This window comes from Myripristis murdjan, chromosome 11 (assembly GCF_902150065.1).
Source record: "Myripristis murdjan chromosome 11, fMyrMur1.1, whole genome shotgun sequence".
Classification (NCBI taxonomy): Eukaryota; Metazoa; Chordata; class Actinopteri; order Holocentriformes; family Holocentridae; genus Myripristis; species Myripristis murdjan.
Window position 1 is genome coordinate 13,576,921 of NC_043990.1, and position 121,896 is coordinate 13,698,816.

At 44.0% G+C, this 121,896-nt stretch overlaps 3 protein-coding genes across 7 annotated transcripts; 1 reads left to right on the forward strand and 2 right to left on the reverse strand.

Moving 5' to 3' along the window:
- The first annotated feature begins 4,967 nt into the window (after positions 1–4,967).
- dpm3 (dolichyl-phosphate mannosyltransferase subunit 3, regulatory) lies at positions 4,968–6,600 on the forward strand. Of its 4 annotated transcripts, none has more exons than XM_030063058.1 (2): positions 4,968–5,095; positions 5,519–6,600. In XM_030063058.1, the coding sequence occupies exon 2, from the start codon at positions 5,566–5,568 to the stop codon at positions 5,842–5,844; it is 279 nt and encodes a 92-aa protein (XP_029918918.1). In that variant the 5' UTR covers positions 4,968–5,095; positions 5,519–5,565; the 3' UTR covers positions 5,845–6,600. The 4 variants fall into 4 exon arrangements, with proteins under 4 accessions (XP_029918918.1, XP_029918919.1, XP_029918920.1 ...); XM_030063059.1 differs by having other exon boundaries at positions 5,054–5,152; XM_030063060.1 differs by lacking the exon at positions 4,968–5,095 and adding an exon at positions 5,149–5,290.
- A 5,481-nt stretch (positions 6,601–12,081) lies between these two features.
- On the reverse strand, positions 12,082–26,549 carry efna1a (ephrin-A1a). Of its 2 annotated transcripts, none has more exons than XM_030063054.1 (5): positions 26,207–26,549; positions 14,608–14,903; positions 14,036–14,101; positions 13,825–13,926; positions 12,082–13,646 (listed from the first exon to the last, which is right to left on the reverse strand). In XM_030063054.1, the coding sequence occupies exons 1-5, from the start codon at positions 26,302–26,304 to the stop codon at positions 13,522–13,524; spliced, it is 687 nt and encodes a 228-aa protein (XP_029918914.1). In that variant the 5' UTR covers positions 26,305–26,549; the 3' UTR covers positions 12,082–13,521. The 2 variants fall into 2 exon arrangements, with proteins under 2 accessions (XP_029918914.1, XP_029918913.1); XM_030063053.1 differs by having other exon boundaries at positions 12,082–13,649.
- Positions 26,550–61,638: 35,089 nt separating this feature from the next.
- On the reverse strand, positions 61,639–118,948 carry efna3a (ephrin-A3a). Its single transcript, XM_030062911.1, has 6 exons — positions 118,709–118,948; positions 118,302–118,559; positions 70,167–70,468; positions 69,804–69,869; positions 67,984–68,061; positions 61,639–63,185 (listed from the first exon to the last, which is right to left on the reverse strand). Exons 2-6 carry the CDS (start codon positions 118,409–118,411, stop codon positions 63,067–63,069), a joined length of 675 nt encoding a protein of 224 aa, XP_029918771.1. The 5' UTR covers positions 118,412–118,559; positions 118,709–118,948; the 3' UTR covers positions 61,639–63,066.
- Between the last annotated feature and the right edge of the window lie 2,948 nt (positions 118,949–121,896).

A 121,896-nucleotide genomic window follows, 5' to 3' on the forward strand; every position in this document is an offset into this window, starting at 1 on the left:
TCAGTTGGTGTGAAGCACCTATTTCAACTTCAAACACAATGCCAAAGTGTTGTTACAGCTGCTGAAATAATTAGTAGGTGTATGTATGCATGCAATTAGGGACATACGGTGCATTAATCAAATTCTGCAATTAGTTTCAATGTAAATCAGTGAGCCTTTTATTGTAATGGCAATTTATAGTAGGGATAGGCCAATATATCGCCAAACTATTAGTGCAGGCTGACATCAACTTTAACATGCAATAGCAGTATGGGTCTTTATTTTCACTGCTGATATTTGACTAATTGTGACATTGGCACTTGTGCAACCTTTTTGTCCTCGGTATGTGCCACTTAATACAGCTCTAAAATTAGAAACACAGAGTAAAACTAATATGATATTTTGTTTAAAAAGCATTTATCTTATCATTTATCTTGCATTTGTATTATTATTCTTATAAAAATGCATATTGGTATGGATATTGGCATACCCTGTTATAGGTGGGAGGATATTGGCATCAGCCTCAAAAAACATACTGGTGCATCTGTAATTTATAGACAGCATATTGATGTATGCTTAGATGACTGAACCCCTGTGATTTTCTGACCTTAAAAACCAAATCTAATCTGGTAGAAAGAGAGAACATTGCCAGCATAATGAGTGTCTAAAGGCAATATCCTGTATGCAGTCAGCGATACCCAGATTCATCTACTGGTCTTAATGAGTTTTTGCATATAACTGCATGTTCTTTTTGGCATGTTTGGCATGCTATTGCATGCTCCAGTTACTCCAAAGACCCTCATTATATCAATGAACTGAATCAATAATGTCTGCTGTTTCTACATCCAAATCAATGTTGTGCTGGCAAGAGAGGAAGATAATTTGTAGCACTCTATGTTGTGCACTTGATTGTACTCAGGCAGTAATCAGATGAAGTTCACCTATAGCTACTATTACACCCTCAGACCTGAGCTAAGGCATCAGATATATCAAAGGAAAACGGCCCAGTAGGCAGTCAAGCCTAGTAGACAGAGTTCCCCTCCTCCTCCCATTACCACCCATTATCTAAACAGAAGATGAGATCAGTTTATTCCAGTCTAGACATGTAACCCTACATCATTGGCCCCTTGCTGGATGCACTGCACTGACCCACATTCACCATTTATAATCAATAACTCCTCAGGTCCCGTGCTCAGACTCGCCTATCTGATGTTGAAGGAAATTGCACAGTCCAATTTAAAATAGCCCAGGGGGGACTTTCATAACCATGTGCCAATTAGTTCCACTGTCAATAATGGTAATGCTAAAGGACATTGTGTTCCAGGGCGAAGGGAGAGGATAGATAGAGGGAGGAGGGAGACATCATCAAGCTTATGCCCGTTGTTCATTGTTAATGGCTGTTACACTGACAAGAGGCATTTGATCAGACACACACACACACGGGGGCTGTGTGTGGATGTGGTTTGAGGGGGTAGTGGTATGGGGCAGAATTATACACCCATGAAGATAATCAGTAATGACGTCTTATAAAGGTCAACAAACAAAGCACTAGTGGGACAAACACAGGCCTGTGATGAGATTCATTAGGACAGCATGGAGAGCAAGGGAGCGAGGAGACGAGGGAGGCACATTCCTGCACCGTTTCACCGCGGCCGTCACAGCAGCAGCCGAAACAGGTGTGTGCTTTCACTCAGGGCAGCGGGGGCAAGACAAGTGCCATTCTCACATGGCTCAAACTGGTCACACTTGACCACACTCTGACCTTACACCCACTTGAGTAGCCTAAGACTTAATGAAGTAGGCCTTGAGTACTGCAGGGGTCCCGCAACCATTATCTCAACAATTTAACACAGACTCTGGCTGTCCCTAGATGATCTTGGCTCAAGGATATTTATGAACAGTCTGACTATCGGAGCAGGAACATTCAGACACGCCGCCTGAGATTGCGGGCCCCCTGACAGGCTGCGTCGCTTGCTTGAACCTTGACGCATGTAGGAGAGTACCGCCACGCATGTCTGAAAGGTCCCGTCCTACTTGAGGCCCCACTAAAAGTATTCCCTTTTTTGCCCCAAACTAGTGACGTCCGTGCAGCCTGGATACGGTGACACACTGTTAGTCACTCCAGCCTGGGCACAAACACATCCACACACACGTCTCATGACAGCCTCGCACACAGTTAAGGTCTCCAGCTCAGGAAACAGAGGGTTCCTGTTTTTGAGTCCAAGCTCTATTGTTATTTTAAACATCCCTCTGACTGTACATGCCCTCTCTCTCGCTCTTCTCTTTCTCTCTGCCTTTCTCCATCCACTTGAGATATTACACAATACTTATCTAGCTAAATCTCTATCCCTAATTTGCTCTTTAATACCACAAAGTCTTATCTGGACCTCTCACTCTGCTAATATTGACATAACCAGAGAGATAGAGTCAACACAACTCTCCATTACCACTTTTCCTGTTTTATCTACACCTCTTATCTTCTCTCTGGATGGAGTCGAGTCACCCCAGTCACTCTTCTTTTTGCACTTGAGCATCAAGTATCTCTTCTTCCATCACGCTGTGTCCACCAGGCCCTGCCTCTCTCTCTCTCACTCTCTCTCTCTCTCTTTGTCTGCAATTCTGAGCTCACTCCCTCTGGTGGGAACCGAGGAGCTGTATGCGGTATGTTGCGCAGTCGAAGGTGTTAGGGGATTGGAGAAAAGTCTGGATAAGCAACAGCTGGATTTAATGCACCATTAAGGTCATTGGTTGTTCAAGCTGCACCTGCAAATCCCCTGATTTCACCCCCTTTCTAAACCTCTCTCCTCTGTCTGCTCCCTCCCCTCCTCCCCTCTTCCTCCTCTCCTCTCCTCTCCTCTCTCTTGCCCTCTCCTCTTTCCTCCACACAGTTGGTCACCCTTTCTTTTCATTCCTGGCCTCTCAGCTTTCTCTGTCTCTCGCCCTGTCAGCTATGAAATCCCCCCTCCCTCTCTCTCTCTCTCTCTGGCTCTTTATCTGAAGTAACTGCTGCCTTTTGCCTCACCCCTCTCTCCCTGTAGTACCCCACTTCTCCGGCTATGTGTCCGTCTCCCTCCACGCAATTCTCTCTCTCTCTCTCTCTCTCTCTCTCTCTCTCTCTCTCTCTCTCTCTCTCTCTCTCTCTCTCTCTCTCTCTCTCTCTCTCTCTCTTTCAGGGCCCCTCCCTCTCCCAGGCTGTTGTGTTGTGTCTGCCAGGCCTTCTCGGCTAGAGCACAGGTTTCCTGAGTACTGGAACGGAACAGGAGCTGGCAGGGAGAAACACTGCCAGCTCCTGTTCCCACTGAGCGTCACACACAGTCACACTGCTACTCATACTGATGCAACACAGGCACGACAGAGCACATGCCATGCTGTATCTAATGATGCAGCGGAAGGTAAACCCTCCTGGACTCAGTTTACCCATCAGACCATCAGTGGCATGGAGAATACCAACCCTGACAACCTGATAGACACATTGATCATTATTTTGTCTGACATGTTGCTGCAACTTACAATTATTTCCATTATCAGTTAATCTATGTGTTATTTTTTGATTAATTTATTAATAATTTCATCAATCAAATGTAAAACATGCTGAGAAATACCCATCACAAGGTTTCAACATTGTTTACTTAGTCTGATTAGCAGCCAGGGTAACCCAAAAGTTTTCATTAAAAGAATAAATAAATAAATAAAATAAACAATAGCATTTGTGAAGCTGTAACCAGCAAATGTTTGGTATTTTTACTTGACGCTTACTTGCTTTTCAAAATTATAATTGATTAATATTGTATGGCTTGTGTAATTGATTAATCAGTGAATCATGTCATCACCAGCGTTGTAATGATCATGAAGTTCACAGTTTACCCACATTTTTTAATTTGCTGCTATGTTCTAGCCTGGATCCATCGGTGTACAAGCAAATGCACAGAGAGCTATACAGACACACACATACTCTTCTTCACTGTCAGGAAAATCAATAAAACATAAAATAAATATGGGCAGACAGTTATAGCCTCAAACAGGCCCAGAGATGTCGACTATTTTACAGAGCCTCAAACTCATGCACAACATACAGCATCCAGAAACCTGCACTGCAAGCTCAGAGAGATAATTGTTGATTTCTGCATTTATTTATCAAGACTTCCACCCTCTGCAAATAGACGTAACCGCCCCTCCCCACTACCTTACGCTCTTACGTATCACACTCAACATAAACAGAAGAAATAGGCTTTCCCTCTCTGGCAGGCGTGCACATCATCACTTACACTACAAACACTGAGTGCAGACAAACATAAACACCAGCGTCCCAAGAATAACTCTCCATTTTTCCAGAAGAATGATGTTTATGTCTCAGTGGCTCTTTAGTGTCTCCCCTGCTCCAGCTAAGTGAATGATGTTTACGTTTCCCACTCCTCCTGATTTCACTCTGGAGAGGTCCGTGCCCCCCTGTGCCCTGCAGTCACCCCGGGTTCACCTCTCTGAATGGACGGATGTGACCCATAGCACCTCAGAAGACATTGAGATCTACTAACACTGCGCTCCTGGTGTTGCTGGATTCCATGCTTTGGCACAACATCAGTATTTATAGACAGCTCTTCGCTGGTGGTAATGGTAAGGTAATTTTCATAATGGCTTTTCTAAATTAAGAGTATGAGACGGAGAAACAATTAGGGGGCTAATGTGTGTTAAAGCTTGACTAGGGGCCTCATTAAGGACTCAGTCAAAACAGATGGCTCCGTGTCTCTCACAAGACAGGCTACTGGTGGGTTAATCCATCAGCAGGCTCGTACAGTGCTTTTTATAGCTGAGCCTGCCTCCTGAGACACAAGTGTGATGCAGACAGACAGCAGCTGTATGAAGATGTAGTGTGTGACGCGTCGCCTGCTTCAGCACACACACACACACACACACACACACACATGCACACACAACATCCATAACAATTATTTTACCCTGATGGAAAGAGTTTATGTGCTTCTAATCACTGGCTGCCCATTCATCACCCTTTGGTAGTATCTTATTAGTCTTGTAGTTAGAGAAGACTTCATTTCCCATAATGCGCTTCCGCTCTGTACGTCATAACGCTGCGCAGAGCTGAGCTGGCATATGAGAGACGGTGAATAGCGAATTATTCCGACTAAAATTGATGTATTGTCATTCCTTCAAATTACATGTACGACTATTTTTTTTTTTTTTTGCTAAACACATCCGCTATGCTGGCATGTTGACGAGCAGCTGTCTTTCTCGTACTTTGTAACACAGTTAACTTTCCGGTGCTTTGCGGCTAAAGCTAAGCTAAGTGGGAGCTAACGTAAGCTAATTTGGTTTAGTAAGTCGGCTTTAGTGGAGTTTCTGCACATTTGTGACATTTTGCAGAAAGCCACATCCTCAAGTGGTGAACTTTGTGCGTTTTTAATCCATTGAATGGCGAGCTACCTAGCCATGATGCACTTGTCACTGTGAAAAGTTGTGTTATAGCTGCGTTTTCCGTCCGGATGTGGCTTGCCATCACACAATGACAGTCCTTTTTCCCTTTCAGGTTGTTTACCGGCTTGTCCCTGATCCTCTGAGCCTGCGGAGCTCATCATGACGAAGCTGCTGGAGTGGGTGGGCGGCGTGCTGGTCCTGGGCGCCGCCTGGGCGCTGGTCACTTTCGACCTGTTGGATCTGAGCCTGCCACAGACTTACAAGGAGGTAGCCTGGCCCATGCCCCTGTACCTGTTGGTGACGTTTGGCTGCTACTCCTTAGCCACTGTGGGATACCGGGTGGCCACCTTTAATGACTGTGAGGAGGCAGCGAAAGAGCTCCAGGAACAGATAAAGGAAGCCAAAGAGGATCTGAGGAAAAAGGGCCTGAAGATTTAAAAAACAAAAGACTGTCTTGAGCCATTTTGAGAGACTCAAGGGAAACACAAAAAACGTTTCTTGTCAGTGTCACCGCTTGTGATGTCATTCAAAATGATGAGGCTCAAGGTGTGTGAATGTCAGCATCCGTCTTTTTTTTTTTTTTTTCCCTCGTTACTTTCTCACCAGCAAATATCTGATCCGAGCATCAGTCACTGAAAATGTTTCAGCATTTAGTTTTGAGACTAGAGTCTGAGTCACTGATCTGTTAGAGATTAGATATCGATTGTTTGTACTTGAAGAAATGGCAAATGTAAGCAGGACTAGTGGGTTATTTTTTTTTATTTAATCTAAACTAACAACAAAGGCAGCAGTTTGATTAAAAAATTGAATTGTTGCACCACCAGTTAAGGACCTATTTGTTATTCTAGCTGTGGTGTTTAATGCTTTCTAAATTATTCTCTGTAACAAGTTGGTCACTGTGAAATGCCAGACAATGAAATCCAAGGTTCATGCTGGCACAGAGCCCGACTAAAGGCTCATTTCATAGGGAATTGTAATATGTGGTCTGCCTACCTGACTCCAGAAAGGGTATTATGTAGATCAAGTTGTTTGTACCCAGAGATTGTTGCTTGTCTGTATGTATGAGTTTGATTTTTTTTTTTTTTTTTTTTTTTTTTTTAATCTCTGAAGCTGTGTACATTCCATTGTCTGATTCCAGACTTGTGCCCCGAGGCTTTTGCTGTAACTGAATAAAATTACAGTCTGTTTTCCTCATTTTTTTCTCCCTGTAAATGTTTGCGTGGGTTGGGGGGCTGGCAGGGGCTGGGAGGTATGTGAGTGACTCCTTGCACACTGTATATGATGAATGTCTTCTCAAAGCATGAACTGCATCGCCTGGAGGGCTTTATATCAACTGCTCAATAGCTCCCACTGTGCAAGAGACAGATCTCCTTTGTCTCCTTTTTGAAGTTAACATGAAATATACATTATATGGCATTTCCCTTTTCCCTTACAGAGGTTTATTTCAGTCAGAATGTGTAAGCTAAGTATATAGTTAAAGAGAAATTCTGATTTTAGCAAGTGCAGCTCTTTGTCAGCCTTAGAAGCCCATCTACGCTCATTTTCAGTGAGCCCTGCTGTGCATAAACAAAGCATAGCCTGGCCAAAGGCATTATTATAGGGTTTCAAAAGCTCCCGTAACTTCAGAACAAATGCAAAAGAGTTGGCAGTTCTCTGAGTGCAAGATCTGCCTGTTGTGCAGTTTGGCTGCAGCCCCATCATGCCTTGCAACGTCACCCCCCATGAATATCTGCAAGCTGTTGCGAGAGCAGACTGGATGAAAGGCAACCTGTGATTTACCAAAAAACCTTCTAGTCTGGCAATTACACCAAAGGCTTCCCTTGGTAGGCAGTTATGTTCTTACTCATAGCCACATGTGAAATAGTTAATCACTTTTTTGTCACCATTCTCCCCAAATCCAACTTTGAAGATATCCATCTGTTCAATTATTTTTTTTTTCCTCAGGCTGTCTGACAAAAGCAAAAATTAGGATAGGCCTAAGATGTGGTCTGTATATGATACACGTGAAGGTGTTGGCCTACTTCTGCCTCACTTGTGTGCACATACAGTGTAAGCATCATGAACAATTATTATTTTTTGTGTGTGTGCTTTTTTGTTTTAATCCCTTGTCTCAGACTAAAATAGCCGTGATCCCAGACAGCCTTTAAAATTTACAAAATAGCGATGTAAGTGTAATCTTATGCACAGACTGGGATGTGTGTGAAAGCTGTCCCATTAGAAATGACCTCTTGCATACTCAAGCTCTTTTTAAATCCCCTTGCATTTTGTTTACAGCCCCAGTGAGTGGATTACCATCACCACTGCTGTTTGTTTCATAAGAGGCGGTTTTCACAAGAGAGGATGTGCTTGATATAGTACAGTAACTTGAAGCACTGAGCCAAATCCATAATAATGATTGCATAGTAATTCCGTATCTCTGCCTGCATGCTCACTTGGCTTGGAGGTGAGAGGTTTGCCCCTCTGGAGAAAAAGCTGTGCCGCACTGTCTTTGCATTTCAATGGATTTTTCTGAAAGATTCGCTGCTCACTACTTTGAGACGAGTTATTGGGGTGCATCATTTTAGCAGAGCGGCAGTAACAGGCCTTCAAATGTGTTTTGAACGCTGTGGCTGCTAGGTATTGTGAAGGGGGAAAAAAAAAACTAAATTGAAAAATGATGATCTTTTGTTGTTTGTTTTAACTTTTGTGACATTGACAGTCTGCTGCAGGTCTTGCATTCAAGTTTTGGAGGTGTCATCATTTCTTTTGAAGTAATTCAACAATTTCAAAAAAAACAAAAACAAAAACAAACAAACAGAAGAGAAGAAGACAATCAACACAAAAACCTTCAATTACATCAAAGATTGAGGCTTGCTTAATGTGAGAACATATCAAACTGCGTCCCAGTGTAGGTGTGGGCACCAAATCTGATAAGAAACAGACACCTCAAATAGGCCAACCTTTGTCCCACATATGATTAAGTGTTATGAGTCACCTGGGGTTATACAAAAACCTGACCTGCAGTATCAAGTTTAAGTTTTCCAAAGTTGAGATTCCACCGTTTTGAAGATGAGAAGCTGATTTGTTCTGAGCTGTTTGAATAATTCATTTCTTCTTGTATCACAAAGTGGTAAGTTCTGTATGCTTCTGCATGTGTCAAACTCATCTTACACCCCTTAGTGACATAACATGCCTAAAATCGTCTTTGTCGTAATCGTGGTTTTTGTGCACGTATTCTTTTTCTTAGCGGTGGGGTATGAAAGCCATTTACCAGCATTTCATGATTGGTCTGTCTGGCTTTGGCAGGAGATGATTTGACAGTCAGGGAGGCTGAGAGTGATGACTTATGTGCACAGACCGTTCTTCACCCTCTGCTCTGAAGTGGCAAGGTGAGAGGCATCAGACAAAGTGCGAGCGGAGCTGAAAATCAGGAGCAAACGTAACGGGGACAGAGACGGAGAGAGCGAGGGGGCCAAGTCGCGGGGTCGCGCCCGCAGCATGGCCCCACCGAGACCTTGAGACACTATAAAAAACCTTTGCTGCAGACAGTCAGTGACACTGCTGGGAGCAAATCCATCCACACAGGCCGAGCACCAAGACTGAAAGATGATAGGTTATCATTTTTCCTCACAGAAAAGAGTTTTTCCCACCCACACATTTCACAGCAAAACCTCAAACCCATTTAGAGATCTCAAGAAGGAGGGAAAGAGAGATGGCGTTAGTCATCGACGCCAGAGAACTAGGAGAAATGGGATATGGCGAAATAGCAGAATTGGAGATATAAAAGGAGTTAACAACAAAAATGACAGGAAATTAAAGTAGCATAGATAGATAGATAGGCAAAAGATGGGAAATAGAATGAGAAAACCATAGAGAATCAAACGGAGAGAGTGAGTAAGTGACATGGATGGGAAACCAAAGCATGAGCTGGAAAACGAGACAGATGACCCTGACAGAGGCGACGGCTGAAAGCGTGTGACAGGACTTTTTTGGGAAGCGGAGACCACACCCCAACCACTGGCCCATGGCAGGAGGCCAGGATGTGCCCTGATTGGAGGGGAGGCTCCAGTGCAACACACTGTACTTGTTGACAGTGACCAAGGTGTTGCCCTTCCCATCAGCCCCCTCTGACCTGCCCCTCTCTGTCATCTAAAGCCATTAGCAGGGAATAAAAGCTTCTGAACACTCAGGCAAATTCAATCTGCACATACAATGCATCGGATGATGTGAATGAGACTGAAATGTCACGTACGGGTCAGCCGTTGCTCTGGCATTGCTCAAAAACAGCTGCTTCTGATACTAAAGGGACGTTGGCTTCCCATGTTTGGGCAGGAGTGAAGGTTATAAAAGCTACAAATAACTACAGTAGCATTAGGTAACCTCCCCGAGGCCCTGTAGTGCAGATAGTCCTGGCTCCTCCGAGTGGGTTAACATACGTTGGCAGGCAGTCTGGGACCGGTCGTCATGCGTCCTGCTGATAGGGAGGCCTGACTCAGTCCAGAGACACAGAGATAGGCCAGCTGGCCATGCCAAGCTGGCTCTGCTGCCCTCTGAAATGTGGTGCTGTCTTGCTGCGTCGCATGGCCTCCTCCCAAGTTTTACTGTCACATATATCTTGGGGATCATTTGAGGTACTATAAATGCATATACATTGAGTCAAGTGTTGTTCATCTCCCTCTCCGCTCTATAATTAAGTATATAAAATGCTTGTGCACTGTGACTTTGGGTCTTGCTCTCCTTGCCGTTGCTTGTAATTGTTTGTAATGATTTCTGAATTTAAGCTTGCTGTAATCACTGTATTCTGGATGCACTGGATGCCCAAACTGTAATGTAAGTGTAATTTTATCAAGCCTGTAGTTAAAGCTATTGTCCCCCGGATGCTCTCAGTGTTTGCTGCAGTCATCTCAGGGCTGCCCTTAACATTTACTGAAGCATTTTTTACACATGCTCCCCATTGGTGTTCACATTTGCTCAGGCCAGGACGCTGAACGAGTGAGTAAATAAAAAGGATTGTCTCCCCTCTACGAGCTGCTATTCAGTGGAGCCTCTTCTAGGGGTCAGCCGGTTAAGGGGGTCTGTCCACCGGGCTAATTTACGACCATCCCTTTGAAAACACGGGGGAGTTGTGAGGCTGTGGCACCAGTTTTTGGTGCTACAGCTGTTTTTACTGTCACGGCCGTAAAGCTCCTCTGGGAAGGGAGAGACAGGAGAAGGAGAGATGAGAACAATGGCTTGTCATGCAACATGGAGCGACTCTTGAGAGGAGCAGGGGATCATGAGAGATGATTACAGAGGGAAGAGGAGGGGGGCGAGGACAGGGTGGAGGCTCACCATAAGGATGAGATAAAGACAGTAGTGGGATCACACCTGTGTATTTAGTCTCTCTGCCAAAAGGCAAGCCGATTTAATGATAAACATCGCACTCTCTCCCTCTCTGCTGTCTCTCTCTATTGTTGTCTTTCCTGTCACTGTCTGCCTTGGCCTTGATTCTCTTCAGCTCCTGTCACATTAGTACATCTGAGCCATTATCTCGGCTATTGGCTCCGATGTGGAAATCTTTCCGGAGTAATAAAAAGAAGCAGAAGTGGGTTGGGTTTTCCGTTGGCCTTTTAGAGCCCACATCACCTTTAGCTCCATTATGAGTGGAAAATGGAGGATCTCAGCACTCTCATGATATCAGGAAACTGTTGAAACAGATGACAGGAAAAAAAACAAAAAAAACAAAACAAAATACAAGAAAGCTGATCTGGTTTTCCAAAAATATCATTTTTATTTCACATGAAAATTTCACATTTAGCATATTTATCAAACAGGTCTTTTTATATAATCTTCTATATATATACATATGATACACTTTTGTTTACTTACACATGTACAAAATAAGGTAACAAGAATTCTGAAAAAAAAAGAAGAAAAAAAAAAAGATTGACTTCAATGGTAGTCATACTCATGTTGTGCTTTGTTGTTCAAGCCAGCCTGTCGGGTGAAGTTGTGCTTGGCAACTCGGTTGGATGCCGTGCCTTGTCTGTGGTGAGATGGTTACAAAGAGGACACTCTCCTTCAAAAATAGACGCCCAAAATCTGACACATTCATTGTGAGAGCTGATTCAGGCGACGACGGTCACTTGACTTAGCCTCCGAATGAATTATGAGCTTGTTTTTCGTGTTGGCAACTGGGGTTGGATACATGAAGGAAAGCACCGTAATACTACAGCAATGCATCCTGTAGTGAGGAAAAAAAAAAAAAAAAAAAAGATTCAGGCTGTTTATATTGGGTCAGTTTAACCAATACAGGGGCGAGATTCAACAAATCAGAGAAGTCCAGCCTCCCTTGTAGCTACACACAACATATCAGTGTTTGCTTTTGGCAGAATAACAATTTTTGTCTCTTCTTTTCCCACTCAGTCTCCCCCCTCGCATTCACTCTCTTACTCTCACCAAAACACACACATTTTCCCTTTCACACAAGTACTAGCTCTACTCAGAGAGAGAGAGGAAAAAAAAGCTCTCCCTGTTGCCAACAGTAAACATTTCATTTCTTGAACATGTGGTATATACAGTGAAACTTCTCAGCTGCAAATGTTATAAATTATCTTCACAGAATGTACACATAACACCTGTCAGCTCCATGTAGTCATGTCCCTGTGTGTCACCGCGGCTCCGTTCACACAGCAGCTGAAAGTGACCCGGCTGTGATTTTTTTTTTTTTTTTTTTTAAATCAAATCTCATCTTTTCTTGCCTGTTCACATTCATCTTTGCATGTGGCCCGTTCTCTGACATCAGTGTGGACAGATCGGGGCCATGACCCCACATTTACAACACACATGCTACTGAGCAACAAAAATAAAAATGTCATTACAGTTCGTCATCACAATTGATAAAATGGTGATGCAGGGATTCATTTCTTCAATTGTTTGCTGTGGTGGCAGCTGTTCAGGAAAAGAATGTCCTATAAATTTATTACATTTGTAACCTCCTGCCTTTGTCATTGTTGTTGCGATCCTCGTGTTTTGTTTTGTCCACCACTGATGAAAATGAACAAATAATGACCCTTTGACAGATGTGAGCGCGCTCAAGTGGGCAAAAAATCATGAATTCTGATCTGAGCTTTCACGCAGCCATCACACATGCATATCTGATTCAGGATTTTGGACGAAAGAGGCCCAAATCAGAATTGAAAATGTCAAGATTTTGTGTGTTTTTTGGCTGTTCGCATAACAAAAAACAAAAACAAAAAAAAACAAAAAACAAAAAAATCAGATCTAGGCCACTTTCTACTGGCTGTCTGAACGTAGCATGATGTCAGTGTGTGTGTGTCTGTATTTGTATGTACAGCTGTTATGTAGTGTATGTTTGTGTGTCTGCATTGTGCAGTATAGTGCTACAGTATATAAGCACATGGTCGAGTTTGCAAAGGAATGGTAGTCATGAGAACAGCCCCTGCGTTTGTCAATGCTACATTTAGAGAAAATAATCACTTGCGACATCAATGCCACTCAATACCATCACAATAACAATACAACAAACAGTACACAATACTCAAGGGTGGATTAGTGTACAAGTTGGAAAGATGACTGATCTTTGGCTCATTAGGTAAACAGTCCTCTTTTTTTCATTTCAACGTTGATTTATGTAACATGAATTTTTATCGACATCATCCAAATACATTTGTCGGTCCACGATGTCTTTTAGTCTTGATTGTTCCTCTGCCAGTTTACGTTCCTCCTCAGATTCTTCATATTTTCTTTGCAGATTTTTTTCCCCGTAGAGGCTCGTGTTTTTTTTTGTCTTTTTTTTTTTTTTTTTTGAAGAGAGCCCAACAATGCAAAAAATCAAAGAGAGCTTGATCATTCAAAGAAAAAAAAAATACTGTCATCTTTTTTTTTTTTTTTTTTTTTTTGAAAAATGAGATTAAATGCTTTCTCTCAAACGTTCAAACGTCGAGTTACACTCAGCACGCTTAGTGCTTATGTGAGTCCATCCGTACTTTACAAGCTTCAAAAGTCTCTTCCCTGTGGCCAGCACTGGGCATGGAAAATTGTCTTTTTTGAGTCAGTGGTTTCATCCCCACGGACTGTCTTCATTGTAGTCCCTGAAAAAAAAATGTCTGGGAATAGCAGTTCTCTCGTGTACTCTCAGTGTAACAACAGCAGTAATGAAAATGGGACCAGCAATGAGAGGATTGAAAGGGATGTTGCTGTCACCGCCGAGTTCGTCCGCACACTCTTCTGGACCTCTGGCACGATTACCACTGGGTCATCTGCTTGAAGATAGGAGATGAAGACGACACATTAGTGACGCAAACTTGCTCCCTCTAAGTCAATCCTGTTGTTCTTGACTGCTCTAAAATAACTAAAACCAAATCTCTGCAACCACCCCTGAATGTCCCTGGATTATTTTAGGGTCACGGACAATTAGAGCTAGGATGGTCAACATACCTGCAGGCAGCCTGTTGGAGGGGTTGTGAGCTCCACCACCGGCTCCAGCTGCAGCCCCACCTGCACCTCCTCCTCCTTTGGCCACTCTGGCCTCCTGAGAGCCTGAGAGAAAAGATAAAATGAAGATCAATTACCCATGCAATAGCCTAAAACAACCGTTATTAGCCGTCTGTGCTGTTCTTCTGGCAGCCGGCGGGTTGATAAGACTCACCGTCAGCAGCCACGACGTCCACCCTGAGCCTGAGGCACTCCTGTCCGTGGTGGTGCAAAGGTTTGGCTGCAGGAAAGAGGTAGGAAACAACACAGGCGTTAATTACAGACTAACTAATGCACTTACCCTCCTCTGGCCCCATAATCCACCTTCATGCATGCACGCACACACACACCCACACACTCACACTCACACTCACACACACTTGGAAGCAGACAGACACAGGACAAAGCCTTAGGAAGCCATCTGTGAACAGGCGGAGTGTGTCTTGTCCTGCCGTTTATCTAATTACAGCCGTGGTCAGGGTGACAGCATTGCCTGTTCTGATAGTTACACTCCACAAAGATGACTATGGCACAAAGCTGGCAGCCTGAGCCGACACCCAGTTAACGTCAATGGAAAGCTTCAAAGAGCCCCGTTAGTCTGAGGTGCTGCCGCACTCCAGCGGATCACGGTTAGCAGACAAACACGCCAAGTCCACAGATCTTAGCCCTTGCATCATTTCCCGACGCAGGTGCCGTGCTCCTTCAAAAGCCCCGGTGAAAGCTTTGTACTATCTGGCAAGTACTTACAGATATAATAGTAGCTTTCTCCTTGGCGAAACTCCTTGCCCAGAGTGAACGGAGTGAAACGCTGGAACTTCTCGGAGAACTTCTCGGGGGCGTGAGGAGCGAAGGGGTGGCCGCACTCCCAGCGCATCTGGTCGTACGACTGGGGCTTGCAGGAGTCGTAGTCCTCGCGCTCCACCATGTAGAGCACGTAGCGCTCGGCGTCCTGCGATGGGACCTCGCCCAGCGGGTAGTGGGGGCACACGATGTCCAAGTAGTCATTCAGCCTCACCTCCACGGCATAGTCGTCCCATAGAAACCTGCGGGGCGGAGGGGAGAGAAGGACGGTTAGCCAAGTGGCAGGAGATTAATAACCATGGTTATAGCATCAGAGCGGTAATAAATATAAGCCTCAAAATCTGTGATTATATATCGACCAGCCACACGTCAGCGTACAACAGGGAAATCAGAGGAAAGATGGAGAGGCCTGGGAGATGGAGAAAGAGTGTGAGTGTGTTTGTGCGAGTGTTTATGGGAGTGTTGGAGTGGAATGGAGGGAGAAAACACAATAAGGGGGCAGAGTGATCTGCGGAGAACATGCGCATAAATATGGATGAACGCGGGGCCGGTGCAGCGCTGTGCTGTGCTGCTGTGTTGAGAGTGAGCGCCGAGTGCACATTGATCCCGTTTCCCCCAGGAGCTGGATGATGTTTACAGAGAAACATTAGCAGTCAGTTAGCCCGCCAAGGGAGGAGATGAGTATCGACATCTGCAGGGCTACACACACATACACACACACACTCAATCACACAGATAGAGAGGCTGAATGCGCAAATGACAAACACACCTTAACAGAAGCAAAAACACACACACACCCACTCTCACTCACTCACAAACACCGAAGTTACTTGAAATAGGGGCAAGGACAAAAGTATAGATTGCGCATGTTTTTAACCCTTTCATTAGGGTCAGAGGGGGAAGAGACAGACAAGCATGTCGAGAGACACAGAACATGCGTCTAGCGACTTGCCTGTAACTGTCTCCCACCACACTCCCTCTCATTACAAATACACAGAGAGCGAGCGGAGACAGTCAGGCTGTCTGCCTCCCCTCCGTTCCTCCCTGCATCCCTGCCTTCACTCCTCCTCCTTCTCAACCTCTTCTCCACCCTCTTTACGATGGTCTTTAAGTAAAATGCACCGTATTTCTCTCCATCTGTGCCTCCTCAGATGTGGGTCAAACAGTGTTTGCACCAAATTCTTAGCATTTTAACCTGCTTACAGGGCCAGCTGGACGCGGCCTCCCTGCATACAACGTTTAATACGATGAGTGCCGCGTGACAGACAGTTTAGACTATTTAAATGTCAATTTGGTCTAATTAGAGGGAAAATAAATGTAACTCAATTGTCCTTGATACCTTTCCCCTGGGATTTTCTCTCACAGATATCAGCAGTTTATCTCCAGGGGATTATCAGTAAAGGTGGCTGTGTTTCAGTTTTCCCCCCTCCCCATGACTGAGTGATTGCTCCAGGGGCGGTTCACAGCTAATGCTCTCTTCACAGCCATAGCCATCTATCACCAGCCTAGAGCAGCAGCTAGCCACTAGCAACACACACACAGACACACACACTTTTCTGAGTAATTCCTATCTATCAACAACCTAGAGCAGTATCTACCTACTTTTTGCACTCACCAAAGACAGACAGACAGACACACACACACACACACCCCATCTCACCCAGTATTTAGTTTCCCGGGCAGCACCTATCCATTTACCATCTCCTGCCACTCTAGATCACCAGGGGTTCTCTGAGAATGGATGAAATTCATCGGACTTAAATGTTTTCACAACACACGACTAGAATGTGTGTCTAATATAGGGTTTTGTTGCTCTTGCAATGAATACATGTATGGCTCCTCGGTCTTTCAACAGGCCACAAAGAGCCAGGCAGTGTGTGTTATATTGACTGCCACTTACACACACATCTACAGATCTCAGCAAGCTGGCGTTCTCAGCAGCCTCCGGGGTGCTATTGACACATCAGCCAATAAAAACTCCACACTGGAGCTGCTTTTTTTTGTCCAGCGGAGGCCACGGTTAGATTTCTGTCGGAGGAATCTGGCGTTTCCTCATAAAAGCCTTAAATGTAACAAGTGACATTTGGGGAGTTTGTGTTTGTGTGACAAGGTCCATATGTGTGACTAACGATCAAAGTGCACAGGCAGAGCAGAGGCCCCCGCTGCTCGTTAGCTGCTGTTGTTGTTTGTTGCCAGGGGACCCCCTGGTAAAAAGATAGACGCTGTGGCTCCAAACTCTGGGCCCTGACTCCTGCTCCCTCCCCCGTCCCCCCATGATGCCCCCTCCTCCCTTTACCCTCTTTGCTTGACTGCATTCCCTCAATACTGATGACCAGATTAGCCAGCAACACCATTATAAGAGCAACACAGGCCTGTTAGAAAACAAGCACCTTTTTCCTCCACTGATGAAACTTCCATCTAACTCTGTTGATAATGGGGTGCACCAGTCAACTTAGGGGAAGGGGGGCATAATAATTATCATTTTTGCCATGGTCCAGACAGCTTACTGCTTATCTGCAGTTTGCCTGCCACGCTCTGTTTACCAGATTGGCGCTAAAGTGTTTTTTCCCCCTGCCACTTTCAATTCCAGTTGAATCGATAACACTATTGAACAAACACTGTTGTCTGCTTCTGCCTGACAGAGTTATCATCCTCCTGCAAACACTGAAAACACACACAAACAAACTCTACACCCATTCCCTCCCCCCCACCAACCAAGCCCTGATTACCAACTGGTTGTGGTATGGTCCCAATGTGTTCATCAAAAGAGGGGCAAAGGGGGGTGCAATTAAAACACAAAAAAGGGTATTAAAGTTACCCCGGAGGGGGGCAATTATGCCCCCCCTCCACCCACATCCCAGCCCCTTTAGGCAGAAAGTTCAGTGGAGACGAGGGGGGGTATGAATGGTGGTGGGAGGGGGGGTCAGAGGGCTTGAGCTGGGAATGGCTTTTGAAGTTTCTCTGTATAAGTGTTTCTATGAGAGTGCTACAGTTGCTTCATCAATGCCAGCGTTTCATACAGTGCCTCTATTCACTGTGTGCCCGCGCTGATGGAAAACCGCACTTAGCAGAGGGAGCAGTGGCTGAATACACACCCGGGAGGCTGCCTAGTCCCCTATTATTAATGGCAAATAGTTTTAATTATCCTGCTGCCTTTTGTTCCCCTCTAACGCCTAGGCATTGAAGCGATCCACATCATCAGCTTAATTAACTGATTGGAGTAATGCACTTCAAAGGGAGCTCCGGCTGCTCTGTGAAAAGGTTTAGCTGGCAAAGTCAAATCACGCCACCTTCACTTTGGCAGACGTAAACTTTTCTTTATTTCCCTCCTCACTATTTGTCCCAAGTTATTTCCTTCTTCCAGACTCTGTTGCTCTGTTGTTGCTCCTCGCTGTGTCACCGAGTTTGGCTGGTTTGATTTATCCCCATTGTTTTTCTAGGGATGCTCCGCTTTAATGACAGTGACGCTCGGAGGTTCAGCAGAAATAACAGCGGGGAGGAGCTCTTGCATTCTCTGCTTAGAGATGATTTGTGGAACTATGGCAGATATGCAGCTAGGATTTGGGAGCAAGTCTATGTGAGTGTCTGAGCCTGTGTGTGTTTGTGTATATCTATACATATATCTATATATCTATCTATATCTATATCTATATATCTATAGATATATGTGTGTGTGTGTGTGTGTGTGTGTGTGTGTGTGTTTTTCCATGTGCATGTGTGTATGTGTGTGTGTGTAACTTGCATCTGCTGAGCTGAGCTTTGAGGAATCTGGGTGTGTATTTCTGTCATGATAGCGGGGGAATAATGAATGCCGATAATGAGTGGTGATGATGGCAGACAGTCAGGGAATGTCAAGTGGTCAAGTGTGTGATGTGTGTGTGTGTGTGTGTGTGTGTGTGCATGCTTGAGTGTGCAGTCTGGTGAAAAGTAGACCACAAACTGCTCCAAGTCTCTCTTCCTCCTCTCCTCAGAAGGAATTCCTGATTTATTGGAGCCTCTTCAGGAGCAGGAGTCTAATCTCTCGTCTTTAATCTCTCTGGCTAGCATTTTGCTTTCTTCTCCACCTCTGCCCCCGCCTTTCATCCATCCATCACCCTCTCTCATCTCTGCACTCTATCGCCCTGTGGAATGCTGGACCTCTGAGGCGAGGAGGCCGCGCTGTGGATCAAAGGTCGGACAATCGCAGAGTCAGCACTGGAGATGTGCTGCACACGGAAACACACATACAGTCAGCAAGAAGTGCTCTTGTGCATTTAAAGCTCCATAGACTGATGACACGGAGAGACTCAGCCTCTTGAACGATCGATTCAGATCCACTTTAAGGCTCATGAAGGCCACCTGATGACAAACGAGTCATATCTCACCACTCTTGAAGCCCCACTTGTCTTAGAACACTATATCATATCTCTCACATCCCATACAATTACACCATCCACATCAACATGAGTTTTTCCACTGGGTTACAACAGCCCATTAATGTGACCTAAGAGGTGACTGGCCTACGTCATGGATGAGTGAACCGGAATGCTGGGGGCCACCTAATCGGCTGTCCGAGCCTGGATTATTGGTTGGAGCAGGGGCTGGGCTGGGCTGCATTCATCACCACTAGACCCTGCCTAATACAGGGCTTAGAGTCGACGTCGAGGCCCAGGGCAGGGGGACGAGGGCTGGGTACAGAGCGAGGGGTGAGATGGGTTGTGGGGGGCCTCTGGACCTATTGTTCTCACATACAGAAGGGGTATTACTCCCTTACCCTGGAGTTTAGGAGTTCAAAAAGAGCTACACTGTGTGTATGTGTGCCCCTGTGTGTGAGTGTGTGTGTGTGTGTATATGTGTCCCTGTGTGTGTGTATGTGTGTCCCTGTGTGTGTGTGTATGTGTGTGTGTGGGTCCCTGTGTGTCTTGTGTCCATGGTAGCAGAGCGGAAAGCGAGAGGTGTTAACAGAGTGATGAAAGACAGAGGACACAGGGGAGCAGTTTCTTTCAGGACTTATCAGAGACATGAAACGTGTTTAAGTGACTTTATGGGAAAGGCGGCACGTGAGAGAAACGAGAAGCCTTTCTCTAGATATCATGAGCTTTGTTTAACTACTGGCCAAACCCTACTGGTTTCATGTATGTATTTATCTATTCATACATCAGTGTCAGGCCTCCCCTCCCTCTCCCTGTCTGCCTTTCATCACTCAATAAAGACTACCAGATCCCCATCTCACCCTGCCCCTCCTCCACCCCCAGACTGGCTGAACCAATCACAACCTGTCCTGTTGGTATTCCAAATATGCAAGTTTCTGACCCACGGTTTGCAAAGGCTAGCAGAATGCAATGTGGGTATGCTGGGGTTGTCATAGAAACAAATATGGTGAAACTCTCTAGGCTCCTCCCTCCTGACATAATATTCCAGCCATCATTCTTCACGTCGAGTGACTTTTGTCATCCATCTCCCTCCGCTGTCTCCTGTCATTCAGCCTTTGTTTGTCGGGATCGTTGGTCATTCCCACGGCGTTCTTGGCCAAACAAGCTGAACCGCTCTGCCACCCAGCAGAGCAACAAAGCGAAAGTCCAGCAGGAAAAAAAAAAAAAAAAAAAAAGAAAAAAAAGAAATTGGCTGGTTCCAATGAACTAAGGAGACTTAGATGAATACGTATGCTCTTTCCAACTGTCTCACACTGTCCCCGGAGCCATTTGTATCTTACAAGGACCCGAACAAAAAGGTCACCGCTGACATCACATTTCTCAGGAGGCAAATATCCGTACAAGAAAATCGATTTTGCTGGATTGATTTCCACGGGATAAACTTTCATTCTTACTGTTGCTGCCTCCAAACACAGCTGGGGCTTGTAGCTTAATGAATTCCTTGGGGAATGTACAATCTATGAGTGTATGGGCCACTATTATTAAATGGACTTTAAGTGTATTAACAGCTCTTTTGGAGATATGCAATTGTGATAATGGTCATAACAAAACTGACCTCTAGGGGGTAGCAGCAAGAGGAGTAGCAGCATATGCCTTTGCTTTTGGGACAAGTTTACAAACTAAATCCAGTGATTTACTAAACAGGACAGAATAAACAAGAAAAAAAACAAAAATCACACAATGACCCTTATTTACACAACAAAACAAACACAATACTGACAATATTTGCCCCTTGCAGGCTCATTCTTCCTCTCTCAAACATACACACACTCAGTTGGACGCATTAGACAATGTCACAAAGCCTCCACAAACACACAAAGAGGGAGCGAGAGAAAGTGCGGGGCTGCGTTTATCATAATCGGACATCTATTTACTAAAAAGGAGCCTTTCATCCTCAATGCTTTTTTTGTCTGAGATCGAACAGCGGTGAAACATTTGCAGACAACCGCGGGGCAGTGTGAGAGAGCAGGAGGGTGGAGGAAGAGGCAGGGGAAGTCTGTTGCGCAGATAAGGAAGAGGCACAAGGATGGACAAGGGTACAGAAACACCCACGGGGTTGACTGGGGCGACACTGATCAGAGGAGAATCTCTAATGCACACACACAGAGAGAGAGAGAGAGAGAGAGGGAGACAGAGATTTCAGAGCAGGGCAGAGAGGCCGGCGGTTTCTTAATCATCCTAAAGACACTTAGCAAAACACTTCACAACTTTTAATCAATTGTTAATCTATTAATTCTCACCAGGCGGAGTTTAAATTTGTTAATTTCGCTTTATGGCCCTGGGAAATCCAATCAGCCCCTAAGTGCAAGGCAAGTTCAAACTTTATGGCTCGCGTGTGTGAGTGTGTGAGAACTGCATTGTTTATTGTGTAGACAGGATACGCAGTTTTCCCGGGAAAAGACGTAGCCAGGAAGTTCACACACACACACACAGACACAGACAGCATGCAGACTTTGGTAACACCGGCTGCCTGCCTGTGCAGGAGAAAACCTTTGGCCTGCTTCACTGTCTAGCCTAATAAAACACGCAGCTCTGCCTCGGACACAACGTCAACACAGCAAGTAAGATTATTCCACACGAAGAAAATCAGCTTTTTGAAAAACCCCCAGAGGACTTGTCAATATAGCAGATGAGGTAAAGTCTTCTTACAGACGATTAGTCTGTAAATATAGGAAACGTCCACACTCTTTGATGATCACTGAGTCTATAAGAGCCGATTACCATCCCCTCTACACTATCTCGCAGTGTATTTTCCCCCAGATTGAATTCACCAGACAGATTATGAGGCCAGATTAAGTGGTCAAAGGGAGAGGGACAGACGATGAGGGAGAAAAGAAAGACAGAGATACAGACTCAGGAAATTACTGGAGAGAATGCTGATCCAGAGGGAGAGAGGAGAAGGCTGGATTAGGGAGAGAAGTGGGAAAACTGGATGTTTTTCGTGGAAAGTGGCCCCAGTTCAGATTACTTGAACAATGCAGAAATCTCTTATCTATTGCCTCCACCTAATCACACCTAATCACAGCCCAGTCTTATCTCTATCATCGCTCAAACACACGTATGCACGCAGGCAAACACACACAGAGGCCACAAACTCAACACACACACACACGCCTTTGTTTTACTCTGTTTTAATTCCCGTCCTTTCATGGCTCGAGTTCTCAGACTGGCTCTACCACTTCCACTGCCGCAACAAGAAACTCAAGAGGGGAGAAGCACACACGGACAGGCAAGTGAAAAGAACAGGAACAAGAATAAAACGAGGCTGCTGCATGACTAGAGTGGCTTTGGAACGAGGTGGAGGAGGGAAGCGTTAAGGGAGAGGCAAACGCAGGAAGAAAAAAAAAAAAAGAAAGAGAAAGTAGGAGCACGAAGTGGAGGGCAAAATGCCCGGTGACGAATCGCCACGGGTGCCAAGAACGATAAAAAAAATTCCACACCCCTTTAGCATGCTTCCCTCCTTCCCCCATTCTCAGAGAGCCAGAGTTGGAGGTGAGGAAATAATAGACTGAAAAGGGGCAGCTTGTAAAGTTGAGATAAAAGCTGGTGAAGGAGTGAAGGGGACCCAGAGACGGGGCGAAGAATGAAAGTTTCCCAGAGGCACAGGCACAGCCATGTGAAGAGGGGCCGGCCTGAGTGGCAGCCAGTATTCAGGGACCACCGGCGTGACAGAATGACTGACAGATTGATAGAGGCCGTGCCACTTCATCACTAAGTGAACTCTGACCCCCAATCAGTCACACCAGTTACCATTCTCTTTCTGTGGCACACCGTGAAGAGCATTCTCCAATTTGTATGGGAAGCATCACAAAAAACACCCAAATTGACTGGATAAACACTCTGAGAATCCCTCGTGTGGGTGAAACACCTTCAGAAAAGCCATTCATTAGAGCCAGCACAGCACAAAGATATTCACTTAAATGAATTTAACCACTGTGCTAGCCATGCAGGGGGGGGAAAAATATGTTATGAATAACTTATTATGCGGCTTCACCCAAAAAGGCAGCGCAGCAAAAAGGAATATTACAACAAAGACATCCGATTCAGAGCGAGGAGGGGGGGAGAAAGTGATTAACTGGAAAAATGTGAGACAGTGATGATGAGTAAACAGGGGGAATCAAACAGATGTGAGCGAGGGAGCCATGAAACGGTTAACAGATTCACAGAACTCGAAGACCGCAGAACCAACTTGAAAAGGGAACCTGGCCAAGACGAGACGAAGGGAGAGGAGGGAGGGAGGCGCTGGAGTGAGGGAGAGACAGGTACAAAGTGGAGGAGGAGGAGGAGGGAGGGGGAGGAAGGGGTGCTCATGCTCTGTCAGCAGGGAAAAAAGGGAGAAAGGGGGCAGAAGGAGAACCAGCAGTGAATGAGTAGATTATTGCTTCACATTGGGGTTGGAGAGTCCAGAGGGCTCTGGGGACGATGTTAACATCAATCACAGCTGTGTGGCGCACGTGTGTGGGTGTGGGTGTGCATCTATGTGTGTGTTTGTAAGTGTGGACGGCTGGGTTAATGTGTATGAGTCACTCAGTGATGTGGATTGGGTGCTGCTCTACACGCATGTACACACATAGAGGCTTGCACACACACACACACACACACACACAGGTTCTGCCTCCTGCATGGACACTCCCTTCACAAAGACACGTACACACACAGGCATGCTGAGACACAAGCTGACTGGGCATACTGGTAGTGAGGCACCTTCCCGGAAACAAACCAGCTCTGGTGATTAAGCTGTTGCTAATCAGACACGGGGCTGCACTCTTCTTGACACAAACAACATTGAGAAAGCACGCGGAGAAAACGAAAACACACACACACACACATGCAGTTGAGAATATGTCTCACTTCACGCTGAAACGCAGCATTAGATTATACACAGGGAGCTGTGACCTTGGGAGTCAGCGAACCCTATGGCACACAGATGCACAAATGAGTAGTAGTAGTAAGCAGTACAACTGTGTGTGTGTGTGTGTGTGTGTGTGTGTGTGTCACTAAATCCCTGTGCAAACACAGCCAGTGCAGGGAAATCAGGCTAAACCACATGGACTGAAATGATCAATCTGAGATCAATCAGCTTAACAGGATCTTAGAAATCAATGCCATTGATTGGTGGAAGAGCCGAGCGCGGGCTGCAAAACATAAACTGCACAAAACCCAGAGACTGGTGTCAAAACAGTATCAAGAAACGGGTCAAAAGGGAAAGCAGATTGCTAGAAATGATGAAAGCACAAGACCGAATGAACAGCATCTCGGTCTCCGCAGCCCACTGTTGCAAATGCAGGATTAAGTGTAGCCAAAGGGAGAGATTTAGCACAGTTATCCAGAGAAAATACAACTGCAAGGGACGGATTACCAGTATATTCACAGAAATGCTCATTGTTGTGCGCGTTTGACGCAACGCAGACACCTCTACATCTTGGAACTGAAAAACTTCATTCTGATTTTCTGCGAGATAATCACAGCATAGGCCGGTGATTATGGCATGTGCGTTTCTGGGAACAATGAGCGCTGTAGTTTCACCGCAAGAAAAGGGGAGGCTGGAACGGGACACAGTAGCAGGGATCTCGTCGACACTGGAGAAAGAGGAATTTTTGGAAGAGTCGGGTGCCTGCAACCAAGACAGGACATGTGTTTGCACAGCAGCAGGAGTGTGCGCCTAACAGTGATTGATTCAGATAGCGTCAGCTGCTGTGATTGAGTGCGTTGGGTTGTGATGGAGTGACTGTCTGCCAAGAGTCTATGTTTGTGCTTGCCCGCCCGTGTGTGTGTACGTGGGTGTGTTTTCCCCCCGTGTTTGTGTGTTTATGTGTGCGTGCATGTACATGTGTCTTTGCGGAGTGTAAACCTAACCCTCCTCCCACGTACCCTAGCCGCTTCACCCTTGCCGTCATCAACCATAACTCTAATTGACCCCCACTTATTTTGAATGGCCCCTAACCCCAACAATTTGAGCTCCAATTTCTCCTCCCTGAGCAATCCATCTCTCTCCCACAGCGTGACCTACTGGGCAGGCTTCAAGTTACCTCCTCTGTCTCTGTCACACACCATTATTACTCGTCTTACCACCTGAAATATGAACACACCTATGTCTCCCTGACAGCCACGTAAACCCCATGTGATATCTCTTGATGTAGGAGATGCAGTCAATTCCAACTCCACACAAAGGTGAGGACACCCTGTCAGGTCTGGAGGATATTGGAAAGCATATTTCAACACTTCTGCTGTGACTCAAACTCATAAAATCAACACCAGACCAGGATATTAACCCCCCCAACACACACACACACCACACACCACACCCCACCCCAACAGGATTTCATCATGTTATTAAAACAGTAAAGAAAACACAACACAGTAGGTGACAACACATGTGACTTTTTTTTTTTTTTTTTTTTTTTTTTGCTGTGCAGTCACATGCTATTTCAGTGCTCCAGAGTATCCAGTTCTGCAGTTTTTGTAGCAAATGCTCTTACAAACAAATCTACTTAGGAAACTGGAAAGGGCACCCAGAGAATCCCAGCATTTTCTTTTTTCCCCCCACAGATCATTCCTCTGACTTTCTTACTCTAGCTCCTAGGCTGAAAGAAGAAAAAAAAAAAAAACTGAAAGGCTTATCACATTATGAGCTCTCTGCCCTCCAAAGCAGAACGAACCGGCTCTTTAACTAGCTGACTATCAGTTCAATCACATAAATGTAGATGACATCACCAGATGTAATTAATCCCGAGGCACAGGTACACACAGATTGCAAAACGGATTAAATGTGACCAGGTTAGGCACAGAATTACAGGTAAACAGCACAAAACCAGAAAGTTGGGAGCCAGGAGGAAGAGGAGAAGGAGAAGGAGGAGGGGGGGAAGAGACTCCTAAGTGCTCTGCATTATCATGACAACAGCAGCTAGCGGCTTCCATTGCAGATTTTAACAAACTAATTGAACATGCATGACTATCAACCTTTCAAATGCAACTGAATACGGGCCAAGTGAGAGGAACTGAATTTGCAATGAGAAATGCGAGACTATCTATCTGGCTGCAGTTTAATTTGGGTTAGTGTGTGGCTTAGCGGTGCATCAGGATTGGGAAAAGGCTCCCCATACAAGATGATAATGTCATAACAAAATATTTACTTTGGGTTGGTGCTATTCCAGTAGACGCTGTGCCGCTCCGTTGATGCAACCCAGGCGCAGACGCTCACAACGAAGCCCACAATCCAAACCAAATCCATTGTGGAGAGGAGTGGAGGCGTGCAGAAAAGAAAACAAACAAAAAAAAACAACTCAGGTAGGTTGCGCAACAAAACAAAACAAAACAAAAAAAAACAAAACAAACTTTACCAAAAAACGAAAACGTCCGCGCACTGTGAGGCTACACGGACCAAAAGCCCTGTCGGTGCATGGAGCGCCTCTGAGAAAAGAAAGCAAACAGACTGGCGGAGAAACACAGACTGTGGAGGGTTCAAGGCAACTCGGGAAATCCGTAGTGAATGAAACGCTCAACTGCGTGGAGGCTGGTTTTGTGAAACGCCCACAGTCGCCCGCAACGCCCCCCGTCCCGCTGCGAGCCAATAAAAACACTGTCCGAGAGACGCTTTTTGCAAAATGAGCACGCCCTGATCTCTGCTTGTGCTTAGCCTACCTGTTACAGATACACAACATTTTATTAAAACAATAGATGATAACAGCCCCGGTTCAAAAAGGCTTAGTGATTAACTGTAGGCTTAAAATTAACTTAATCTCCTGTGAAGAATCATCACAATATTGATAAGATGTGTGAGTTTATTCTGACCTTATCATACTTACGAGTATTTATTTATATTTTATCTCATGTTGAATAACTAGGGTATTTTGCAGATGATACATAGGCTATGCTATCCTTCTAAGATTACAACAGGATTACAATAACTTTTTATCAAGGGAAGCATATCATGCTTTTTGACTGTAACTATTGTTGCTTCCCCTTGATTATCTAACTGTGTTTCCAGTTGAAATGTATTTCAGGTGACAAGCTCGGAAATAAAATTTGAACAGAGGGAATTGCTCATTATTCTTATCGCCTGTAATGTTTCTTGTTTGCATGTAAAGTAGGAGTTTTTCAGTTTACTTGCAAACACATATACATTCATTCTGCTGCCGAGGCTACATTAGTATTGGACCCCCATGGTGAAAATGTAATGTTTTTTTCTTATCTGGCAGTGCAGTGCACCTCCCCCCTGTTGAATAATTGTTGCCCATATTCTTGTGTTTGCAGAGTTATTTCTCCGATTGAAGTTTGTTTTTTCAACTTTATAATTATTCTACCACCTTTGTATGAGGACAGAGAATAACTTTGCATCTATTTTGAGGCAAGAAAATGTTTACATTTGTGATGCTTGCAAACACAACTTCATTTTGACGATGACGGGCCACACAAAAAAGCCAAAATGTAGGCGGTTAAATAAATTGTTGATTTTATGTTTGAATAGTCTGAAAACACATAATGTTCATGTAGTGACATTGCAAATCCTGATTCTCATTTTCTGTTTCACTGACATGGATAATAAGACCGCAGGCCTCTTGTGCAGTCTACTGAGCCATATTACCACAAGGGGTTTTCAGGCCTGGTTCTGCTTGACATGACACTTTATTTGCTATGCCTGCTCAGCGGCGTAGCTGCTTCCAAAGGTGTCACACCAAACAACAACGATGAAAGGTAAACAAAAAGAAGGGCAGACAATCCGGATAATGAAGCTAAGCACTTAGGCTCATACAGTTAGGAGGATTGGCTTTATTTTAGGACATGGACAGGATTTAATGGATGTGACTAGATAGTAAACACAGAGGGGATTTTGGTCCAAGAAGAAAAGAAGTGAGAAGGGGAGGAATACTGAGAGTATAGGATAAGCCCCTGATGAAACCAGAATGCAATATGTTATCATTATCATCATATTTTTTAATGCGGAAGAGGTGCTACCACATTGTCAAATGCATCATAATGTGGACCAGGCTCTACACACTCCTGAAACATTGTGTTTATGATTTATTTTTGCTTACATGTCATCTGGATCGCTGCTGTACAAGAGACAACACAGTGGGTTTTGGAAAGTTTACACAATCGGTGGAAAGTGTTTGAAAGTCACCTCATGACACTTAATTTTCTGAGTTTACATGACACTAACTGAGCGGTTCCAGTGCAGCAGAAAATCCCACTCAACTGGTGCTCCAAGCAGGTTGAGGATTATTTGCATGTATACTGTTTGACCCAGGTCTAATTCTATTCGAGCTGCTCGTATCTTGGAATAATCACCTCTAAAAGACTCCCACACACACATTTTGTTGAGGAGTTTACATAAAGCCTTTATTGCCATATACATTGCAAAGTAAAAGACCCCAGACACGACAACTGAGAAGAGCAGCCCTATATAAACGCTGTGAGAAAAACATTCTGTGTTTAATGGCCCCCAATTTTCACCGTTTATGAAATCTGCATTTAATATTTCTCCAAATAGCCCAAACTGTTGCAGGTGTAACACAGAAAATGCAGATAGGCATATAGTTAGTGCTTGTGTGCTCTTCAATGCCAAGCAGGTCATCCCAATTCATGTGTTTTGTATTCATGAAGAGCGCTCATCCCGTTTGATCTATTTTTTAGAGTCCAATTGTTTTTTTTTTTGTCTGTGTGTGTGTGTGTGTTTTTTTTTTTTCCACTGAGCGGGAAGATAACAGGGTGAGAGCAACTGCCAGCATAATTGTCATTTGCATTGCAATAGAAAATCGCTCTGGAAAAGCTTTCTCCACACTGTGAGCATTGATGTCAAAACATTATCGGGGGAAAAATGGGCAGACCTTTGATTTCATAACATCCTGTAATAGTAAATGAGTAACCTTAAAAGATGAACTGGAACATGAGATACAGACACACACACACACACACACACACACACATATAGACACACATAGACACTTATTTCACACATGCATGGACACTTGCGCCCCTGCATAGCTGCACAGACACACTTCAGTTCAATTCAGTTTAACTTTATTATGATCCCAGAGGGCAATTATTTCACAGGCCAAGAACAACACAGCAATAGACAGCACAAAGAACAATACACAAGTTAAAAACCAGACATAATCACACGCAGAAACACAGACACACACACATGCACACACACGCACATACACACACAGATACACACATAAACACAACCCATTTCACCTCAAACCCTAAGTGGAATTTGCTCTGAGCCTGTTCTGCGGTATGAAAATGAGAAATAGGAAAATGATAGGGAAAAAGTCTCATGTAGGCATGGGAACTTGACGTGTTTTTTTTCAGGCAAGTAATTAGATGATGTCATTGAATTGCACGTCTTCTCATCCTGAATTAGACAAGCTGAAACACACAGAAGTGAACCAAAACAAAAACCTAGAAAACTTCATGAAATAGTCCACTTTTGCATGGTGACATCAAATTTGTTTTTTGGGCGACTGCCCCTTTATCAGTTTATATCTTATATTTCATGCAGGACTTAACTTTGTTTGACATCTCTCAGACTGTCTAATCTGCAGTTTACCTCGGGGATACGGGCAGGTGCTGGATGCATCCAGGTTAGGCCTATGGATCAGAGCTTTTACAGCTATATTTAACAGATATGCAGTGAGTCACCTTCAATGGGCTCTTGTCCTCTGTTGACGCAGGCTGCTGCTTTCTTCCTCCCTGCAACCAAACAAGATCATTGCTGGAGAAGTGGTTGGTCCACATGCCTCCTTCACTATGAATAGCAATGAGGGGTTTAATGACAGTCTGTCATCGTGTTCCCATCCCCATACAACACCCCATCATCTATTTACATAATGGCAATGAGCTGGTGTGAACTGCAACGGCCTGGCAGTGCTCGGTCCAGTGTTTGCCTCATTGCATAGTCCTCCTTGGGTCGGCCTCCCCTACTGTTAGTCAATGGAGCTTCACTGCATGAGTTGTTCCTCAGCCCGTGAGCTCCTTCTGCAGGAACAATGCAAATGAACTGTTTTCCTGTAATTAGCATTGCACAGGTCTGCCCTCTTCATCGACCTCTTCAGTAGTTTGTCTGTGAAGAACAGGCTCGTTCATGCTCCTGTGTTTTTGCTTGCACAGGTACAAAAGCTGATTTTCCTTCTACTTCCCTGAGGCATAAGTGAAAGCATAAAGCAATTAATGATTAGGTGGAGAAATTTTAAAAGCAAAATGAAAGCAATCTGTGAGGTGCAAAGAGGTGAGGTGGTGAATGCAGACTTGTTATCTAATTACCTGTGGTTAATTATCACAGGTAAACTAGGAGGTGGTTGATTGTGTTTCAATGTGGTCAGTGATCTGTGTGCTGGCTCAGAGATCCAAACTCAGATAAGCTTGTTAAGATAACATCTTAACAAGGGTGGCCTTGCCCAGCAATCACTCTGTCTGGACATTTAACAGATCGTACACACACACACGCACACACACACACACACTTGCACAGACAGACACATTCACACATATGCACCCTTGCATACACATTATACGAACCAAACTGAGAGACAAAAAGCAGCTGAGAAGGAGGCGGATGAGGAGGAGGAATGAGGAGAAATGCAAACACAATGTTAGATAACAAAAGTGTAAGACCAAGAATGAAAGCAAGAGTGAGGAGGCGTGTGAGATGAGAGTGGAGAGCTTAAAAAAGATATATTTATGAGGAACAATATGCAAAGTGAAAGACACAGGAGAATATAGAGAGAGGGAGGGATATACTGAACGAGGAAGCATGCTGTCCTGCTTGAATGATGCAGTCAGGCTCTGGCTTCTGGCTGACTCGATTATTCAGCCCCAACCGGCAGCAAACACGCCACGTTCACTGAACTCTGCCCAGTGTCTGACACTTGGCCTAGTTGAAAGGTACTGCTGAGATGCAAAGAAACAAAGTTCATTTGTTCTAGTGCAATTTTGAGGTACTGGTACTTTTATTTGGGATTTCTTTTCTCTTTTTTGAGATTTTATTCTTACACTCCACCACTTTCAGAGGGGCATATTGTACTTTGCATTTCAAAATATGCACCAGATGGCTGTGGTTACTTGTCGTTTCGCAGAATCATGTTTTACATCATGCAAAACATATAGGATAAAGTGATAAAATATGATGCACTGTTGTTTTTTAAACTAACCAACAGTGCGTGAAGCAGTTAGATCCACTGTCATCGGACCCACATACAGCATTAAAAATACTTACTACCTGTTAATGCATCAATAATTAAACACTCTGAAAGGGACCAAAGTACAAGTACATTTTATTGCTGATATACTTCTATACTTGAGTACAATTTTGAATGCAATTTTTACTGGAGTATTTTCCATTATGGTATATTACTTTCACTTCAGGGATTTGAGTAATTGTTCCTTCACCAGATGCATTGTTTCCCCAACTTTTGCGAAAATCAGATTACAGTAAGTGGTGTCTGTGATATTGTACATAGCACATGTATGAAAACCCACACAAACAAATGATGAAGCCCCCTCGCCTCCCCCGGACAAGCAGTGCTTCACTTTGCAATGCTGGAACGCTCTCATGAGCGGATGGCAACCAATCCAGCCCTCCCTCACCCCCACCCACACCAATTTCAGCAACCTCACTGGTGGTAGACGAGACTGTGAACAAGGCAGAAACAGACAGAAGAACTTCTACGTGCAAAGTAAGAGAAAGTGAGAGAGACGGAAAGACAGAAATGTGCAGGAAATTTACTATTACAATTTACATAATAGAAAAAAATAACTAATGGAGAGAAAGAGCGAGAGAGTGAGACGGGGGCTGTGAGACGAGGGAGGAAGGTTTAAAGTAAAGATGAAAAGAGGAATAATGTGCAAACAAAGTTGTGTGAGGAGAAAGTGAGTGTGGAGGAGAAGCGGAAGGAGGGAAGGATGCCAAATGAAAAAAGAGGGGGCAGGTGAGAGAGTGAGAAGCATAGAAATAGACAGGAAACTGGGAGAGAGAAGAGTACGAAATGAGCTGCAAGATGTAAGAAGATGTACAGATGAGGTATGGCATGCAAACCAAAAAGACAGAGGGAAAATGAGAAAACGAGGATGTGAAGTAGAACAAAACAAAACAGAGCAAGAAAGATAAAAATGGGTAATGAGGGATGTAGAAAAAGAGATACAAAGGAAGTGAGGAGAAGTAAGGTCATGAATAGATGATATATATATTTTCCAGAGTCCATTTAGAGGGGGAGAGAAAAAGAGAGCTGCAAGATAAGAAAGAAGAGTTTTAAAAGATGCATAAGAGGTATAATTTTCACACAAAAAGATAGTGAGAAAGACAGAAGTACACTGAAATAAACAGTTGGGGTGTGAAGACAGAAATCTTTTCATCTACAAACAAAAGCCAAAAAAAATTAGGCTGAGAAAATGTGGAACTAAGTGGAACGAGGGCTTCAACGAACGAGAGAGAGAGAGAGGGAGGGGGGGCAGGCGAAAGAGAGTGGGAAAAACAGAAAATAGAAAAGCAGAATGCAAAAGTACTTTTAGAGAGATACAGAGGGAGAGAAAGAGATTGACACTCTGATGTAAATAGGGAGAGGAGGGTAGACTGGATGAAAAAGCTGCACACTGGTGAATTCCTCAAAAGCCCCTTCAATATGTATGAGGGCAGCTCCATAGACTCCGCCAGCCACAAACAAGCGACAGAACAGAAAGGAGAGGAGAGTAGGAACGCAGGTTGCCTTGAAAAGAAAGAGCTCTTCTCCTGTCAGCAGATTCTACAGTGTGTCCGGGGAGACTGAGTCCAGAGAAAGGGGACCACCCAGAGGCTGTGTTTACTATCCCCTACTTTTCCTTGACACAACAAAACAACAGTGTATAGGAGGCTCAGCGTGAATCACCTGCCCACCAAATTACGGCTGCACCCAAGTGCAATTGCATCATTACATGGCGTTATAAGGCAGGAGTGAAAGGAAAAACCAAGACGATGCCGCTTGGTAAACAACCCAACACCGCGCCGCACCTATACAATGGGACTTAAACAGAAACGCCACAAGGCACTGACAATCTCACAAGGCCAGCTGAGCACCTTTCTCCCAAGCAAATAAGAAAAAAAGAAAAAAAAAAAAAAAAGAAAGGTAGATGGGACACTGAATAATAATGACGGCGCTCTTTGTGTTTGGAGTGCCGTGGGTTTTATTTTTTTGGCGAGGGAGCTGTAGGCGAGATGCACCTGATCCCAGAGAAGAGTCAGCATAACCACATTTGAGCGGGAACAGCATGCGCCCGCGCTGTCAATCCCGAGGATGCCAGAGCAGTCCGCGCTCACTCATTACCGTCCGAAAAATGCTGAAATGAAAGTGACAGCTTCTGCATGACCCCAAAGAGCAGCAATCTGTCCAAAGTGCCCAGACCTTCCTGGCATTGATAGACCTTGGGGAGCCTTGAGGGAGAGAAGGCACACTGGAGGTTTGGCATGCCCAGAATAGTGCCATCCTGACTGTCACATTGACAGCAACAGCAAGTGACACTGTTGCTAACAAGAGGATATATTTTACATTCACGTTCACTCAACGGCCACACTGGCACCGCCGCTGACTCCTGCTGACAGTTAGGACGCGGTATTGATGTATGTAACTTTCCGACTCTGAAGTTTGCTCTTTGCAATTCATTTTGCTGATAGTGAGAAACTGAAAACATGCATTGATAGCGCGTTATATAATTGAAGATGGTTTGGGGCTTTTCAGCTGAAACATTGCAATAGATGGTGTGAAAAATATGCAGCGCCGAGGTCTGGATGTGCTCGCTGAGAGGCCGTAGTAAATAGATGGCTTGGGGCGTTTCAGCTGAAACAAGATAGTGTGAAAAAAAAAAAAAAAAAACCTCCCGCTCCAAAGTCTGGAAGAACGCACAGAGATAGTGGTAAATCCAACCGACACGAATGGTGTGCATGTGTGCATGCTAAAGATGTGTTTACATAAGTGTGTTTGTGAATGAGAAAAGCGTGCGTGTGTGGTCCGAGGGCTGCAAAAGAAGAGTTGCATTCCGGCCTTAGAGGTTGTCTCTGTAAGTGTGCCGTGCTAAAAATCTGCTTAATAGCAATTACTCCACCCTCCATTCAAACGGGCACATGTTGCCTCTCTGCCTCTGCCTCATTACTTCAGGGAATAAGAAAAAGAGTTTTACAGCCTCTGGCCTCACCTCCCTTTCTCCATATGAACAGACCTCCCTCTGGCACGGCACACTCTGCTAGTCAAACCTATCTTTTTCTTGAGAAAATACTGAATAGGGACTGAGGAAATGAATTTTATTGGCCCATTTTCCCTCCCTCTCTGCTTATTGACAAAGGCTCCCACCCCAAAGCACCACTCACCTTTAGCAAATTCTTCTTTCTCATTACTTAAAGAGAGAAAGGGAAAATGAATTTTATAGCCTGTGGTGCTATCTGTCTCTTCAGACCCCCCCCCCCCGCCCACCACCATCCATCTGAAGTGCCACACTCCGTCACTCTGCCTCTTTCTCATTACTTAACAGAAAGATTGGAAATGAATTTTACTGCCTATCTCCTTTCTTCTCAACTCATTCGTGCCTACAGTAACTCATCTACATTGCCCTATTGTCTCTTTCCTTTGCAGTCTTAAAGGAGGAGAAAATCAATTTTACAGCACCCTCTCCCCCATAAAGTGGCACACTTCAGAATTCTTGTGTCTTCCCTTTCTACTTGTTAAAAAGAGGGCAAAAATCAATTTATGGCCCCCGCTTCTGTTTTACAGCCCGGGGCTATTTCCAAAGGAGCGGCACACTTCATCCCTGCGCTGCGGCGGCACTGCCCTCTCCGAGAGCCCGGCTGCACATTAGCATACAGGTGGCGTCCATTGTCTCCTTCTGAGGCACACTTCTGCTCCGTGTATTGTCCATGTGTCCACTTTGAACGCAGGAGGCATCGTGAAAGGAGCGAGGGTATTAAAAGGTCACTTAAGATAACTGGCCCTTCTGTTGCCACACCTCCTCCAACACCTCCCATAGATAAGGTAAAATCATTAGTCTGGACCCGGGCTGCCCTTTCTCTGCAGCCCTTTCCAGATCTTTTTTTTCGGCAGCATGGGGCTGGGTGGGTGGCTGAGTGGGTGAAGGGGTAGCTGAGTTAATCTTCGCTCCTGATCTCTGTAATGTAATGTTAAATAGCTGAGCTTAACGCGCGAGCACTCACATCTGACCCGACACAGAAATTTCCACACAGCAGTGTTTTTTGCCCCAGCAGTGGATACAGTCACACAAAGCATTTTCTACCCAGCAGGTCATTGGGAGCACTGGATTCGACACAGATCTTTTGATTCCTCTCCTCCCCAAGACGTGCACTGTTACCGCAACCTCTTTTACATGACTACACACATATCTGCAGCCCAGATGCTACCCGCCCCCCTCTCCACCCTCCCTCCTCCATCTCTCTTGCTCCACTTGTGGCTGCTGCTCCAGCACCCTATTCATTAACAGCTTCTTAATGCTCCCAGATGGGATGACTGTAATTTACGGTGGCCTCAGTGTGTTTGTATTTGTGAGTGCGCACGCATGTGTGTGTGTGTGTGTGTGTATGTGTGCTTATCCTTAAAATCTATGCATAGCAGGGCAGGCTTGTTTGTATGTGTAACTGATTAGAAAGAACGCATAAAGTGTTATCTTAATTAGATTGCGCCTATGATAATTTGAATCCATTTTCCACGTTGCATTTGCACTTGTTCAGGAGTAAACTGTGAGCACATGCAAATCTGCTTGTGTTGGTTTCGCCTCTTCGCCCTTTGTCTGACTCGGGCAAAAGCACGTATCTCTGGAGGGCAGAGGGAGGACAGCGATTAAGGCACATAATTCAGGTTTTTACTTTACTTGCTCCGTGAGGGTTTTGTCTCCAAAATGACCTCAGCTGGAGCAGCCGAGTTTTTTCCATTCCACTTTCCTCTCCAGCGTGTGCAACTTTGCGTTTGGCGCATCCGAATTAAGATGTCATGAGCCTGTGTGGGAAGTCCCCACGTCCACGGGCGCACGGACATGGACATGTGCGTGCAGTGTGCGTCCGTGCACGGGTGTTTATGTGTGTGCACTCGAGTGTTTGTGTGCTGACGCGCGTACATATCTGAGTGATGTTCCATGCCCAAACCTCAGCTCACGGATGCTGGCACGCTCACTCCCTCAGACTATGCAGTATCGATTCCCAGCCTCTCTCCTGGAGGGTGAGGAAGGGTGGAGGAGGTGCTGATGGCGGTAGTGGTGGGTGGGGGTTGCAGAGGTTATAAAGATTGCTGGCTGCCTGCTGTGCCAAGGAAAGCCTGTTTCCTAGAAATGGAGAGAAACACATACAAACACTTACACAAACAAACAAGCGGACAGTTCCCCTCGCCTAAACACAGGCACGGCAGAGCGTACGTACTGTAAGGGCCCACCCGCATTTTGGATACAACGTCGATCCACACCACAGACGTCCACACACATAAACACACACACACATGCGCCGACAGTGACACACACATACAACAAACTGCTGCGTTAAGAGGGAACTTTCCCCTCCTTGACTCTTTGACCATGTTGCATTTCCTGCACCTCTCTCCCCTGCCAGTCCAACGGAACTCCACACTCGGTAAAAATAACCACTCCGAGGGCCAGTCAGCAGTAGCCCGGCCCGCTCTGAAAACACAGGGTGCCCACACCGCCTGTTAGCAAGCGCCGTTTCTATTTGGGGAGACGTGCGTGTTGGGCAACAGTCGGGCTCCGGCGGTGGGAACGACGGCCTCAGAATGCAGCAAAGCATTGTGGGAAGGGAGCTTTTTTGGGGTGGGGGGTTGAGGGGGTCTAACTGTTGCACCTTTGAGCACTTATTCCTAATTACTCAGTTTGGGCTGAACGTCGCTAATGGCTCACAGACGTGACGCACATGTGGAGACGGAGCGCAGAGGCCGAGATGATGGAGTGCTACGCGGGGACATTTTACACTCTGATATCCTGCCCACTCAAGCTGCTTAGCAAGAAAAACAGATTGAAATGAGCACCGGCGCACTCCGGCAGACGTGTAAATAGACGTATACACACACACACACACACACACAGATGCACATACAGGTCCAGAGACACAGACGCACAAAGGCTGGGAGGAAAACAAACACAGACGTGAGGATTTTTGGTCATATTCACACTCTATTTAGCATGCATGGATAGGCTGTCACATATGCAAACACACACCCAAACACACACACACACACATACACAGAGGCCAAGTATGTCCTCATCGCCAGCATGCGTAGATAAGTATATGTGTGTGAGAGTGTGTCCTCTCTGGCTCAACCACAATGCACAGCTGGCAGGGAGAGAGCGACCCGAGTGTGTCAGTGTGGTCAGGTCAGGGCCCGGCCTCTCTCTCCACTCTCTCCGCCATTCCTCCCCTCTGTCTTTTCCTCTTCTTGTCCTCCCTTGTTTTTACCCTTGCCTTCCTCTCTTTTGGTCACATTTTGGCATGTTCGTCCGTCTGTCAGCCTATCCATCCAGACCTCGGCCGTTCCCAAGTTTCTCCCAATACAAATATGCAAAATCACACAGATGTATATGATTTGATTTTTTTTTTTTTTTTTTTACATTGAGAAAAAGAGAGAGAAAGACAGTGATAAATGACTTCCTAGAACCGAAGAGACACATACATCTCGGACAGACACAAACAGACGGATGCGGACGTTTTTTGCCCGGTCTATATTTGCAAATGGTAGTAGCCGGGTAAATTCAGATGCTCACGAACATCAATCAAGCGCTCTCTATTGGACGTGGCTCTCGTGTGAGCGTTGACCACATTACAAATGCTCAAACTAAACACTCTCGGTGTAATACCAAACACAAAAAACCAGGAAACACTGAAAACCAACTTATCTAAATACTGTCATGGCCCGGGACAAAATGGTGGGGTTTATCTTAAACAAAAGGGAGGTTACTGGAAGACAAAATGCAAACTGAATCATCTGGGATATCAGGCTGCATCTCACGGAAAATTGACCTCATGTTCAGTTTTCTTAGAAAATAGGTCAGTATGTTTTCAGAGAATTCACTGTAGGCCCATATATTTTATGGATGAGGTATCAATTGAATCAGTTGAAAGCCTTCTCTCAGAATTTGTTGTTGTTGGTTATTTCACAGTGGAGTCCCCAGGCGTACTGTACTTAAAACCCTTTAAAACTTTATTGACATCACAGAGAATATACAAAAAGGCAAATCAGATTAAAAGTACTTAGCAACGCCAGTGGCGGGAGTCGGCAAGAGTGGAATCGATGGAAATGAGTGCCCCAAAAAAAAAAAAAAAAAAAAAAAAAAAAAAACACGCCACAGCAGTTCATGTGCACTGCGTACTGATCTGTCAGTTTTGATTCTCTGGAAGTGTTTGGGTTGACTGCGGCCGCCGGTGACCTGCAGCAGCGATGGGCCGGGGCTTTGACCTCTGGGCAGGACACTGGTGGCTGCAGGCCAGACGTCTCTGGAATGACTCACAGCCTGACCTTTGACACGACCTTTCAACATTTGGTTGGGGCATGATGCATCGGTATCTGTGGAAATACGAGGGGAGTCTCTCTTTTCTTTTCTCTTGTTTTTTGTTTTAGGCGGGCGGGTGGGTGGGTGTTAAGAATAGGCCTCAGAAGTCATTGTGTCATTTTTCTCTGATTTGATGGCACTTTCCAGGCTTCAAAAATAGATTGCCATTGTGAGAGATGAATAGTTTGAAATGTTTCTGCCCAATTTTTATGAAATCTGACAACAGGCTGTGTAATTTTAAAAAACAAAGTGCTCATGGCTAAGTGTCCAATTGCACAGTTACGAGCTGTTGTGACGCTCCCCTCTTTTAATACTGTTATTGTCATCTTTGAAAAACAAAACAAACAACCACAGCCAAGGCAACGGCAAGCAGTAAGCTGCAGTGATTCAGCGATTCAAAGCCGGCCACAGGATATTTAATGTGTGCAGCAATGTTAACATTTTGTTAGCAAAATAATTATTTCAGCTGGGAAGCAGCGGCAGAATTCAGCGGATCCAGTCCCATTTAAAAACGTGTGCAGATAAAAAATGGGCATGTTTTAAACGGCAGCTTAAATCTCGGACTGTGACGTGGACGATTATGTGAATTTTCCCTGTAGAGGAAATGTGTCGGGCAAAAATTTGTGCTTGTTACCTCACTCTTCTGAAGCCTATAATCCCACTCTTTGTGAATGTGTATCATTTCATCAGCTTACGTGTGTGTGGGAAGTGGTGCCATAGGAAACCCAAAGTATAATCACAGATATAATTTGAATGTGTTTAAACAGAGAATAATATATCATGTGTTTGCACTCCTACATCGTATGAAAGGGAGATGGGGTGTTTCGATGTGTGTACATGTATCTATATGCATGCATATCTGTGTGTGCCTTTTTGTCTGCATGTGAGCCTGTTTGATGGGCGTGTATGGGACCTGCAGGTGCTTTTAAACGCAGAACAAACACACCTGAGTAACTTCAGCATAGTGATAACAATCTTTCATCGAATCCTTTTATTTCTTTATACGGCAGAGAAACGTGTGATGGGGAGATCCCTGGATCAAATATGATTAGCCTGGATATTTGGCATAAAGCTGCATGAAAGCCACTCAAAGATCCTGACTGTCAGTGTGCACTATTTGAATGTTTTATTAACCCCCCAAACCTGCTGCAGCAAATATGCTTTGATATTTCTGACTACAATGACCTTGGGAGCTGAAATAATTGGCCGCGTTGGACTACTTGTATCAGCTGGAATACAAAATGTCAGTGCATATTCAGGCAGCACAACCAGGCGGTCATTTCAACAAGGGGAGAATGTTGTCCCACATGGAAAGAGTTCCTCAGCAACAATTAGGGTAAATGTCACCCACATTGAACACATTGTACACTGTAACTCTCATAAATGACTACCAGATAGCCAACATGATCTAGCCCCCCACTTCTGGCAACATGGAAAAGAAGCAATCATCATAAAAATGCACAACCGAGCGGAAGAAAGGAAAGAACCACATATTGTTCTTTCCTGCCAACATGTTGGTTGGTAATGTCCCACGCGTTGTGCAACGCCATCAGATCCATTTCCATGACTTGTCATGACAACGGAGGCTATTTTTTTTTTTTTTTTTGTCATGCCAAGTGTGCCCTCCAGCTTGTTTACTGCTGGTAAGAAATTCAATCTCAAATCAAATCAACCCAAACAAGGAAAGCCTTATCTGGCCCATCGTTGCGGCTCAGCCCTGCTGCTCTACCTTTAGGTTATTTGCTTAACTTAATTAAGGATGAAAAATACAGATGTGTTGAATACATTCCAGATCTGGAAACCCCATGTAGGACAGCCATAGACATACAAGAGGGAAGCCTAGTTCAGGGAATATATGATGACACAAGGCTGGTGGTGATACTGGTTTCCTCTGGAGGGCTGAGTCATCTCAGCAGCGAATCACTCTCTAGGCAGCCTTTTAAGAAACCATGGAGAATAAGAACACTGTAGTAATAACACAGACAGTGAGCCAATAAAGTCACAAATGGGTTGGAGCTGGTGTATCCCAACCCACAAGTAATAAGGTGTTCCTCAATGGCTGAAGTCGTTAATTTATGAAGTAAGCCTCAGGGCATTTAGTGCATGTTTGAACAACAGTCAAAAATACAGGGCGGGGGGGCTACAGCCAAACTGGTTAGGGTTGAAGGCAGACATTGGTTAAATTGTGGTGGCATATAATGCTTAGCATTTGTATTGCCAGATGTATGGTATTTGCAGCTTTAGGACAATTCAGACAGTGTTGTTTAAAATGCTATTCAAACTAACTTTCCAAATGCTTTTTAAAAAAGACCAAGAAAGCCAAGGTTAGCTAGAGTGCCACTGCAGTGTCTCTCTGCAGGCGAGACAGGCGGTAGACGATGGGCAACAAGGACTGGCACAACTTGCCGCCCCCTGTGTGTGGGGCGAGGTGACGGATGCAACTCCAAGATGAGAATACTGAAAATGAAAAGCATTGTCTGGTGTGTGATCGTGTTTTCACACCTCTTGTGTCACAGAAAATGAATGGGGCAGACACAACATTGCCTCCCGTTTGTCAAGTCCATTCGCCAACGTTGCCTAACCTCCTGCCGGATAAATAGCTCAACACAGTAAATATGGCTGTGACAAATACTACTGCTGTATAAACTATAAATCCTGTCATCCATAACTGACTACACCCCCCACACGTCTGTGAATACAAGAAAACATGCACACCAAACGATAAACTAAATGAAATTACAACTTACTTCTGTGTGTGTGTGCATAATTAGGTAGCCAAATATAGTTCAAGCTCTTTACCTGAATGTTCATGCACAATATATTGTCTTCTGACAGAGGATAAAAACAAATCTCAATGTATTTGCACATGGCCAGGGCAGCTGCACTGACGTCACGAGAGGCAGCAGTGCAGCTCTGTCAACGTGTAACCACGATCTTTTTATAGTCACAGGAATATTGAAAGGAACGTACTTTGGTTGCTTTTAACTTTGCTGATCGGGAAATTCGAGCTCAGTCAATGGATGCGCTCATTATGAATTTGCTCTGAATCACAACATCTGCTGAATGTGTAAAATGTAAAAATGTTAGAATGTAAATGCAATCTGTTTATATTCCTGGGCGAGTTCTTTCTAACGATGTTGAAAAATTACACTTAGCGTTTAACCATCGAGTTAGGGTGCTAATCCCAGAGTGGAAAACATTGTTTGTTAATGAGGGCAGAATACACTTAATAATCACGCTGACAAGCCCGCGGCCCATCAGCAACGGGCCAGTGTGACCCAGTTTAAATCAACAACTGACCTAGTTCTTCCGCTTGACCTACTGAAACAGAACATGGCGCGGCGGTCTGACGGCAACACCACACTCGCCGTGAGCTCCGTTCACTGTTTTCATTTTCTGTCCAAACCGGTGATAAGATGTTAATGTCCAGCATATTAGACAAGGTGAAAGCGAAAAGGAAAGCTGTGCTAAGATGAGAGGACATAAATTATAGTGCAGATATTGCTGAAGGCGTGTGAAGCCTGCAGCTTTGTTTTTAAACCTTTATGGCCTTGGAAGGGCTCGCTGACCGTACTTGCTGTCTTTAAGGATTAAACTGCCACCCGTTCAAACATTTACACTTGGGAGCTGCACAGTACAACCGCAGTTTTTTTGCTATGATGTATTTCGAAGTCATTCAAAAGTGGTGGTGGAGGTGGTGGGGGCTGCATACCTTGCTCAAGGGCACATCAGCAGTAGTTACCAAGATAAGAGAGCGCATTTTTTTTAATCCCTCCTCACTCAGATTTTCCCAGCAGAGCCAGAATTCAAACCAGCTACCTTCCAGTCAGAGTCCCACTACTTAAACCTCAAAGCCTGCACTGCCTCCAGGATAATGAAGTAAAGGTGCATGGGTGCATGTGAGAAAACGTACAACAAGGCCGACTTTTTCAGCCTCAGCGTTTTTTTTTTCACTGCTCTCTGATGAAAGACACCTTGTTTATATTTCTGCACAGTCCAAAAGAATGCGTTGTTAGTGTTTTTGACAGCACATCAGATCGTGCAGGGGCTGTTTCACATCTGTGTCCAGTTGCGAAGAATGCATGTAGTTAAAATATCAGTTACCCTCCTTTTGATAGACAACTGCTTGCAGCCCTGCATGTCTGTGCGACGTCTGGACAGCTGAAGCGCAGCTCAAAGTTTCCTGCAGTGAACCTAACCTGCACGGAGACTAATACCTGCAACTCTCTGTGTGCGGCCATATGCGGATCTATTTTAGAGGTGCAAAATGCACAAAAATATATCAGCCATGACAATGCCACCCCGATGTGATTATTGGTTTCAGCTGTTTTAGGAAGTACAGAGACATTAGTTACGCATTGGAGCGATGATTGGTTGCAGGGACAGCAATCTGTCAATACAGGAAAGGAAATGACCGCAGCAAGAAAACCCCATGCAAACAAAAGAAAACTGAATGCAGCAAACAAGAATAAATCTAGGAAGCTGTTAGAGCAATTGCAGGCAAAGAAATTCTGAGTTGATAGCGCTTGTTAAAATGACACTCAAATTACACAAAGGATTTGTGCCCTGACCCAAAAGGAGTGATTTTAACCAGCTTCTCAGTTCTGCTGCATGCATGCATCTATGTATATGTGTGTGCGATTTACATCTGTGTGTGTGTGTACATGCGTGCGTGTGCTTCTACATGCATGTGTGTTTGTGTGCATGAGTGTGATACAGTGACTGTCCTGGGGAGTGTGTTGTTGTTGTGCGTGTTGCGTGCTGCTAAAGAGTTTATGTTATTCCGTCCCTCCTCTCTCTCTCGTTTACTGGCTATTCTGGGAAAATCCAAATTACAGTCTTTCAGTGTGTGGTTGGCCTGTGTGGTTCCAAATTTGTACTTAACCTACCCCTCCTGCTCCGTCCCTTTCCCTTTGCCTTCCTTTACTCGCCCCCTCTCTCTCTCTCTCTATACTTCCCTCCCTTGCTCAAATGGCTCCTCTCTCTTTCTCTCTCTCTCTCTCTCCCTTGCATTCTTGATTCCACCCTCATTGATTGAGTCTGAATTCGGCTTTAATGAACTTGATTTATTGAAGTGAAATTAAAATGCAATGTGCCGAAGTAGCACACGGCACCATAACTACCAGGTTGACAGACTGAGGTCATACGACATGTGATTCCTTCCATGCGCTTCCTTTTCTCCCTCTGCCTCTCTTACTTTTCATCCTCTCCTCCCTCCTCGCTTCTTGTTTCTGCTCTTGTTGTTTTGTCCCTGTGCCTGTTGCTGTGTGGATGGAAGTACTGAACAAATCCATGTCGCCTCTAAAAACATATCCTCCCTGCGGCTTCAGCCTCCACTCAGCTTCGACTCTTCCTGTCTGCCCCCACTAGCCCGCCTATAATTACCATCATGACCTATGGATCTGCAACACTCTCTCCATTCACAAAATTAGTGTTTTTATGTGAGCCTGTGTGGCAACGTTGTTTCTTTTTTCTTTTCTTTTTTTTTTGCGTCTGTGTGTGAGGATTTGTGCAAATGCTGTCATTTAGAAAATCTCTTTGCTAACGTAATTGCACAGTTCTATTTCTGAGACCCGTTAAATCTGTTTTGGCCCGTCAAAAGAACCCGTGCACATACATGAGTCAATGCGATACCGGACGTGTGGATCCATTCATTGGATTAAAATCATCAGAACGACAACTCTAACTCTATGGACACGGTGCTTTCCCAAAAGCTACACTGCACCTCTAAAATGGGTCATCGCTTTAGTGCGCTAATACACCCTCGGAGGCTTTTGGCAGTGCTTTGTCATTGTCACTGAATATTTTTAACTTTTCAGAGAGTTCACTTTTACTTTGACCTTAAACACAATGACGCATCAGGCTGGTTGGAGTTCCTTGTGAAGAGGAGATGCAAAGCAATTTGTTAGTTTTTCCTCATAGATGTGGGCAACATTTAAGTTTTTAAAGCCCAAATGAGAGCTCTCGAGTAGACAGGCTGAGTCACCAGCTATAATTTATTCTTTACAGTATCTGCATGGGCATCTTCACTCTGTGTGTTGACCTCGACCACGGGGCTGCTCGCTCCCAACAGTGTCCTCTAGTCCTCCTACTTCCTGTTTCAAAAGTGGGAGTTTGTGCTGTGCATCCAGACATTAGCATTAATATGTAATACCTTCAAGCAATTTCACTTCCAAATGGAACTTTCAAGTGCCGCTTATATTATGAGGCCTATCTCATGAGGCTGCAACAAAAACAGCATGTGGCGTCGGTATGATACATTCACACAATAAGGCGAGAACAGCACCCCTGTCCTGCATTAAGACCCTTTAATGCACACTTTGTCATGGATTATAGCCAACAGTAAAAAGTTTAGGGACAGATGATTCACTGCTCTGAAAAAAAAAAAAGAAATCTGCTAAGACTATTTCCCTACAGGTCAATGGTGACCCTACCAGCAACTAACAGATTCAACTAATGTAATGTTACTCAGATAGGTAAATACATATCTGCACCAAAGGCTTAGTGTCTGAGTTTTGAAGCAATTTGTATTTTAAAAATGGAGACACTAATGCGACATTTGTTTCTATGGAAACATATGTAGGTTGGTATTCACCCAAACCAAGAACTTTTAGATTTCTGTCTTTATGCTTCATCTTCTTAATGGACTTTTTAATTGACACACGTATTGTTAAAAGATTTTGAAGTGGCAAATCAGCTTTAATGAATAGAATACAATAGAATAGAATGCCTTTATTGTCACTATACACATGTACAATGAGATTAAGAGCAGCTCCTTTTAGTGCAAACATGTAATAATAAAGAACAAAAAAATTAAAAAAAAAAAAAAAAAAAAGATAAATTACAATATAGATAAAAAATAAGTAAAAATAAGATTGTTCTCAGCAGAAGTCCTTGGTTTCCGCTTCTGTGTTTTTTTAGTCAGAGTGAAAGGCGACGGGATCGTCAACCATCTGAAGTGACCGGCTGCCTCCCTCTCATTCCTCTTCTCTTCTCTACACTGCAAAGCTAATCCATATCTTCCTGTGGTACATGGTCACCATTTACCCTTACTGACTGCTTCATATTGTGTTGCGTGTGTGCGTATGTGTGTGCGTATGTGTGTGCGTGTGTGTGTGCGTGTGTGTGTGTGTGTGTGTGTGTGTGTGTGCTTGTCTAGCAAGCTGGTGAAAAGCGGCCATGATGAGTGCTCACCACTCACTCCTCTAATCCTGTGGAGGAGAGAGGAGAGGCAGCCTTAAGGCCAAGCCCTGCTGGTATGACCGAACGCCGTGTGACATTCTCAGCAGCATCCCCTCCGGCTCCTTGTGACTGCGACAGCGGTCACTCTTTTTCCTCCTCTTCCTCCTCCTCCTCCTCCTCTGCCTCTCTGATACCAAAAAAACATGAGTTTGGTTCAGTCGCATGGTTACACACAATAAATAAATAAATATGCACGATTACGTAAGTGGTGTTTTGCTGAACTACAGCCAAGAGTGTTGCGAGTCAAAGGCTGATGTTAGCAGTCATTAAGGGTGGCACAGCACTCTCCTACAATTTGGGGGAAAAAAAATCAAGTGCTATTTTTTGTCTGGAGTTTTTCAGTGTTATGCAGTGATGGAAAAAGGGCAAGCAAGGAAAAATGGCATGTAATTCTGACATGAAGAAGGCTGGCTGATGCAGATTGGAGACATGCTGAATGGTTTTTGACTGCACAGTGCATTCGCTATGATCTAACTCGATGCCACAGGCTGGAAACAACTGGAGAGATGAGAGAGGCCGTGTTTGCCTGATGACTGTTTCAGATTAGCAGATGAACAACCGGTGTAAGACGCAAGTGAAACCTTTCCTTTTTTCATCTACCTTGAAATTCTCCACTCAAAGCCAATTGTTCTTTTGTCCCTGTCCTTTTTCTCCGTCTGATGGTGTGTCCCACTTTGCTTTCAGTCCAGCTTCTCTTAAAAATCTCCCTCACCAATCTTTCTCACCCTTCCAGACCTCTCTCCTCCACTACAACCTTTTCTTTTCTGCCTTTAACCCTCTCTGCTTCTGTCTGTATTTCTCTTCCCCATCTCCTTTGCCTTTCCACACTCCCATCACTTGCCTTTCTCTCCCCTTTCTCCCTCTCTCCCTCCTTCTCTCCCTGCTTTGGTTTGTGAAAGGGGGCTTTATCAGCAGGCCTGAATGGTGCAGGTCCACTGGAAGCGGGGACAATGGGCCCATCATCAGAGGAAAGCAGAGCCCATGAAAGAGGAACAAAGAGCCTTAGCCCTAGAGGGGCCCCACTCTGCACCTCACACCACACAGCAGCAGCAGCCTCAACTGGCCCTGTGTACTGTGTCCGCATGTGTGTCCGTGCACTGTGCATTAGTGTGTGCGACAGCTAGAGAGAGAGAGAGAGTGTGTGTTTGTATGCATGTAGAAATGTGACAGTGAGTGTGTGCGTTTGTCTGCGCGTGTGCATGGGAACAAGCCTGTGTGTGTTCCTGACTGCAATAAGCCAGCAGGTGCTGCCTCTTGGGATTTCTGTGCTATGGATCTGCCCCCACAAAACGGCTTGGCTTTCAGCTATCATTCTTAAACAGGCTGCATTACACTGCCGGCGCTATGCATCCATTAATGTCGAAATCCATCTTTCTGCATGGCCTCCAGTGCGTCCTCACCGTGATGCATTATGCACTTGTGTTTGTTAGTGTGCACACACTCTTAGCAATTCACCTGAGAATGAATGTGAGTGCTATACGGCTTCCTGTCTTTTGCCAAAACAAGACAATACATGCAGCAGTCATGAAAATGCACGTTCACTTATTGACCCACAGGCTGTCTCCATGGGGATAAGAGGCTCTTAAAAAACAAAGCCGTTTGTATGTGTGAGACGAATCCTGTCTGTCTGACAGGTTTCTCGCCAGAAAATAACTAGAAATGAGAAAGATGACAAAAGGCCCATATGTTCCTCCATTTGTCATAATTGTGAGGTCTAGTCCAAAATGCTGTATGTACCCCCTTTGGACACTAACATCTGACTTTCATCATTCGGTATCTCTCCGCTGCACACATTTGGTCTGTTAAAAGTGCCATCATTTTGTCAGAGTATGATAAATTTGTTTAATTTGGTGCAATTTTGTAAAAGCAGCTAATGGTTTCAAATGGGAGATGTCTCATTTGGGGTCAAAACTCCAGCACAGCTGCCACAGCGGTGCACTAAACTATTTGGATTGCCATGAGAAAAAGTACATTATGTCACTGTGTGGTTTATGGAGTTTAGTACCAGTGGAATTTTACTATGAATATTCCAAGTGACTATAGCCCACTCTGACAGATTATTGTATCCAGTGTGGCGATATTGTGAAATAATATTTAAAATTCGAGGTAAGGTAAGGTCATATTTATCAGTTGACCTTAACGGGTTGAGCTGTTATCATAAGTCAGAACACTCATTAATTCCCATTATGCTGGCAGAGACCTCCTCTGCCCTATTGTGAATTATACAATTCATCCAGGGGTTTAAAGGTGCCTCTCTCTCTCTCTCTCTCTCTCTCTCTCTCTCTCTCTCTCTCTCATGACAAACTATACATACATGTAAGAGATAAGCCATGACGAGGTATGCATTAGAGGGTTTTAATGCACAACGTAGAGGCAAAGAACTCTGCAGTGCATTAAAACACACACCTTATGGGGATTATCCCTTTTATAACATGGCCGCTTGCCAGCAGTGGAAAAAAATAGGGAGAGGTAATTAATTTAGGGTGCGATATGCTGTGAAAATGAAAATTTTCTGCTTGGACTATTTTCACACAGGCCAGACAGCCTAGCAACAGAGATCCTACCAGCTGATTCAACATTATTCAGATTGAGCTGAATAATGACATTAGACATCGTTGATTTGTCAAAATGGATAAAATATGGCAAATATCAAAAATGTGGCTTGGTTAGTTCAGTGTCGGTGTTAACATTACACTCGATTTAGTTTTAGTTTTAATAATCGTAATCATTTTGAAGCACTCAGTGTTTTAAAAACACAGCAGCTAACAGCTAATGTAGGTTAACACGAGTTGACCCAGACTACATGTGCTGTGTGGTTTTAGCGCATGCCCTCGAGCCAATCACAAACAAGTAGTGACCCAGACCATGGTATAAAAATCTATCTATAAAGATCTCCCTCCTGAAGCACACAGATCTAGGAGCAGCTCACTTACTGCCCCTCAAACTCCCAGATCTGTGTGAGGGGACACAAGATTGAGAAACATATTCCCACTGCCTATATCTGTGGGAGGGAAATTCATGGTTATATATGTGTACAGAGCCAGGGAGGTCTGTATTTGTGTGGATTTGTCTGTATATATGTATGTGTGTGGGGTGGGGGGGTGTGCACCTGCTAGCCTGTGCCATATTTATGCACATGTCATCTGTGTGCCTCCATAATGTAAGCTGGAGGGTGGCAATTGTGGTGTGACAGAGGATACAGAGAGGCCGGCCTGGGCCAGAGGTCCTTCTATTTCTGAAAGCAGACAGGACGCAGGGAACACATTATGCTGCCCACACAACAGGACACAGGCAATCGACCTGTGACCCTGGTCCATTTCAAATCATTATCTCCTGGCTTAAGAGCAGGGGCTAATCCTCGCGGTGTTTACCACACAACTGGTACAACAGCTGGATGCTCGGTTCCCAGCGTTTTCCTGGACCTCTCTCTGGACTGATACATATGGATGCTATCTGGGGTGGCGTGCCCCTGTTTGGATTGCAACCAATGGGCGACATGGGAGCATCTGTGCACGTACAGTAAGCTATGTTTATCTCTGGGCGCACGAGGGGCTCAGGCCAGTCTGCTGCACTAAATCATCCTATTGCTATTGGCAAATTTGACTGTTTCAGTGAAATATGGTATTAGTGAAGGATTAATTGCTGTGTCCATGTTGGCCAGTGGGCTACTAGGCAATTATTCTGAGAAAGTCTGGTTGACCCTCTTCGCTGGTGGTCTACTGGTGCAAGTGGGACAGTGTTGTTTGGTGTTGTTTGGGGCAGCAAGGTGAAGGGGTGTGTAAGGAGATTTGCCTTTGAACCAGTGGACCCAGGTCCAAGCACCGATGGCAGCAAACATCCCCCCAGCTGAAGTGACTTTCTGCTCTCTTAGCTGCTGCTGCTCTGTAGCTAAACCTGCACTCTGATCTCGCCGTGGAGCAGGCGAGAAAAAAGGAGAAACTCCCTGCAGGGATTAATAAAGTATCACATTAAAAGTCAAATAATGAAATTGATAAGCTACGGAGGAGCACAGTGTGAGCGAGTTAAAGCTATTATGCTAGAGGAAATTTTCAACTTGTCAATAATAAATGAGAGTGATATAAAATGCATAAGGCTAATAAGTTTTCGACAATATCGACTGAAGGTCAGTGTTATTTTTATGTGTGTTCAGAGCGGCTCGCTGTGACGTGTCTCGAACAAGAGCAGGGATTGTGTAACAGCGGCTGCCAGGACAGGTGAACCATGTAACCATGTTCAGACTTGTTTTCATTTTGTTGAATAAGTACAGCCTTGAGCATGTAAGCACAAGCACAGACACACATGCACTCATACAAGCCCCTCCCCCTTCACACAGACACACACTGCATGTTGTTCTTCATGTCCTCTCTCAATATCCATTTATAAATTCAAAGCGTAGCACAGTGACGCAGATATGTGTAAGTTTTACCTTTATTTGATCCCACTCAGGAAAATCAATGCTATTTCATAACGCATTATATTGGCCTAAGCCCCGTGCATATCTGAGCAGAGGTCACATCGTCCCTCCTAACGGCGCGTTGATTGTGGATAAAAGGTGAGATAAGGTCTTTCAATCACACAAACTTAACATCTAGGCTTTTATTTAACAAAAAAAAAAAGAAAAAAAAAAGAACAAAGCAAAGCACCAGCTCTCCAAAGTGGCATTAATGGAGTGCAGTTAGGGATAGTGGCGTTAATGGTCCGGGAATAAACTCAGATTCTGCCTGGAAGTACGTTGGCATCATTATTGACTCACTCGCCCATTCTGGTACCCGAATGCCACAACTGCATCAAAGCTCTTTCTGGGAAGATCAGAGGGTGAATTAAGGTGAGATAAATGGGATAGTCCCATTCTGTTCATTGACTGTCTCGTTTATTTATTACCTGGAAATGCCATAACAAAAGAGCCTTCACTTGCTGTGTGGAATAACTTGCATGACCTGACTTGAAACTTAATAAAACAGTTGTTTTGGTGAGTTTTATGATGGGACATTAGGATGTTCATGTTTCAAACTCTGTAAATCACTAAGACTGTCATCGATATTCACTTTGAGTCATTAGTACAGTTATGGTAAACAAAAGAAACCTTGGCGAGGAGGATTGGCAGCCTCTACATAGCACTTTACATGGTGTGGATCAAACGTTGGGGCCAAAACAGGACATGGATGCTTTCCTTCAACGTAATGAGAGCAGAAGCCTTTTAGAGTTTGTCCCAGTTGCAGATGGCAAAACAAGTAAAAGCCTGACAGATAAATATTATCTTCCAACATATTTATGCTCATCGGCAAAGCGAAAGTCACTGGAGTGCGATAAGGGCTGCAAATCATCTCCATCATGGTCTCATTTGCTCACAGTGAGTATACCAATGTATCACAGTTAACCCTGAAAATGACATATTGATGTTTAGAAATGTTGAATGTAGCAACTGCAAGTTCACTATTTCAGGACTGTGCTACTGTATTTTTCTCTGTCTTCCACCTCCTTTCCTCTCTTTCTGTTTCTTTTACTGTTTCTGAGGATTATCTGGTACTTAATATGGAATTTGGTTTTGTGTCAGTAACCCTGCGCTGCCTTGGCCCAGTCTGTCTTATATATGGGCTCTGAATGGGATTAGCCAGAATGAAAACAGTCTAAATCTAAATGGAAATAAAGTCTAAATTAAAATAACATACAGGAATTATGACGTGTATCTCCTTCATTTTATGGGGAAGAAAAATGAACGAAACCTTGGCTCCTTGGCTAACGTGTTACAGTTGAACAAACTGTTTGGTAACATTATAGGACACATCACACTTGACCTCTTACTGGATCAACTCTGCCTCTATTATCCAAACACACATTTTCTAAATGGCTGCTTACGCAAAATTTAGCATATGAAATCTCTGGAATCTTGGCAAACAGGCCAGTTTCAAAAGTTTATACGAGCGCACGCACCGTTTATCATATTACAAACACAGTCGCACATGCACAAACACTTAGACACGCAGATATTCACTTGTGAGAGCAGTCATAACACTCCAGAGCTACATGAGGACAGCCGCTGATCTCTGAGCCTGAAATGCTCCTTTGTCACATTGGGAATTAACAAACGATAAAAGGAGGGACGAGAGAAAGAGCGGTGACAGCGGGGCGGGAGAGATAAATCTAATAGCTCTATCAGCGCTCCGTGGAAGAGATCGAGATTACAGGCCATTTTAGTGGCCATTAATATGGATGTGACACTAAAACAAGCCGTAGCCTCTGGCTCTGCAGGGAAGCCAGGCCGGGCCAAACAAAGCTCGGCCAGCGCGGCGACAATCAGGTTTTGACCCATCAGGGTGTTTCTGCTGATTTTGGTAGATAAGCTGTTTGATCAACTCTGCTGTATGGCGAGATTTGTGGCATTTTAAGCTCAGTTTGTAGAGGATTTAATGCGCCCATGCGGTGTGCTCGTGAGATGACCAAAAACACTGTGCACTGTCCACAAACCCAGTGTGCTTAATGTTCACGCACAGCACTGCAAACCAAATAAAGGCTAAATAAATAGAGAAGAACTGCCACCAATCTTTTCATCGCACAATTTGATTTGAATTTGAAGACCAGATTTTCCCACAAGTCAGTGCATTCCTTTAATGTTAACATCAGCATTACACACACACACACTAAAAGGGATTGAGGAGGGGTAAAACAGAGATTGATGAATAATCCTAATCGTTTCGGCTTTTGTGTGCATTCGCCCAGCAGTCAGTCAAAGAAGGAGCAGCCTTTCCAGACTCGCGGCTGATCAGATGTGGCTGTCTGAGCTTCACTGTTCATTAAAACACACAGATAAAGAAAGAGAGAGAGAGAGAGAGAAAGAGGTTTGATTGGGCACAGGTGTAGCTTGTTCAACATTTCTTGTCCTCACAAGTGTGACATCATCTTTTGGCCCAAACTAAAAGCGTCCATATCCCACACAGACATGGTAAGGACCGCAGACAGTTCACTCACTGGCTGCTTCTGTTATCATTTTTGGAAAAAACACAGCAGCAGACCTTGGTGCCAGAACTTAATTGGATTGGCCTATTATTTTATTATATTTTTTTGAGGCTTATTTATCTGGGCAACATATTTGAGCTATGTATGATCTGAGCAACGTGTTTAATTCAGGCTATAATTCTGTAGATCTTTAAAAAAAAAAACATGGGCTGGTTAACATGGCCAAGTTAATAAACATAATTTGATTTAAACTTTCGTCCATGTCCTGTATAAGAGATGTATTTGCTTTTCCTATACAATGCTTGTCAGTGAATTCATATGAAGTGACAGATTTAAGCCCACAGTATGAATATTTAACGTTATCTGCGTACAGTTAAGTCGAGTATGGGGAGCAGACATCATTGCCTCTCATTCATTTTGACCTGAGTTGCACCGTTTTCCTCCCCTGAATCCTCTTTGTCCCCTTGTTATGGCTGTGACAGATGTGTAGGTGTGTAAAATACTTCCCAGTCCAGTATTTCTTGGTATTTCATAAAAAAACAGTTATGAGTTAAAACATATAATAACTTAGCCACATTTAATTTCTTTTTTTTTTTTCTTTTTTTCCAGTGATACATCTTTCTACAAGAACAGATCAATAATGACAAATGGGAGCCAAAGAAAGCCAACACATGAGAGAGCATTATGCCGCCTTCACATCATATTAAATTTACTGTAAATATGAGCTGCCTTTCAGGGGAAAAACATTCATGTCAGTCTCCCACTTGTAATTACAAGTAGGATATGTGGAATTTTTTTGTGGGCTCTGATATCTCCCACTTAGTGTCAGCAGCACGAGCTGCAAGCACTGCAGTGGATCCTCTGACGCTGGCAGTCCAAGATAATAAAATTCATAAATATCCATTATATTCACTGTTATGAAATCCACTCTTATGATGAAAAGTGACTGATGACTGTTGTGGTTTACGGTTGATTTTAAATTCAGAATGATTAATGTTTTGGGTGTTGGCATGCCATCAATTTGTACACGTGAACGCTTCCAAGTTGTAGCAACAAGATGTTTTCCCATGTTTTGCATCTTTTGATACAACGTGAAAGCGGCATCAGTCCCAGTCAGTATTAATATTTCATCTATGATCGCGGCCATTAACACGTTGCCTGCTGTAGGTATAATCTGTGCTCTCGCAAGTCTTACGTGCTGGGAACATGCTGTGAACGTGTATTTGGCTTTGGCTTTAAGGATTAATTATACTCCCACAGCCACTGGAAATAGTTTATGTTAAGGTCAACGTATGGCCTTTGATGAAACATGTGATGAAAACACTGACGGCGCACAAACACAGACCGAGTATGGAATCGGGAATGTTTTCATTAAATGTGTTTGCATATTTCTCAGATGACTTTTTTTTCCTTTTTTTGTTTGTTTCGTTTTTAAATCTGCATTTTTACGTCTCACGAACTGTCTTCTTAACTTTGAATCAAAGGCAGGAAAATAAACCACAGGAGGGGGGAAAAAAAGACCTCTGAACCTAAAAGGCTCTTGCAAAAATTAGTCCGTCAATATGACACACAGAATAACATTCCTGGAATCAGATGAGTCAAACCACCTGGTGACATCTGTTGAAGTAATTGGATTTGACACGTGTTCAAACACAAAATACGGTTAAGAAGTACAACAAATGCAGCACCTCTGGATTAAATGACCCTTCAAATCAGCGGATCCTCATCAGATGTGGAGGTTCACTCTATGTGAAACTGCTCCACAGTTGTTCATGATTTAGCTAATGCGCCTTTCAAATGAAAAATCCACCATGAAACAAACTTCACAAGTTATTTATGCCGTTAAATCAGTATCTGTAAGCTCACATTACTTCCTGCTAAGCTACAAATCGGATAACTGTGAGACTCTGTCACCTGGAGGGAAAACTTTAGTTTGCTTCAGTGACAATGAATTAGAGGCTCGAAATATTTTTTTAAGCTGTAAAACCAAATGTGTTGAGGGAGTTTTAGTCCATTATGGTGCTAACAGTTGGTAACCAGAAAATGTGCCCATATCACCAGAAAACCAACTTGGCCACTGTCACAAAAGTCTCTCTTTGTTTGTCCGTGGAGCTGCTCCAGGATTTGTCTTTCGATGGTTTTATGAGAAGAGAGCGCTGCCTCTTTTGTCTTTAACTTTGGAGCGAGCTGTTCAACAGAAACAAATCCAAGTTCGTGGAAATTTAATATATGTTCTGTTTAGGTTGCAGTTTTTCTCCCTGTATGATTTGTTTACAGAGAGAGATGAGCACTACTTTTTTTTCCCTACATTTCTCTGAATTGGAAACAGTGGTGCCCGTTTCCTGTGATTCTCATTTGTGTCAGTTTGAAGCCTATGTGCCGACTCGTTCAGCTGACAGAAATAGTCTGTCATAACGTGTTTTTTTTTTTTTTTTCTTTTTCTCAGAGACGAGCATTAGCTATTCCTGGGCTTAAGTTTTGACCAGATGCCCAAAGTGTGGGCACATGTACATATCTGCATGCATATACACACACACACACAGAAGACACACAGAACACACACACAGAAGATACACACACATGCACAGGGGCTGTGGCTGTTTGTGTGAATATGTCCCCAGCTGTTGAGTGCTGTGCAGATGTAGCAACCAGAAATGGGGGATTACAGCTAAATCTAGAGAGAGAAGGAGGAGGAGGGTGATTAGAGAACAGTGTGGAGACTGGAGGGGGTACGACTGTCTGAAACTAAAGACGAGGGTTAAGAGGGGTCAGAGGAAAACCAACCTGATGACAGGCAGATTAGACATAAAACAGAACGAGCAGAACGCTGTGAGAGATGCAGAGAAAATTACAGAAAACGTGTGAAAGAAAAACAACACAGGAAGGAAGAAGAGATGAGTGACAGATTTTTCACAAGTGATGGCTAGAGGGTGAAAAAAGAGAAAAAAAATGACTACTGTTAAAAAAAAAAATACATGTTGGGATTCAGTGAGGCAGCTACACAGCCATTTTTTTCATTTGATTACAATTCATTGATTTCTTTTACTTTGCCACTGAAAATCTGCAAAAGAATGCAGTGCTAATGCAGGCCCCAAAAGGGGAAAAAAAATGCAGTTAAGGCATCTGAAGCCTTGTAAACATTTCTACTCACATGTGGGAGAGGGCAGGGAAGTTTTTGCTAATCAGAGTTGCTGCAGAGGAGCAGTTTCGGCTTTCAACAGAGTTCAAATGTGTTTTCTGTAATTCATAAGGAGCTTTAGCCTGTTAAATGGAAAAACAGATATCAGATTACACTCTGAAAACGAAGGTTATGCGAGTCTCACTTCTTAGAATTACAATCACTGTTTATAGAGAAATAAAAAAAAAAAAAACACCTCTGGTTTCATAACCATTTCCACTTCGGTCAGGCAAACACCTTAAAAACAAAGCTGGCGCACGAGTAATGGCTTGTCAGGGCGGAAAAAAAGTCCTACTTCGTTGTGGGCTCCTGTTACAGCCCCATATCTACCTCTGCTTCATCTACCCCAGGGTTACAGTCATATCTCGCCATTTTTAATATTCTAAACATTTTCACACATGCTCTGTTGCTGCTAGTACTAGAGGCTGCTGCAGACAGCAAATGTGGTCTGTTTGATATTCTGCGATAAGTTTCCTCCACTTGTCAACACATTAGCCAACTGATCTGGAGAGGATTGGCAAGAGCCCAAATTAATGTGCGCAAAAGCAAAGCCCTCTAGGAAGCTTAACGCCTTTCTAATTAAGATGCACACTGACATTTCCCTGCTTTGAGATGGGTCTTTATGCATCTCTTAACAGCATGTCCAAGAAAGTCTGTCACAGAAAAAAAAAAAAAAATGAAATTAGTAGGCCGCTAATGTAGAATTAGAAGTTTTCATTTAAATTAAGATGATAATGATTTTTCTTCAATAAATGCAAGGTTTTTGCCTATCATGAGGAAACAGCTATATTGTCCTTGCTCTGAAATTATATGTTTTGCTTTGGGGAAAGCCAGATGCACAATCCACACAAGTATTTAAGGCCAATTATGAGCTCAAAGGAGACTATAAATAAGATTACCAACCTCACAGACCCCTCTCGCCCTCGGTGCTGTAAGAATTAAATCCATATTACAGCTGTATAATGTAATAATTCAAGAAAAAGCCAAAGAAATGACACGTTACCTGCTTTGTCATGCTTGCTCGCTGGCACTGTGTCACCAGCAGATTGTCATATCATCTTCCCCATCCCGTGAGTGTCTTTGTTAGGGGAGCTGGCATCATATTTCCCAGGGCATTAACACACGTCATTTTGCATCCCCAAATGCCTCCTCATCTCCATCTCATCTCAGCAGGCCCAGCACTCCACCTGGGTCAGTCTTTGTCTGTGGAGCAGGAGAGTTGACTTACAATGACCTGAAGCCAGAGGAGTGTCAAGTCAAATGCTGAAATCCTGGAGAGATTTGAAGAGGTCCCATTAGGATAGTTTCAGACCAGAGGACACGCATCGTGGATACCACCTGTGGCCGGGTGAGCAGGTACACACTGCAGCGATGACCCACAGATCATCAGGGGGCACCGGGTGCTCTGGCAACAAGTTATGCAGTCAAACTTAATAAAGTAAAATAATCCTGAAGGTCTGAGAAACAGTGTTAGTACAGTAGGTCAACTCACCCCATCAGCAATTACATAATACATAATATTCTATGCAGTTTTTTTTTTTTTTTTTTTTTTCAATTTTGCATTGTGTCACCTATGCTGGCCTCACTAAAACCTACATTTTTTGCTTATTCACTGACAATTTATTATTATTTCCTGCTGTGTAAGTGTTGCTTGATGAATACTGGATGCCCCTAGGCTGCCTAATTGGTACCATTAAATCATTTAACACCGGATTCAGCAGTGCCATGCTAAACACACTGAATCAGCATAGTGAGAAACAGATCCGTTAGAGTAGTTAGTGCTCGTGAACGTCCGCCAGCAAATATTAACATAATCCATAAGTTAGATGTGCCTACATGAATAAAGATGGAGTGAAATTTTTATTCGGGGAAAAAAAGGGGGCCACGTAACACATAAACCCGGGAGTGTCGTCATCAAAATCTGCATTGTGTTTTCAAAATCCAATCTCTATCTTATAGGTACACACACTTAAACCTCTTACATAATGCTTTTCAGATGTCCTGCAGTACTCTATGCATCTCACTGACGTTTTCACCAGCCGCAGTGGAAGAAGTCTTTAGCGACCTCTATGGGAAACAGGCGGTAAAGTTGTTTAAACTGATGGGAGTGCGTGGCCCATGTGTCAAAACACTACATGATGTCTGCTATCTGCTAATGAGGCAGAGATGTTGGGAATATCAGCATCTCTGTAATAAAAACCACGACGGAAAGTCCCTGAGTGCGCCTTTCACAGCTCAACATGTGAAACTAAAACTGGCATCTCAACATCCCCGCCGCTCCCTCGCTCATATTGAAATACCTGCGGAGACGTGCTGCCTTTAAGTTCCGTCCGAAAACACAGAATTCACAGATTAACGACGCATCTCATTGGACTGGGAAGTGGGCATTCCCTGGTCGCCGAGTTGCTGAGATGTTTAGGGCGCAAAAACATGGGAATAAAAGTGATATATTTTATTATCACGTATTTTTGTTTAACTTTTTTTTAAGTAGGCTGAATAATTAACACTGATGTAGCCCCATGTTTCCATTTTTACTCTTCATTTATCCTGCATGTCATGCATGTTCTGTATGTTGTAGGCAACTTTTGGCCTATTATCTAATCCAAATATTATTTATTATTTATGCATATCCCTCCTCTCGTTTTGCTGCATTTGCTTTTTTTCCCCCCAACATTATTTCTAAAACAGAGCACCTGAAACTGAACACCTGCTTTTGTACATGGTCAGTTTTTATCATTTCCCAGCCCCCTCAAAAAAACTGAGCTAGAAATAGTTTTTAAGGCTCGCAACATCGGGAGGAGATTTTCCCAGCAGCATTTGAAGGCTGCGCCGCTCTCGGTGATTGTGTCGCTGATATCCTGGGCTATAACAAGTTCTCCGAGGAGGAGGCATCTGTTTCATTGTCTGGGCCAGACGGTGCAGCTTGTCAGGGGAATTCTTCTAGACGGCGTCGGCCTGCCCATACTACAGATGGCTTATCTCACAGTAAATGATTTAGAAAACGATAATATGCCTCCAAACGGAGAAAAGGTCATCTCCCTTTGCTAATGGAATGTCTTCCTTCGTTATAGTCTGGACAGAGCCCTTGTTAAATATCTATTTCAAGGTGGAAACATGTGAAGCTCTGTGTCAGGAGTTTAGAGAAGCGTGGTCATATTTAATCCTTGGCAACACTTATGATCCTCTCATTTAAATGGTAAGCAGGTCAATTAATGTTTCATTTTGACACAAGCAAAACATAGCCCCCCCTCCTCCCTATAAATTTAAGGAGTAAATATGACAGTTGTAATGCCCTTACATAACTAAACATAGTCATCATTATTGCCAAATATGAGGCAGCTATATTTCCAGCAAAATGACGGTTTAAGTTGTCAAGTCAGGCCCCGGAGCAGAAGCTGAAATCCTTTCACTAGGCCTATTCCCTCAGCCGGTGTCAAAACAGTGAAACATTAATGTGCATGTCCCAGCCTATAAGAAGGCTAGGGACTGAAACTTAAGCCAAGGCCTAATATTGAGCAAACACATGGTAATTATCTGTCTGTCAGTTAGATGCACAAATGCCAGATGTAATCAGAAGCTGTGTTTTATATATTACAGCTTAACTCCCTCAGAGTGGGCTAGAGGCTACCTGTCAGCTCCAACATCTACTGCCGAACAGCTGTGCAACAGAAATGATGGACACGTATTAAACAGCACTTGCAAATAAATGTCTGTTTTAACCTGCCTGGGTAAGGACAAATCAGATTACGTCAGGTATGTGCCAGTCACAGCAAATGATATGAAGCGCGCGCACACACACACACACACACACACACACACACACAGACACACACACATCCGTAGTCACACTTAATCTTCAAATAGTATTTGACCCAGGCCTGGAAAATGACTGGAAATGAGAAACACAAGCAGACAGCCAACAGCAGCATCTGCTCCACTTCTCTCTCTCTCATGTGATTTCGGGTCTGATGTATAACATCAAAGACAAAATCTTATCTGCCCCCTCTGTCTCTCTGACATGGACATTACTGCATCTGAGAGATGTGTCCCTCCCTATTGTCAACTTCTTTCTGCTCTGCGTACAGAGATTAGAAAGAAGCTGACAGGGGCAGAGAGAAAGGAGGGAGAGGAGGAGAGGCGGAGGGAGACAGATTTGTGGAGACATGAATGGCTCGCAGGTGTTTTTTGGGAGAGAAAGACAGAGTGAGAGAGATAGATAGATAGGTGGTGGCGGGGGGAGGGAGAAGAGGTGTGTGTGTGTGTGTGTGTGTGTGTGTGTGTGTGAGGGGGGGGTTGCAGCAGTGACTTTTCCCCCACGCTGTCATTATGTTTTATGGCAGAAACAGTGTGCGTGATCTGAAGCGAGGTGCAATGAGCATGAGCCGTGTGAGAAAAGGGTGATAGTTTTACACCAAGATTATGTGCGCGGGACGAGTGCTTTGTTTTTACATGCCTGCTTAGCACCAACACAAGTCGAGAAGTTGAGTGTGAGGCAGGCAGCGAGCAGTGATTTCGAGTAGTGCTCAGCAAAAACAAACAGCAGTGAGGCAAGGGTGAGTGAAGGTGAATTGGAAACTGGTGAGATAAAGAAAGGGCAGACCGGCAAAAAGTGAAGAAAGCTGACCGTGCAACTGGGGATTGTTTCGGGGTCAAAACCTCAGCATGGGGTACATTTATAAATAAATACACAAAAAAATAAATTTGCAAAAAGATTTTAATTGTCATTGTTTTAATCATTCTTGGTTCAATTTACAGTTGTTTTTTTTGTAATTCATTCTTGTCAAAGGTAAACACGTCTTGTGGTTGTCTTCAACATCAGTAAATGCTTTTTGCCCCCCTTTCCCGAACCCCGTAACGTAAACTAACATTACAGAAGAGCACATTCTCTCATACACACTTGCATATTCAGATTCTACAAACAATTCCTTAACGAATACGAAATTTCTAAATGCCACATACTCGAAAGCGCGGACAAACACATTCTACATACATACGCACACAAATGTGCACACATATGTTTTTCTCCTGCTCACATTCACACATGCACGCACGCACACACACGCACACACACACACACACACTCTCACACTTGCATTTGCGCACGCACTCACATTCCATAACTGGCATGTATTATAAATATACATTACAATGCAGATTCCTTGTTTCTTGCTGTGAATTTTGCAAGTGCAGCACTTGAGGAATGCTGCCCTTCCGTCGATATCGCCTCTTTCTCTAATTTCCTGTGTGCAGTCACAATTGGTTTATGAGACGCTTCTCAGCAACAATAATCTGGTTAGCAGTATCTGTTACATGAGAGCAGGGTTACTGAGTGTATATCCCTACTCACTAGTCATAACCAATAACCTTCTCTATTTGTCAGGCTGAATTACATCTGACCGTCTATCTACACAAGCAAATGCTTCAGTAGAAACTCCACCGTTAAAAAATAATAATAATAATAATAATAATAATAATAAAAAAATAAAAAAAATGGCACAATAGCTTATTGAGAAAACGCCTACAAATGTACACTAATAAATTAGATAGATAAATAATATAATTTAATGTTAAAATAAATACATTTTAAAGTAAATAAATTAAAAAAGCACAACATCTGATTAATGCCAGCCTATGTTGTCCTGTATTACAATATAAAAAAGTGAACTTCTGTTTATTTGCACATTCACGCGTGTTTTCTTTTCTTTCTTTTTTTTTTTTTTTTTCTTAACAAAATGGCGGCAGCGTTACTTTGTGACTCAAAGCACAAATTCTCCTCAGGCACCTGCCGCACTCTGGCGACTTGTATGGGGTTGTTTCCATGGTGACTGCTGTAATGGCCATCAGCGCTGATTGGCTGGGGACCTCTGAAGTGGGAAACGAATAGACCAGATAGTTGGGATTGAAAGGGAATTTGCTGCTGAGAGAGAGGGTTTTAAGAATTGTAAATTAGTGGCACTCAGAACTATTCTTGCTGATTGCTGCGAGGAGAAAGGTTTGACATCTGGGAAACCTAAGCGAAGTGCGTCGGGACAAAACACAGATCTACCGCATCTACCACATCTAAGTGCCGTCAAATTACTAGTCCAGAGTCTGTGTTTTTCTCAGGTTGTTACAGTGTGAAGGCAGGAAATACAGACACAGGACTAGTACTGAGAGGGCACTCACACCCACTACTCCTCTAAGAAATGCAGGCTTTGTGTGTGAGTGTACCTATCACAAAGCCAGGGGTATTTTTGATGTCTGGAGAAAATGGATTCTTGAAAGGCCCATGGATATCCGCACAAAATCTTCCCCCTTCCCTAAGAAACGCCTCGGGCTCCAATATCAGCAGCTCTCTCACACCGGTGTGAAAACATTCCTCATCCTCCGGGACATCGGCAGCAGTTCACGTCACTGACTGACTATATAAATGCCCAGTACAGCCCACGTAAGATCAGTACAGCCGGAGAGTTCAGTTCGCTCTTTCCTACATCACACCAAAGTTGCATTTAATCCATCATTGCACTTGGTCCATGATCCATTGTCTACAATCCATCCGGTCCCCGCAAAAAAAAGTTCATTTTTTCTCTGTGTATTATATTCCTCAAAGCTTACAGTTACAAAAACCTTGCTTTCTCACTTCAGCTGAAGACAATGCAGCTTGAATTCCTCAGGAGGCTGACATCCATGCTACGGTAAGGGTGTGTAGCCTTACAGCCGACTCAGTACAAGTCCACTTTCCCCTGCCGCGTGCCGTGACAGCAGCACACAAGTCTCACTTTGAATGTTGGTTGTGTTCTCCATGTTGCGGCACAGACACCTACATTTAAATGCTGTGGTATTCATATGGTGAGGATGTCCAACAACAAATGGAGTGTCAAAACACACTGGTGTGAATATGATGGCAAAAAGGCCTCTCCTTTTATTTATTTATTTTTTTTAAAGTCCAGTAAATTAAGTCCAAGGTTTTTTTTCCTGTATCATTTTGACTGCGTCTCTAATCGGTACTTTCCTTTGTTCCTGCCCACTTTCAGATCAAAAACTCATGGTCGGTGGATACTAAGCCCTTTGGACAAGGTGGTCCAGCTATGCATGAAGTGTCACTCCCGGTGACAGTCGCTAGGACAACAGGATGGCCGACGTGAGCAGCATGGCCACGGTGAGAAGAAGGCGGTCGCGTGATGGGCTGCTGCCACTGACACTTTTCTCCAGTTTGGGAACTTCTGGGTTAAATTCATCTGAGGAGAGAGACACAGATTGAGAGAATTGTTTTATAAAAAAAAAAAACAAAGTGAGAAAGAGAGATACAGACAATGCAGCAGAGAGAGAATGTGTGAGTGAGAGAGAGCGTGAGTGTGTGTGCGAGAGAGGACGAAATGAACCATTACTACATTATTAATTCATCAATCTAAAGGCGACGTGTGATGCATGCAAATTGTACTTTTACATATGCAGAGAAAAAAGACATGATGCAATTATCAACAAACCACCAATTATCATCAGCGCTGCTACATATGGCCATTTCCCCCATGGGATGGAGAATTAAAAACACTTTGTTGCTGTTCTGTTTTTTTTTTTGTTGTTTTTTTCCTTCATGTATTCCTCTTTTCAGACTAATGATGTTTTTATCCGACTGGGATTTCAATCAAACCAAATTACTATGGCCTCGCCATTGATTAGACACAATGGAACATTAGCTGGAGGGGAGAGAGGGAGAAAGAGCTGGGAGAACACATTTTGTAATATTCAGTAAAAAGGTTCAAATGCGGATTACACTGAGTCATTATGCTCTGTCTCGATGTTATGTTTCCTGTTATGTCTCAACACTTGCTTCTCACTGAAACAAAACAAAAATGAACCAAGCTGTGCATGCACCGCTTGCTCATCCGTCATAGCTGCTGGGAAAAGCCTGGACTAGTCTGGTGCAGCTACACAGAGCACCGGGGACAAAATGTTTGGCAAAATGTGCTTTTTTTTTTTTTTGTTTGAAACAGAGGAAGTGAGTGAATGCAGGAGGGGAGCCGGGATCTTGTGAGTCCGCCTGTCAATCAGTTATCAATGTGGGTTGTTTTTGAAGGCCAGGAGACAGGTAGAGTGAGTTTAAACCATGAGACAAAGGGTTATTTTATTTTATTTTATTATTTTATTTTATTTTAATATTTTTATATATTTTATTTATTCTATCCTATTTTGTTTTATTATTTTATTATTATTATTATTACTATTATTATTTTACTTTATTTGATTTTATTTTAATTGATCTTATCTTATTTTATCGTGTTATCCTACTGTGTTTTTTACCTTTTTATTCTGCTTCTATTGTGTTATCTTGTGGTGTTTTATCTTGCTGTGCAGCACTTTGGAAAACCTTGTGTTTGTTAAAATTGTGCTATATAAATAAAGTGGATTGGATTGGATTGGATCCCATGTTCAGGGAAGTATTTTAGCAAGTTACAGGGGTTGTTTGGATTTACTGACACAAGGTGACATAACTCACTGACTACTAATGGTATCGCTGTATCATGGAACTATTTTGCTAAAAGGAGAAAAAGCCAGTGTATCAGTCCGCCTGTGAGGTTTGCCAGCAGAAGAAGTTCCTAGTGGGAACATTTTAGTAATGCACTGGTGTTATTTAGTGAAAACAAAACAGCTTTGAGATACATCGATTTGTTTGTGATTTAAAATGTTTGCCATTACCTCACCCCGTCGACTGCTAATTAACTATTCATTTAGTCGCTCTGACAAACAGCCACAACTACAACCACAGGGATCACCTCTGCAGAGAACGCCCATGATCTGATACCACCGGCAGCGAGTAAGTCATAGCAATTTGTGTCAATAAATCCAAACTACGGCTAAACTATAAATAAAGCCCCTGCCTGAAATTTGAAAAACTCTATTGGAGGCAATAAGGGGTTACCTTGAGAAAACCAAGAAATAAAAAAAAAAGTGCTATCTGGTAAAGACAACAAATATACGGCAGCTGACGAGTGACAAGTGAAAATGTATGGAATGTAGTCATTTCTGTCTCCAACCGGGCTGGTTTGTCCCGGTCGTCTGTGACTCTTGTCCACGTCAGAGCCATTCTTAGTAAACACAATGCATCTGTCTGCAGTGGTGACACACAACACTGACATTCACACTGTGATGCACCAGGATGAACTCGGTAAACAGAAAACACACGGTGAAGGTGAGAGGAAGAATACAAACTAGGGCCCGGCCAAGGTGGGGCCCACAGGTCACATCTGGCCCTTCACACCGAGCTTTTTGGGCTCTCTGTTTCAGAGAGACAAGATCCAGAGATAAAACCTGTACAGGGTATGTAGTAAGTATTTGTATTGCGTTCACATGCAGGATTTTGAAGACCAAAAATAAACTTTGGAATCAGATAAAACTGAGGGTGCTAATGGCTAGGTGATGCATTTCAAAATAAACTATTTCCAGTCACATTTTCCACTCCAACACCCAAGTTAGGCTACGTTTCAGCCCTTAGCCCTCCATGTCAAAATGGTTTGGCTGTGGCAGCACCACTGCAGACACAGAACAGGAGGAAAAAGCTTAAAGGGTGGCTATGTCACAGATGGAAAGATGCACAGCGTATACTAAGCGGGTTTGCTGCTGGAGACAGGGAAGTTAATGTTTAATTCAAACAGCCAGCAACATGACTGATGCTGACTTCCTGCAGCACATTTGTGGCAATAAGAGGCAACATACAGACTTCATGCACATGTGAAGCGACAGCTTGTGAGATGTTCACGGTCCACCGTAGCGTATCTCTGCTGCTCATAATCCTTGTTCGCTTTGTCTCTCCGTAAGGGAATGACTAAAGGCTGGGCAGACAGGAGGCCTGTTTCAAGGAGCCCAAAAACAGAACAAAAGATGAATCCGCCACAACAGTCAGTACACAGATACACCGCTGTAAATCAGTCGAATGTGACGCAGAAGCCAAGCTAATAATACAATAATGGGGATGAGATTAAGTCTAAGAATGTGGAGAGAGAAAAGTTGGGTCAATACAAAGCCGATCTGTGGGCCGGTCTGGTCCTCAGGGTGAGTCAGCCAAGTGGGTGTCCAGTGGTCAGAAAGGCCATTCAGGGAATGGGCTGTTTTTAAGTGTGTGTGTGAGTGTGTGTGTGTGTGTGTGTGTGTGTGTGTGTGTGTGTGTGTGTGTGTGTGTGTGTGTGTGTGTGTGTGTGTGTGTGTGTGTGTGTGTGCGCGCAAATATGTGTGTCCTGTTTGTGCTCTTCCTCCCAATGTATTCAGCCAAATGCAACAGAATGCCTGAGGCTATATGATTTTTTATGACTCCCTGCCTGTGCGTATGTGTGTGTGTGTGTGTGTGTCTGTGTGTGTGTGTCTGTGTGTGCGTGTTTTTTTTATTAAATTCTACGTAAGCTTGAGCCTGAGTTACTGCTGAGCAATTCGCCCACCACTGAGCCTTTCTTTCTTCTTGTGCCACTTCTCTCTCTGCACACCCCCCGTTTTCTCTGCCCCCTCTCCGTTTTTATCTCTCTTTCTGCCTGTCTCTCACTCTCTGCCTTATCTGTCCCCCTTTCTGTGGGGTCTTTTCTCTCTTTCTGCTGCTGCATTTCTCTTTCACTGCCTCCTCTCTATCTGTCTTTTATCTCTCTGCTTTCTGTCTTTGTCTCACTCTCACCTCTCCTTTGCCAGTTCTCTGTTTCCTCTTTCTAACTTTTTCTTTCCCTGCTCATGCCATACTCTATTTTCCTCTCTCTCTCCCTCTCTCTCCCTCTCTCTCTCTCTGTGTGAAGGCACTGTATGCTGATGGCTCAAGGGCTCTTTTCACTCCGTCTCTGCTGGTCTGAGTTTCCATCTCAGGCAGGTCACACTCTCTTAGCCCTTGTCGCAGACAGCCTACAGCTCCCAGAAACAAGCATACTAAATGATTCCCGGCAAGAGGCTTTTGTTTGAGCCGGGGAAGAAAGAAACGAGAGAAAGAAAGAAAAATAGAGGGTTTATGTAACCACTCAACTGTAGAATTGACTTGCTCGCTAATGTGCCTTCTCTTTAGGTAAACATGGACCTTTCAATCCTTACAAGACCTCCGCTGACCTTGCTGCTTTTGTGCAGAGGAAAAAGGGAGGCTTACCTGTATGTGTGTATGTGTGCATGTATGCATATGTGTGTGTGTGTGCGTGTGTGTGCATACGCGCAAGGACACAGATTTGTGACTAACATGGGCACATTGAGGAATGTAGAGGATTTTAAAGGCTGGTGTTAGGTAGAGTTTTGAAAGACTTTCTTACGTTACATAACAGAGGCCAATGACTTATTTCGTTTGAATTTTTAAACAACTAAATCATAAAACATGCATTTTCATCAAACTTTTTCTGATGTAAAATGGGACTCCTGTTAAGGGCTCATGGTAGAGTTCAGTGATATAGACAAAATCAAATATCAGAAGATCTTCGACTGAGTACCCTGATATCAATATTGTGATGATAATTTAGAGATGAGATGATAAATAACAGAACAGCTAAAAACAGTCATTCAGAAAACTGTCCCTTTGCTGTATAACCAGGAAAAGACAACACATGCCATATCACAATATTATGATAGCCAAAAATCGCAGACAATATATATATTTATTTCACTAGAGCAACATAATATCATATTATATTGGCCTAGCTCACGGCATTTGGCTATAAGTATTTGTTTGCCTGCATATATCTGGATATGCTAAGCAGTTCATTAAGTAAGCACTGCAGTGCCCGTGGCCCAGCGCCTGTTGCACCACCACAGAGAGCAGCAGGGCCGGGCCCGGAAACTCAAGTGTTTGATCATCAGCCGCAGTGGCTTGAGGATGTTACAACTCACCGGCCACTTGGATTATTTTGCCAACCATAGAATAAAAAAAACCTCTAACAAGTGGCTGGTTGCATTCCACAATGACCAGCAGAGTAAACAAACTTAGCAGCCACAACAAAGTACTGAACAGTCCTTGGCTTTTTTTTTTTTTTTTTTTTTTACTGCTGTTCATTTTTGTAGCCCAGAAATGGAAGCGTGTTCACTCACCAATGTCGTGTATTTTGATGTTTGGCCTGACTGTGAAGTCGGGAGGAGTCTGACTGGAGTCATCATCTGCCTGGGAGACTGAAACACACACACACACAAAGAGGGGGGAAAAAGTGAGAGGAAGAAGGGGGAGGAAAAAAAAGGGGAAAAAGGAGGGAGGATGAGAGAGGGACAGGGAGAGTTGACGCCCTATAAAAATGCCAACACTTGAAATGTATACAATTATGGAGCATTGTGCACCAGTGAGTGTGTCTGTGCCACTGAGAAAGCACAAAGAAATCCTGGATCCATGCTTGCAGCTGAAGATTAAATCCATTTGGAACTGGGGGACAGAAAGTATTATTACATTTACTGTTTGTCTAGACATGGAATTACACTCCCTCCGCCTTGCCAGTCTATGCATGAATGAATGAACTTGAATCTGTGTGAATTCTCTGAATGTCTTTCCTCTCTGTTAGTGTGTTAATGTAATCCTGTGATTCTGGTTCTGCTCTCCTATGTTCCCTGACCAAGGAGGTCAGGCAACATAGGAGAGCGTGCACACAGACCCAACGCTTCTTTCGCTGTTTTCGATTTGCAGATTCGCGCAAATGTAAAGCATATGCCGTGTGCACTCCTGTTTCTTTCTTTGCCATCCAAGGCTCCAAAGGGTTAAGGTGGGAAAGATGCAGAGAGAACAGTGTGTAGGCAAAAAGAAAGGAATTGGGTTTTTGATAGCAAGCTGTTAAAATGACCTTGCTGTGTAAAGGTTGTGGATAGTAAACCAAGTAAATGCACAGACGCACACATTGCCAATCCTGCGTGACCTTGCCCACACACACCTAGACACACACACACACAAAGTTGCATACAAGCCCACATAAAAAAAAAAATATATAGCTGAGATGGTACAATGTGCAGAGCTGTGAGGTGTAAACTAAATTCACGCACACACACACACACAGACAAGCAGAAATATGCTCAAACCTTTACTCTTCACACACACGGGGCACTGCACACTCACACACACACTCGTGCACGCACACACAAGAGGCAAATGGAGGCGTGGTAGACACTTCAATAGATTAGCTGTGACACTGGGATGGGGGGGTTAAGGTGATGTGTACACAGGGGCTGACACTGGCCTGAGTGTGGGATGTATTAGTGCTGACAAGGTTAGAGGAAAGGGGGAGGCTTTCAGCGCTGGGCTCCCTGATCAAAGGCCTGCAGGGGAGAGAGCAGGCTACCAGGGTAAAAATAACACACAGTATACAGAGCAGCAAGCATCACAGAGAGAGAGAGAGAGAGAGACAGAGAGAGGAGTTAGACAGAGGATGGGGACAGAGACATGGGGAGAAACAATGCAAAGGAGGAAGTGGAGGAGAGGGCAGAGAGAAAGACAAAGAAATCTTGCAGCTAAATCTTGTTGTTGTTGTTTTGTTTTTTTTTTTACATCTTTTGTACAACTTCACGAGAGCATGTCATTCACCATGAGAGAGAGCGAGAGCATTACTGTAATAGCACTGAGACGGAGAATAACATTAAGCCGTCACTCTCAAAGCCCTGCTTCGAGGGAAAAGACGCCATCATCAAAACCCACCAAGACAGCGCGAGGCAGAAAAGCCTCTCTCTGAGACGAGACTGTCAGATCTTAGCTTTTTCTCTCTCTCTCTCTTTCCCTCTGCCACCCCTATCTCTTTGTCGCTGTTTTCTCTGTGTTTGTGTCAGCGTGAGTGTGTTTGGGAGATGCAAAGAGATAGATGGGAGAGAGGGAAGGGGAGATGTAATGATAGAGAGGCAGAGAAAAGGTGAAGAGAGACATGCAGAGAGTTGGACCTCACCGGTGGAGCAGCAGACGTAGACTCTCAGTCTCAGGCAGCTGTGGCCATGGTGATGGGTGGGCGTAGCTACAACGGGGAGCAAACACACAGAACACGTCAACCTTGTGCCCTCTGCAGGCCACCTCGCCGCACAACCCTCAACTATCAACTTTTGCAAAACTGTACAACTGCGGGAACTGTCCTCATGTGAACTTCCAGAATCTATTAGCAACACCCACACGCCATCAATACATGTGGGTGACAGCAGCTGAAGACAAGTTCCTCATTATAATCCCAGATCAAAATATTGGCTGTGCTGCACCCCGGGGCCTTTTTTATTACCACACCGACGAACCGGCGCTAGTGTTTACGGGGCTGACTCACAGATGTAGTAGTACTCGTGGCCCACGTTGAACTCGTAGCCCAGGGAGAAGGCGCTGTAGCGTTGGAACTTCTCCGAGAACTTGATGGGCGCGTGGGGGGCGTGGGGCCGGTTGCACTCCCAGCGCTTGAAGCCCAGCTGGGGGTCGCAGGTGCGGTAGCCGCGGTAGCTGACCATGTAGAGGACGTACTGCTCGGCCACGGTGCGCTCCAGCGTCCCCCGCTGGCTGGTGTTGTAGTGCGGGCAGTAGATGTCCAGGTAGTCGTTGACGCTGACCTGCACCGTGTAGCCCTCCCTCCGTAGACTGGAGGAGAGACGGGAGGATAGAGGGAGGAGGAGAAGGGGTGAGAGAGAGGATGGAAGTGGAAGGAGACAGAAGAGAAAAGTGGATCCTGTAAGTAACTTGAAAACAAACACTGAATGATAAGGTAAAACAATTATTTTGACAGATATTTCATTATGATATAATTCACAGTTTTTGTGAGAATTTTTGCCGGCATCGTTTTCATTTTCCACTGGAAAAAATAATTAAAATGATGATGAAGATGTGCTTTTTGGCTGGGGTCTGCACCGCACAAACACGCTTTCTTTCATCTGGAGAATACAATTTGTGAGCCGGGGTATCTCTACAGCTGCACAATGCCTCATATATAATGGTATTCTGTCACACATTTTACCTGTACCAAAAAAAAAAAAAAAAAAAAAAAAAAAAAATGCAGCTTTTAAGGTCTGGATATTGCCAGTGGCCATATTAGTATTTCAATAATATCTCAATTGATTGTCAATGCCTAATAAAACAACCATACTCTGATAGGCTTTTCCCTATCAGAGTCTGATTCCTTTCTTTTTATACTACATATTACACCTATATTACACCTTTTTCCCCTATGCATGAAAAACGCCTACTTTCTCACTCCCTGCCTTGTGGCAAGTGCTGAGAACGGCGCTGGAAATTATAACCTCCCAGCCCGAGTTTCCCCCTGAGCCTGGCACAGGCCCGGGTCGCCGAGGCGGAAGAGGATCACGTCAGCGCCGATGTACATTTGGGCCGCAGGAAGACAGGCGTGCACGCCGAACATGTGATGGGCCGCGCTCCCCTGGCAACCACCGCGCTCACTGATGGACGGGCGAGCTATTAGCAGGTACACAAGGTCGGCGTAAGGTTGTGCGACGTGTGTGTGTGTGTGTGTGTGTGTGTGACGTGTGACTTTATACGGAGATACAGTAAGACGGACGAGCACTTTGGATTCAAGACTCCTTACTATCGCCAAAGTGGGGAGGAGATGATTCGATATGATTTAACATTCAGCCTCCATGCTGTGATCTTGAGTGTTTATAATACTAAGTATACTCATTATGTAAATTACGCAATCTGTAATTAGACAAAATAGAAGTCATTAGAAGGGCTCCTGCAGGTGAGTTGATGAGATGGGATTTGTCCTCAGCTGCAGTCTAAAAACACTAATGTGTAGCCGGCAACAACTCGAGCTGTAATGACTCCTTTGTGTCAGTAGGTGGAGGTGTTGGGCTGCATTATGTTTAAAGGGCAACCCCCCCCTCCTCCCTCCTCGTCCCCCCAACCCCCCTCCCCTCCTCCTTCCTCTGTTCTCATTTCATTCCAGCTGGTTCTCTATTCTTTCTTACACATTTTCTGTTGTTACACATCCACACATTCACAAACATCCATCTGTGTGCATATATTCTGCAGATGTGAGCACACACACTCACACGCGCACATGCACAGGCACGCACACACAGACACAGACACGTGCAGGCACACACACACTCATGCATGTTACTAGGTCAAGTCTCCCGAGAGATTATTATTCAATTACAAAATGAGGATCAGAAATGTCACAACACCTCTCTCCCTCTCTGTCTTGCCATCTTTCTAAGTGAGGCATTAGAACGGCTTCCTCTCCTCTCCTCCACTCCCGTTCCTCCTTTTTTTTTTTTTTTTTTTTTTTTAAATTTTCTTTCTCTGCACCCATTCTGTTCGTTTGCGATTACACACATGCTGAGGCAGATGAATATCAATTCTCCTAACCAGTGTTCTTTCTGGGCCATCAATCTTATCTCTGCTTTCTATCCCTGATGCTCAGATGTGAGATGACAGACTTTTGTCTTGCAGTGTTGCGGGAAGAGACAACACAGCTATGCTTCAAAGGGACTATATTTAGGAGGGGGAGGCAGGAGTGTAGAGTAGTGGGGGGAGAGAGACAGGGAGAGAAAGAGAGAGAGAGAGAGCAAGAGAGGGGTATGGGGTGGTGAAGCAGACTGGGGAGCGGGGAGACCTGAGATGAAAGTGGGCGAAGCTGGGTGTAGTGAATATGAAAACACACTATAAGGAGAATCATGAATTCAGAAGGTGTGCAAAAGCAGGAGAGAGATGCAGTCATTGAGAAATAGGTGAGAGGAAAGCAATGTGCAAACAAGAGCGGGTGAGTGAAAGCAAGGAAGCAAGAGTGGGAGGGAGGAAAAGTGTGTGTGTGTGTGTGTGTGTGTGTGTGTGAGCTCTCAATGTATAAAAGGCTGCTGAGGACTACAGAAATATAGTTCAATCAGGAGAGACAGGTGAATGGAGAAAAGATAATTGTTTATTACAGCAGATAAGCGATGATAAGTCTTTGATTATAAAGTCTCTGGCGCTCAGACTCGTATGGAGAGATTTTCAGATTGACGAGCATCAGCCCCGAGCGGCGGCATAATAAATTCCCCGCATGGAGTCCAGACACCGGTGGTGAGGGTGGCTGATGACATTTGATGAGACTGAACGACATGATGAATCTGTGAGGTCAAGGTGGACGTGGGGAGGTGGAGGGCGGTGTGAACGCCACTAAAGGCACAGAGAGAAACATATTTTAAGTGACAGCAGAACGATGATAGGCTAAAAAGGGAGGTGTGTTGCTGTGCTATTGGAGAGATATCACCAGGTGATGTGAGCAGCTGATCTAGATCAATTGACGGCCCTAGACAACGACAGGATGTTATGAATGATCATGTGTAAAAAAAAAAAAAAAAAAAAAAAGAGAAAGGCAGGATTACAAGTGAGAAATATCACTAAAGCCTACGCATGAGCATAAGATTCACTGAAGCTCCATTATTACAAGTACAGTTAAATCACTAACAACACTCCCAGGCTCTCCTTATGCCTGTTTCTATTGCAACAGTAGGGCTGGGTATTGGCAATGATTTCCTGACACACATAGTTTTGCTTTTGTCCTACTCCTTGCACAATCATGGTTTTTACTGCCGAAATGCATCAAAACATCCGCCTTTACACTTCGAATGGGAAGGGGGGGGGGGTGTGGGTTGGATCATTCAAATGAAGATCATATGGAAGCAGAGACAAAAAAGCAAATAAAATGGTATGTGGGTCACTTTATGGCACGGCTACCACAATAAACCTTTATATGTGGTTCACGACCAGTCTGAAAATGAGGTTTGGATGCAAATCGACAAACTGGATATGGACGTATTAAATGCTGCTTTTGTGTTTCGGGTGTCATTTATCCTCACCTCTTCAGGTGCAGTCATACGTGGGCCGTTAATGACGCAACATTATTTCACCATTTGATCCGTTAAAAAAAAAAGTAGAGGCAGAGTCGGTGACAAGCAGGGGATGAGGGAAAGGGAAAAAAGGATGAAAAATGAGGGGCTCGTGGGGAGGTAGAGAAGGAAAGGTGAAGAAAAAGATAGGAGGAAAGGAGAAAAAAAAAAAACGTTGAGTGAGAAGAGGAGGCGGGGAGTCCCTCTAGGTGTATGGCGTTATATAAGCAGTCCACTTAGTGACACAAGGCAGAAAGGTTGCGGGGCAGAGAGGAATGGAGGGAGGAATAGAAGATGGGAGGAAGGGGGTGAGGGGATGGAGAGATTTAATAACTTATAGAGGGGGGGTGGGTGCGGAGGGAGAAGAAAATGCGTTGAATGATGACAACAAAGAGAAAGGCATAGAATAGGAGGCAAAGGCCTAGACAGAGACATAGTGCTCCCCGGGGATGAACATATATGGTGTAAAAGCGCATAAAAAAGAGTGATGGCTCTCATTCTCTCTCTTTTCCTGCACCCCACTCTCTCTCTCTCCCTCGCTCTCCCTCTCCCTCTCTCTTTCCCCCCCTGCTGTGCATTATCTGTGTTGGATTTGCTGTCTCATCATCATTTTCCTATGAGTGGGAACACGCGGCTAGTTAGTAAAGACTCCACAAGCTGGTGAAGACTGCCAGGGGAGGCAGACAGCGAGAGAGAGAGAGAGAGCAAGTGTGTGTGTGTGTGTGTGTGTGTGTAAGAGAGAGAGAGAGAACGAGAGAAGGATAAAGAAGGAAAGAAAGAGCAGCAGAGGAAGACTGAGACAAAGATAGCACTGCTGCACCTTTCACATCTGCGCTAAAAAGAGTCTTTTGAGAATACTGCTGGTATCAATAAATAACAATGGTAAGGTACCGCTACAGCTAAAGAGACTTTAAAAAAAAAACAAAAAAAAAACACAAGTACAGTGGCCAGAGACAAACCATCTGCTACAGGCACAGAGAATCTATAATTCCTATGGCAAAACAAATAAGCAAGCATGCCCATTGTGACAAAGAAGAAGTACTGGAGTCTGATTTATAACTGTTCCTTACACATGGATTCCTTGTTTCTAAATAAAAAATCAAAATGGAGAGCGAAACATGCAGCATTTTTCAGGAAATATTTCACTTTGGAATAATAACGTTCAGCACGACTTGCTTGTGTGGATTTATGAATCATCAGTCGGCAAATATTGACTCCCAGTTTGTCACAAGGAGAGAACGGGCAAGTGGACCCAAACGCGGACCAGCAGAAATGAAAAAGTCTTTACGAACAGCCATCAGCTGTTTAGCCGGAGGTGGACTCTCTTCATGAACTGACCGAAAATAGTTCAGCGATCAGCTCGGCATCAGTGTCATTAGAATGAATGAGAGGCGTGAAATTCAGGTGGCAGGCTGGAGTCCGCTGGGCCCAATGCTGGCCACTTCGCTCTGACACAAAGAGAGCAGGCAAGCGGACCCAAATGCTGACCAGAAGGCAAGGATGAGATCAAAAATTCTTCACTGGTGCAGCTGTAAGTAGTACTGGTAATCGCGAGGTAACAGGAACAACAAACAGGCTGGGAGCAGGAGACAAAATCAAAGACCACACAGAATCTGGGGACTGTGATGGATAGTGTGTGATGTCAGTCCAGTCTGCTTGTCTTCAATTAGCTTAAAAGTCGTGGGGGGAAAAAAAAAAAATACAGTGCAGACGCTGAGAATACACACGTGCAATCCACTGAAAAGCAGTGGATACCAGCACTGGAGAAATTGCATAATGCTCCACAATTCAATACCGCAGCAAAAACAGAAACCCCATGCAGCACACACTGCTTTATTTAGACATTTTTGCATGAACACTGACAAGTAAACAGAAACTTTGTGTTTCAAGTGTTTAAACACACGGGCTCCATTAGAATTAGAACAATGGGTTACAAGTGCAACATGGGCCTGCAGCCCTCCAGTGGAGAACAAAGCAGCCTGACAAAATACTCATTTCAAATTAGAGGAACTGCATGAATTGTCCTGCTTTAACAACAAATATAACGGCGTGATAATGTGCTTTCATTTTGATTCACAGTCCTGTAAGCGTGACTGAAACTGTGCGTTTAATGTGTTAAAATATTTAAATAAGGTAAGGCCACATTAAAATAACAACTCTGAGTTAGTGAGTGAGGGATCAAGTTGAGTTGATATTACTGACAGTAAAAAACTATTAATAGTGCTGCTTTCCAAATTTTGCCTTTACTTGGTGCATAAGTTTCAATTCTTGCAACATCCATAGTTTGGTACTAAAGCAGAGAGACCAGCATATTACCCGTGTGCTTTGTCACTTTTCTGTAAAATAATTTTTTCCCATTTGAATAAACAAAAATACCAAAGGCACAGCCTGAATACCGAATTTAAATGCACATTCCAGAAAACGGGTGCATGCTGGAAAATCAAAGAGATAAACCAAAGCCAAATATTATTTTAACAGAAAACATCTCTGTTATCTAACGGAATTCAAATCCTTCGTGCTTTCGGCCAAAGAGCCGCTTTCCGACAGTGGCTTCAAAAGACTGTGGTTTCTCACAGATATCGAAATTCTCCAACGTGTCCAAATGTGTTTGTACCACAATACAACAATCACTATTACCAGAGCCTTGCTGTGTCAGAAATGACACCGGTATGGAATCAATACGACTCAGCTTGGAGCATGGGCGTCTGTGTAATTAGTCTGTCACTATACAGAAAGTTTGTGTATGTCTGACCATCACACCATCTGCACGAAGCACTCGAGGTCTGATTAACACTCTGTTGTTTGGTTGCCCGTATTGCTCGTTGTCATTGTTGCTTTCTGAGATATGCTGCCATGAATAACTAGTTCATTAAACTTGAATGCATTAAAAGTAATTACGTTAAACCTTGTACTTGGCATGTACCTCTCCACAGAGTCGCTATCTGACAAGTCTGCCTGTGTTTTCCTCACACTCTCATTCAACCACGAAGAAGTCAGCGTGGCATCATCATCGACGACCTTAAAAACACTCTCCCTGCAATAATCAACATCAGCCTCATCAGTAGGATGAACCACCGATGCGCGAAATGCCGTGACTTCAGATGCCATTCACCAATCGCCTGTTTACCAAAGAGAGACTCCTCCAATCCCATCCCCTGGCAGGGACAAGCTAGGCTCTGCTGTTTTTCTCTGTACCTCAGCACCAAAATTCATTACTAGTGCACACATACACACGCACAAAGACATGGGCAAATATTGCACATATGCTTGCAAGACACACACACACAAACACACACATAACACTGTCTCTGGTGAGCCTTCCACTGATTGAGTTAGCGTCGCAATTAACGGCCCGGTTTACCATGTTTCGATCCAAAATGGAGGATTGAGGGAGAAACAAGTGCTGAGCCAGTCTGGGGGAAGAGGCAAACGCTGCAACTCTCCTCTATTACTATTGGACTACTGGGACTCATCCACCACTTTCCTCCATAACCTCTCTCAACCCTGGCCAGAGAGAAATTGGAGAACATTACCTTTTCATATTTACCCATTCCTCTATAAACCTCCCCACAGTTTATCCCCTGGCTTTTCCACCTTAGCTTCGCTCATTTGAAAAGATCCCTCACAAGATTTTTTTTTTTTTGTACATTTATTCAGGGAAGCCTTTTCAGCTGCTCCCTGCTTTGCATTCATACACCCATTTACACCCAGGAGCTGTATAACCGCGGTCTTCCACCGTTGACCACTGCATAGCTCCGCTGAAGAAATTAGGAATTAATAGTCTTGCTCAAGGGCACCTTGACAGCAACTATCTTTGCAAACCAATCGCCTCAAGAGCGGCTATCAATTCCAGCAAACCAACTTCGGTGGAGCTCAGACTCCCACAGGCTCAAGTGTCACCAATATTTTCCCTAAGCCTCCTCACAACTTAAACTCATCAGTCTTCGGCTTATCCCATGTTAATGTGATATTTCTTGTTTTTCCCGCTCACATGGACGTCAGAGTGCAGGGCCCACTAAAGCAAATTGCCCCTGCATCCAGTGGAAGCTTAAATACATATCCATCAGTTGAGGGGTTGTAAGGCAGCCTCTGTAATTTTAGCTGAATTTAATTTGTGCATTTGTCAGGGACGGATAGCTTAACACTGACAATCGCTGTTACAGTGTCTGATGTGCTGACCAAGTCTTTATAGCCTAAGCTAATTTAGAACGCTGGTCCCCTGATGGGCATCAAAAATCCATTAAGACTATATAGATGTTTGAAATATATTATTATTTCAAATTCATAAATGATAAATTCCCTTTCTCTTGATGGATGGATGGATAGATAGATAGATACTGTAAGAAAGGGACAGATTCTGCTATCAGGGGTGTTCTGATTGCCGTTTGTAGTCCAAGTGGTTTTATGAAGGTAAAACCAGTCGGTGTGGGAAGCGATAGAGGCAGAACGCGTTGGCCAAAAGAAACAGCCAGCAGCTACACCGGAGGCCCCGAAATACTGGCCATCATCCGAAATCTGACTCAGTAGCAGTGACCACAACGACAAGAAAGAACAGAAAACCATGTTCCAGTTCAAAATGACATTGTTCCTATGAATTCAGCCTGGACTTGCACACTATGCAAACCTCTTGTTGGGTGTCTCTGTCTCCTTCAGCCGCCCTCCAGAAGAGTCCGTAGTGACACAAAAAGTAGCGTTATATTTCACATGGGTGGAGTTTAGCTTGAGGGCGCCTTCCAGAATGATGAAATATTAGTGAGCTGAGGTAGATGCATCGGGGCGGGGGACCCAGTGCCCCGTGTTGGGGACCCCAGGATCCCAGCACCACCCCTGCCTTTCTCCGGTCCCGGGCAGCAGCAGCGATGATTCAGAGATGAGTCAGGACTCTGGCAGCAGCTGGTGGGTACACACATTGGCAACCTTAGCTATATTTCACCCGGTTCAACTGAAAGGCGCCCCGCCCTCCCAAAGGGACCCGAATGACATGCATTTGCCATCCTGTACACAATTATTTGGGGTTAAACACTCCTGCCAGGTCATGAAAAGAAACAACCAAAAAATGCTCGAGTTCATAGTCTCTCAAAGCATGCTGGGAGGTATGGAGGCGGGCCACCTATGGGACACTACAATATTTTCCTATAGCCAGCCGAGATTTTGAGATTTATGTGCATGTTTAATTAATGTTGCCCCCTTGACAAACAAGACAGGAATCTGTTTTTGTTTGGCAACTTTATAGTCCCTGGTGCTCTAATTGTTTGGGAAACTTATATTGACGAAGCAACCGGACTCTTCTCTCGCTACAGACTCAAACTGCACTCTCTGCAGGCCTGCGTAGCCTGTCTCTTAAAGGAACAGTACACCTCCTCTTCCACAGACTCTCAGTGGAAAACAAACAAAAAAATAATAATAAAATGTATAAAAATGTAATGAAATAAAATATTAACTCCACTCAAGTAGTCTGTCCTTTGTATTTTCTGTCTTTTTTGGTAAAAGATCCATACAAGTTCTAGCTTGCAACACTTTCCCTCCAATAATTATTATTTTTTTTCCAGTTAATAACCATAACTTTATCATAGCCTCTTGCACAAAATGGAATACAGAGATTTGTACAGACATTGGTGAGTAATTTACTACAGTCTCTGAGCCAAAAGGTACTCTCATTAATTAAATTAAATTTTTGGGGGGGTTATTTTTGTTTTCTCTTGTCCATAACTACCATGGTATTGATAAAAGACTAAATTCCCTTAATCCATAAGTAGTGAGAGATGAATAGTCCATAGGAATACTGGTGGGACCCACCGATCTTTCTGTGATGACAAGAAAACGCTTGAAACGGGCCCCCGGATGCTTAAAGCTGCCACTGGCTACACAGAGCAGACACACTGTTTAACCCAAAGGCTACTTCTGGAAACTTGAGCCAGTTGGTGCAGTTATCTATTTTTACAGGCAACCTTTCATCATCTGCTGCTGCAACTCATCTTTGCTACAGGGGCCCGACGGCTCCGTTGGTTTGAACTGTAGAAGTGAGGGAGATTAAATTGATCATCATTAACAAAAGCAAGCCATTCTGCCGTTTCCACAGCTCAAGCCATTGATTAAATAATTTACACAGCATCATGGTCTGCTGCCAAACTGTTCAAAGAAACTATATATATAAAATTTCATAGATTTATTTTTTTTGACTTGACCTGCTTCTTTGCTTTCTAGAGAGCCGTTCAGGAAGTCTAAATTACAAACAGAAATATGGATGACACAGTTGAGTAATAACCATGAATATTAACTGCGGCTTTCTTCCATCTGCACTTTTTACATGGAATAAATATAACAGAGGCTGGCAAGGATTTTTATTCACAGTGGAGTGTTTCCAAAGACCACTTGGGAGTTTCTCTCCGGCCATAATTGGCCCTTGGGCTTCCAACTTTGCCATGGCGTGGCAACTTACTCTCTGGCAGCCATGTGGCGTACATGTGGGTGGCAGTCCAGCCAAGCAACACAAACAGCTGCCCAACACAGACTAGGACTCCACCGATGAGTTTTTTTTTTTAAAAGACTGATACTGAATACCTCATATTTTGCACCAATAGTCAGTATGTAAAAATCTGAAAATTACTCCAAAACAAAGCTAGATTAAATCTCTTTTTAATGAAATGTTTTACCAAACAAAATGAACAAAGAGAATATTGCAAATGCAAAATAAAAAGATGAGAGAGATGCTGTGAAACAACATTAAGCATCTTTTAAAAAAAGGAAAAAGAAAATATGGGCACACCAGTATCAGATGTGTGAAAAAAGGCTGATATTGGGCCTGATACAACACTAAACCAATAACTCAGCTCTAACACACACACACACACACACACACACACACACACTTTACTCCACTCTAAAGACTATGGTCTACTTTAGTTAAACTCTGTGGGCTCCTGATTGGCTGGAACAGCAGTGACTTCTCCCTCAAGTCCAAAAATCTGTTCATTCACACAGAAACAGGGTGACAACTGAAAAAATAAATAAATATATAAATAAAATGGCCAAATGGAACAGGCCGACGTAATCCCATGTAATGACAGATAAAAAAAAAAAACCCTCCAGAAATGTCAGGTGACGTCTGGCCCCAGTCATGACCAGCCTTGAGAAATCATCCATGCCGCTGAGTTCTTAGTGTGATTATATCCTGCGACAAGCTGTGATAACAAGGGTCCATCTCCCCTCAAGGTGAGGCTCTAATTGTACCTCGCTATTAAAGGCTTGAGTGCTCCCATTCGCGCTCTCTCTCCCTGAGCTCGCCTCTCATCACTCTTTCTCACCGAGCCCCTATCTGCCTTTTTTACTATTTATCTGCTTTTCAGAGTGGTGTCGTCTGATGATGAAAAGCACAACTCATTCTCCCCTCTCCTTCATCCAAGGCAGCCTATTTTCTCATCGAGGCCCTGCATTGATACATGGAGATAATGGAACGTGCCCGGCTCCTGGAGAGTGCTGCACGCGTGCGCTTGTATGCGTATATGTGTGTTCATATGAATAAATCCCCCCGCGAGCCTGCTTAGCAAAGCTTTTTTGTGATTGTGTATGTATCTGTGCATTTCTATGAAGTTGTACCGTGCATGTATCTGTGTATGTGCGCATTCTTTCCATGTATATGAGAGAAAGTCAGACAGCCAGCCAAAGAGGCAGAAAGAGGGAGATAGCGGAGGGGACTGACAGGCGATAGAGGCTCTCATCAAGATGAATTCTCCACAGTACGCACCTCAATAAGGATGCCAGCCGGTCCCGAGCTATTTGGCTGTGGCTGCATCTGAAAACAAAGCACTAATCTCGCTTATCTCCAACTCTGGCCACTGACACTGAAGAGACGCTAAAGACCGGGATGGCACACCCAACACCATGCATGGGCACGAGTAGGGATGATACCGGAGTTAGGGTACATGACGATACCGGTGAAATTGTACAATCGCCTCGAGCTGTACCCAACTCACAATTTCTAAAGTTGACTCAGGGTCGGCATTTCAACGTGATGATTCCACAATTCAACACACACGCACGCTCCGTTCTGATGGGATCCATTTGGTCATCCTCATTTTTCCTCTACCAGGTCAGCGGTTGGCATCAGCTTTTGTTTGGTGCCTCACTGCAGATGCATTTTGACTTGTTTTCATGTTGATTATGGGCAAAGTGGCTGACAGAGTGGCTTCAGCACTGTCTTCCATGCCAAGTTTTCATTTTGGCTTGTTGGTTAAGGACAGCATTTGGCTTAATTTGGTTACGGCTTCCATTGGGGAGAGGCTAGAGAAAACGAATTTAAGTCAATTCGTTCGTTCCATCACCGTCCTAGGAAAGGAAAAGTTGCATCCTCTGCAATTCTCTAGATAATTAATCCAATTAAATTGCGCATCTACCCGCTCTAAAAGAATACAAAAACATAACATTTTTTTCTGTTCCCTGTTGCAGTGCATTCCCAGTGCATTTTAAGAGAAAATATTTGTGTTGTTGTCATTGCTAAGCCCAGTGACTATCTACACGACTGCTCGCCTTGGGGAATCTCAAGTTGACTGGGGAATTCCCGACAGATGATTTAACTTTCAGGGGCCAGCCCACAATTTTCTGTTCCTAATTTGATACCACGGCAAAAACAGAAATACACAGCATACACTCCTTTATTTAAAAACTGCCTAAAAATGAACATCAATCATCGATCATAACAGCTACCTTTGAATGTGAACACTGAGTTATAAGAGCAACACTGGCCTGTAGCCTCCAAAAGGAAAACAAAGCAGCTCAGTGTAATATGATTGTATTAATGTTTTGCTGTAACAATAAATACATTGGTATGATTATGCTCTCATTTTTCATGACTGCAACTTTCAGTGTTCGGTATTTAAACAGGCTGCGTTAGGATTTGGGCACTGAATTACAGAGTGAGGGATCAAGTTGTGTCGATGCAACTTGAAAACACTTTTACTGGTATAATTTTCTGAATTTGGTGTATCATTTCTTGTTTGATCCTTATGCACCACGGTACATTATGCACATCCAAAGAATAAACTGACAAACCAGACACCTGAACCACATGGGAGCCCAGGTAAACCTCACGCGACACTAAGTAAGCACAAAAAATAAGCAAAAACACCCAAAAAGTAAATTTTCAGGGCGGCTCAATGAGACAACAGAGCTGCTTCTATTATCTTTTTAAAGTTGGGTATGGAGGCTTTGAAGTGCAGTGTGTGAGTGCCTCGGCTGCTCTCACAGAAAGTCTACCCCAGTAGGGTGTTCGCTTTCGCAAACCTCAGTCTTTAAGCCTCTCCTCTGGGCTGGCACACATATCCCTCTCTCACGGAGAGAGAAAGAGGGGGAAAAGAAAGGGAACAAAGAGGGGAGAGGGAGAGAGAGAGGGGCGGAAAGGAAGAAAGAGAGATGAAGGAAAGTAGTTCTTGGTCAGATTTAGACTGGACCATATTCAGGCAGCGCCAACCTCATGGATGCCAAGTTGAATAATCTGGCCTTTTATCTCCAAGCCATGGCAACTGCAGGGATTCATGTAGATACGCACCCCCCCACACACACACCACTGCCACTCCTCCCCACCCCACCCCAACCCAACCCACACTCACACACTTATATAAAAAAAAAAAAAAAAAAAATACAAAAGAAACCTCAAAGCAAAGTGAACATGGTAAGTAACTACTTAATTCGAAACAAACATCCCTGCATTATGTCACTTGAGCTTACTTGTCACAGGCAGCTTTGCAATAACCTCAAATGCACGGCGCATACAGTACAGTAGCACAAGTGCAAACACTTCCTAGCAGGCCTCTATAAATAATTCACCCCCTTTTCTTAAAATAACCCGTCGCCCTTTTAAAATATATCCTCTTTTCTTTGTGCAAACAACCCTCCAGCTTGCACGGCGGAGTGGCCATGGAGTAATTATTTACACGTTCCACCGGAGAGCGCCGATAAGAGCCCATATAGGAAGGGAGAGAGAGCTGCTGAGGGATGAGGAGAGTCTGCTCAGGTAGCATGTCAATCTGTAGCCCATTAGAAGGTGATGCTAGGCCAGGCATGTTCAAAGCAGCTCCCAAGGTAAGATGGACCTTTCTCTCCTGAATAATTGACTGGCCGCAGCCCACATGTTTTCTCACTCCCCTCTTTTCTCTCTCTCTGTCTGCCTCCTCTGCTTCTGCGTCACCTGTGCTGCACCTCTCATTCTTTTGTTCTTTCTCCATCACTCCATCCCCTCCCTCTTTCTTCCCTCTGTCTTCCTGTGTCTCCCAAGGCTCTGAATTGTGGAGGTTGCAGGTACACATAGGCACTTATGTAACGGAGGAGATAAAAGGGAAGCGTTCCGAAGGCATTTGATGTGATACATCCTCGGAGAGGCTATGCATCCTTCAGCATGTTTACTTCTTCAGGACAATTTCTAACACCACAGCTGTTGTTTAGTAATGCACGCAGGCAGTGGAGGGAGAAGGAGCCGCAGCCTCGAAAGGCTGGGTATGGCTGAAACGCTGCATGTTTGTATGGTTTTTCTATTTATACACTTCCAATAGATTGAGTGAAGATTTGAGTGGACAGTTGAGAGCCCCTAGTCAAGAGCCTTGCAGAATACTGAGCAGCCTGAGATGAGCTTCACAGAGATAGAGCTGGAGCAGAGCAAATGAGGGTGATGGCGGTGGTGATGGGAGGGGGGAGTCATGTAATACCACACAATGATACTCCACGAAATCCACCTGCTCTCTCGCTAGTCACAATACTTTCCTCGTGGATATGGAACCCCCCGGAAGAACTTTGCGATGAAGCGCTATGCATTATCCTCAGGGATCAAATCAAATTCAAAAGCGCCCCCTTCGATGTGCAGAGCAGCATCTGGCTGGGGCCATTAATGAATGCCACCTCATGCCATCTCCTAATGGAATTGTCTTGTCTCTGAGTTCACTGCGGTGACACTGGCTCAGGAGCAGCAAAAGATTACTGGAAAGATTAAAAAGGCAGAATAAACAAGTGGCTGCGGATGACAGGCAGCCAGGCCCCAAGATCACACATTAGATAATTGGTGGAAAAAAAAAAAAAAAAAAAAAATCCCCCATCTCTGTGTGTCTCCTCTGCTGCTGCTGGGGTTTGGAAAATGGTGGGCAGCAGATCCCCGCCTGGCGTGCTGTCACACCTCCGCAGCAAAGACTGTTTGAAGAGGCTGGAACAAAGCCGGTGTGGTGTATGTTATGTCTGTGTGAAAGTGTTGCCTTTGTGATGAGCCTAAATCCAGTGGCGTAGTTAGCAATTTTTCACACAGCTGGTTAGATTTGGGGCAACACAACGTCAACGTTACTTACACCCGGAGATATGCACAACCGCAAACACAGGCGCTTATATGCATACAGGCGCGCAAACACACTTTCTTCCTTTCTCCAAAACAAACAATCTCTCGCTCCAGTACACATGCACCCTTTATCTCCCTCCCTCATTGTGCCTGTGCATCCTTTTCTCCTTTATTTTTCACTTTGCTTCGCTCTACACTATCTTCCTATCCATCTACAATATGTAGTTATCGCTTCCTCCATCTCTCCCTCTCTCTCTCAGAGCGGCAAGTAGCACAGCGATGGGCTCGTGCCCTTTCATAATTCATGGAGCTGTTCTTATGGCTCAGGCAGCCATGTCGGATGTGAATCTGTGTGCCTGAAAGGCTCAGTCAGCCTAAACTGCCTTAGCCGGGAGGGTTACTGCTCAAGCTACTGTACTCAGGTTCCACACAACAGTAAATCAACATGCTCAATCAAACCTGGGCGAAATGGAACATGCAAATATTTCTTGGCAATTATTTTAACCTCTGCAGAGTACATGATGGGGTTTTTTTCCACCTAGGACAGAGTGTCAGAGAGAGAGTTTGCACTATTTGAAAGTTAATTTAGTTTGCTTTCCTGTGGCTGACAACTTATCTGGGACTATCTGTCCTGATTCTGTACACCCCACCCATCTGATGCTCCACGTAGACCAAATCAAACGCTAACAATTATTTCCCAACACTATTTGACCCAGATCTGCAATCAAACGCCTAATTATACATGCATGCACACGTAAAAATGAGCACACTCACGTGCAGCATACATGCACACATGCACACAAACAAAAACACATTATGACTGCACAGCTTGAGGAAAACGTAGAACATGTGATAACGGTGATGAATACTATGACAAAGATATTATTATCATTATTATAACAATATGACTTTTAATAAATAGATACTGCATTGCTGTAATGTCTGTGGCACAGTATTTTGCTGAAAGTGATCTATATCTGTCTATATACAGGGTGACACAAAAAAACGGGAACGTTTTAACAATCCAACAAAACCAAGAGTGATGGAAGAAAAATATTTTATTCATAGTAATTGAAACCTGAAAACATGCCATTTAAGAAACAATGATGGAATTTTCATTTTTTAAAAATTTGCTCATGTCTGCCAATACGCACTTCAAAAATTCCCGTTTTTTTGGGTCACCCTGTATATCTATATCTATATCTATATCTATCTATATCTATATAGATATAGATATAGATATATATATAGACAGATCCTGGTTGTATTGTTAGTTAACTGTGTGATGGGCCAGACTCTGTATACATGTACAAGAGAGACTGTCATGGTGTTTGTGTTGTTGAATTCAAAGTCTCTTATTGCAGTCGTTTGCAATATGTTTATCTCAGATATTCAAATTGCAGTAAACATGACAGTAAACAAATGATTGAGCAGCCCTAACACGTGCTTATATAATGGGCCCAGATGACCAGACACATGTGACACAGTAAATGTGCAGGTGATGATGAGGAAGAAGAGTTTGATTGATTGCACAGAACAGTTGATTGGTTGCTGAAATTACACTGCAGTGCTTTTGAACCACGCTGTGCAGATCTGTGGGTATAATGGTCCACATGGCAGGGAAACAAAGGATGAGAGACTCCGCTTAACGGGCAGCAGAATCAATGAGGGTGTTTCACATGCACCTGTGCACGCACATACACTCATACACACACACACACACACACAGACACACATATTTGCTTGTATACAATCGCATTAAACGCACAGACACCTCAACTGCCAAGCACTCACAGCTGGGCTTTTCTTTTCTTGCACACCCAACCCAGATGAGTGACAGATTTATGAACACATACTGAACACACACACACACACACACACACACCCACGCTCACTCTCACCCACACATGCTGTCTCTCTTGCTCGAACACACAACCGCAAACACTCACACAGACACACAGTCTCACCCCAACAGAATGAAAAGGAGACTCGTTAGCCACTTTAATCAATGTTAATCACTGCAGACTCGCGCCTCACTGTCAAGACTGCGACAACGTCTGTCTGACGAAGAGGGAAAGAGAAAGAGAGACACGGCCAAATATATAGACAGAGACAGAGACAGACGCAGCGGGGTGGGGTGGGGAGAGCCAGGCCATTGAACGCCGCCTGTAAAAATGTGAAATGGTATCCAAAAATATAGACTGCCCATGGAGCGGTGAACCCATTGCAGTTTTGATGTACTTTATCTTGTTTTTCAAGGTCTATTTCTTAGGTCCATATGGCTGAGCCTTGGTGGGAGATGTGGACGGGCCAAGCCCATGCCGACGGGGTTTAATTTCAGCCAGGGGCAGGAGGACAGAGAGGGAGGGGCGGTTCGGGCGGAGGGGAAGGAGAGCGCCGAGCGAGAGGATGCAGAGGGAGCTGAGCGGAAAGATAGAGAGGTGGGATAGGAAAGGAGAGATGAAGGAATATAGAGGGGAAGAGGGAGATAAGAATTGAGCCAAATGGGGAGCTGTGCCCAGGAATGGAGATAGTAGAGAGGTGAAACGCTTTACACAAGGTAGAAGAAAGGCACACAGAGACACAGAGAGGAAAAAGGGAGGGAAAATTGAAAGATGAGAGGGGAGATTATTAAGAAAAGATGTGTAATGCATAAATAAGTCATGAAAAAGGGAATGGATCCGCTGAATGTGCCCTGAATGTGTTAAGGTGAGCAAAAAAGAAAAAGAAAAAAATAATAATAATAATCGAGTTGAAGTTGAAATGAGGAGAGGAGGCCAAGGTGAGGGGAGACGGAAGAAGGGAGGGAAGGAGACGGCAGAACAGGGGCATAAAGTAACAGACAGATTGTGTTTATCAATGTGTAATACAAATGTGGGTGTTGTGAAATGGGCTTCGGCCTTCGCGGTTTAACCAAAACTTTGGTGCAAAGCTTTGCCGGCGTGCAGGCTGCCGGCGGGAGCGCAGACTGAATAGTAATGTCGCGAGCGGTGATTAGAATTTCAGATAGAGACAGGCGGGCCACTTTGCCATGATTCCTGGGCCTAATGCAGCCGGTCTGTGTAGTGAGGCATACAGGAGCTCTGAATGTGACCTTATGTCCATATAGATAGCATACTCTCACAGCCTAATGTACTGGGCTGTGTGTGTGTGTGTGGGTGTGTGTGTGAAGGTGTGTGAGAGAAGGTGTGCATTGGTAAGTCCTGGAGCATGACAGAGCAGGGTGATGGGATCATATTTAACATGCACAGAGCATAGAGCCGCACTGTATGTACTGTTCAGAGGGTTAAGTGGCTTGTGTGATGCAACGCACAGGTCATGCTAACAAGTTTCATGACATGCTTAACACACACACATGCACACACACACACACACACACACACACACACACAGCACACTGTTGCTGCTGTGCAAGTCTTTCTGAAATTGACAGCTGTCAGTATGGAGGGATCAGGAGGAGGAGAGGGAGAGATGAGCGGTGTCAGGGCAGGAATGAGTGGAGGAACCAGATGGAGGAGCAGAGATCAGCACAGAAGTAGAAACAGAGAGGATGGGAGGGGAAGAAAGAAAGAAAGAAAGAAAGAAAGAAAGAAAGAAAGAAAGAAAGAAAGAAAGAAAGAAAAACAAAGAAGAAAGGGGAAACAGAAAAGGGGGACAAAGCAGGAGAATGAAAGAAAGAGAGAGAGAGAGAGAGAGAGAGAGAGAGAGAGAAGCGAGATAAGAGGATGACCCCCTCCCTCCCTCCCTGTCAGTCTTTATGATCGTCTATTCCTCCACTCCTCTCTATCAGCGACTCGGTAACCTTCAGCACAAGACCCAAGTAGAGATGATGAATTGAGACGGAGAGCAGAGAAAGGACGGAGATTAGCAAACACCGACAGATGATGAAAAATGACGAACACAGAGAGAGAGAAAGAGAGAGAGAGAGAGAGAGAGAGAGGGGAAGGGAACGAGGGGGGCTGAGAGGAGGAGAAAGTAAAAAGTGGAAGGAGGGAAGGTGACATTGGGGGAGGAGTGTAGAGGAGAGCGAGCCGCTGGCTTTTAGCTGGAGGACGGCCACAGGATGACATTAGAGGAACGCACTTTGGCTGCTCCTGCTGGGAGGTTCTGCACACGTGCATGCACACACACACACACACACACACACACACACACACACAGTCACACGTGCATATGAACACACACACACGCACACACATACGCGCACACAAAGAGACAGGCAGATAAACAGACACATGCAGATACTTGCACAGATACACACAGATGCAAACAAACACACAAACTACACACACACAAACACACACACACACACACAAAGGTAAAAATAAGCGCCTAACTCATGCTGCATACTTATGCCTCCTAACCTGTGGGGAGCGTGCCGCGCCTCCCCTCCACCTCTAGTCTAGTTTGTGCGCTGGCCTGATAACCTTCATGGCAACTGGGCTAAACACACACCCTGGGTGACAGGCCTGCCTACCTGCTAAAACAACGATAACTTTGTCTGGAGCAGCTTACGGGTACTGCAAATTAGTTTGAACACTGATACTGAATTATCAGTACCAAAAATTGTGCATTCCACCGGTGAAATGCTGAAATGCTTTGTTGATTAATTATAATTCTGATAATCAATTAATCGTCTTAGTCCTTTAATCAAGTCAGCTTAAAATGCTAAAGTTTGCTTGCTTTGCTCTTTTTTTATATCATGAACAAAGTAGCATTTTGGGGAGTTTTTTGGACGCCTGTCAGCCAAAATAAGCAATTTGAAGACATCACTTTGGGCTCTGATAACTTTTGATGAACATTTGCCAATATTTTTTTTTTTTTTAACATTATACAGACAGAATAATTAATCAGTCAATCAAAATAACAATCAGTTGATTAATTACATGTTGCAATCAAGGTTAAATGACCTTTTAAACACTTCAATCAAATTTCGGCGATGATCTTGGAACTAGGAGTCACTGATAGATCAGTTTGCCAAGATCAGGCTCATATTGGCCTTTTATTAAACATTAGATAGTGTTAGTCAGTGTCATATTCGGCTTATTTGATGGAAGCTCTTCCCTGACCATTTAAATGAATCTTTACACTATTTATTCATTTATTTATTTATTTATTCATTTATTTATTTGGTGACAGATTGACAGACCTCCAGTCACGGCCAGGAAGACATCTGGCCAGCCCCACCACCAGGACCACCCACAGTTTAGGATTAGTTGTGAGGAGGGCGTTCTCCCAGAGGTGGGCCGTCCCGCAGCGACACCGGTCCTTGAATGTGACACGAGAGCCCTCTCTCTCCTGATTGTCTAAAATGCTGTTTCAAAGGCTTTTCATTCGGCGGGAAACAGTCATGGTTTGGCACGAAAATCCAAAAAGTGTAAAGAGACTGAATCTCAACAGAAAACATCCACTATCAGCAGCTTCATTAAAAAATATTAGTATTGGCCTTTAGAAACACACACACAAACACACACACACACGCACAAACATATCCAAGCACTGCTTCCCAGTAACTTTGACTGATTTTAATGTACTAAAAGCGCAGGTGCATCATCAAATGTCATTTCAGCTGTGACATTTAACAGTGCATGTCGGGCTGCTTCAATGTAGGTGGCATTTTTTTTTTTTTTTTTTTTTTTAAATCCTGAAGACAGCATCCAAACGAGTGACAGTCATTCTGCTACCACAGCTGAGACGGGCCTGAACGCCCTCCACACAACAGCCACCTGTAACAGTGTATGTCCTGCAGGATGTCCCACTGTGTAGCCTAAAGGGAAAAGTACAAACGTGACATTATATAAGCATCAGCAAACTGGTATGTATGTGTAGGCAAAACAAGACCGGGTGGAACGTGAGGAGAGACGGGTAGAAATAGAAATACAAATAGAAATAAAATAGAAAAGAGCAGATGGAGAGAGAAGAAAAAAGGGGGTAAATGAAAGAAAGGGCGATTCATTCAATGATGAAAAGAGCATTACACTCCCTTCCGCAATACCCATTCTCACATGAGGCACGTCAAACACACACATACACACACACACACGTGCGCGCGCACACACCAACTCAGTGCCCTTTACCTCTCCCTCGGAGCGAGGCATAAACGAGTGGAGTGACAGACACAGAGAGCCAATGGGCCCCCTCCCCTGAGAGGGGAAACGCACTCATCCGTACTGATCTTAAAACAACAGCCTCCCCCCTTTGCTTGCTCTCTTTTCATCTCTCCCTCTTTTCCTCCCTCTCTCTCTCTCCCTCTTCACCCTGACTCACGACCTCCCACCAGCCTCTCTCCTATCTCAACCCCCCCTCCCCATCTCCTCTCGCTATTCATTTTTATTTGCCGCTCCTTATTTGTCACCGTTTTTTGTTTGTCTGTTTGATTGCTCGGTGGTTATTTGCTGTTTACTGTTGTCCTCTCCATTGTTTTTACTCTCTCTCTCTCTCTCTCTCTCTAATACTGCACCCCAACATCAGCTCTCGCCCGCTCATCAGTCGCCCTCGCTTTTTCAAACACTCATCTCTCTCTCATCATTTGATCACATTTTCATAACTCTTTGTCTCATAAATATCTCAGATGCATCTCTGACCCTGCTAGATTCTGCCACCATCAGCTTCTCACTCTTCCTCACTCTTCCTCCTTCCTTCTCTCGCCCTCACAATTTCTCTCTGCCCTCCTAACCCTTTCTTTCTCTTATGGCCCTATTCCACTTCAGAATCAATTTGGGCCAGAGGTGCGCTGCCAGTGCCCTTAGTTTTCATTGTTTTGTAGCCCACATTTAAAATGGTACACAGGCAATCTCCACCAGCCTGATTCCCATCTACAGTCCAGCTGCGTGAGAGAGCTTTTCTCCGCTCCATGACACCGCCGAGATGCCACTGACGCAGTCCAGCGTTTGACAAATGAGCCAACAAATTGACTTCTGTGAGCATTCGCAACAACAAAGGCAAAACAAAACAAATCTCGCTTAACTAAACACTGGATGAAATGGCGCAATAGAGCGCACCGGCTATTACAAATTATTCCACTCGCGCACTCAATCTCCTCGCTCCAGCCCCCCCTTTTCCTCTTAATCTCCTCTCCTCTTCTCCCCCTCCTTCTCTAAACTCCCTCTCTTTTACTGCTTTCCTCCCATTTCCTGTTTCTGGTGGTTTGTGCCCCAGACGCACATTGACCCACGCGCTCTGGACCCGGTAGGGGGCCTTGTTCCTCTGCGTCGCTCCACTGCACATGACTGACGTACTCCTTACGGGAGAAGGAGGAGGTAGCTGGGGAGGGATGGAGGGGAAAAGAGAAAGAGAGAGAGAGAGAGAGAGAGAGAGTCAGTCAGTGGAAAAGAGAGCAGGCCGGAGCCCAGGGAGAGCGAAAAGAGAGGAGGGAGAAGAAGCTGAATGTGATTCATGATCAATGGTGCTTCTCCAATTACATTCCAATTAAAGGCGCGTCTCAAGCGCAGCTCTAGTACACCGCATCCGCAGAAGAGCTTTTGACAGGCTTTGCAATGGGTATGCTATCCCCATAACAATGGCCATTCATGCAGACTCCAGCGCGCTCTCTCTCACTCTCTCTCAGACCAACACTGACACAAACGCACACACACAGAGACACAATTTCATACAAACTATCTAGCCACAGAAGTTATCATGTGCATGAGGAAGACTGTGGCCCGTTATCACAGAACAAATACGAGTTTATTACAGTCAGATTAAGGGCAGTTCAAAGGGCTAATGCCCACTATTACATCAATGCTGGTTTAACACCGCCTTACACACTACAGTCAATAAAGAGCAAGGGAGATGGAGAGAGGGCAATGGACCAGAACCGCTGGGGAGAGAGAGGGAGGGCTAGAGAGAGAGGGGAGGGGGGGTTTACAAAAAAAAAAAAAAAAAAAAAAAAAGAAGCAATGTAAGAGGGAACTCAACCATGGCTGCAAACATAGATTGGAGCAAGAAGCTTTAAATGATTCCAGTTGCACTGAAGTGATCAATTAGATTGTTAGTCCAATTAGATTAAGAGTGTCAGAATGCAAATCGCAGTCAAAATCAATACATGTAAGGGAATTTATTATCGTGGCAACGGTGCAGAGACACAACAACGTAAACAGCAGCAGCACATGCTGACACGCGGACAACAGGGCTGCACATGCAGTACACTGCAAGAACAGCGCAAAACATACACAAGACAGCATGAATTCATATGCATAGGAAATTAAGTCACTCTGTGAGTACAGGAGGGAACGCAGTATGGTGTAGATGGGGGTGAAGTGACTGCACGAGTGGATAACGCAGCACTCAGCCTGAATAGGGGGAGATTCATCAAATAAAGAAAGGTATGGCTGCTCACAGCTGAGAAACTGATTAATATCCATTTAAGTGTAGCACTTCCTGCTGTCGTGACGATGAGGAAAAAAATAATATCCGAAAACAAATCAAGTTTAGTGGCTATAATCATTCACAACAAAGACGGATGGCTTAGTCATCGCCCAACGCCTTCTCACTCTCAGCATCCAGCATCTTGGCAGAGCGGCACACTGGATGAAATTCGGATTTAGCAGCAAAGTTAATTATCCTGTGCTACATGTTAAAATGCATTATTAATGTGTTCGACCAACATGAGTCACTGGTCGCGGGGCCCACGGGGGTATCTGGCTGAATTCAAACTGCTCAGTCATTACTGATGAGAAAGGTGGACACAGGCTGATTCAGGAGGAAATTGCAGCCAGTTCCAGCCGGTTGGCCGCAGTTAAGGCCAATATTGATTTGTGAGGAAGTTAGGAGACCTCTGACAGCCCCAGTGTAAAACCAGTTCGATCAGTCTCCGCTCTCAATACCCCCGGCCCCAGTATGTTCTGGGAAAGGGGCCTACAACTACCAAACTTCAGGGCTGAAAGTGAGGCGGACATGTTGCGGCACGCACAAGATCACACTTCACCGAACAGGTGGGGGTCTGGAGCAAACAGGACTCACATAATTTGTTGGTATTGGACACTGACAAATTCGATTGTTGGAAATAAAACTAGAGGCTGCTGGGCTCAGGGTAAATCATAGAGTCTTGTAGTGGTAGCAATAACAGCAGCACCAGTGATAATACTTTATTATTACAAGCAACATTTGTGGTAGTATTTCTTTAATGATCCCTCAGTGGTAAATTCCTTTTTCCGACCGTAATACTTTAAGTAATTAAATGCTTTTGGCTCACGATAAAAGCAATACATCTTTCTAAGATTTGCATCTGTTTGGAAGTGGAGGAAACTGTCAGATAATCTTGGTTGAGGCAGCTGTAATGAACAGCAGATCCTATCAAGGATTACTAAATCCCGGAGCATATTTAATCTCAATAGATAAAGATAAAGAGCCGAAGAAGGATCATCAAACACAATCTCTTAAAGCATGAGCATGGGTACCCAACAGAATACTTTGTTCTCGCAGTACTGTATTTCCAAGAGTGTGCCACACATATAAGAGCCAGCCATGAATTAAAAAAAACGGCCTACTTTATATGGTAATTGTGTCCTTTTAAATGAATAATCCATCATCTTCTGTCAGGTATGTTGGTTAAAACAGTGTCTGTGTAGCCTGAAATAATTACCAAAACGGTCTTAATTCTGAATCCCCTCGCTTCCCTGCTTGTGCTTCCAATGTCCGCAGGTGCCACTTTATTCCTCCATCCCTTTTTCTCTGCTTTTGCTCCTCCTCTGCTCTCCTTAAATTAAATTAAATTCAATTGCCTTGAACACAAATCGGTTGGTTGGCATGACAAAAGAACATTTGTGTTGCCAAAGTGTGAACACAAACAAACAAATTGAGCAAGGAAACAATGAATGGGAACAATAAGCAGTGATTATGAAGCAGAATTAAACCAGTAATCCAATGAATGTGCGTAACTGCGCACAACAATTACAGTGGGAGAAAAAGAGGGATTTGACAGGCTGGTGTTTTTTCTGCCCTACCTGCTGTTTGGAGGGTTATGACAGGTGGCGACAGGCTTTCTGCACACCTCCCTGTCCCTCTCAAGAGGGGTCTAGAATTATTGCTCAACTCGTGTTCCCATTTACTGACAGTTTGTGCACAGCCAGCGTTCACCAGCGAGGGAAGAATCATCCTCTCTGACAGAGACAAACAAATACACCCACGCTCTACCGTGAACGTCTAAATGCAATGACACTCTCCCCTGCAATTCACAACAAAGGACAATGGATGAGGTGTATGAAGATGGCAGCCTCCTCAATTGACATCTTTCAGTCATGCAGCGCCGTCCCACAATGCAATTTGCACCCCACGCACTCGCTCCATTCTTTGCCAAATAATTACCTGTTGTACAGAGGCCGCCCGCCTGTGAGCGTGTGAGTGTGTGAGCGCGCGTTGTTAAGTGCGTGTGCATGCAGCATGTGTGTTTTCGGCACGTCCCCGTGATTGTTAACGCGTATGTATGCATATGAAAGAACCCCCACATGCAGAGAGGATTGTGCGAGCGTTTAGACATAATGCTGAAACCAGCAAAAAAATAAAAAAAATGAAAAAAAAAAAACTGCACACATAATGGGGGCAGATGGACATTTTGAGTCATATGCAATACTGCAATCTGTTCCACCTGCTAGCAGTCTGCACAGTCATTCTCTACAGACAAAGCTGCTAAGTATATTAGAGCATTGTTGTGACTTGCTACTAACGAGGAACAGATCTTTACTTGGGCTTGTGCAGGACAAAACCTCAACAACAACGGTGGGAGCCTGACAAAGTCGGTGTTTTATTAAAGGAATTGTTTCAGCCTATTGATTTTTCTGCCCATGCGGTGCATCTCTGTGTGCCTCCGCTTAGCTGTGTGTAAATTAAGTCATGGTACTCCATTCGTCCCCTCGCGTTTCTGACCCCACCCTTCTTTCCAGCATGAGCATTTATCTTTCCCCACATATCCTCTTTGATCAGTCCAGAAACTCTCCACGAGGACGGATTTCACCGCTTTTTTTTTTTTCCCCTCTTTGTGTTGTTGTTCTGACTAATGTTTTATTTGAGCTGGGCCCACTCCCATAAGTCTTTACTCTGATGCTAACAGGCTCTTCCCCTTCCCGCATAAATAAATGAAACAAATATCCAGACAACTCATCATAATTTAGGCCAGGAAACCATCCATCTATCTATCGTTAATGCATTTTTTGGGAATCCTCTTTTCTGTTGTGGCTCTGATGGCGAGCTGACAGATAAATGTGGGCATCGTACAGTGAGATGAAACACATGCGGTGCGGTCGGAGGGCTGGGTATATTCTGTTTCAGCGGAACAGGCTTTCAGGAAACGCAGGAGATGATTCAACATAGAGACGTCTGCTCCCAGCTTTACATACTGTACCGCGCCTGTATTCGTATATGGTGTGGATTGGCCTGCAGGCTGTCAACTTGTGGCAGGGCGTCGTGGTGAGGCCAAGAACATGTTCTGTTGCTTTTTCCCCAGCCACCTTCAACTTCCTGAGGCACAGAATATTTTTGAAGGCAGCCCTGAAAGGGGGCAGAGAAATGCAATTACTGGTAAATAGAGAGTCCCTGCTACTGCAAATTTACCCAGGGTCCAGAAATTATTCCTCACAAGCCTGCTAGAGCTGTGTGTGTGCGTGTGTGTATGTGTGTGTGTGTGTGTGTCTCCCATGGTGTGAATCATTGTAGCGGTGCCATTAAAGCTTATCAGACTCCAGTGGAGCTGCCAAGCTGCGGTCTGCTCCCCCCTCCCTCCTCCCCTCCAGGGTGCTTCTGAGTGGCTGTGACTGTGGTGGGTTGCCCACTCACTCCCGCTGACCCCCGCCGCCTCTCCGGCCACTACAGCTTACAGGCAGAACGGCTTCTATTCAATTCTCTCAATTCAGCGCTAATAACAGGTGGATGGGGGAGGCGAGGTTGGGAGCTGTGATAATGGCCTTGGTACATTGTGTGCCACGTTCTCTCGCCGCCTGTCTTAACCTCTCGTCCTCCTTTTACCACCTATTTTCTTACAGCCTCCCACATGGCACCTTTCCTCCCAGACACCCTATTCCTGAGTCATTACTTGCCTTTGTAACACTGATGAGCGAAGGCTTTGTAATGACTTATGACAATCATGACAACCTTCTCCATCTCATGAAACGTACACTAGAGGCCACATTGTACCAGCTGACAGTTCATTCAAGGGCAGAACAATGGTAAGGCCGGGTAACAGAAGAAACGCACAAATACACAGTGCAGTGGATTCAGTGTTTGTCAGTGGATTTACTGTGTTGCGGTTCTGAAGCACAATCGAGATTTCATTTCTGACAGATATTAATGAACCGTCAGTAGCTTAGTCTGGTGATTGATTATGCAGGCAATCCTCATTTTTCACAGTGTTAATTTTAAATGTGTGTAATAGCCAAAACCAGGGGTGCCAGAGATATTTTTTCCATGCTAGAAAAAATATCCCTTTAATCTGAATTCCACACATAAATACATAAACACCCTTATTTTGCAGTGTAACCTAGTAATTAGCAGTTCCAATAATTGCCAAAGAGCCTGTGAACTGATCCCCTAACACTATCCACTTTTCTCTGTTGGTCCTTTTTCCTCGCTATGTCTTGCTCTCACAATCATCTTGTCCACCGGATACAACGGACAGGAGTTTGTCTTGGTGGCATCGTCGCAGAGACGTACAAACACTTCACATGACAAGGAAGTTCATTCTGGTACAAAGAGAGCAGGGACAGCAAATCCATTCATTCTCCTCATCCTGATATTACACTTCTGTTTTCAAACGTGATTAAATGATGTGACAAACCCACAGGTCAGACACGAGCACTTGAGTATAGGTCCTGAATCGTTATTTAAAAGAGGAGCCTATACAACATGGGGTGAAATATATATCATAATGACATCACAAATGTCCCAAGACTTTACTTGGTAACTTGTTTGTTAACATTTGTGTGTAAAAGATTTAAGAAACCCAAACCCCGATTTTCACACACAAGTTGTATGTGAGCATCTGTGAATGTGTAAAAAAGATTTACACATACACTTAAACTTTTGCACGGCATCATTCCACAAAGGTCATTAAAACAGAAGACATGTAAAACCAACTCAATTTAGTTTAGGCGGCGCCCAAGTAATTACAATCAATACAGGGAGATTGTTTTATCTGGAAATTCAATCCTTATCATCTTTAATTCGATGTGACCTGATTTTTTAGAAAGCCAGTGATATTTTATCATGTATCTCAGGTCTTACATTGTGATACGGCTGCCAAGGACTTCAGCAGCATCCTTTTTCCTTTGGATTATGAGAAGGCAGGTGTCCTCCTTCTGGGCCTTGAGGCTTTTCTTTGCCTCTACATTTCATTTACTCCAGGCATGTCATCTAAACCCTGGCTGAAATTTTGTACCTCCCAAATTAGCAAAATGTGTTAAACTAGTTATTTTTAGCCAAAGATATCAATGTAACACATCTTACGCAGATGATTTTTTTTTTTTTTTTTTTTTTAACAGGTTGTCATATCGACCACATTGCACAACCCTGACCTAGATAAAGTGAGAGAAATAATTGGGAGAGAAATGGATGGATACAGCTGAGCAATTCATTCTTTTCCAATCAAAGTATGTTGATTGCAGTTACTTCCCGTAATGATGACAGTATAATAATATTTGCAATATGACATTGAGTATGTTTGCTTCAGCTTGTACTCCAGCAAACAGTATAACACGCCTTTGAGCTGACGTTAATGCATGTCTCTCTGGTGCATAAAGTAGTTTTTTGACCTGAATGTGCCTGTCAGGCATAGTTTCTCTCCAGGTTATGTATCGCCTCCAAAGAACATAACCCATTTCAAAGTGTGAGGGAAAATAAATAAATAAATATTTTTTTTTTACAAAAGCATGCCAAATTCTAGTTTTCATTAGCAAAACTGGCAACCAAGCACCCAGACCCCATCACTCTTTGACTCGATAGTCAACAATGTAAAGCCCTGCTTCCCCATTGGCTCGTAACACAAAAGCAACAACTGTCCGCCAAAAGTCTGCATGTGTAGATAATGTGTTACATGGACACTTTATTTGTGAACAGTGTTTTTCTATGTGTGCACAAGTTGATGTTTAAAAAATAAAATAAAATAAAATAAAAATACTTTCACAAATGTTGATACACAGCCGCAAGATGATGAACATTGCAAAAACTATATTACAGTTTTGGATTTTTTTTGTGTGTGTGTTTTCTTTCATTACTTTAGATCATCTTTTTTGCTGCACTCACAAACATTAATGAAAAAGTTGCCAAGTGCGGGTCTTGAAACATTTGGGAGCACATTATGATAGATTTTTAAACTCCATTCAGTAATATTGCCTCAATGACAGCAGGACCATCACTTTGTAACAAAAAAAAAAAAAAAACAGCTAAGTGCGATTTCCAATAAGCCTCCATTATCATGCCTTTAACACAGTATTTCCATCAGTCCAGGCAAAAATGATGAAGAGGCTGAAAGGGCCCTAACCATGTGACTTGGGTGGTTTTTCTCTCAAACTTGGCATCGGTGAAGACAGGAAGGCTGGAGAGGCTGTAATTTAGTTGGGAACATCTATTGATCCACTGGTTTCTCTGATTAATTCATCTTTTCTCACATACAGACTCTCTCATTCATTACTTGGAGAGCCACGAAGCTGCTGCGGCTTTCTCTGCTATCCTTGAGTAGTTTCAAATTGCGAAAATACATTGATGCAAGGTAATATGCACCCATTTTCATTAGTTTTCAAAATAAATATAGACTTCAAGAAAGCCACAATTTTCACAAATACAGTGAGAGTAAGAGGCAACCCCTTAGCCCTGTGTAGTTTACATAGTAGTATGTTACCTCCGAATGGAATAAAGCAGCAGTCTGTCGGGCCACCTATCTATCATCTATCATTATATAAGCTAAAGCATCAATATGTCTGATTAGATTCTGTATAACATAGTAATTACATAAACATGCCTGTATAGCAAACACTTCAGATTCAAATTAAATAAATAAATGTAGGTGCTGATACTACTCAATATAACAACCAGGTGATCAATTGCTATGGTCAATATGGTCAAAGCTGCATTAATACTCTGTTATTGCTGCAGTGGCAATATTATGACAAAGACAAGGACCCGTATGCAAAGTGCCGCCTGTCCTACCGGTCTATGGTTGGACCTAATTTTTCATATTACCTTGATTGTCAGCATCGGTCCATACATGCCACACGTCACTCATGGGGTCATGCATTTTTCATAAGGTTGTACATGTATTTTAATGAGCGGGGCTGATGAGGTGTGCTACATCGGCACGGTGGACGGCCTTCACCACTCCCTCTCATTCACCATGTTCCTCACAACCTGTCAGTCAACCACTCCAAGGCCTCTGCGCGTCTGTCTCCAGTAGTATCCCCGAATATCAATCACCCCAAAATCTTTGCATATTTTCCTGAGATAATTAAGAGGAGATTGCAACGTGGTGCAGACGATCAATCTGCAAATCAGCGGACCAGATTAAATCCAAATTCCAACTCCGTTTCGCAGATGGCAAACTAAACAGCCTAAACTGACAGAGATGCGTTTGGATGGCAAGACGGATACCCCCCTGCCGGGCGGAGGAGCCCATGTCAGTGCCTGTGTGTAATTTGGAATTAATGGGACGGTAAAACTTTTAATTCAAAATCCCAGCCTTGGGGACAAACACATTTGCATACAAATGAACACAATTTCCTGTTTGTTCGGTATGCAAATACAAAACAAGGAACTTACAGAGGGGCTGCCAGAGTTGAACAAGCACCGTGACTCTCGCCTGGGTGCAGAAAGCGCAGGCACCCAACCGAGCACTTCAAACATAGCTCTGTTTGAGATATCAGGCTGGGGCAGGGGTGAGCTGAGACCGTCCTACAGGACCGCACAGTCTTGTGGGACTCAGGGTAACCTTTCTCTCCTCAACTCATTTACACCTGGAAATAACAAGTGAGGTGACTCTTCCTCTAAATGCGAAAGGCAATTAAAGACTGCTGATCTGCGGTGGAGGAGAAGAAGAAGAAGCCGGTCCCAAGGGCAGGATGTGGGTGAAACGATCATGGTAAAAGAAAAAAAAGAAAAAATGGAATCATTTCACAATGTAATTAACAAATTACACCTCATTGAGCCTTTCCTTTGGAAACTCTGTGCAATCTCCTGAAGTCATTTTTGTGTTAATTGTGGGTTTTCCATACAATGGACCCAGATAAGCACTTGTGAATAATGCTAGGAATTCAAAGCATCTCTCCTCTGTGGTTTTTCAATAAAGGTTGCAGGAATGCTCTGAATCTCAATGACACTCAGGATATGAGGGCACAATCTGATAGAAGCACATAATTCATCACTGTAAACATTAAAGAGACAGGAAAGGGGGGAACTTGTTTGCATTAACATAAATGACTGGCATGTTGGATGTCAGACAAACCAGCAGCTTGTTAAATTTGCCAGACACAGCGATCTGCTTGCCAGGTTGGATTTGGTTCAGGCACTAAACAGAGCACTTAATGCCATGGTGTGTTATGTTTGCATTGTGTGGGATGTGGGTAACTGAGACAGGCAATACTTATTTACAGTTACACATTTGAGAGGCTGCCAGATTAGCTATTTTTCACAACAGAATCTACTCCGACTGGAGACAGACATAAACACAGCCCACCACAGACTAAATAGCAGAATTTGTAATTAAGTCTGGGGTCGTAACTGAAATGACCCCACCTGGACATCGGGGGTATGCTGGAAAAACAGCCCTCTTCCCAATGACTTCTCATTAGTAAGCTCTGCAGCAGCTCCCCATGTACAATCCTCCCTTGGAACTCTGAAGGTGACACAGCAGTTACAGTGGACTTTGATGGGGCACTGGGGAGCTGTACTTCATATCACAGGACTGCTTCCTCTGCAGAGTAAAAGGTTTCAACAATCAGCAGCTGCAGCCATTTGAGGGAAAATCTTCCTCCTCTGCCACGGACGGTGTGTTTTCTCCACGCGGCCAGAGGTGGGGAGGCTCTGCGTCTCTGCCAGCAAAACGAGAGATGAACCTCCTCCACGTCGTCCCAGCCTGGCTGCACATACAATCCAGTCGCTAAATCATTAATTAATCAAGTGTTTACACCGACAGTAAATCGCGCGGCTCCTCCACCGGAGCCTCCTCGTGCGTCGCTCTGTAGGATCCTCAGCTTCTCGCCGCATTAAATCAGTGCGTTAGGGTGTCATCAGAGGAAGGGCTTGCTGTCCTAACTCAAAAAAAGGAGACCAACGCCGTCAAGACGCTAACCACTCATTAAAAGAGAAAGACACACCTGTCAAACCTGAGAATATACTCTACTGACACATCAGATGGGATCAGGGCGCCTCCCCTTGACTCACCCACTAAGCCGGTCCTCAGGCCTGGGAACAGAAACCAGAACCCACACAGCCGGTCCCGCAGTTACCAATGGCCTGATCACATTGCGTATTCACCCTCCGACTGCGGGGCTGATTAAATCTGTATTTAATTGGATCAGATCTAGTCGTGATGGAGCGCTCCCCCCGGCGTTTAACCCACGGTCCTCTGTCAAGTGAGAGGGGAAAAAAATACTATGGGGGAATTAGGAGCGGGAAATGAATACCAATGATAGACTCTGCTAATAGCCAGCACAGGAGTGGACCACACCTGCAGAGCCTATGGAGGGGAACCAGAGCCACAGACTGTCTGTAGGTGTGTGTGTGTGTGTGTGTGTGTGTGTGTGCGCTTTCCCTGCATTCTCGTACTCGATTAATTAGTTATTCAGTTGTAATAAAGACTTCTTTGTTTGAGTGTTTGTTTTTATTTATGCAATTTGTGTTAAACTCACTTGTTAACTCATGGGATTAGCTATAGATGCCAGCTTGAGGGCGGAGCAACCCGGCAGGTGTATTCAGCCTCTGGTTTTTACACAAACTGTGTCACTGTGGCTGTGAAAACAAACAACAAACCAACCATTACTGGCGCTTCATCAAAGCCAAACTTAAAAAATCGTCTTTGTGTTCCTGCAGGCATCATGACGGCAGCCTCATCATGACTCAGCCGTGATGTGTGCTGTCGGGACGGGTCAGCAAAACTGGCATGTGCCACTCAAGTTCAATCAATCATTCACGAAGCACTTAATCCAACATACATCCAAAATACAACAAAAATTGCTCTATTAAGTGGACCGCGTGCACAGGCGCTCAGTTATATAAGTTGCCTGTTCAGTTACTTATTTATGCCTCTGGTTATTTGCTGACATTTTATTTTAATTGTACGGCATTTAGTTCCACCGGAACTCCGTGTTAGTCAGCATCGCTAGTCAGTGGTCCGTGGAGGTGTGCCTTGACTCACCGTAATGAACAGAGAGGCTGCATTTTATTTCGCTTTTATGCAAAACATGCACTAGAAGTTCCAGTGGAACTTTGTGCTTTACAATCCACCGCTCACTGCGTGTCCCGCAGACGCCAGCATCACAAGCAGATGGTCCCTGGAGCGTTCACTCGCCATAATTAGATTGTGAAACGTGGGTTGTAGCTAAAACTAGCCTAATTTATTGTGTTTTCTATAGCAATTTACCTGGAATTTTCCTCAATATAAAAAAGGTATACATTTAGGTTCAATTTACTCACTGATAGTCACTGAAACATTTTCAACCTAGGCCATTAAGGCTACTTGCATTAAAGTTTATTTTTGAAAGCCCCCTGCACCTGCAGAGCACAGGTGCAAATAAAGAGTGGTGCTTTGTATTTATGACTCTGTGTCCTTATTAAATATATCACTGGTCTCAGAACAGGATTTACAAATCAAATCTAGATTAAGAAGTCAATTTGCATTCATATACTGATTTACAGGAGGACAATCATGTGGAAGAAGCAATTTCACAAACGTGTTGATTAAACTGACTTCTCATCTGTACAGTTGCATCTGTACGTGTCTGTATGTGAGATTTAAAGTATCTTCACGCAGAAAGATTTACAGTACAATTTGGTATCAATCACAGGGCTTATAGAGGGAAATCAGAGCATCCGGTGCTGTGTTGGCGTGTGAAAACGTAAGGTGAGCTGTCTTACTGGAGAACGGCTGATACTACATCTTGTTATAAATTGCTTGGTGGTTGCTGAGGTACAGACAAATTGTGTGAGCATGTGTAAGGGGAATGTCTCTGAGACTGAGTGTGTGTTCAGGTGTAATTCCTCCCTGAAAGTCTCTGACCTATCATACAGACTGCTGAGTGAAACATTTTTTGATTTTTTTCCCCCCCAGCTCTTCTTTATCCAGCCCAGTTTACACAGAACATACTCATATTTACAGCAGCGGCCTGAGGGAGAGGGGTTACACACACACACACACACACACACACACACACACACTCATATCTGTGAGCAGCCAAGTACAACCAGTCTTCTACTGTTGGCCATTAAATGGCCTCACTTGGGTAATAAGGAGTTTATTGCCTTGCTCAAAGGCACCTTGACAGTAAGTGTCAAGAGATTGCGGCTCATTCACGCACCCACACCCATAAATGTCCAGGCATGGGGATTTGAATCATCAACCTTGAGGTCCCAAGACCACTTCTCTAATTAGTTGATATAGGATTGTTTCACCAGTCACACACAGAGTGACACACACACATGCACATACACCAGCGAGTGTGAGGACTCTGGGTAATCATTTCAGTATTTGCGGTGGTGCCTGTTACCTTTCACTACTGGCACCTTTTTGATAGCTTTCTTAGGCATCTTTATATTTATGTTTGGGTTAAACAGCTTATTATGTAACGCAAGCGCCTATTTTTTGACTCATTTAAGTTTCCCTAACTTAAAATCTAATTTGAACTCTTGAGTGTGGTTTGTTCTTTGACAGTATAAAACGAGCCCATATGAGCAAAGTATTACTTTGTTCAAAATGCAATTTACCAAAAAGAAAAAAAGAAAATTACACTGTTGTTCAATCAGTTTCAAGACCTTATTATAACTACTGAACAGCTTAAAATTTGTTAATGTGGAAAAAAATACAATGTCTGGCAGTCAGACACAGTACAGCTCTATTACCTTTAGCTCTATTACCGGGTATTAGGTTTGAGGTGCAGCCGGACTTGGCAGTTATTTTCTTGTCACAAATATTGCACTGCGCCCTCTCGCCCTCAATTTTAGTAAAATGTAGCCAGACCTTGGACTGTTTCTGCGACTTTGTGTACTTTGAGCAAACCAAGAGAAGGTATAGTGATGCCTGAACAAGTTTGTTTTTCCTGCTTGTGGCATGTAGTTGCCTCACGAGCCAATCGGCAGTCACTCTAAGTTTTATAACAGGAGCAGGTGCGTTGACTGAATGAAAGATGATGTAAGTATATGTTAAAATAACATTCCCCCTAATAAAGTTTGGCGCCAAATGCTTTAACATATTTCAGTGGTCAGAGGTACAGATGCGATTCAGTCAGTGCCAAAAAAACACCAAGTGCTGGCACGCAGCCCTCAATAAGGAGTACACTAACTGGCAGCCAGCTTGCTTTAGCTGGCCTCCATCACTCACTCTGAGGCCGTGAGCACAGACTGGAGGTTAGTGATTAAAGGTGTCACTCCGCCAGATGACCTTGGAGGTCAAAGGAACTTTGGGTAAATTACCTTGCAGGAGGCCAGACCTATATCGAACGCCGCAGAATGAACACAAGGTTGATTGAAAAATGGACATTTGCATACAAGGCATGAAGCGGGGGCTGGCAGGACAGCAAACCAAAGCTTTGTGCTCTGGTTGGAAGTGAGAACGCTAGGAGGGAATGAGACCTCATTAAGTAGAAAAGCATCATTTTCCAAAGCTTGGAGCCCTCTCTGCCTCTTACTCCTATACAATAGGGCTGACAACAATTTCAAAATATAAGTGAAAACTAAATAACTAAAGAAACCTGCGCTGTGTGTTTAAAACGAACCGGGCTATGCTCATAAATAATACATATGATGATAGATTGCTGATGAACTGTCTAATGAGGAGGAGGCAGAGGGGGGAGGGGAGAGGAGGGAGAGCGGTTTTTGCTGACGAACAGCAATTTATTTTTTTTTTATAGATTTAAAAACTGAGACCTCGCACACACAGCACGATGCAGGAATGCTAATGTCTCTGGCATTTTTGAAACTGCTGTTATCTTCCTGGCACTGCACATTAGCTAGAGATATGGTTTCCTTGGCACTAATTTACCCTTATATTGCATGAGCTGGAGGTTAGAATGGGAAAAAAGAAAAAAAAACTAATGGAACCTTTAATTTGACCAAAAGTTCATCCCCATTAGGGAAATTAAAGCTAGCTAATTAGGGATTACAACCGGTTTTATGAATTGCAAATGCAAAGTCAGTTCTTGTCACAGATATAATGAAATTGTGACGATCCTGGAAGGAAATTTTAGGTAGACCAGATGCATATTGAGAGGAACTTGAACCAGGGGAGGCTGCATTTTCAATTCACACCACTCAACATACAAAAAAAAAAAAAAAAAAAAAAAAAAAAGAAAACAGCAACCCCGGATGTGAATTTGATTATCTACAGTCGCACTCTTGTTTTCCATCATGGCCCTCAATGTTTTTAACGCCAGTCAGGGCTCCCTGGGAATAAACCACCTAGTATTAGACCAATTTCCACAGGAGGAATCCATCCTCTGCAGTCATAGAGTGTTACACTTGCCTCCCCGTCATAAACAACCACCCCAGGCTGTTATGTGTTATTCTTCTCGCTGCATCATTTAACTCTACAGAATGTGGTTCCTTGTTGTTCCCCCTGTCACCATACAGTATGCCTATACTCTCTCTGTCACTTGCTATATGAGGAATACCATATTTATTTCCTGTGCATCCTCAGCTTTTTGCTTCCTGCCTCTCTGACAGGCCTGTTTTTGGCCCTGTCATTCCACTGCCACCTGTGACACAGGCCTCCACCAAAGACGCCGTGTTTCCTCCTTGCATCATGTGGTAAATGAGCGTCATTTCCCTCTCACTCTCAATCTATCAGATACACACAAAGTGTGTGCGCACAAACACACATATATGCGTGCACACGCATACCTGCAGCTCTCTCTTCTTCTTCCTCTTACTGTAGATCCCGCTGTTGACAGGTGCTGGGAGGGATTTCAGAGTCCTGACACGATGGCAAGTTAAAAATTGGTGAGTGTGTGTGTGTGTGTGTGTGTGTGTGTGTGTGTGTGTGTGTGTGTGTGTGTGTGTGTGTGTGTGTGTGTTTGTTTGTAACAGAAAAAGAAAGGGAGAACGAGAAAGACACAAAGACAGTGGCAGAGAGACACTGAAACAAAGCTGACAGACAGACAGACAGACAGACAGATAGTAGGGATACACCCAAATCCATATTCGGCAAGAAACGAATAATAGCTTTCTGCCGAATAAATTACCCATGCGAACGTTTGTCTTTAAGGTCGGCTTTAAATAAGACATGCAATTTCTTCACAATCTGAGTTTACTTGTGAACAATAACACTACCTCTGCTGTCTTTGACATTTTGGAGATGGGGGTAGACCAACAGAACAGACAATAACAGACACGGTGCACAAAAAAATGTGAATAATATCATATTACTTTGGATTTGCAGAACGCATAGTGGTTTCCTAAACCTATATAGTTTTGATAAGCAGGCATTTCAGTTTTGTTATATTTATTTGTGGTTAAAACCCAACAATTAAAAAAATACTAATAATTCACTTCAGGTTTAAGCCATGCCCACTTTTTTCCCAAACCCAAATTATTTTGCCCCAAAACAAATACTAATACAAATACAGACAGTGGTGCCTCCACACACCCCTAACAGACAGACAGACAGACAGACAGGCAGACAGACAGTTTGTTTTTACACACATATCTTGTATGCACACTGCATCTACATGTGATGTAAATGACTAATATTTACATCTGGCATTAAAATGCATCTGCAGTATTCACACTGAAACCCAATCTCTCCTTCCTATAGGAGGACTGTGGATGCATTGTAATTGCACTTTGTTGACGTGTCCAAATGCGTCCCTGTCCACCTGGTGCAATCTCTAAATGTGTGTTTAAGTGTGTGTGTGTGTCTTTCTAGGACAGCATGAAGTACACATCAGAGACAGATTGTAATGAGGTGGTCTGAGTGATCGGATTACAGTCCATTTTAGATGTGTCCCCGGTGTATTTACATCTGGATTTTCATGCGGTTAAGCGTTATCCCATTACAAATCATTCACCCCGGACGCATGTTGACGCCAGCTGTAAAGAGGGTCACAGATAGACAGACAGACTGATAGACATAACAAGACGGAAACAAACAGAGAGAGAGAGAGACAGAGAGGGGGAGAGAGCGAGAGTAAATGTTTGCTGTCTCTAAATCAGTAAGCGGAGCAGGTGTTGCGGGCCACATCCCTACCTCCAGGCAGACTGATATTGATAATGAGAGAAGAACAAACAAGTCACCTCTAATAAACAGGACAGCACGTTTTTGGTGAGTCGGACAAATGCTTTTAGATGCTGGACTAGCAGCTTTGAGAAGTCATTACATATGATCTTGTACGTGCTTTACTCTCTCCCTTAGCGTGAGTGTCACAGTGCCTCTCCGGTTACTGTGGCCATTACGTTTTGTTTCTTGCAAATACATATTCCTGGTAATGAGTATGTATGTCGGGGGAAAAAAAATGTGTCACTGATGCAGTTGCCTATTCGGCTATTTTGCCGGATTTTACAGTGTGCCTGCAAGCTGCTTGTTCAGATACAGTACGAGCGAGCGCGAGAAGAAATGTTGAGGCCTTTAAAGATACTCCACTTCCTGACACGCCATTAATATTCTCCGTGCTGGCTCTTCCTCTCCTCCTCTGCTTGCATCCCAACCCCCCACTCCCACTCCACTCTGTGCCTTTACATCTCTGCAATGCCTTGTATCTCCCTCCTCCATCTCCTTTCCCTCCTTCCCTCCCCCAGCCTTACTTTCTTCCTCTTTCTTTTGGTTATTTTTTGTCGTAACTTTTTCTACCTCTTTCTCTTCCTCTTCCTCCTGGGAAGTGGCACAGAATCCCTTTAAGTGCTGCAAAAGCAAATCTATTTATCATAACCATCTATCTCTTACGTATACTTTATGCTATACTAGAAAGACACACTCACACACACACACACAAATGCACATACACACACTTAGAGACTGCAGCAAACAAAACCATACCTTCTCTTATGTGTACCTGCACATTAGACTAGAAAGACAAACACACACGGGCAGGTACACACAAACTCAGTCCACAATGGAGAGAAAGAGGGATTTCTCAATAATGATACAATATATGTGATTCAGTCTCTCAATAGCAATACTGCTTAAATTAAAGGGAGGTAAATGGGCGGTAGTGCCCACAGCTCTCCTCCCACGCACAGCAATGCGGTTGAGCGAAGCGGTCTTCTGGGACTTCCCATTGACTCCACACAAGGTGAGAACGGAGCGGGAACAGAAGGCTGAGCGAAAACACTTCAAACAACACGGCAGGAAGACAGAGAGGGCTGCTGCTCTCCGAGGCAGGACCATTCCCAAATGCAACACCCAGCACTGCCTGGGTGTGTGCACTCACAGAGAGGAAACTCAGGCATAAGCAGGAGAGAGCGGGGGAGAGAGAGAGAGAGAGAGAGAGAGAGAGAGAGAGAGAGAGAGAGAGAGAGAGAGAGCGGGGGAGAGAGAGAGAGAGAGAGAGAGAGAGAGAGAGAGAGCAAAACAAGGAGACAGAATCATTATTCTGCCTTCACAGACAATCAATCAAAGAGGCATGTATGCACATACACACACACACACACAAAAATAACCCAGACACCAACATACATGAAAAAGCCTGAATCACTGCCACCTAATCACCATGACACACACACACACACACACACACACATAGTGAAAGAGCACAGCAGGACATTGATATTCCATACACCCACACACAGCATGGTGAGGATCTGGGATCTGCACTCTTCTCTATGTGTCTCCCAGTTTACACACCATGCTGGTCTACACACACTATCCCGTGCATTACACAGAGATGTTACCAGTGGAAAAAAAAAAAAAAAAAAAACATGATGTAAACACTTCTGGATACCTACAGACTAAATGTCATCAGAGAAACAGGGCTTGAACACCATTAGTTGCAGGCATATTGGTCAATTTCAGATTTCACAACCACACGCATGAAAAACACTGGAGGCACACACACACACACACACACACACACACACACACACACACACACACACGCACGTCTGCTGTGCATAGCCCAAAGTTACAGATAAGCAGCTGAACCAACCAAAAAAATAAATAAATAAAAACCTTAACAAACAAACCATCGCTAGAGACTGGCACATAGCCAAGAGGAGAATTTGCACGGGGGGTGGGATGGGGGGGGGGCGCAGGTAGATTACTGCCTCTGCACATATTTTCTGTCATTAATAAGACGAATACCTTTCAAATGTCTGTGAGGAGAGGAGGGTGCACCCCTTCTTGTCCCTCCTCAAATCACCTCCAGCCGTGACATGCAAAAAACACAGAGCGCTTCTCTCAACAGCAACTCTCCACACGCACCGATCCAGACAGAGGAAGAAAGAGGTGGAGGGAAGAAAAGGTGCACCCCCTCATTGATGGAGGGGACTGGTGGAGCGAGATGAGTCACGTATTGTCCATATAAATCAATGGAAAAAACACGGAGATTAAAACGGGCATATGTGAGTAGAAAGACATGATTATGCATGTGCCGTAGCTCATGTATAAACCATAACTGAATTTACACATCAAGGCGGCAAATGAATTCCAAATAGATTTTTGATGCAGACCAACACGAGACCTGATTAAATGATGAGGTTTAAGATATGGAAACACGGACACCAAGAAGAGGGCTCGGTGTCAGTGCCGGAATTATACATTAATCCATTCACTGTATGCTTTTTTTTTCCCAGGCTGGAGAGAACGTAAAGGTCATATAGATGGATCGGCAGTGTACAGTAACTGTGACAAGCTCGTTCCAGGGGCATGTTTTATTTCTCAGACCTGTGTAACTTTTAAAAAAAGCTCTCTCACTGGGCAGATTTTTTTTTTTTTTTTTTTAAATATCTGCAAATGCGAGCTCCCCCATCTGAGCCGCACAGCCCTCCAGCTCGCTCGTAAGAATATAACTTCCACTTTCTGCCCGTAGGTAGCTTCCTGTCCAATCCACTTACATCATACTTTCAAGCTCTAAAGACTTTGCCATCATATTTGTAATGGAACTGTTTCGCTTGAAGATGTACTGATTTAAATGTTCCCTCTAACAGTATAAGAGGGACACATTAAACTACTGGAGGCGCTGGCTGCTGCCGCTGAAGGGGTCAAATTACTTTTAGTCATTCTGAATGCACAGAGCACTAGAGAGAGATTTCAATTTTCTTCAAATGTTCTCATTACAGAGGCGACGGCTGCCAAAGGGTCTCAGACCTTTCCTATAATTACATCTTCAGTAGGAAAAATCTCAATTATAACAGAATACCTAATTATTACACTCCCCATATTCCAAATTGCCCCTGCATGAAAGAAACACTGGAGCCATATCATCCACTGAGCTGAGAGGCCAGTTTCCACTCCTCATAACACCAGTGTTGTTAAGTACCCAGGAGCATTAGAGGAAAGACCTGTCACAGCTCAAGACCTGAAGTGAATGAACAGAGAACAAGATATGACAGAGCACAAACCTGTGTCCTCACTCTGTGCCTTTTTATGAAGGAACACTGATAACTTTGAAGGCACTAGTCGGTGCAAAATGCCACCTCAATTGCGCTACCAGAGAGGAGGCCTTCTGCTTGAATAAGAAAACAAATTATTTTGGGCAACTGCTGTGGCTGCTATATCGTTTTCCAAGCCATGTAGCGTAGCAAGGTCCATTTCACAAATAACCAAACTCCAGCCAGTGACCATCCACCTATCAACAGCTTTGATCTTTTTCCCACATGGCAGCCATTTTCATCATAGCGGCAATGTAATTTCCCAGTGGGTAACGGGCACCTCGGTGCAGACTCACAGCATAATGTACTGTGGAGCTACCGCTTGGAAGTTGGAAAGCCCTCTTTGTAGAAAGCATTTGCATTCAAATCATTGAGTCTGAAATTGGTTCTACCTGTCTGGGATCAGGACTATCTCCTGTGGGTTCCCACTGCCGGTTAAGTGCAGTTTTTATAACCTTGGAGCGCATGGAATGCTAATGACTTTTGATGGCATGTGAGGGGCCTAACTATGTGTTCTGCGTGCTCTTTTGAAGAAAGCATCTAGCCCCTAACTAACGGCAGAACTTAGGTGAGTCCCACTGCACTTTTCCACTCAGGCCCATCAATAGACTATTATGGCCCACCAACCATGCCAGTTCCTGCCAATAATGAAGCTGAGGCACGCCTGGGATGCCTTGTGCTTCTAGAGGTGCCAGAGAGTCACACAAAACATAAAAGAGCAGAGACACAGGAATGGAAGCCATAACTGTAAGAGAGCAATAATCAACATTTTTACCATCTCATTCTTGGTGGTATTTGGTGTCTTTGATTTTCCAGGTTTAGTAAGTGCCCCATTCAGGGATTTTATTTGTATGCCAAGCCACCTTTCAAGTCAATCCATGTTCACTGTGCTGCAGAATCACATTGGTGTGTACTAAGTGCAAGAGCCCAAAATCAGCATTTTAAGTTACAATGAACTGAAAAATGACCTGTTTTCTTAAATTTCCTTATATCCAAATCACCTTTACTTTTACCCAACTGGAAATCTTTGTCTTTGGTGATAATCTAAATGATGTTCCAGTAGGCACACATAAAAAGTCCATAACATCTCATATTTGTGAACAATCCAATCCCTTTACACTTGCCATAAACTCAAACTAACTTTCTCTCCCTAAAGAATATCCTATTGTCTTCTGAACAATCCCTTTGAATTTCGTGACACTCCAACATCCTGTTTCAACAGGAAACAAGTCTAAGCAAAATGCTCTCCAAAGGCTGTTTCACTGTGACTTTAAATTGTTTGCACTATTTTCTCTCCTGCTTAAAGTTGTCTCCTCACTCAGCCTAAAACTTTAGGCTCTGAGTGCAGAGACTCTTTAAGGTGAATTTAATATCATCCTAGCTCCAAATAAGTAAAAACTCAGTGGGTTGAACTGGACTGTTTTTTGCTTAAATGAACAGACAGTACAACTCAAACTGTTATGCAGATGAGCAGCGAAACAGTATTTTGCTGTTCTCAGCTGACCTTTGAATCTGTGCTCACTGAGGGTGTCCGTCTGCATGTTTGATACACTGGGAAGTCGTGTTGCTGGCCCAGCTACACTGTCTGCCTTTTCAGACCATCAGGACTCAAGAATTTCTTGCTGATAAAATTAATCATTATTGTCTCGCTGAAAAGCTTACATTCTGTTTATGTGTCATAGAATTATTCCAATTCTTGTCTTTAAATTGCTTCCATCTGGGTACAGACTCGTGTTTTTGATAAATATTCTTTCTCCACTGTTGCTATGCCAAGGCCTTGTTTACTGTAGACCTCAATAAGGTCTGCGTAAGCGTGAACCCTGGAACAGTGAGTGACAAGCCTGTAGAAAATCAATTCTCAGGCATGCTGTTCCAAGGCAATAGTTGATGCAAGCTTCCCAACCTTGCCTCCGAATACTTCATGGCAATTTACTGACACCATGAAATCAAATTAAAAATGCATTTGGGTATTGATCACCTGATGCACCCAGATTGATTGCTACTCAGAAAGCAACCTTGTTGTGTCTATTCCGCCAGTCCACCTTCCCATACCATATAAATGTATTGATTCACACTCCCACCTTTGGATCTATATGAACCATTAAATATCCTTTCAGCATTTCTCCATCCATTTGCTTGCTTGACTCATAGCAGAAACCGATGAGCTAAAATCGGCAAGAACACAACTCCCTAGTCCAATAACCCACACGTAAATAGGCTTTGTGACACCACTGCAGATCTATCGCATAATGATGCAGGTGATAATGTAAAGTTAACTATCCATTTAACAACCCTGCTCATCAAAGTAATATTTTCAAAGTTTACGCCTCATAAAAATAAAGCACTCAAATAATTACAAATAAAGCCGACCGTGTAGATGCAGAGCAAAATACGATCATTAAGAGCTGGAGAGAAATATTTCATTCAATAACCTATGAAAGGTCAATCTACACTTTTCAATCAGTGTTATTCACACGTTCTCATTTACCACAACAGCAACCCAAGGGGGGAAAAAACTGCACGCTATATAATGCTGTTTGAGACGCTTGTGCGGTACAATGAATGTGGAAAAGAACAAATTGAATGCCGGTGAATAAGATGCATTTGTATGCAAAATTGCCGAGACAGCCCAGAGACGGAGCTGCAGGCAGACAGACTTGCATGTAATCAGGTAGCAAATCCGCTTGTCTCCTGTATGCCACCTCTGCACCGTGTTGCGTAGGGTGGAGGGGCGGGTGAACGGTGGACGCTATTGTCTCTGAGCACTGGTCCACATGAATGACCCTGCCTGTGTCCACATTAGCACGGATCAACTCCCATGGGTATCATCTCTCCAGAAAACAGCGTCCACGGCACATTCGGCCGAATACCCTAACTTCCATATCCGGTAAAACCCGCACTCCCTTTCACCCATCCTGACTTTTGGCCAACTCTATCAATCTTCCCCTCGCTCTCATCTCCTAAAGACTGCTCTTCTTCCCACCTTTCCAGCATGCTCTCCTTCTATTCCGCCCCAATGTCTCTATTACGCCCACCACTTTCTCTCAATAATATTCTTCACACTTTCAATCCTATTCTTTCTTCGTGGATGCACCCTACCCATCCACCTCTATCAGTTTTTCTGTTTTTTCTTCCACCTCTGCTTCTTTTCTCAGTAGAACTTGTTTGTGCTGACAATGAATATTTCCAAACTTTTCCCTATAGGGTCCAGGTTTCCCCTCTGTCCAAAGGGAACCACCTCCAAGTCTAGCTGGTTCTCCTCACACCCACACAGTCTGACCCAGTGGTTAATGAGGCTGTTGAGTAAGACAGCAGCCTGACTCCACATTGATCACAAGGCCAACATACCTCTAACTCTCAGGGAAGCTATTTGTCAAGGTGATAATTTATTTTGTAGCACCAGATATGATGTGCCAGGGACTGGGTTGTTTTTCTTCATTTGGTTTGGGGGCCTGACAGACACCATTTCAGGCCCAAATCAGGGTCATTATGTGCAGCGTGAAATGCACCGAGCATTAACTCGCTCACCATCGGGGGGAAAGAATGAAAGAAGACTTTTATCTTGCTGAGCAGGTAAAGGAATGGAAACATAGCAGAAAGATGTGTCGCACATTTTCAAACTCAGTTCCCTGCTTTTTCTTCCCACGCCTGTGGAAAGACTTTTGTGCTCCGGTGTCCTGCTAAGTTATGAGCCTTAGTGCAGATGCTGTGATGTGGGGAGGTATAGCGGACGAGTGAGTGAAAGCCATATACTGATGTTTTGATCATGCTGACATGGGGTGGCCAATTATGGAGATGTGGCCCATCTAACCAGCGAGGCCAAGCACCTGATGGGAGGAGGTGGCAGGAGCAAGGGACGCTGCCGTGGACAGGCAAGTCTGCTGCAGTGCACCGCCGCTCCCGTGTGCTCTCAAGATGTTCCACATCTCCCCCCTCTAATTGGCAGATGGCCTCAGATGCGAGATGATTTAATGGCCTGCGTGTGTGTTTTTTCCTGCCTCAGTCAGCCATTAGCAGGGACATCTGTAACGAGTTGGCTCGGCACACCGCTGAGAGTGGAAGCTGAGAGCAACACTTTCTAATGGGGGTAGTGCGGTCGTGACGGACTTGGGCGGTAATCAAGGCACTCTGAGCTATTTCTTTTGGTTATGATAATCGAGACATTGCATTTCAAACTGTCCGAGGCGGAGAAAAAGATAAATCATAGGCTTGATCTTGTTTACCTCAGATGAGTTCTAAGAAATCAAACAGCACAGTAATACTGTGTATCAACTGTGTGACAATCCCCTTTGACTTTCAATACACCAGAGCAAGACGATTCTAGCAGAGCGTAATCATAAAAAGCCATTTTCATGGCTTTGGCACAAACAGCTTGGCTTCCAAGTGATCCCATTTCTTGCAGCTGTGCCGTAGCCATCTGCGCTGAATGCTGCGCTCAAGGGTAAAACATTAAGGCCTCAACCACAGTTTGGCCCTAAAGGCCTCTGGTTTCTGGCTCTGTGCCGCTGTCTTCAGTCCTCACGGTTCCCTCCTGTGCTTGTCTGTATAACCAGAGCTGGATGAGGGAAAGAGCTGCATCATTGAACAAGCGAGGCCTTTAGCTGGTTCTCTATGCATGTGGACACAGTGGTGGTGAAGTGGCCGTGAGCTTTGGGCCTTTTAAAGCTTGATGGCCATCAGTATTCTTGCCACAGCCTCCAAGGATTTGTCTGCTACCTGCAAACTGGGTCAATTTTTGCATTATTTTACTGATTCGTATCTCAATGTGGAAAGAGGAGAGGCTGTGCACACGCAGGCTTATACATCCACACCTGCACGCTTTCTCTCTTTCTCTTACATTTACACACATGCACACACACTCATACTGAAATTCTGACTTCATTAAAATAAAAATATATTTATTTGAATGTCATTTTAAACCCACCATTGTGGTAACCCTCAATGAATGATTGCAGTGAACGAGTGTTCCCATGCTGTGAAAATTATTCTAGACAGAGCACACAGCAAATTAATAATTAAAAATGATAGATAAGACTAATACTGATTATGACACTCACAAACCTGCGTACCCTTACAGCGCTTTGAACGCGCACTACCAATGCAAATCAGACTCTCTTAATATATACCTCTTCTCTATTCATATCACACTGACAGGACTAACTGCAGTCATAAATCAGAAATAGTTTTGAATGTGACTCTGCCATTCACACTGTGTTCACTTAACATTAAGGTGACGGTGGCACTGCTGCAGCAACACCTCGACTGTTTCAATCAGATTTCAGCACTTCCCTCACTGTTTGACTGGGGAAACCTTCAAATATTTGGACTCGTCCCTGCTTCACATACATTCAAATAACTTCCGTGCAATTTGTAATTATCATCATCCATGTGTACTCTGAGCCGAGAGCTTGGGAGGTGAATAAGGGACCAGGAGCAGATGGGGGGGCGGTAATGAGATGCAGGGGGAAAAAAAGGGAATTGAGGGGGACAGGCCGGCTGGTGAGACTGTAGAAAAATAAGAGAGGGAAGAAAATAACCAAGTATGAGATAGAGAGAGACGATAGGAGAGACCAGCGTCTGAGGTGAATACAAATGGACAGAGGAGGAACACAGATAGGAGGAGGAGGAGTGGGTGGATGTGGTGGGGGCAACGGGGGAGGTTGTATAAGGAGAGGAGATAAAAGAATGTGAGAAAGATGGATTCACTGTTGGCTAATGAGAAGACAAAGGCAGCAGAATCCACATCAGTGTCTGCCCCACAGCAAGCTGGCTTTACAGCTCACAGGTAGAGAGCCGGGAGCAGCTTACCTGAGGTACGCAACCACACTGCTGTAGTACCAATAGGAGTCCAATGATACAGCCAGGTGTGTGTGTGTGTGTGTGTGTGTGTGTGTGTGCGCGTGCCCCATACAGTAGGCGCCCCTATGCCAGCATCCAATGTGTGTTTTTGTGCGAGGCAAGATTACTTATGCATTGCACACACATACTCATGCAGTTTTATGCGACTTTTATGCATCATGTGTGCATTATGTATGTGCGCTGGGGGTGAAGATGGTAGGAAACATAAAACTGGAAGCAGGGGGGGAAATGGGAGGGAAAACTGACAGCTTAAATGAGTCATAGGCTGTGGAGTTACTGATGGGCAACACGGGTAGGGAGAAAACAAATATTTATATAGTAGGACACATTCAGAAGGGAGCACTGTAGGAAACAGTTTCCCCTTTAGATTCCGGTTACATAATTGCGAGAATATAGAGCAATTTCAGGCGCTAAAGATACTTTTAGGATGAAAAATAAAACTTACAGTATACCAGAAGTTATTATGACGAATGGCGTAATGTCCTCAGGTAAAACAACGGGGGGAAAAAATATTAATTGCCAAGTTGCATAACCCTGCACCCTACTTAGTTTCTGCTGTATCTCACACTCTGCATACCGGGATAAACAGCCGCAGAAGATGGCCATTGTCTTGCACGTAAGTTACCAACTCAGGTGCGCATCAACAAAGAGAAGCACAGATGCTTTGCAGGAAACAGAGGCAGGCCTGCCGCTGCAGAGATCCACTTACTGTAGGTTTGAGCTGTTCCAATACACCGCATGCCGGTTGTTGGCTCTCGACAGGTGCAAGTTTGTAAGCGCCAGCGTGATGAGACTGAGAGAAAACGTTGCGAGAGCCATAATCCCTCCGGTGCTCGTCCAGCCTTGGTTCCTCTCTCTCTCACTCTCACTCTCTCTGCCTTCTGCGTTCCCCGGTCCTTCGGTCCCAAGCAGCGCGTCGTTCACAACATCCCGCCGGTCAAAACGCCTTTTTCAAGTTTCCTATAACCTTCACAGTGGGATGGATTAGGGTGACTTGTTGGCGGGTAACGTGTTCTTCAACTCAAATCCCATCGCGGCAAGACCCATTTGGACATCTTCACAAGTGCCAGATCTGTTTGGACCTATTTTCTTCCCGGCTGCGCACTTTCAACTCACCGCTTTGGATACTCCTTATTGTTTAGCAGTTCAGTTGTCGCTGAAGAGAAACAGTACAGGTGATGATAAGGCAAAGAAAAAAAATGGGCTGTTACATTCAGGAATTACAGCTGTAGTCGGTGTTTCAGTTGTTTAGCTCAGCTCTGTGAAGTCGCCCACAAACCGCAGGCTCACCGGTGAGATTTCAAGGTTTTTCTACCTGCCGCTCGGCTCTACAGCAGCAGCCGCACGCTGCGCGCACAACGCTACACACCCGCCCTCTGACGGCCGAGAGGCGCGCACATGTCCATCGAGCCGGCTGCCCCGCCCCCCGCCACTGTGTGTGTGTGTGTGTGTGTGTGTGTGTGTGTGTGTGTGTGTGTGTGTGTGTGTGTGTGTGTGTGTGTGTGTGTGTGTGTGTGTGTGTGTGTGTCTATTTCAGTGCGCATGAGAACCAAATATCCTAGAAAAAAAAAAAAAGAAAGAAAGAAACGAGGAAAATTCGATTAGGAGTTAGGATTAAGATTAGAATTAGGATTAGGTTTGGTTTGAATAAGCGTCACAGTTATTAAGGTAGGTTTAGCATTAGAATTGAGGTTCAGGGTTAAAACGAAGAACCAGCATTAGATTTAAATTAGTATAAAGGGGTACAAATAAGGTTAGTTTTAGTTTGGACTCACAAACCATTGAACTGAGTGAAAATGCACAGGCTTCTGGACACTGTTTGGGCCAGCGTTAAAGTTAAGGTTAGTAGTAAGTTAGTAAAGGTCCTGGTATAACAGTATAAAAGTGTGTGCATGTATAGGCAGGGGTGGGTGTGTGTGTGCTCTTGTATTTTGGTTCTCACAAGAACCAAAGAAATAAGAAAATTTCTTCTACATGAGAGCATTTTGACAGTTCACACTTCCTCAATGAGGGGCTAGTTTAGGGTTGGAATTTGGGTTTCAGGATTAAAGTTGGGTTTGGATTAATGTTACTGGTTGGCATTAGGATTAAGATTCAGGTTCAAATGCACAGGCGAGGGGTCAAACTGCGTTTGACTGCGCTGATTTTATGTTTTCAATGTGATGTTTTTACCAATCTGCCAAGCAAAATTGACATCTGGGACAATAAAGTTAGTGAACTGAATCAAACTGAGGGAATGAATAAGCAAGTGAAGGTTCAGTGCAAATGTGTGTGTGCATTTATGGGTCAGTGTGTGTGTTTGGAATGGTCATATTTGCCGGTTGTTACTGCTTCAAGGGGCCAATATAGAGCTAAGGTTGAAATTAATTAGAATTTGTTTTAGATTAGGGTTAGGAAATTAATACAGTCAGTTGGAGGTCCTCAAAAGTAAATTCCAATAAATTTCTGTAATGTATTTGTGTGTGTGTGTGTGTGTGTGTGTGTGTGTGTGTGTAAAAATGTGAGACAGACAGATACAGACAGAGAAAGGGGGAGTTTATGAAAATTCTGAGACTTTAATTAACCTGTTTAATTTCGCCGTTGGTGGTTTAACCACTCTATCTAGCCTAACGGCAGCACACAGTATTAATGGCTCAGTTAATTCCAAATATTAAGCATTAGCCTCGGTTTGATTAACTGTGCCAATTTCATATCTTATAATAGTGTCCTTTTGGAGAGGATATCAGTGATATTCATGCCCATAAACGTGGTTGTAGAGCCTGTTCGTGAAACTTTAAGTGAGCGGTCCAAACATTAATCTGAATGACCTCCAGTGACAAATGAATGTTCATTACACTTCTTCGCCATGTCCCTGAAGGTCAAAATCACCCTTCTCTGAATCAGGGAAAGTCTGCCAAGGAATGGTAGGTCTGCTGTCTTCTGTCTCCTCTTGCAGCTCTCATTCATACACACACTCTGTCTAGTTTGCTCTCGTTTGCTCTCACTCACTCTTTCCCTTCTCTGTTGTTTTTGTCAGTGATGACGCCTCTCTTGAGTGCCCTCCAGGCATGTTGCCGTGGCGACTGGAGTAAAGGGGCGGATGAAAGAGCAAGTACCATCACTTTCTCCCAACTCTCCCTCTCTGTCCCACCACCTATCTGTACAGCTCTGCCGGATCACTTACCTCAATCCACACTAACATTTGTCAGCCTTTTGTCGCCTCGCACTCAAGAGGAGCGCACTGCAAATAAGAGGCACATTACTCCATTTCCTCATAAACTCCTCCCTCTCTGTTGTGCACAGCCACTACCCACTGCCAATGAGAATGGGAAGAAAATATAGAGATTGACATTTAATATATTTCCTGCACCCTGTGAAACCTGGCTCAGGGACAAATGTATATTTTTGATGCACTGTGTGTATATGCTTTGAGCATGTGAGTGAGTGAGGCGTCCCAGTGTCATAAGTTATTGAACACATTTCTTCTCCTCTCTTGCTGCCATGTGATGTGCTGTTTACGTATGCTCATTGCCGACTGGAGCCTCTGCAGCTGCTTGTTTAGTATTTCACAGTCGCCTATAGGCATTGTCACATACTAGTAACAGTAACCATAGATTGTTACCTTGACTTCGGCGCTGTTTGTGATTAATTCATGAACGGCAGCAGTATGGGCATATTGATTATTCAGATAATTTGTTATCATCAATCAGCCTCAACACTTTCATATATCCTTGTTGGCTCGGTATCGATTACCGTAACTGACTTCATTCCTAAGCAAAGCAATATTCTCTTGGAAAATTCTCCATTCTTCCACCTGGCTTCTTTCTGTTTTTATTTCATTTTCCACACCCATCTCTTACTTGTTGTAATTTCCCTACATCTCATTTTGCAGTTATCGCATTATAATCTTATTGGATTTAAATGAGGTTGGCTTGATTGAGTTTAATGTCCAGTGGTTGTGTCAGTAAACAACGATGCGTTTGATTAATCGGTTAATCTATTGAAATGTCAGACTTTGAATATAAAGTAACTGTGACAAAAATAACAACTGCAGCAGAAGCTTTTTGAACTTGGATACGTCCGCCTGTAATTTGCAGACAAATAAACATCTCCTGTGTAAAAGCCCGATGCCCATGCTCAGCGTTGTGTCAGTAAACCGTGCTGACACAATCACATCACCAGCATCCCCTCTCTTAGTCCTATGTGAATCTTCATTCTGCAATCCCTGTTTACCCAACCACACTGTGCCCAAACAAGTGTGAAAAAGGGAGGGAGGGATAAAGTCAGAAGGGACAGAAAAAGAGAGGACAGAACAGAAGAAGGGT

Excerpts from the sequence above, each read along its gene's own strand:
- efna3a (XM_030062911.1), bottom strand. The coding sequence starts at position 118,411 with ATGGCTCTCGCAACGTTTTCTCTCAGTCTCATCACGCTGGCGCTTACA. Across the intron at positions 68,062-69,803 it reads CTACGTCTGCTGCTCCACCG|TCTCCCAGGCAGATGATGAC; the intron begins GTGAGGTCCAAC and ends TGTGTGTTTCAG. Across the intron at positions 63,186-67,983 it reads CATCAAAATACACGACATTG|ATGAATTTAACCCAGAAGTT; the intron begins GTGAGTGAACAC and ends CTCTCTCCTCAG.
- efna1a (XM_030063053.1), bottom strand. The coding sequence starts at position 26,304 with ATGGATTTGGTTTGGATTGTGGGCTTCGTTGTGAGCGTCTGCGCCTGG. Across the intron at positions 13,927-14,035 it reads GGACGTCGTGGCTGCTGACG|GCTCTCAGGAGGCCAGAGTG; the intron begins GTGAGTCTTATC and ends CTTTTCTCTCAG. Across the intron at positions 13,650-13,824 it reads CTCCAACAGGCTGCCTGCAG|CAGATGACCCAGTGGTAATC; the intron begins GTATGTTGACCA and ends CCTATCTTCAAG.
- dpm3 (XM_030063058.1), top strand. The coding sequence starts at position 5,566 with ATGACGAAGCTGCTGGAGTGGGTGGGCGGCGTGCTGGTCCTGGGCGCC.